Source organism: Equus asinus, chromosome 6 (genome assembly GCF_041296235.1).
Source record: "Equus asinus isolate D_3611 breed Donkey chromosome 6, EquAss-T2T_v2, whole genome shotgun sequence".
In the NCBI taxonomy this organism is placed as follows: Eukaryota; Metazoa; Chordata; class Mammalia; order Perissodactyla; family Equidae; genus Equus; species Equus asinus.
The window spans coordinates 26,383,884-26,528,062 of NC_091795.1; positions in this window are offsets into that span (position 1 = coordinate 26,383,884).

Sequence of the window (144,179 nt, forward strand, 5' to 3'; positions counted from 1 at the left end):
TGAAATGTTTGATAAGACTTGCATGAACACTTACATGAAGATGTTTCTAAACAGCCACAAGCAGGCTTTTTCAGCACAGTATTTCATTGAATGAATGTGATAATTATCACATTGTGGCTGCAGAGAAACGTTTGATAAGACACACACAAAATGTTCATAAATAGCATGTGCCAGCTGGTTGCATCACAATGTTGTTTAATTTAATGGAAGTGATAATCATTCTGTATAGCATATGATGTGTTTGAATAGCCTTATATAAAGATAGTCCTAAAAACTTATGAGCAATCTGGTTTCACCAGAGTGTGTTCCTCAGTGAATGAATCATACAGAGATTCTGTCAGAGCAGTAGTGACATGTTTGGTGTTTTGTATGAAGAAATCCTAAATGGCTTCCTGCAAGATGAGTTCAACACAGTGTTATTTCATTTTAAGAAAATGATAGTCATTCTGTTTGGCATAAACTGAAATATTAGAAAAGCCTTATATCAAGATGTTCCTAATTAGCTACCAGCAATCTGGCTTCACAATAGGGTTCTTTCATTGAATGGATGTAATAGATACTTTGTAGTGAAATGTATGATAAGTCTCTTATGAAAAGGTTCCTAAACAGCTGCCTGCAATCTGGCTTCAGCACATTATATCATTGTCTCAAAGTGATATTCATTCAGTATGTCTTATATGGAAATGCTTGAAATGGTGAACATGAAGAAGTTTCTAAATATATACAAGCAAGATTGTTTCTCCACAGTTTTCTTTCAGTGACTGAATGTTATGTATAGTCTGTCACGACTATTGTAAAATGTTTGATAAGTCTTATGTAAAAACGTTCCTAGATAGCTATCTGTGAGCTCTATTTAGCACAGTGTTCTTTCATTGTAGGAAAATGATACCCATTCATTATGGCATATACTGAAATGTGAGAAATGTCTCAAATACACATGTTCCTAATAATAGCTTCAAGATGCTTTCACCACAGAGTTCTTTCAGTGAAACAATATTGCAGATACTCTGTGACACTTGTAGTGAAGTGTTAGTTAAAACTTACTTGCAAGCTGGATTCAGCACAGTGTTTCTTTCATTGTTTGAAACTCATATTCAATCAGAACAGCAAATATTGAAATGGTTATAATGACTAATATGAAGATGATCCTTAATGGCTGCAAGTAAGATGGTTTCACCACAGTTTTCTCTCAGTGAACAAATGCTATATATATTCTGTCCCACATGCAATGAAATGTTTGTTAAGTCTTATATGAACATGTTCCTAAACAGCTACCTGCAAACTGGGCTTAGAACAGTGTTCTCACATTGTTAGTAATTGATAGGTCATCTGTAGGGCATATGCTGAAATGTTTGAAATGTCTTATGTGAATATGCCCCTAAACAGCTGTAAGCACATTTGTTTCACCAGAGTTCCTTTAGTGTCTGAATCTTATGGATATTTTTCAAGTCTGTAGTGTAATTTTTTAAGTATTTTATGACGTTCTTCCTAAACAGATACTAGGAAACAAGGGTTCAGCTCATCCTACTTTCCTTGAGTGAATATTAAAATTATTCTGTCATGACCATAGCGCAATATTTGTTAAGACTTATAAAAAGATATTTCTAAAAAACCACTTTCCAGCTGGGTTCTTAACATCGTTCTTTCATTTTATGGAAGTGATAACCATTCTGGATGGAATACACTGAAATGTTTGAAAAGACTTGTATGAAGATACTCCTAAATAGCTACAAGCAATCTGGTTACACCACAGTGTTCTTTCATTTAATAAACTTTATCTATATTCTCCTATAGCTGTAGTGAAATGTTTTATATCATATATGAAAATGTTCCTACAGCTACCTGCAAGCTGGGATCAGCACACTGACTTTTCATTGTAATAAAGTGATAGTTACTTTGTATGGCATACACTGAAATGTCAGAAAAGACTTATATGAGTGTATTTCTAAAGAGATACAAGCAAGCTGGTTTCACAATAGTGATCTTTCATTGAATTGATGTAATAGATATTCTGTCGCACATGTTGTGAAGTTTTCAATAAATCTTACATGAAAATGTTACTATAAGTCTACCTGAAAGCTGAGTTAAGTACAATGTTTTTTCATTTTAAGAAAGTATAGCTGTTCTCTATGGCTCATACTGAAATGCTAGAAAAGACTTACGTGAAGATGTTCCTTAAAAGCTACAAGGAAGTTGGTTTCACCACAGCATTCTTTCAATGTGTGAATGTTATCGATATTCCATCATGCCCGTAGTGAAATGTTTGATAGGACTTATTTGAAGATTCCCCTAAACAGCTGCAAGCAAGGTGTTTTCACCACAGTGTTCATTCAGAAAATGAATGTTATACGTATTCTGTCATGCCTCAAGAGAACTATTTGATGTCTTATGTGAGAGTGTTCCTGAACAGCTACAAGCAAGCTTTTTCAACATAGCGTGGTTTCCTTGAATGAATGTTATGGATATCAGGTTGCGGCCGTAGAGAAACGTTTGATAAGACATAAATGAAATGCTCATAAAGAGCCACTGGTTTCATCAGAACGTTCTTTCTGGATATGGAAGTGATAGCCATTCTGTAGGCATAATGAAGTGTTTGAAGAGCCTTATACGAAGACATTCCCAAGGCGCCAGAAGTAATCTGGCTTCACCACAGTGTTCTTTCAGTGAACGAGTGTTATAGATAGTCTGTCATGCCTGTAGTGAAATGTTTAATAAGTCTTATATGAAGAGGTTTCAAACAGCCGCCAGCAAGCCGGGTTTAGCACAGTGTCCTTTAACTGTAAGTAAGTGAGAGCCATTCTGTATGGCATATACTTAAATGTTAGAGAGGTCTTATATGAAGATGTTCCTAAATAGAATCCCACAAGATGTGTTCAGGACAGAATAATTTCATCATAAGATAGTGACAGCCATTTAGTATGGCATATACAGAAATGCTGAAAAGGACTTAAATGAAGATCTTCCTTAACAGTAAAACCAAGCCACTTTCACCATCGTGTTCTTTCATTGAATGGATGTAATAGATATTCTGTCATGCCTGTAGTTAAATGTTCAATAGGTCTTATAAAAAAATACTCCTAATAATCTACCTGAAAGCTATTAAACACAACCTTCTTTCCTTGTAAGAAGGGTATGGCCATGCTGTATGCCATATACTGAAATGCTTGAAAAGCTTTATATGAAGATGTTCCTCAACAGTTACAAGAAAACTGCTTTCATCCCTGTGTTCATTCAATGAGTGAATGTTTAGAGAGTCTGTCATTCCTGCAAAGGAATGTTTAATAAGTCTTACATGAAGATGTTTCTAAACAGCTACAAGGAAATTCTTTTAAATATAGTGTTATTACATTGAATAAACATTAAAGATATCCCGTCATGACTGTAGGCAAATGTCTGAAAAGACTTGAACAAAATATTAATAAACAATTACTTGCAAGCTGGGTTCATCACAGTATTCTTTTCTGGCTATGGAGATGATAGCCATTCTGTATGGCATAAAGTGATATGTTTGAAGAGCCTTTTATTTCTATTCTTAAACAGCTAACAAGCAAGATGGTTTCTTCACAGTGTTCTTTCAGTGAATGAATGTTCTAGATATTGTCACATCTGTGGTGAAATATTTGATATATGATGTTCCTAAACAGCTACCTATAAACTGGATTCAGCATGTGTTCTTTCATTTTGTGAAAATGATAGTCGCTCTGTGTGGAATATACTTAAGTATTTGAAGCGTATTATGTGCAGATGTTCCTAAACAGTGAAAAGAAGATGGTTTTTGCATAATTTTCTTTCAGATAACAAATGTTATAGACATTGTCACATCTGTAGTCAAATGTTTGATATGATTTATGTGAAAATATCCCTAAACAGCTACCTGTTGGCTTGATGAAGCACAATGCTCTTTCATTGTAAGAAAGTGATAGCTGTTCCATGTGGCATCTACTGAAATGTTTGAAATGTCATATGTGAAGATGTTCCTTAAGAGCTACTTGCTAGGTGTTTTCAAGACAATGTTCTTTCAGTGAATGAATGTTACAGATAGTCTATCACACCCGTAGTGAAATGCTGGATAAGTTTTATGAAGATGTCCCTAAGTAGCTACAAGCAAAACGGTTTCACAACAGTGTTCTTACAGACATTGAATGTTATAGATATTCTGTCATGCCTGTAGTGAAATGTTTGATAAGACTTGCATGAACACTTACATGAAGATGTTTCTAAACAGCCACAAGCAGGCTTTTTCAGCACAGTATTTCATTGAATGAATGTGATAATTATCACATTGTGGCTGCAGAGAAACGTTTGATAAGACACACACAAAATGTTCATAAATAGCATGTGCCAGCTGGTTGCATCACAATGTTGTTTAATTTAATGGAAGTGATAATCATTCTGTATAGCATATGATGTGTTTGAATAGCCTTATATAAAGATAGTCCTAAAAACTTATGAGCAATCTGGTTTCACCAGAGTGTGTTCCTCAGTGAATGAATCTTACAGAGATTCTGTCAGAGCAGTAGTGACATGTTTGGTGTTTTGTATGAAGAAATCCTAAATGGCTTCCTGCAAGATGAGTTCAACACAGTGTTATTTCATTTTAAGAAAATGATAGTCATTCTGTTTGGCATAAACTGAAATATTAGAAAAGCCTTATATCAAGATGTTCCTAATTAGCTACCAGCAATCTGGCTTCACAATAGGGTTCTTTCATTGAATGGATGTAATAGATACTTTGTAGTGAAATGTATGATACGTCTCTTATGAAAAGGTTCCTAAACAGCTGCCTGCAATCTGGCTTCAGCACATTATATCATTGTCTCAAAGTGATATTCATTCAGTATGTCTTATATGGAAATGCTTGAAATGGTGAACATGAAGAAGTTTCTAAATATATACAAGCAAGATTGTTTCTCCACAGTTTTCTTTCAGTGACTGAATGTTATGTATAGTCTGTCACGACTATTGTAAAATGTTTGATAAGTCTTATGTAAAAACGTTCCTAGATAGCTATCTGTGAGCTCTATTTAGCACAGTGTTCTTTCATTGTAGGAAAATGATACCCATTCATTATGGCATATACTGAAATGTGAGAAATGTCTCAAATACACATGTTCCTAATAATAGCTTCAAGATGCTTTCACCACAGAGTTCTTTCAGTGAAACAATATTGCAGATACTCTGTGACACTTGTAGTGAAGTGTTAGTTAAAACTTACTTGCAAGCTGGATTCAGCACAGTGTTTCTTTCATTGTTTGAAACTCATATTCAATCAGAACAGCAAATATTGAAATGGTTATAATGACTAATATGAAGATGATCCTTAATGGCTGCAAGTAAGATGGTTTCACCACAGTTTTCTCTCAGTGAACAAATGCTATATATATTCTGTCCCACATGCAATGAAATGTTTGTTAAGTCTTATATGAACATGTTCCTAAACAGCTACCTGCAAACTGGGCTTAGAACAGTGTTCTCACATTGTTAGTAATTGATAGGTCATCTGTAGGGCATATGCTGAAATGTTTGAAATGTCTTATGTGAATATGCCCCTAAACAGCTGTAAGCACATTTGTTTCACCAGAGTTCCTTTAGTGTCTGAATCTTATGGATATTTTTCAAGTCTGTAGTGTAATTTTTTAAGTATTTTATGACGTTCTTCCTAAACAGATACTAGGAAACAAGGGTTCAGCTCATCCTACTTTCCTTGAGTGAATATTAAAATTATTCTGTCATGACCATAGCGCAATATTTGTTAAGACTTATAAAAAGATATTTCTAAAAAACAACTTTCCAGCTGGGTTCTTAACATCGTTCTTTCATTTTATGGAAGTGATAACCATTCTGGATGGAATACACTGAAATGTTTGAAAAGACTTGTATGAAGATACTCCTAAATAGCTACAAGCAATCTGGTTACACCACAGTGTTCTTTCATTTAATAAACTTTATCTATATTCTCCTATAGCTGTAGTGAAATGTTTTATATCATATATGAAAATGTTCCTACAGCTACCTGCAAGCTGGGATCAGCACACTGACTTTTCATTGTAATAAAGTGATAGTTACTTTGTATGGCATACACTGAAATGTCAGAAAAGACTTATATGAGTGTATTTCTAAAGAGATACAAGCAAGCTGGTTTCACAATAGTGATCTTTCATTGAATTGATGTAATAGATATTCTGTCGCACATGTTGTGAAGTTTTCAATAAATCTTACATGAAAATGTTACTATAAGTCTACCTGAAAGCTGAGTTAAGTACAATGTTTTTTCATTTTAAGAAAGTATAGCTGTTCTCTATGGCTCATACTGAAATGCTAGAAAAGACTTACGTGAAGATGTTCCTTAAAAGCTACAAGGAAGTTGGTTTCACCACAGCATTCTTTCAATGTGTGAATGTTATCGATATTCCATCATGCCCGTAGTGAAATGTTTGATAGGACTTATTTGAAGATTCCCCTAAACAGCTGCAAGCAAGGTGTTTTCACCACAGTGTTCATTCAGAAAATGAATGTTATACGTATTCTGTCATGCCTCAAGAGAACTATTTGATGTCTTATGTGAGAGTGTTCCTGAACAGCTACAAGCAAGCTTTTTCAACATAGCGTGGTTTCCTTGAATGAATGTTATGGATATCAGGTTGCGGCCGTAGAGAAACGTTTGATAAGACATAAATGAAATGCTCATAAAGAGCCACTGGTTTCATCAGAACGTTCTTTCTGGATATGGAAGTGATAGCCATTCTGTAGGCATAATGAAGTGTTTGAAGAGCCTTATACGAAGACATTCCCAAGGCGCCAGAAGTAATCTGGCTTCACCACAGTGTTCTTTCAGTGAACGAGTGTTATAGATAGTCTGTCATGCCTGTAGTGAAATGTTTAATAAGTCTTATATGAAGAGGTTTCAAACAGCCGCCAGCAAGCCGGGTTTAGCACAGTGTTCTTTAACTGTAAGTAAGTGAGAGCCATTCTGTATGGCATATACTTAAATGTTAGAGAGGTCTTATATGAAGATGTTCCTAAATAGAATCCCACAAGATGTGTTCAGGACAGAATAATTTCATCATAAGATAGTGACAGCCATTTAGTATGGCATATACAGAAATGCTGAAAAGGACTTAAATGAAGATCTTCCTTAACAGTAAAACCAAGCCACTTTCACCATCGTGTTCTTTCATTGAATGGATGTAATAGATATTCTGTCATGCCTGTAGTTAAATGTTCAATAGGTCTTATAAAAAAATACTCCTAATAATCTACCTGAAAGCTATTAAACACAACCTTCTTTCCTTGTAAGAAGGGTATGGCCATGATGTATGCCATATACTGAAATGCTTGAAAAGCTTTATATGAAGATGTTCCTCAACAGTTACAAGAAAACTGCTTTCATCCCTGTGTTCATTCAATGAGTGAATGTTTAGAGAGTCTGTCATTCCTGCAAAGGAATGTTTAATAAGTCTTACATGAAGATGTTTCTAAACAGCTACAAGGAAATTCTTTTAAATATAGTGTTATTACATTGAATAAACATTAAAGATATCCCGTCATGACTGTAGGCAAATGTCTGAAAAGACTTGAACAAAATATTAATAAACAATTACTTGCAAGCTGGGTTCATCACAGTATTCTTTTCTGGCTATGGAGATGATAGCCATTCTGTATGGCATAAAGTGATATGTTTGAAGAGCCTTTTATTTCTATTCTTAAACAGCTAACAAGCAAGATGGTTTCTTCACAGTGTTCTTTCAGTGAATGAATGTTCTAGATATTGTCACATCTGTGGTGAAATATTTGATATATGATGTTCCTAAACAGCTACCTATAAACGGGATTCAGCATGTGTTCTTTCATTTTGTGAAAATGATAGTCGCTCTGTGTGGAATATACTTAAGTATTTGAAGCGTATTATGTGCAGATGTTCCTAAACAGTGAAAAGAAGATGGTTTTTGCATAATTTTCTTTCAGATAACAAATGTTATAGACATTGTCACATCTGTAGTCAAATGTTTGATATGATTTATGTGAAAATATCCCTAAACAGCTACCTGTTGGCTTGATGAAGCACAATGCTCTTTCATTGTAAGAAAGTGATAGCTGTTCCATGTGGCATCTACTGAAATGTTTGAAATGTCATATGTGAAGATGTTCCTTAAGAGCTACTTGCTAGGTGTTTTCAAGACAATGTTCTTTCAGTGAATGAATGTTACAGATAGTCTATCACACCCGTAGTGAAATGCTGGATAAGTTTTATGAAGATGTCCCTAAGTAGCTACAAGCAAAATGGTTTCACAACAGTGTTCTTACAGACATTGAATGTTATAGATATTCTGCCATGCCTGTAGTGAAATGTTTGATAAGACTTGCATGAACACTTACATGAAGATGTTTCTAAACAGCCACAAGCAGGCTTTTTCAGCACAGTATTTCATTGAATGAATGTGATAATTATCACATTGTGGCTGCAGAGAAACGTTTGATAAGACACACACAAAATGTTCATAAATAGCATGTGCCAGCTGGTTGCATCACAATGTTGTTTAATTTAATGGAAGTGATAATCATTCTGTATAGCATATGATGTGTTTGAATAGCCTTATATAAAGATAGTCCTAAAAACTTATGAGCAATCTGGTTTCACCAGAGTGTGTTCCTCAGTGAATGAATCTTACAGAGATTCTGTCAGAGCAGTAGTGACATGTTTGGTGTTTTGTATGAAGAAATCCTAAATGGCTTCCTGCAAGATGAGTTCAACACAGTGTTATTTCATTTTAAGAAAATGATAGTCATTCTGTTTGGCATAAACTGAAATATTAGAAAAGCCTTATATCAAGATGTTCCTAATTAGCTACCAGCAATCTGGCTTCACAATAGGGTTCTTTCATTGAATGGATGTAATAGATACTTTGTAGTGAAATGTATGATAAGTCTCTTATGAAAAGGTTCCTAAACAGCTGCCTGCAATCTGGCTTCAGCACATTATATCATTGTCTCAAAGTGATATTCATTCAGTATGTCTTATATGGAAATGCTTGAAATGGTGAACATGAAGAAGTTTCTAACTATATACAAGCAAGATTGTTTCTCCACAGTTTTCTTTCAGTGACTGAATGTTATGTATAGTCTGTCACGACTATTGTAAAATGTTTGATAAGTCTTATGTAAAAACGTTCCTAGATAGCTATCTGTGAGCTCTATTTAGCACAGTGTTCTTTCATTGTAGGAAAATGATACCCATTCATTATGGCATATACTGAAATGTGAGAAATGTCTCAAATACACATGTTCCTAATAATAGCTTCAAGATGCTTTCACCACAGAGTTCTTTCAGTGAAACAATATTGCAGATACTCTGTGACACTTGTAGTGAAGTGTTAGTTAAAACTTACTTGCAAGCTGGATTCAGCACAGTGTTTCTTTCATTGTTTGAAACTCATATTCAATCAGAACAGCAAATATTGAAATGGTTATAATGACTAATATGAAGATGATCCTTAATGGCTGCAAGTAAGATGGTTTCACCACAGTTTTCTCTCAGTGAACAAATGCTATATATATTCTGTCCCACATGCAATGAAATGTTTGTTAAGTCTTATATGAACATGTTCCTAAACAGCTACCTGCAAACTGGGCTTAGAACAGTGTTCTCACATTGTTAGTAATTGATAGGTCATCTGTAGGGCATATGCTGAAATGTTTGAAATGTCTTATGTGAATATGCCCCTAAACAGCTGTAAGCACATTTGTTTCACCAGAGTTCCTTTAGTGTCTGAATCTTATGGATATTTTTCAAGTCTGTAGTGTAATTTTTTAAGTATTTTATGACGTTCTTCCTAAACAGATACTAGGAAACAAGGGTTCAGCTCATCCTACTTTCCTTGAGTGAATATTAAAATTATTCTGTCATGACCATAGCGCAATATTTGTTAAGACTTATAAAAAGATATTTCTAAAAAACAACTTTCCAGCTGGGTTCTTAACATCGTTCTTTCATTTTATGGAAGTGATAACCATTCTGGATGGAATACACTGAAATGTTTGAAAAGACTTGTATGAAGATACTCCTAAATAGCTACAAGCAATCTGGTTACACCACAGTGTTCTTTCATTTAATAAACTTTATCTATATTCTCCTATAGCTGTAGTGAAATGTTTTATATCATATATGAAAATGTTCCTACAGCTACCTGCAAGCTGGGATCAGCACACTGACTTTTCATTGTAATAAAGTGATAGTTACTTTGTATGGCATACACTGAAATGTCAGAAAAGACTTATATGAGTGTATTTCTAAAGAGATACAAGCAAGCTGGTTTCACAATAGTGATCTTTCATTGAATTGATGTAATAGATATTCTGTCGCACATGTTGTGAAGTTTTCAATAAATCTTACATGAAAATGTTACTATAAGTCTACCTGAAAGCTGAGTTAAGTACAATGTTTTTTCATTTTAAGAAAGTATAGCTGTTCTCTATGGCTCATACTGAAATGCTAGAAAAGACTTACGTGAAGATGTTCCTTAAAAGCTACAAGGAAGTTGGTTTCACCACAGCATTCTTTCAATGTGTGAATGTTATCGATATTCCATCATGCCCGTAGTGAAATGTTTGATAGGACTTATTTGAAGATTCCCCTAAACAGCTGCAAGCAAGGTGTTTTCACCACAGTGTTCATTCAGAAAATGAATGTTATACGTATTCTGTCATGCCTCAAGAGAACTATTTGATGTCTTATGTGAGAGTGTTCCTGAACAGCTACAAGCAAGCTTTTTCAACATAGCGTGGTTTCCTTGAATGAATGTTATGGATATCAGGTTGCGGCCGTAGAGAAACGTTTGATAAGACATAAATGAAATGCTCATAAAGAGCCACTGGTTTCATCAGAACGTTCTTTCTGGATATGGAAGTGATAGCCATTCTGTAGGCATAATGAAGTGTTTGAAGAGCCTTATACGAAGACATTCCCAAGGCGCCAGAAGTAATCTGGCTTCACCACAGTGTTCTTTCAGTGAACGAGTGTTATAGATAGTCTGTCATGCCTGTAGTGAAATGTTTAATAAGTCTTATATGAAGAGGTTTCAAACAGCCGCCAGCAAGCCGGGTTTAGCACAGTGTCCTTTAACTGTAAGTAAGTGAGAGCCATTCTGTATGGCATATACTTAAATGTTAGAGAGGTCTTATATGAAGATGTTCCTAAATAGAATCCCACAAGATGTGTTCAGGACAGAATAATTTCATCATAAGATAGTGACAGCCATTTAGTATGGCATATACAGAAATGCTGAAAAGGACTTAAATGAAGATCTTCCTTAACAGTAAAACCAAGCCACTTTCACCATCGTGTTCTTTCATTGAATGGATGTAATAGATATTCTGTCATGCCTGTAGTTAAATGTTCAATAGGTCTTATAAAAAAATACTCCTAATAATCTACCTGAAAGCTATTAAACACAACCTTCTTTCCTTGTAAGAAGGGTATGGCCATGATGTATGCCATATACTGAAATGCTTGAAAAGCTTTATATGAAGATGTTCCTCAACAGTTACAAGAAAACTGCTTTCATCCCTGTGTTCATTCAATGAGTGAATGTTTAGAGAGTCTGTCATTCCTGCAAAGGAATGTTTAATAAGTCTTACATGAAGATGTTTCTAAACAGCTACAAGGAAATTCTTTTAAATATAGTGTTATTACATTGAATAAACATTAAAGATATCCCGTCATGACTGTAGGCAAATGTCTGAAAAGACTTGAACAAAATATTAATAAACAATTACTTGCAAGCTGGGTTCATCACAGTATTCTTTTCTGGCTATGGAGATGATAGCCATTCTGTATGGCATAAAGTGATATGTTTGAAGAGCCTTTTATTTCTATTCTTAAACAGCTAACAAGCAAGATGGTTTCTTCACAGTGTTCTTTCAGTGAATGAATGTTCTAGATATTGTCACATCTGTGGTGAAATATTTGATATATGATGTTCCTAAACAGCTACCTATAAACGGGATTCAGCATGTGTTCTTTCATTTTGTGAAAATGATAGTCGCTCTGTGTGGAATATACTTAAGTATTTGAAGCGTATTATGTGCAGATGTTCCTAAACAGTGAAAAGAAGATGGTTTTTGCATAATTTTCTTTCAGATAACAAATGTTATAGACATTGTCACATCTGTAGTCAAATGTTTGATATGATTTATGTGAAAATATCCCTAAACAGCTACCTGTTGGCTTGATGAAGCACAATGCTCTTTCATTGTAAGAAAGTGATAGCTGTTCCATGTGGCATCTACTGAAATGTTTGAAATGTCATATGTGAAGATGTTCCTTAAGAGCTACTTGCTAGGTGTTTTCAAGACAATGTTCTTTCAGTGAATGAATGTTACAGATAGTCTATCACACCCGTAGTGAAATGCTGGATAAGTTTTATGAAGATGTCCCTAAGTAGCTACAAGCAAAATGGTTTCACAACAGTGTTCTTACAGACATTGAATGTTATAGATATTCTGCCATGCCTGTAGTGAAATGTTTGATAAGACTTGCATGAACACTTACATGAAGATGTTTCTAAACAGCCACAAGCAGGCTTTTTCAGCACAGTATTTCATTGAATGAATGTGATAATTATCACATTGTGGCTGCAGAGAAACGTTTGATAAGACACACACAAAATGTTCATAAATAGCATGTGCCAGCTGGTTGCATCACAATGTTGTTTAATTTAATGGAAGTGATAATCATTCTGTATAGCATATGATGTGTTTGAATAGCCTTATATAAAGATAGTCCTAAAAACTTATGAGCAATCTGGTTTCACCAGAGTGTGTTCCTCAGTGAATGAATCTTACAGAGATTCTGTCAGAGCAGTAGTGACATGTTTGGTGTTTTGTATGAAGAAATCCTAAATGGCTTCCTGCAAGATGAGTTCAACACAGTGTTATTTCATTTTAAGAAAATGATAGTCATTCTGTTTGGCATAAACTGAAATATTAGAAAAGCCTTATATCAAGATGTTCCTAATTAGCTACCAGCAATCTGGCTTCACAATAGGGTTCTTTCATTGAATGGATGTAATAGATACTTTGTAGTGAAATGTATGATACGTCTCTTATGAAAAGGTTCCTAAACAGCTGCCTGCAATCTGGCTTCAGCACATTATATCATTGTCTCAAAGTGATATTCATTCAGTATGTCTTATATGGAAATGCTTGAAATGGTGAACATGAAGAAGTTTCTAACTATATACAAGCAAGATTGTTTCTCCACAGTTTTCTTTCAGTGACTGAATGTTATGTATAGTCTGTCACGACTATTGTAAAATGTTTGATAAGTCTTATGTAAAAACGTTCCTAGATAGCTATCTGTGAGCTCTATTTAGCACAGTGTTCTTTCATTGTAGGAAAATGATACCCATTCATTATGGCATATACTGAAATGTGAGAAATGTCTCAAATACACATGTTCCTAATAATAGCTTCAAGATGCTTTCACCACAGAGTTCTTTCAGTGAAACAATATTGCAGATATTCTGTGACACTTGTAGTGAAGTGTTAGTTAAAACTTACTTGCAAGCTGGATTCAGCACAATGTTTCTTTCATTGTTTGAAACTCATATTCAATCAGAACAGCAAATATTGAAATGGTTATAATGACTAATATGAAGATGATCCTTAATGGCTGCAAGTAAGATGGTTTCACCACAGTTTTCTCTCAGTGAACAAATGCTATATATATTCTGTCCCACATGCAATGAAATGTTTGTTAAGTCTTATATGAACATGTTCCTAAACAGCTACCTGCAAACTGGGCTTAGAACAGTGTTCTCACATTGTTAGTAATTGATAGGTCATCTGTAGGGCATATGCTGAAATGTTTGAAATGTCTTATGTGAATATGCCCCTAAACAGCTGTAAGCACATTTGTTTCACCAGAGTTCCTTTAGTGTCTGAATCTTATGGATATTTTTCAAGTCTGTAGTGTAATTTTTTAAGTATTTTATGACGTTCTTCCTAAACAGATACTAGGAAACAAGGGTTCAGCTCATCCTACTTTCCTTGAGTGAATATTAAAATTATTCTGTCATGACCATAGCGCAATATTTGTTAAGACTTATAAAAAGATATTTCTAAAAAACAACTTTCCAGCTGGGTTCTTAACATCGTTCTTTCATTTTATGGAAGTGATAACCATTCTGGATGGAATACACTGAAATGTTTGAAAAGACTTGTATGAAGATACTCCTAAATAGCTACAAGCAATCTGGTTACACCACAGTGTTCTTTCATTTAATAAACTTTATCTATATTCTCCTATAGCTGTAGTGAAATGTTTTATATCATATATGAAAATGTTCCTACAGCTACCTGCAAGCTGGGATCAGCACACTGACTTTTCATTGTAATAAAGTGATAGTTACTTTGTATGGCATACACTGAAATGTCAGAAAAGACTTATATGAGTGTATTTCTAAAGAGATACAAGCAAGCTGGTTTCACAATAGTGATCTTTCATTGAATTGATGTAATAGATATTCTGTCGCACATGTTGTGAAGTTTTCAATAAATCTTACATGAAAATGTTACTATAAGTCTACCTGAAAGCTGAGTTAAGTACAATGTTTTTTCATTTTAAGAAAGTATAGCTGTTCTCTATGGCTCATACTGAAATGCTAGAAAAGACTTACGTGAAGATGTTCCTTAAAAGCTACAAGGAAGTTGGTTTCACCACAGCATTCTTTCAATGTGTGAATGTTATCGATATTCCATCATGCCCGTAGTGAAATGTTTGATAGGACTTATTTGAAGATTCCCCTAAACAGCTGCAAGCAAGGTGTTTTCACCACAGTGTTCATTCAGAAAATGAATGTTATACGTATTCTGTCATGCCTCAAGAGAACTATTTGATGTCTTATGTGAGAGTGTTCCTGAACAGCTACAAGCAAGCTTTTTCAACATAGCGTGGTTTCCTTGAATGAATGTTATGGATATCAGGTTGCGGCCGTAGAGAAACGTTTGATAAGACATAAATGAAATGCTCATAAAGAGCCACTGGTTTCATCAGAACGTTCTTTCTGGATATGGAAGTGATAGCCATTCTGTAGGCATAATGAAGTGTTTGAAGAGCCTTATACGAAGACATTCCCAAGGCGCCAGAAGTAATCTGGCTTCACCACAGTGTTCTTTCAGTGAACGAGTGTTATAGATAGTCTGTCATGCCTGTAGTGAAATGTTTAATAAGTCTTATATGAAGAGGTTTCAAACAGCCGCCAGCAAGCCGGGTTTAGCACAGTGTCCTTTAACTGTAAGTAAGTGAGAGCCATTCTGTATGGCATATACTTAAATGTTAGAGAGGTCTTATATGAAGATGTTCCTAAATAGAATCCCACAAGATGTGTTCAGGACAGAATAATTTCATCATAAGATAGTGACAGCCATTTAGTATGGCATATACAGAAATGCTGAAAAGGACTTAAATGAAGATCTTCCTTAACAGTAAAACCAAGCCACTTTCACCATCGTGTTCTTTCATTGAATGGATGTAATAGATATTCTGTCATGCCTGTAGTTAAATGTTCAATAGGTCTTATAAAAAAATACTCCTAATAATCTACCTGAAAGCTATTAAACACAACCTTCTTTCCTTGTAAGAAGGGTATGGCCATGCTGTATGCCATATACTGAAATGCTTGAAAAGCTTTATATGAAGATGTTCCTCAACAGTTACAAGAAAACTGCTTTCATCCCTGTGTTCATTCAATGAGTGAATGTTTAGAGAGTCTGTCATTCCTGCAAAGGAATGTTTAATAAGTCTTACATGAAGATGTTTCTAAACAGCTACAAGGAAATTCTTTTAAATATAGTGTTATTACATTGAATAAACATTAAAGATATCCCGTCATGACTGTAGGCAAATGTCTGAAAAGACTTGAACAAAATATTAATAAACAATTACTTGCAAGCTGGGTTCATCACAGGATTCTTTTCTGGCTATGGAGATGATAGCCATTCTGTATGGCATAAAGTGATATGTTTGAAGAGCCTTTTATTTCTATTCTTAAACAGCTAACAAGCAAGATGGTTTCTTCACAGTGCTCTTTCAGTGAATGAATGTTCTAGATATTGTCACATCTGTGGTGAAATATTTGATATATGATGTTCCTAAACAGCTACCTATAAACTGGATTCAGCATGTGCTCTTTCATTTTGTGAAAATGATAGTCGCTCTGTGTGGAATATACTTAAGTATTTGAAGCGTATTATGTGCAGATGTTCCTCAACAGTGAAAAGAAGATGGTTTTTGCATAATTTTCTTTCAGATAACAAATGTTATAGACATTGTCACATCTGTAGTCAAATGTTTGATATGATTTATGTGAAAATATCCCTAAACAGCTACCTGTTGGCTTGATGAAGCACAATGCTCTTTCATTGTAAGAAAGTGATAGCTGTTCCATGTGGCATCTACTGAAATGTTTGAAATGTCATATGTGAAGATGTTCCTTAAGAGCTACTTGCTAGGTGTTTTCAAGACAATGTTCTTTCAGTGAATGAATGTTACAGATAGTCTATCACACCCGTAGTGAAATGCTGGATAAGTTTTATGAAGATGTCCCTAAGTAGCTACAAGCAAAACGGTTTCACAACAGTGTTCTTACAGACATTGAATGTTATAGATATTCTGTCATGCCTGTAGTGAAATGTTTGATAAGACTTGCATGAACACTTACATGAAGATGTTTCTAAACAGCCACAAGCAGGCTTTTTCAGCACAGTATTTCATTGAATGAATGTGATAATTATCACATTGTGGCTGCAGAGAAACGTTTGATAAGACACACACAAAATGTTCATAAATAGCATGTGCCAGCTGGTTGCATCACAATGTTGTTTAATTTAATGGAAGTGATAATCATTCTGTATAGCATATGATGTGTTTGAATAGCCTTATATAAAGATAGTCCTAAAAACTTATGAGCAATCTGGTTTCACCAGAGTGTGTTCCTCAGTGAATGAATCTTACAGAGATTCTGTCAGAGCAGTAGTGACATGTTTGGTGTTTTGTATGAAGAAATCCTAAATGGCTTCCTGCAAGATGAGTTCAACACAGTGTTATTTCATTTTAAGAAAATGATAGTCATTCTGTTTGGCATAAACTGAAATATTAGAAAAGCCTTATATCAAGATGTTCCTAATTAGCTACCAGCAATCTGGCTTCACAATAGGGTTCTTTCATTGAATGGATGTAATAGATACTTTGTAGTGAAATGTATGATAAGTCTCTTATGAAAAGGTTCCTAAACAGCTGCCTGCAATCTGGCTTCAGCACATTATATCATTGTCTCAAAGTGATATTCATTCAGTATGTCTTATATGGAAATGCTTGAAATGGTGAACATGAAGAAGTTTCTAAATATATACAAGCAAGATTGTTTCTCCACAGTTTTCTTTCAGTGACTGAATGTTATGTATAGTCTGTCACGACTATTGTAAAATGTTTGATAAGTCTTATGTAAAAACGTTCCTAGATAGCTATCTGTGAGCTCTATTTAGCACAGTGTTCTTTCATTGTAGGAAAATGATACCCATTCATTATGGCATATACTGAAATGTGAGAAATGTCTCAAATACACATGTTCCTAATAATAGCTTCAAGATGCTTTCACCACAGAGTTCTTTCAGTGAAACAATATTGCAGATACTCTGTGACACTTGTAGTGAAGTGTTAGTTAAAACTTACTTGCAAGCTGGATTCAGCACAGTGTTTCTTTCATTGTTTGAAACTCATATTCAATCAGAACAGCAAATATTGAAATGGTTATAATGACTAATATGAAGATGATCCTTAATGGCTGCAAGTAAGATGGTTTCACCACAGTTTTCTCTCAGTGAACAAATGCTATATATATTCTGTCCCACATGCAATGAAATGTTTGTTAAGTCTTATATGAACATGTTCCTAAACAGCTACCTGCAAACTGGGCTTAGAACAGTGTTCTCACATTGTTAGTAATTGATAGGTCATCTGTAGGGCATATGCTGAAATGTTTGAAATGTCTTATGTGAATATGCCCCTAAACAGCTGTAAGCACATTTGTTTCACCAGAGTTCCTTTAGTGTCTGAATCTTATGGATATTTTTCAAGTCTGTAGTGTAATTTTTTAAGTATTTTATGACGTTCTTCCTAAACAGATACTAGGAAACAAGGGTTCAGCTCATCCTACTTTCCTTGAGTGAATATTAAAATTATTCTGTCATGACCATAGCGCAATATTTGTTAAGACTTATAAAAAGATATTTCTAAAAAACAACTTTCCAGCTGGGTTCTTAACATCGTTCTTTCATTTTATGGAAGTGATAACCATTCTGGATGGAATACACTGAAATGTTTGAAAAGACTTGTATGAAGATACTCCTAAATAGCTACAAGCAATCTGGTTACACCACAGTGTTCTTTCATTTAATAAACTTTATCTATATTCTCCTATAGCTGTAGTGAAATGTTTTATATCATATATGAAAATGTTCCTACAGCTACCTGCAAGCTGGGATCAGCACACTGACTTTTCATTGTAATAAAGTGATAGTTACTTTGTATGGCATACACTGAAATGTCAGAAAAGACTTATATGAGTGTATTTCTAAAGAGATACAAGCAAGCTGGTTTCACAATAGTGATCTTTCATTGAATTAATGTAATAGATATTCTGTCGCACATGTTGTGAAGTTTTCAATAAATCTTACATGAAAATGTTACTATAAGTCTACCTGAAAGCTGAGTTAAGTACAATGTTTTTTCATTTTAAGAAAGTATAGCTGTTCTCTATGGCTCATACTGAAATGCTAGAAAAGACTTACGTGAAGATGTTCCTTAAAAGCTACAAGGAAGTTGGTTTCACCACAGCATTCTTTCAATGTGTGAATGTTATCGATATTCCATCATGCCCGTAGTGAAATGTTTGATAGGACTTATTTGAAGATTCCCCTAAACAGCTGCAAGCAAGGTGTTTTCACCACAGTGTTCATTCAGAAAATGAATGTTATACGTATTCTGTCATGCCTCAAGAGAACTATTTGATGTCTTATGTGAGAGTGTTCCTGAACAGCTACAAGCAAGCTTTTTCAACATAGCGTGGTTTCCTTGAATGAATGTTATGGATATCAGGTTGCGGCCGTAGAGAAACGTTTGATAAGACATAAATGAAATGCTCATAAAGAGCCACTGGTTTCATCAGAACGTTCTTTCTGGATATGGAAGTGATAGCCATTCTGTAGGCATAATGAAGTGTTTGAAGAGCCTTATACGAAGACATTCCCAAGGCGCCAGAAGTAATCTGGCTTCACCACAGTGTTCTTTCAGTGAACGAGTGTTATAGATAGTCTGTCATGCCTGTAGTGAAATGTTTAATAAGTCTTATATGAAGAGGTTTCAAACAGCCGCCAGCAAGCCGGGTTTAGCACAGTGTCCTTTAACTGTAAGTAAGTGAGAGCCATTCTGTATGGCATATACTTAAATGTTAGAGAGGTCTTATATGAAGATGTTCCTAAATAGAATCCCACAAGATGTGTTCAGGACAGAATAATTTCATCATAAGATAGTGACAGCCATTTAGTATGGCATATACAGAAATGCTGAAAAGGACTTAAATGAAGATCTTCCTTAACAGTAAAACCAAGCCACTTTCACCATCGTGTTCTTTCATTGAATGGATGTAATAGATATTCTGTCATGCCTGTAGTTAAATGTTCAATAGGTCTTATAAAAAAATACTCCTAATAATCTACCTGAAAGCTATTAAACACAACCTTCTTTCCTTGTAAGAAGGGTATGGCCATGCTGTATGCCATATACTGAAATGCTTGAAAAGCTTTATATGAAGATGTTCCTCAACAGTTACAAGAAAACTGCTTTCATCCCTGTGTTCATTCAATGAGTGAATGTTTAGAGAGTCTGTCATTCCTGCAAAGGAATGTTTAATAAGTCTTACATGAAGATGTTTCTAAACAGCTACAAGGAAATTCTTTTAAATATAGTGTTATGACATTGAATAAACATTAAAGATATCCCGTCATGACTGTAGGCAAATGTCTGAAAAGACTTGAACAAAATATTAATAAACAATTACTTGCAAGCTGGGTTCATCACAGGATTCTTTTCTGGCTATGGAGATGATAGCCATTCTGTATGGCATAAAGTGATATGTTTGAAGAGCCTTTTATTTCTATTCTTAAACAGCTAACAAGCAAGATGGTTTCTTCACAGTGCTCTTTCAGTGAATGAATGTTCTAGATATTGTCACATCTGTGGTGAAATATTTGATATATGATGTTCCTAAACAGCTACCTATAAACTGGATTCAGCATGTGCTCTTTCATTTTGTGAAAATGATAGTCGCTCTGTGTGGAATATACTTAAGTATTTGAAGCGTATTATGTGCAGATGTTCCTCAACAGTGAAAAGAAGATGGTTTTTGCATAATTTTCTTTCAGATAACAAATGTTATAGACATTGTCACATCTGTAGTCAAATGTTTGATATGATTTATGTGAAAATATCCCTAAACAGCTACCTGTTGGCTTGATGAAGCACAATGCTCTTTCATTGTAAGAAAGTGATAGCTGTTCCATGTGGCATCTACTGAAATGTTTGAAATGTCATATGTGAAGATGTTCCTTAAGAGCTACTTGCTAGGTGTTTTCAAGACAATGTTCTTTCAGTGAATGAATGTTACAGATAGTCTATCACACCCGTAGTGAAATGCTGGATAAGTTTTATGAAGATGTCCCTAAGTAGCTACAAGCAAAACGGTTTCACAACAGTGTTCTTACAGACATTGAATGTTATAGATATTCTGTCATGCCTGTAGTGAAATGTTTGATAAGACTTGCATGAACACTTACATGAAGATGTTTCTAAACAGCCACAAGCAGGCTTTTTCAGCACAGTATTTCATTGAATGAATGTGATAATTATCACATTGTGGCTGCAGAGAAACGTTTGATAAGACACACACAAAATGTTCATAAATAGCATGTGCCAGCTGGTTGCATCACAATGTTGTTTAATTTAATGGAAGTGATAATCATTCTGTATAGCATATGATGTGTTTGAATAGCCTTATATAAAGATAGTCCTAAAAACTTATGAGCAATCTGGTTTCACCAGAGTGTGTTCCTCAGTGAATGAATCTTACAGAGATTCTGTCAGAGCAGTAGTGACATGTTTGGTGTTTTGTATGAAGAAATCCTAAATGGCTTCCTGCAAGATGAGTTCAACACAGTGTTATTTCATTTTAAGAAAATGATAGTCATTCTGTTTGGCATAAACTGAAATATTAGAAAAGCCTTATATCAAGATGTTCCTAATTAGCTACCAGCAATCTGGCTTCACAATAGGGTTCTTTCATTGAATGGATGTAATAGATACTTTGTAGTGAAATGTATGATACGTCTCTTATGAAAAGGTTCCTAAACAGCTGCCTGCAATCTGGCTTCAGCACATTATATCATTGTCTCAAAGTGATATTCATTCAGTATGTCTTATATGGAAATGCTTGAAATGGTGAACATGAAGAAGTTTCTAAATATATACAAGCAAGATTGTTTCTCCACAGTTTTCTTTCAGTGACTGAATGTTATGTATAGTCTGTCACGACTATTGTAAAATGTTTGATAAGTCTGATGTAAAAACGTTCCTAGATAGCTATCTGTGAGCTCTATTTAGCACAGTGTTCTTTCATTGTAGGAAAATGATACCCATTCATTATGGCATATACTGAAATGTGAGAAATGTCTCAAATACACATGTTCCTAATAATAGCTTCAAGATGCTTTCACCACAGAGTTCTTTCAGTGAAACAATATTGCAGATACTCTGTGACACTTGTAGTGAAGTGTTAGTTAAAACTTACTTGCAAGCTGGATTCAGCACAGTGTTTCTTTCATTGTTTGAAACTCATATTCAATCAGAACAGCAAATATTGAAATGGTTATAATGACTAATATGAAGATGATCCTTAATGGCTGCAAGTAAGATGGTTTCACCACAGTTTTCTCTCAGTGAACAAATGCTATATATATTCTGTCCCACATGCAATGAAATGTTTGTTAAGTCTTATATGAACATGTTCCTAAACAGCTACCTGCAAACTGGGCTTAGAACAGTGTTCTCACATTGTTAGTAATTGATAGGTCTTCTGTAGGGCATATGCTGAAATGTTTGAAATGTCTTATGTGAATATGCCCCTAAACAGCTGTAAGCACATTTGTTTCACCAGAGTTCCTTTAGTGTCTGAATCTTATGGATATTTTTCAAGTCTGTAGTGTAATTTTTTAAGTATTTTATGACGTTCTTCCTAAACAGATACTAGGAAACAAGGGTTCAGCTCATCCTACTTTCCTTGAGTGAATATTAAAATTATTCTGTCATGACCATAGCGCAATATTTGTTAAGACTTATAAAAAGATATTTCTAAAAAACAACTTTCCAGCTGGGTTCTTAACATCGTTCTTTCATTTTATGGAAGTGATAACCATTCTGGATGGAATACACTGAAATGTTTGAAAAGACTTGTATGAAGATACTCCTAAATAGCTACAAGCAATCTGGTTACACCACAGTGTTCTTTCATTTAATAAACTTTATCTATATTCTCCTATAGCTGTAGTGAAATGTTTTATATCATATATGAAAATGTTCCTACAGCTACCTGCAAGCTGGGATCAGCACACTGACTTTTCATTGTAATAAAGTGATAGTTACTTTGTATGGCATACACTGAAATGTCAGAAAAGACTTATATGAGTGTATTTCTAAAGAGATACAAGCAAGCTGGTTTCACAATAGTGATCTTTCATTGAATTAATGTAATAGATATTCTGTCGCACATGTTGTGAAATTTTCAATAAATCTTACATGAAAATGTTACTATAAGTCTACCTGAAAGCTGAGTTAAGTACAATGTTTTTTCATTTTAAGAAAGTATAGCTGTTCTCTATGGCTCATACTGAAATGCTAGAAAAGACTTACGTGAAGATGTTCCTTAAAAGCTACAAGGAAGTTGGTTTCACCACAGCATTCTTTCAATGTGTGAATGTTATAGATATTCCATCATGCCCGTAGTGAAATGTTTGATAGGACTTATTTGAAGATTCCCCTAAACAGCTGCAAGCAAGGTGTTTTCACCACAGTGTTCATTCAGAAAATGAATGTTATACGTATTCTGTCATGCCTCAAGAGAACTATTTGATGTCTTATGTGAGAGTGTTCCTGAACAGCTACAAGCAAGCTTTTTCAACATAGTGTGGTTTCCTTGAATGAATGTTATGGATATCAGGTTGCGGCCGTAGAGAAACGTTTGATAAGACATAAATGAAATGCTCATAAAGAGCCACTGGTTTCATCAGAACGTTCTTTCTGGATATGGAAGTGATAGCCATTCTGTAGGCATAATGAAGTGTTTGAAGAGCCTTATACGAAGACATTCCCAAGGCGCCAGAAGTAATCTGGCTTCACCACAGTGTTCTTTCAGTGAACGAGTGTTATAGATAGTCTGTCATGCCTGTAGTGAAATGTTTAATAAGTCTTATATGAAGAGGTTTCAAACAGCCGCCAGCAAGCCGGGTTTAGCACAGTGTCCTTTAACTGTAAGTAAGTGAGAGCCATTCTGTATGGCATATACTTAAATGTTAGAGAGGTCTTATATGAAGATGTTCCTAAATAGAATCCCACAAGATGTGTTCAGGACAGAATAATTTCATCATAAGATAGTGACAGCCATTTAGTATGGCATATACAGAAATGCTGAAAAGGACTTAAATGAAGATCTTCCTTAACAGTAAAACCAAGCCACTTTCACCATCGTGTTCTTTCATTGAATGGATGTAATAGATATTCTGTCACGCCTGTAGTTAAATGTTCAATAGGTCTTATAAAAAATACTCCTAATAATCTACCTGAAAGCTATTAAACACAACCTTCTTTCCTTGTAAGAAGGGTATGGCCATGCTGTATGCCATATACTGAAATGCTTGAAAAGCTTTATATGAAGATGTTCCTCAACAGTTACAAGAAAACTGCTTTCATCCCTGTGTTCATTCAATGAGTGAATGTTTAGAGAGTCTGTCATTCCTGCAAAGGAATGTTTAATAAGTCTTACATGAAGATGTTTCTAAACAGCTACAAGGAAATTCTTTTAAATATAGTGTTATGACATTGAATAAACATTAAAGATATCCCGTCATGACTGTAGGCAAATGTCTGATAAGACTTGAACAAAATATTAATAAACAATTACTTGCAAGCTGGGTTCATCACAGGATTCTTTTCTGGCTATGGAGATGATAGCCATTCTGTATGGCATAAAGTGATATGTTTGAAGAGCCTTTTATTTCTATTCTTAAACAGCTAACAAGCAAGATGGTTTCTTCACAGTGTTCTTTCAGTGAATGAATGTTCTAGATATTGTCACATCTGTGGTGAAATATTTGATATATGATGTTCCTAAACAGCTACCTATAAACTGGATTCAGCATGTGCTCTTTCATTTTGTGAAAATGATAGTCGCTCTGTGTGGAATATGCTTAAGTGTTTGAAGCGTATTACGTGCAGATGTTCCTCAACAGTGAAAAGAAGATGGTTTTTGCATAATTTTCTTTCAGATAACAAATGTTATAGACATTGTCACATCTGTAGTCAAATGTTTGATATGATTTATGTGAAAATATCCCTAAACAGCTACCTGTTGGCTTGATGAAGCACAATGCTCTTTCATTGTAAGAAAGTGTTAGCTGTTCCATGTGGCATCTACTGAAATGTTTGAAATGTCATACGTGAAGATGTTCCTTAAGAGCTACTTGCTAGGTGTTTTCAAGACAATGTTCTTTCAGTGAATGAATGTTATAGATAGTCTATCACACCCGTAGTGAAATGCTGGATAAGTTTTATGAAGATGTCCCTAAGTAGCTACAAGCAAAATGGTTTCACAACAGTGTTCTTACAGACATTGAATGTTATAGATATTCTGTCATGCCTGTAGTGAAATGTTTGATAAGACTTGCATGAACACTTACATGAAGATGTTTCTAAACAGCCACAAGCAGGCTTTTTCAGCACAGTATTTCATTGAATGAATGTGATAATTATCACATTGTGGCTGCAGAGAAACGTTTGATAAGACACACACAAAATGTTCATAAATAGCATGTGCCAGCTGGTTGCATCACAATGTTGTTTAATTTAATGGAAGTGATAATCATTCTGTATAGCATATGATGTGTTTGAATAGCCTTATATAAAGATAGTCCTAAAAACTTATGAGCAATCTGGTTTCACCAGAGTGTGTTCCTCAGTGAATGAATCTTACAGAGATTCTGTCAGAGCAGTAGTGACATGTTTGGTGTTTTGTATGAAGAAATCCTAAATGGCTTCCTGCAAGATGAGTTCAACACAGTGTTATTTCATTTTAAGAAAATGATAGTCATTCTGTTTGGCATAAACTGAAATATTAGAAAAGCCTTATATCAAGATGTTCCTAATTAGCTACCAGCAATCTGGCTTCACAATAGGGTTCTTTCATTGAATGGATGTAATAGATACTTTGTAGTGAAATGTATGATACGTCTCTTATGAAAAGGTTCCTAAACAGCTGCCTGCAATCTGGCTTCAGCACATTATATCATTGTCTCAAAGTGATATTCATTCAGTATGTCTTATATGGAAATGCTTGAAATGGTGAACATGAAGAAGTTTCTAAATATATACAAGCAAGATTGTTTCTCCACAGTTTTCTTTCAGTGACTGAATGTTATGTATAGTCTGTCACGACTATTGTAAAATGTTTGATAAGTCTGATGTAAAAACGTTCCTAGATAGCTATCTGTGAGCTCTATTTAGCACAGTGTTCTTTCATTGTAGGAAAATGATACCCATTCATTATGGCATATACTGAAATGTGAGAAATGTCTCAAATACACATGTTCCTAATAATAGCTTCAAGATGCTTTCACCACAGAGTTCTTTCAGTGAAACAATATTGCAGATACTCTGTGACACTTGTAGTGAAGTGTTAGTTAAAACTTACTTGCAAGCTGGATTCAGCACAGTGTTTCTTTCATTGTTTGAAACTCATATTCAATCAGAACAGCAAATATTGAAATGGTTATAATGACTAATATGAAGATGATCCTTAATGGCTGCAAGTAAGATGGTTTCACCACAGTTTTCTCTCAGTGAACAAATGCTATATATATTCTGTCCCACATGCAATGAAATGTTTGTTAAGTCTTATATGAACATGTTCCTAAACAGCTACCTGCAAACTGGGCTTAGAACAGTGTTCTCACATTGTTAGTAATTGATAGGTCATCTGTAGGGCATATGCTGAAATGTTTGAAATGTCTTATGTGAATATGCCCCTAAACAGCTGTAAGCACATTTGTTTCACCAGAGTTCCTTTAGTGTCTGAATCTTATGGATATTTTTCAAGTCTGTAGTGTAATTTTTTAAGTATTTTATGACGTTCTTCCTAAACAGATACTAGGAAACAAGGGTTCAGCTCATCCTACTTTCCTTGAGTGAATATTAAAATTATTCTGTCATGACCATAGCGCAATATTTGTTAAGACTTATAAAAAGATATTTCTAAAAAACAACTTTCCAGCTGGGTTCTTAACATCGTTCTTTCATTTTATGGAAGTGATAACCATTCTGGATGGAATACACTGAAATGTTTGAAAAGACTTGTATGAAGATACTCCTAAATAGCTACAAGCAATCTGGTTACACCACAGTGTTCTTTCATTTAATAAACTTTATCTATATTCTCCTATAGCTGTAGTGAAATGTTTTATATCATATATGAAAATGTTCCTACAGCTACCTGCAAGCTGGGATCAGCACACTGACTTTTCATTGTAATAAAGTGATAGTTACTTTGTATGGCATACACTGAAATGTCAGAAAAGACTTATATGAGTGTATTTCTAAAGAGATACAAGCAAGCTGGTTTCACAATAGTGATCTTTCATTGAATTAATGTAATAGATATTCTGTCGCACATGTTGTGAAATTTTCAATAAATCTTACATGAAAATGTTACTATAGGTCTACCTGAAAGCTGAGTTAAGTACAATGTTTTTTCATTTTAAGAAAGTATAGCTGTTCTCTATGGCTCATACTGAAATGCGAGAAAAGACTTACGTGAAGATGTTCCTTAAAAGCTACAAGGAAGTTGGTTTCACCACAGCATTCTTTCAATGTGTGAATGTTATCGATATTCCATCATGCCCGTAGTGAAATGTTTGATAGGACTTATTTGAAGATTCCCCTAAACAGCTGCAAGCAAGGTGTTTTCACCACAGTGTTCATTCAGAAAATGAATGTTATACGTATTCTGTCATGCCTCAAGAGAACTATTTGATGTCTTATGTGAGAGTGTTCCTGAACAGCTACAAGCAAGCTTTTTCAACATAGCGTGGTTTCCTTGAATGAATGTTATGGATATCAGGTTGCGGCCGTAGAGAAACGTTTGATAAGACATAAATGAAATGCTCATAAAGAGCCACTGGTTTCATCAGAACGTTCTTTCTGGATATGGAAGTGATAGCCATTCTGTAGGCATAATGAAGTGTTTGAAGAGCCTTATACGAAGACATTCCCAAGGCGCCAGAAGTAATCTGGCTTCACCACAGTGTTCTTTCAGTGAACGAGTGTTATAGATAGTCTGTCATGCCTGTAGTGAAATGTTTAATAAGTCTTATATGAAGAGGTTTCAAAGAGCCGCCAGCAAGCCGGGTTTAGCACAGTGTCCTTTAACTGTAAGTAAGTGAGAGCCATTCTGTATGGCATATACTTAAATGTTAGAGAGGTCTTATATGAAGATGTTCCTAAATAGAATCCCACAAGATGTGTTCAGGACAGAATAATTTCATCATAAGATAGTGACAGCCATTTAGTATGGCATATACAGAAATGCTGAAAAGGACTTAAATGAAGATCTTCCTTAACAGTAAAACCAAGCCACTTTCACCATCGTGTTCTTTCATTGAATGGATGTAATAGATATTCTGTCACGCCTGTAGTTAAATGTTCAATAGGTCTTATTAAAAAAATACTCCTAATAATCTACCTGAAAGCTATTAAACACAACCTTCTTTCCTTGTAAGAAGGGTATGGCCATGCTGTATGCCATATACTGAAATGCTTGAAAAGCTTTATATGAAGATGTTCCTCAACAGTTACAAGAAAACTGCTTTCATCCCTGTGTTCATTCAATGAGTGAATGTTTAGAGAGTCTGTCATTCCTGCAAAGGAATGTTTAATAAGTCTTACATGAAGATGTTTCTAAACAGCTACAAGGAAATTCTTTTAAATATAGTGTTATGACATTGAATAAACATTAAAGATATCCCGTCATGACTGTAGGCAAATGTCTGATAAGACTTGAACAAAATATTAATAAACAATTACTTGCAAGCTGGGTTCATCACAGGATTCTTTTCTGGCTATGGAGATGATAGCCATTCTGTATGGCATAAAGTGATATGTTTGAAGAGCCTTTTATTTCTATTCTTAAACAGCTAACAAGCAAGATGGTTTCTTCACAGTGTTCTTTCAGTGAATGAATGTTCTAGATATTGTCACATCTGTGGTGAAATATTTGATATATGATGTTCCTAAACAGCTACCTATAAACTGGATTCAGCATGTGCTCTTTCATTTTGTGAAAATGATAGTCGCTCTGTGTGGAATATGCTTAAGTGTTTGAAGCGTATTACGTGCAGATGTTCCTCAACAGTGAAAAGAAGATGGTTTTTGCATAATTTTCTTTCAGATAACAAATGTTATAGACATTGTCACATCTGTAGTCAAATGTTTGATATGATTTATGTGAAAATATCCCTAAACAGCTACCTGTTGGCTTGATGAAGCACAATGCTCTTTCCTTGTAAGAAAGTGTTAGCTGTTCCATGTGGCATCTACTGAAATGTTTGAAATGTCATACGTGAAGATGTTCCTTAAGAGCTACTTGCTAGGTGTTTTCAAGACAATGTTCTTTCAGTGAATGAATGTTATAGATAGTCTATCACACCCGTAGTGAAATGCTGGATAAGTTTTATGAAGATGTCCCTAAGTAGCTACAAGCAAAATGGTTTCACAACAGTGTTCTTACAGACATTGAATGTTATAGATATTCTGTCATGCCTGTAGTGAAATGTTTGATAAGACTTGCATGAACACTTACATGAAGATGTTTCTAAACAGCCACAAGCAGGCTTTTTCAGCACAGTATTTCATTGAATGAATGTGATAATTATCACATTGTGGCTGCAGAGAAACTTTTGATAAGACACACACAAAATGTTCATAAATAGCATGTGCCAGCTGGTTGCATCACAATGTTGTTTAATTTAATGGAAGTGATAATCATTCTGTATAGCATATGATGTGTTTGAATAGCCTTATATAAAGATAGTCCTAAAAACTTATGAGCAATCTGGTTTCACCAGAGTGTGTTCCTCAGTGAATGAATCTTACAGAGATTCTGTCAGAGCAGTAGTGACATGTTTGGTGTTTTGTATGAAGAAATCCTAAATGGCTTCCTGCAAGATGAGTTCAACACAGTGTTATTTCATTTTAAGAAAATGATAGTCATTCTGTTTGGCATAAACTGAAATATTAGAAAAGCCTTATATCAAGATGTTCCTAATTAGCTACCAGCAATCTGGCTTCACAATAGGGTTCTTTCATTGAATGGATGTAATAGATACTTTGTAGTGAAATGTATGATACGTCTCTTATGAAAAGGTTCCTAAACAGCTGCCTGCAATCTGGCTTCAGCACATTATATCATTGTCTCAAAGTGATATTCATTCAGTATGTCTTATATGGAAATGCTTGAAATGGTGAACATGAAGAAGTTTCTAAATATATACAAGCAAGATTGTTTCTCCACAGTTTTCTTTCAGTGACTGAATGTTATGTATAGTCTGTCACGACTATTGTAAAATGTTTGATAAGTCTTATGTAAAAACGTTCCTAGATAGCTATCTGTGAGCTCTATTTAGCACAGTGTTCTTTCATTGTAGGAAAATGATACCCATTCATTATGGCATATACTGAAATGTGAGAAATGTCTCAAATACACATGTTCCTAATAATAGCTTCAAGATGCTTTCACCACAGAGTTCTTTCAGTGAAACAATATTGCAGATACTCTGTGACACTTGTAGTGAAGTGTTAGTTAAAACTTACTTGCAAGCTGGATTCAGCACAGTGTTTCTTTCATTGTTTGAAACTCATATTCAATCAGAACAGCAAATATTGAAATGGTTATAATGACTAATATGAAGATGATCCTTAATGGCTGCAAGTAAGATGGTTTCACCACAGTTTTCTCTCAGTGAACAAATGCTATATATATTCTGTCCCACATGCAATGAAATGTTTGTTAAGTCTTATATGAACATGTTCCTAAACAGCTACCTGCAAACTGGGCTTAGAACAGTGTTCTCACATTGTTAGTAATTGATAGGTCATCTGTAGGGCATATGCTGAAATGTTTGAAATGTCTTATGTGAATATGCCCCTAAACAGCTGTAAGCACATTTGTTTCACCAGAGTTCCTTTAGTGTCTGAATCTTATGGATATTTTTCAAGTCTGTAGTGTAATTTTTTAAGTATTTTATGACGTTCTTCCTAAACAGATACTAGGAAACAAGGGTTCAGCTCATCCTACTTTCCTTGAGTGAATATTAAAATTATTCTGTCATGACCATAGCGCAATATTTGTTAAGACTTATAAAAAGATATTTCTAAAAAACAACTTTCCAGCTGGGTTCTTAACATCGTTCTTTCATTTTATGGAAGTGATAACCATTCTGGATGGAATACACTGAAATGTTTGAAAAGACTTGTATGAAGATACTCCTAAATAGCTACAAGCAATCTGGTTACACCACAGTGTTCTTTCATTTAATAAACTTTATCTATATTCTCCTATAGCTGTAGTGAAATGTTTTATATCATATATGAAAATGTTCCTACAGCTACCTGCAAGCTGGGATCAGCACACTGACTTTTCATTGTAATAAAGTGATAGTTACTTTGTATGGCATACACTGAAATGTCAGAAAAGACTTATATGAGTGTATTTCTAAAGAGATACAAGCAAGCTGGTTTCACAATAGTGATCTTTCATTGAATTAATGTAATAGATATTCTGTCGCACATGTTGTGAAATTTTCAATAAATCTTACATGAAAATGTTACTATAAGTCTACCTGAAAGCTGAGTTAAGTACAATGTTTTTTCATTTTAAGAAAGTATAGCTGTTCTCTATGGCTCATACTGAAATGCTAGAAAAGACTTACGTGAAGATGTTCCTTAAAAGCTACAAGGAAGTTGGTTTCACCACAGCATTCTTTCAATGTGTGAATGTTATCGATATTCCATCATGCCCGTAGTGAAATGTTTGATAGGACTTATTTGAAGATTCCCCTAAACAGCTGCAAGCAAGGTGTTTTCACCACAGTGTTCATTCAGAAAATGAATGTTATACGTATTCTGTCATGCCTCAAGAGAACTATTTGATGTCTTATGTGAGAGTGTTCCTGAACAGCTACAAGCAAGCTTTTTCAACATAGTGTGGTTTCCTTGAATGAATGTTATGGATATCAGGTTGCGGCCGTAGAGAAACGTTTGATAAGACATAAATGAAATGCTCATAAAGAGCCACTGGTTTCATCAGAACGTTCTTTCTGGATATGGAAGTGATAGCCATTCTGTAGGCATAATGAAGTGTTTGAAGAGCCTTATACGAAGACATTCCCAAGGCGCCAGAAGTAATCTGGCTTCACCACAGTGTTCTTTCAGTGAACGAGTGTTATAGATAGTCTGTCATGCCTGTAGTGAAATGTTTAATAAGTCTTATATGAAGAGGTTTCAAACAGCCGCCAGCAAGCCGGGTTTAGCACAGTGTCCTTTAACTGTAAGTAAGTGAGAGCCATTCTGTATGGCATATACTTAAATGTTAGAGAGGTCTTATATGAAGATGTTCCTAAATAGAATCCCACAAGATGTGTTCAGGACAGAATAATTTCATCATAAGATAGTGACAGCCATTTAGTATGGCATATACAGAAATGCTGAAAAGGACTTAAATGAAGATCTTCCTTAACAGTAAAACCAAGCCACTTTCACCATCGTGTTCTTTCATTGAATGGATGTAATAGATATTCTGTCATGCCTGTAGTTAAATGTTCAATAGGTCTTATTAAAAAAATACTCCTAATAATCTACCTGAAAGCTATTAAACACAACCTTCTTTCCTTGTAAGAAGGGTATGGCCATGCTGTATGCCATATACTGAAATGCTTGAAAAGCTTTATATGAAGATGTTCCTCAACAGTTACAAGAAAACTGCTTTCATCCCTGTGTTCATTCAATGAGTGAATGTTTAGAGAGTCTGTCATTCCTGCAAAGGAATGTTTAATAAGTCTTACATGAAGATGTTTCTAAACAGCTACAAGGAAATTCTTTTAAATATAGTGTTATGACATTGAATAAACATTAAAGATATCCCGTCATGACTGTAGGCAAATGTCTGATAAGACTTGAACAAAATATTAATGAACAATTACTTGCAAGCTGGGTTCATCACAGGATTCTTTTCTGGCTATGGAGATGATAGCCATTCTGTATGGCATAAAGTGATATGTTTGAAGAGCCTTTTATTTCTATTCTTAAACAGCTAACAAGCAAGATGGTTTCTTCACAGTGTTCTTTCAGTGAATGAATGTTCTAGATATTGTCACATCTGTGGTGAAATATTTGATATATGATGTTCCTAAACAGCTACCTATAAACTGGATTCAGCATGTGCTCTTTCATTTTGTGAAAATGATAGTCGCTCTGTGTGGAATATGCTTAAGTGTTTGAAGCGTATTACGTGCAGATGTTCCTCAACAGTGAAAAGAAGATGGTTTTTGCATAATTTTCTTTCAGATAACAAATGTTATAGACATTGTCACATCTGTAGTCAAATGTTTGATATGATTTATGTGAAAATATCCCTAAACAGCTACCTGTTGGCTTGATGAAGCACAATGCTCTTTCATTGTAAGAAAGTGTTAGCTGTTCCATGTGGCATCTACTGAAATGTTTGAAATGTCATACGTGAAGATGTTCCTTAAGAGCTACTTGCTAGGTGTTTTCAAGACAATGTTCTTTCAGTGAATGAATGTTATAGATAGTCTATCACACCCGTAGTGAAATGCTGGATAAGTTTTATGAAGATGTCCCTAAGTAGCTACAAGCAAAATGGTTTCACAACAGTGTTCTTACAGACATTGAATGTTATAGATATTCTGTCATGCCTGTAGTGAAATGTTTGATAAGACTTGCATGAACACTTACATGAAGATGTTTCTAAACAGCCACAAGCAGGCTTTTACAGCACAGTATTTCATTGAATGAATGTGATAATTATCACATTGTGGCTGCAGAGAAACGTTTGATAAGACACACACAAAATGTTCATAAATAGCATGTGCCAGCTGGTTGCATCACAATGTTGTTTAATTTAATGGAAGTGATAATCATTCTGTATAGCATATGATGTGTTTGAATAGCCTTATATAAAGATAGTCCTAAAAACTTATGAGCAATCTGGTTTCACCAGAGTGTGTTCCTCAGTGAATGAATCTTACAGAGATTCTGTCAGAGCAGTAGTGACATGTTTGGTGTTTTGTATGAAGAAATCCTAAATGGCTTCCTGCAAGATGAGTTCAACACAGTGTTATTTCATTTTAAGAAAATGATAGTCATTCTGTTTGGCATAAACTGAAATATTAGAAAAGCCTTATATCAAGATGTTCCTAATTAGCTACCAGCAATCTGGCTTCACAATAGGGTTCTTTCATTGAATGGATGTAATAGATACTTTGTAGTGAAATGTATGATACGTCTCTTATGAAAAGGTTCCTAAACAGCTGCCTGCAATCTGGCTTCAGCACATTATATCATTGTCTCAAAGTGATATTCATTCAGTATGTCTTATATGGAAATGCTTGAAATGGTGAACATGAAGAAGTTTCTAAATATATACAAGCAAGATTGTTTCTCCACAGTTTTCTTTCAGTGACTGAATGTTATGTATAGTCTGTCACGACTATTGTAAAATGTTTGATAAGTCTTATGTAAAAACGTTCCTAGATAGCTATCTGTGAGCTCTATTTAGCACAGTGTTCTTTCATTGTAGGAAAATGATACCCATTCATTATGGCATATACTGAAATGTGAGAAATGTCTCAAATACACATGTTCCTAATAATAGCTTCAAGATGCTTTCACCACAGAGTTCTTTCAGTGAAACAATATTGCAGATACTCTGTGACACTTGTAGTGAAGTGTTAGTTAAAACTTACTTGCAAGCTGGATTCAGCACAGTGTTTCTTTCATTGTTTGAAACTCATATTCAATCAGAACAGCAAATATTGAAATGGTTATAATGACTAATATGAAGATGATCCTTAATGGCTGCAAGTAAGATGGTTTCACCACAGTTTTCTCTCAGTGAACAAATGCTATATATATTCTGTCCCACATGCAATGAAATGTTTGTTAAGTCTTATATGAACATGTTCCTAAACAGCTACCTGCAAACTGGGCTTAGAACAGTGTTCTCACATTGTTAGTAATTGATAGGTCATCTGTAGGGCATATGCTGAAATGTTTGAAATGTCTTATGTGAATATGCCCCTAAACAGCTGTAAGCACATTTGTTTCACCAGAGTTCCTTTAGTGTCTGAATCTTATGGATATTTTTCAAGTCTGTAGTGTAATTTTTTAAGTATTTTATGACGTTCTTCCTAAACAGATACTAGGAAACAAGGGTTCAGCTCATCCTACTTTCCTTGAGTGAATATTAAAATTATTCTGTCATGACCATAGCGCAATATTTGTTAAGACTTATAAAAAGATATTTCTAAAAAACAACTTTCCAGCTGGGTTCTTAACATCGTTCTTTCATTTTATGGAAGTGATAACCATTCTGGATGGAATACACTGAAATGTTTGAAAAGACTTGTATGAAGATACTCCTAAATAGCTACAAGCAATCTGGTTACACCACAGTGTTCTTTCATTTAATAAACTTTATCTATATTCTCCTATAGCTGTAGTGAAATGTTTTATATCATATATGAAAATGTTCCTACAGCTACCTGCAAGCTGGGATCAGCACACTGACTTTTCATTGTAATAAAGTGATAGTTACTTTGTATGGCATACACTGAAATGTCAGAAAAGACTTATATGAGTGTATTTCTAAAGAGATACAAGCAAGCTGGTTTCGCAATAGTGATCTTTCATTGAATTAATGTAATAGATATTCTGTCGCACATGTTGTGAAGTTTTCAATAAATCTTACATGAAAATGTTACTATAAGTCTACCTGAAAGCTGAGTTAAGTACAATGTTTTTTCATTTTAAGAAAGTATAGCTGTTCTCTATGGCTCATACTGAAATGCTAGAAAAGACTTACGTGAAGATGTTCCTTAAAAGCTACAAGGAAGTTGGTTTCACCACAGCATTCTTTCAATGTGTGAATGTTATCGATATTCCATCATGCCCGTAGTGAAATGTTTGATAGGACTTATTTGAAGATTCCCCTAAACAGCTGCAAGCAAGGTGTTTTCACCACAGTGTTCATTCAGAAAATGAATGTTATACGTATTCTGTCATGCCTCAAGAGAACTATTTGATGTCTTATGTGAGAGTGTTCCTGAACAGCTACAAGCAAGCTTTTTCAACATAGCGTGGTTTCCTTGAATGAATGTTATGGATATCAGGTTGCGGCCGTAGAGAAACGTTTGATAAGACATAAATGAAATGCTCATAAAGAGCCACTGGTTTCATCAGAACGTTCTTTCTGGATATGGAAGTGATAGCCATTCTGTAGGCATAATGAAGTGTTTGAAGAGCCTTATACGAAGACATTCCCAAGGCGCCAGAAGTAATCTGGCTTCACCACAGTGTTCTTTCAGTGAACGAGTGTTATAGATAGTCTGTCATGCCTGTAGTGAAATGTTTAATAAGTCTTATATGAAGAGGTTTCAAAGAGCCGCCAGCAAGCCGGGTTTAGCACAGTGTCCTTTAACTGTAAGTAAGTGAGAGCCATTCTGTATGGCATATACTTAAATGTTAGAGAGGTCTTATATGAAGATGTTCCTAAATAGAATCCCACAAGATGTGTTCAGGACAGAATAATTTCATCATAAGATAGTGACAGCCATTTAGTATGGCATATACAGAAATGCTGAAAAGGACTTAAATGAAGATCTTCCTTAACAGTAAAACCAAGCCACTTTCACCATCGTGTTCTTTCATTGAATGGATGTAATAGATATTCTGTCACGCCTGTAGTTAAATGTTCAATAGGTCTTATAAAAAAATACTCCTAATAATCTACCTGAAAGCTATTAAACACAACCTTCTTTCCTTGTAAGAAGGGTATGGCCATGCTGTATGCCATATACTGAAATGCTTGAAAAGCTTTATATGAAGATGTTCCTCAACAGTTACAAGAAAACTGCTTTCATCCCTGTGTTCATTCAATGAGTGAATGTTTAGAGAGTCTGTCATTCCTGCAAAGGAATGTTTAATAAGTCTTACATGAAGATGTTTCTAAACAGCTACAAGGAAATTCTTTTAAATATAGTGTTATGACATTGAATAAACATTAAAGATATCCCGTCATGACTGTAGGCAAATGTCTGATAAGACTTGAACAAAATATTAATGAACAATTACTTGCAAGCTGGGTTCATCACAGGATTCTTTTCTGGCTATGGAGATGATAGCCATTCTGTATGGCATAAAGTGATATGTTTGAAGAGCCTTTTATTTCTATTCTTAAACAGCTAACAAGCAAGATGGTTTCTTCACAGTGTTCTTTCAGTGAATGAATGTTCTAGATATTGTCACATCTGTGGTGAAATATTTGATATATGATGTTCCTAAACAGCTACCTATAAACTGGATTCAGCATGTGCTCTTTCATTTTGTGAAAATGATAGTCGCTCTGTGTGGAATATGCTTAAGTGTTTGAAGCGTATTACGTGCAGATGTTCCTCAACAGTGAAAAGAAGATGGTTTTTGCATAATTTTCTTTCAGATAACAAATGTTATAGACATTGTCACATCTGTAGTCAAATGTTTGATATGATTTATGTGAAAATATCCCTAAACAGCTACCTGTTGGCTTGATGAAGCACAATGCTCTTTCATTGTAAGAAAGTGTTAGCTGTTCCATGTGGCATCTACTGAAATGTTTGAAATGTCATACGTGAAGATGTTCCTTAAGAGCTACTTGCTAGGTGTTTTCAAGACAATGTTCTTTCAGTGAATGAATGTTATAGATAGTCTATCACACCCGTAGTGAAATGCTGGATAAGTTTTATGAAGATGTCCCTAAGTAGCTACAAGCAAAATGGTTTCACAACAGTGTTCTTACAGACATTGAATGTTATAGATATTCTGTCATGCCTGTAGTGAAATGTTTGATAAGACTTGCATGAACACTTACATGAAGATGTTTCTAAACAGCCACAAGCAGGCTTTTACAGCACAGTATTTCATTGAATGAATGTGATAATTATCACATTGTGGCTGCAGAGAAACGTTTGATAAGACACACACAAAATGTTCATAAATAGCATGTGCCAGCTGGTTGCATCACAATGTTGTTTAATTTAATGGAAGTGATAATCATTCTGTATAGCATATGATGTGTTTGAATAGCCTTATATAAAGATAGTCCTAAAAACTTATGAGCAATCTGGTTTCACCAGAGTGTGTTCCTCAGTGAATGAATCTTACAGAGATTCTGTCAGAGCAGTAGTGACATGTTTGGTGTTTTGTATGAAGAAATCCTAAATGGCTTCCTGCAAGATGAGTTCAACACAGTGTTATTTCATTTTAAGAAAATGATAGTCATTCTGTTTGGCATAAACTGAAATATTAGAAAAGCCTTATATCAAGATGTTCCTAATTAGCTACCAGCAATCTGGCTTCACAATAGGGTTCTTTCATTGAATGGATGTAATAGATACTTTGTAGTGAAATGTATGATACGTCTCTTATGAAAAGGTTCCTAAACAGCTGCCTGCAATCTGGCTTCAGCACATTATATCATTGTCTCAAAGTGATATTCATTCAGTATGTCTTATATGGAAATGCTTGAAATGGTGAACATGAAGAAGTTTCTAAATATATACAAGCAAGATTGTTTCTCCACAGTTTTCTTTCAGTGACTGAATGTTATGTATAGTCTGTCACGACTATTGTAAAATGTTTGATAAGTCTTATGTAAAAACGTTCCTAGATAGCTATCTGTGAGCTCTATTTAGCACAGTGTTCTTTCATTGTAGGAAAATGATACCCATTCATTATGGCATATACTGAAATGTGAGAAATGTCTCAAATACACATGTTCCTAATAATAGCTTCAAGATGCTTTCACCACAGAGTTCTTTCAGTGAAACAATATTGCAGATACTCTGTGACACTTGTAGTGAAGTGTTAGTTAAAACTTACTTGCAAGCTGGATTCAGCACAGTGTTTCTTTCATTGTTTGAAACTCATATTCAATCAGAACAGCAAATATTGAAATGGTTATAATGACTAATATGAAGATGATCCTTAATGGCTGCAAGTAAGATGGTTTCACCACAGTTTTCTCTCAGTGAACAAATGCTATATATATTCTGTCCCACATGCAATGAAATGTTTGTTAAGTCTTATATGAACATGTTCCTAAACAGCTACCTGCAAACTGGGCTTAGAACAGTGTTCTCACATTGTTAGTAATTGATAGGTCATCTGTAGGGCATATGCTGAAATGTTTGAAATGTCTTATGTGAATATGCCCCTAAACAGCTGTAAGCACATTTGTTTCACCAGAGTTCCTTTAGTGTCTGAATCTTATGGATATTTTTCAAGTCTGTAGTGTAATTTTTTAAGTATTTTATGACGTTCTTCCTAAACAGATACTAGGAAACAAGGGTTCAGCTCATCCTACTTTCCTTGAGTGAATATTAAAATTATTCTGTCATGACCATAGCGCAATATTTGTTAAGACTTATAAAAAGATATTTCTAAAAAACAACTTTCCAGCTGGGTTCTTAACATCGTTCTTTCATTTTATGGAAGTGATAACCATTCTGGATGGAATACACTGAAATGTTTGAAAAGACTTGTATGAAGATACTCCTAAATAGCTACAAGCAATCTGGTTACACCACAGTGTTCTTTCATTTAATAAACTTTATCTATATTCTCCTATAGCTGTAGTGAAATGTTTTATATCATATATGAAAATGTTCCTACAGCTACCTGCAAGCTGGGATCAGCACACTGACTTTTCATTGTAATAAAGTGATAGTTACTTTGTATGGCATACACTGAAATGTCAGAAAAGACTTATATGAGTGTATTTCTAAAGAGATACAAGCAAGCTGGTTTCACAATAGTGATCTTTCATTGAATTAATGTAATAGATATTCTGTCGCACATGTTGTGAAATTTTCAATAAATCTTACATGAAAATGTTACTATAAGTCTACCTGAAAGCTGAGTTAAGTACAATGTTTTTTCATTTTAAGAAAGTATAGCTGTTCTCTATGGCTCATACTGAAATGCGAGAAAAGACTTACGTGAAGATGTTCCTTAAAAGCTACAAGGAAGTTGGTTTCACCACAGCATTCTTTCAATGTGTGAATGTTATAGATATTCCATCATGCCCGTAGTGAAATGTTTGATAGGACTTATTTGAAGATTCCCCTAAACAGCTGCAAGCAAGGTGTTTTCACCACAGTGTTCATTCAGAAAATGAATGTTATACGTATTCTGTCATGCCTCAAGAGAACTATTTGATGTCTTATGTGAGAGTGTTCCTGAACAGCTACAAGCAAGCTTTTTCAACATAGCGTGGTTTCCTTGAATGAATGTTATGGATATCAGGTTGCGGCCGTAGAGAAACGTTTGATAAGACATAAATGAAATGCTCATAAAGAGCCACTGGTTTCATCAGAACGTTCTTTCTGGATATGGAAGTGATAGCCATTCTGTAGGCATAATGAAGTGTTTGAAGAGCCTTATACGAAGACATTCCCAAGGCGCCAGAAGTAATCTGGCTTCACCACAGTGTTCTTTCAGTGAACGAGTGTTATAGATAGTCTGTCATGCCTGTAGTGAAATGTTTAATAAGTCTTATATGAAGAGGTTTCAAAGAGCCGCCAGCAAGCCGGGTTTAGCACAGTGTCCTTTAACTGTAAGTAAGTGAGAGCCATTCTGTATGGCATATACTTAAATGTTAGAGAGGTCTTATATGAAGATGTTCCTAAATAGAATCCCACAAGATGTGTTCAGGACAGAATAATTTCATCATAAGATAGTGACAGCCATTTAGTATGGCATATACAGAAATGCTGAAAAGGACTTAAATGAAGATCTTCCTTAACAGTAAAACCAAGCCACTTTCACCATCGTGTTCTTTCATTGAATGGATGTAATAGATATTCTGTCACGCCTGTAGTTAAATGTTCAATAGGTCTTATAAAAAAATACTCCTAATAATCTACCTGAAAGCTATTAAACACAACCTTCTTTCCTTGTAAGAAGGGTATGGCCATGCTGTATGCCATATACTGAAATGCTTGAAAAGCTTTATATGAAGATGTTCCTCAACAGTTACAAGAAAACTGCTTTCATCCCTGTGTTCATTCAATGAGTGAATGTTTAGAGAGTCTGTCATTCCTGCAAAGGAATGTTTAATAAGTCTTACATGAAGATGTTTCTAAACAGCTACAAGGAAATTCTTTTAAATATAGTGTTATTACATTGAATAAACATTAAAGATATCCCGTCATGACTGTAGGCAAATGTCTGAAAAGACTTGAACAAAATATTAATAAACAATTACTTGCAAGCTGGGTTCATCACAGGATTCTTTTCTGGCTATGGAGATGATAGCCATTCTGTATGGCATAAAGTGATATGTTTGAAGAGCCTTTTATTTCTATTCTTAAACAGCTAACAAGCAAGATGGTTTCTTCACAGTGCTCTTTCAGTGAATGAATGTTCTAGATATTGTCACATCTGTGGTGAAATATTTGATATATGATGTTCCTAAACAGCTACCTATAAACTGGATTCAGCATGTGCTCTTTCATTTTGTGAAAATGATAGTCGCTCTGTGTGGAATATACTTAAGTATTTGAAGCGTATTACGTGCAGATGTTCCTCAACAGTGAAAAGAAGATGGTTTTTGCATAATTTTCTTTCAGATAACAAATGTTATAGACATTGTCACATCTGTAGTCAAATGTTTGATATGATTTATGTGAAAATATCCCTAAACAGCTACCTGTTGGCTTGATGAAGCACAATGCTCTTTCATTGTAAGAAAGTGATAGCTGTTCCACGTGGCATCTACTGAAATGTTTGAAATGTCATACGTGAAGATGTTCCTTAAGAGCTACTTGCTAGGTGTTTTCAAGACAATGTTCTTTCAGTGAATGAATGTTACAGATAGTCTATCACACCCGTAGTGAAATGCTGGATAAGTTTTATGAAGATGTCCCTAAGTAGCTACAAGCAAAACGGTTTCACAACAGTGTTCTTACAGACATTGAATGTTATAGATATTCTGTCATGCCTGTAGTGAAATGTTTGATAAGACTTGCATGAACACTTACATGAAGATGTTTCTAAACAGCCACAAGCAGGCTTTTTCAGCACAGTATTTCATTGAATGAATGTGATAATTATCACATTGTGGCTGCAGAGAAACGTTTGATAAGACACACACAAAATGTTCATAAATAGCATGTGCCAGCTGGTTGCATCACAATGTTGTTTAATTTAATGGAAGTGATAATCATTCTGTATAGCATATGATGTGTTTGAATAGCCTTATATAAAGATAGTCCTAAAAACTTATGAGCAATCTGGTTTCACCAGAGTGTGTTCCTCAGTGAATGAATCTTACAGAGATTCTGTCAGAGCAGTAGTGACATGTTTGGTGTTTTGTATGAAGAAATCCTAAATGGCTTCCTGCAAGATGAGTTCAACACAGTGTTATTTCATTTTAAGAAAATGATAGTCATTCTGTTTGGCATAAACTGAAATATTAGAAAAGCCTTATATCAAGATGTTCCTAATTAGCTACCAGCAATCTGGCTTCACAATAGGGTTCTTTCATTGAATGGATGTAATAGATACTTTGTAGTGAAATGTATGATACGTCTCTTATGAAAAGGTTCCTAAACAGCTGCCTGCAATCTGGCTTCAGCACATTATATCATTGTCTCAAAGTGATATTCATTCAGTATGTCTTATATGGAAATGCTTGAAATGGTGAACATGAAGAAGTTTCTAAATATATACAAGCAAGATTGTTTCTCCACAGTTTTCTTTCAGTGACTGAATGTTATGTATAGTCTGTCACGACTATTGTAAAATGTTTGATAAGTCTTATGTAAAAACGTTCCTAGATAGCTATCTGTGAGCTCTATTTAGCACAGTGTTCTTTCATTGTAGGAAAATGATACCCATTCATTATGGCATATACTGAAATGTGAGAAATGTCTCAAATACACATGTTCCTAATAATAGCTTCAAGATGCTTTCACCACAGAGTTCTTTCAGTGAAACAATATTGCAGATACTCTGTGACACTTGTAGTGAAGTGTTAGTTAAAACTTACTTGCAAGCTGGATTCAGCACAGTGTTTCTTTCATTGTTTGAAACTCATATTCAATCAGAACAGCAAATATTGAAATGGTTATAATGACTAATATGAAGATGATCCTTAATGGCTGCAAGTAAGATGGTTTCACCACAGTTTTCTCTCAGTGAACAAATGCTATATATATTCTGTCCCACATGCAATGAAATGTTTGTTAAGTCTTATATGAACATGTTCCTAAACAGCTACCTGCAAACTGGGCTTAGAACAGTGTTCTCACATTGTTAGTAATTGATAGGTCATCTGTAGGGCATATGCTGAAATGTTTGAAATGTCTTATGTGAATATGCCCCTAAACAGCTGTAAGCACATTTGTTTCACCAGAGTTCCTTTAGTGTCTGAATCTTATGGATATTTTTCAAGTCTGTAGTGTAATTTTTTAAGTATTTTATGACGTTCTTCCTAAACAGATACTAGGAAACAAGGGTTCAGCTCATCCTACTTTCCTTGAGTGAATATTAAAATTATTCTGTCATGACCATAGCGCAATATTTGTTAAGACTTATAAAAAGATATTTCTAAAAAACAACTTTCCAGCTGGGTTCTTAACATCGTTCTTTCATTTTATGGAAGTGATAACCATTCTGGATGGAATACACTGAAATGTTTGAAAAGACTTGTATGAAGATACTCCTAAATAGCTACAAGCAATCTGGTTACACCACAGTGTTCTTTCATTTAATAAACTTTATCTATATTCTCCTATAGCTGTAGTGAAATGTTTTATATCATATATGAAAATGTTCCTACAGCTACCTGCAAGCTGGGATCAGCACACTGACTTTTCATTGTAATAAAGTGATAGTTACTTTGTATGGCATACACTGAAATGTCAGAAAAGACTTATATGAGTGTATTTCTAAAGAGATACAAGCAAGCTGGTTTCACAATAGTGATCTTTCATTGAATTAATGTAATAGATATTCTGTCGCACATGTTGTGAAATTTTCAATAAATCTTACATGAAAATGTTACTATAAGTCTACCTGAAAGCTGAGTTAAGTACAATGTTTTTTCATTTTAAGAAAGTATAGCTGTTCTCTATGGCTCATACTGAAATGCTAGAAAAGACTTACGTGAAGATGTTCCTTAAAAGCTACAAGGAAGTTGGTTTCACCACAGCATTCTTTCAATGTGTGAATGTTATCGATATTCCATCATGCCCGTAGTGAAATGTTTGATAGGACTTATTTGAAGATTCCCCTAAACAGCTGCAAGCAAGGTGTTTTCACCACAGTGTTCATTCAGAAAATGAATGTTATACGTATTCTGTCATGCCTCAAGAGAACTATTTGATGTCTTATGTGAGAGTGTTCCTGAACAGCTACAAGCAAGCTTTTTCAACATAGCGTGGTTTCCTTGAATGAATGTTATGGATATCAGGTTGCGGCCGTAGAGAAACGTTTGATAAGACATAAATGAAATGCTCATAAAGAGCCACTGGTTTCATCAGAACGTTCTTTCTGGATATGGAAGTGATAGCCATTCTGTAGGCATAATGAAGTGTTTGAAGAGCCTTATACGAAGACATTCCCAAGGCGCCAGAAGTAATCTGGCTTCACCACAGTGTTCTTTCAGTGAACGAGTGTTATAGATAGTCTGTCATGCCTGTAGTGAAATGTTTAATAAGTCTTATATGAAGAGGTTTCAAACAGCCGCCAGCAAGCCGGGTTTAGCACAGTGTCCTTTAACTGTAAGTAAGTGAGAGCCATTCTGTATGGCATATACTTAAATGTTAGAGAGGTCTTATATGAAGATGTTCCTAAATAGAATCCCACAAGATGTGTTCAGGACAGAATAATTTCATCATAAGATAGTGACAGCCATTTAGTATGGCATATACAGAAATGCTGAAAAGGACTTAAATGAAGATCTTCCTTAACAGTCAAACCAAGCCACTTTCACCATCGTGTTCTTTCATTGAATGGATGTAATAGATATTCTGTCATGCCTGTAGTTAAATGTTCAATAGGTCTTATAAAAAAATACTCCTAATAATCTACCTGAAAGCTATTAAACACAACCTTCTTTCCTTGTAAGAAGGGTATGGCCATGCTGTATGCCATATACTGAAATGCTTGAAAAGCTTTATATGAAGATGTTCCTCAACAGTTACAAGAAAACTGCTTTCATCCCTGTGTTCATTCAATGAGTGAATGTTTAGAGAGTCTGTCATTCCTGCAAAGGAATGTTTAATAAGTCTTACATGAAGATGTTTCTAAACAGCTACAAGGAAATTCTTTTAAATATAGTGTTATGACATTGAATAAACATTAAAGATATCCCGTCATGACTGTAGGCAAATGTCTGATAAGACTTGAACAAAACATTAATGAACAATTACTTGCAAGCTGGGTTCATCACAGGATTCTTTTCTGGCTATGGAGATGATAGCCATTCTGTATGGCATAAAGTGATATGTTTGAAGAGCCTTTTATTTCTATTCTTAAACAGCTAACAAGCAAGATGGTTTCTTCACAGTGTTCTTTCAGTGAATGAATGTTCTAGATATTGTCACATCTGTGGTGAAATATTTGATATATGATGTTCCTAAACAGCTACCTATAAACTGGATTCAGCATGTGCTCTTTCATTTTGTGAAAATGATAGTCGCTCTGTGTGGAATATGCTTAAGTGTTTGAAGCGTATTACGTGCAGATGTTCCTCAACAGTGAAAAGAAGATGGTTTTTGCATAATTTTCTTTCAGATAACAAATGTTATAGACATTGTCACATCTGTAGTCAAATGTTTGATATGATTTATGTGAAAATATCCCTAAACAGCTACCTGTTGGCTTGATGAAGCACAATGCTCTTTCATTGTAAGAAAGTGTTAGCTGTTCCACGTGGCATCTACTGAAATGTTTGAAATGTCATACGTGAAGATGTTCCTTAAGAGCTACTTGCTAGGTGTTTTCAAGACAATGTTCTTTCAGTGAATGAATGTTACAGATAGTCTATCACACCCGTAGTGAAATGCTGGATAAGTTTTATGAAGATGTCCCTAAGTAGCTACAAGCAAAATGGTTTCACAACAGTGTTCTTACAGACATTGAATGTTATAGATATTCTGTCATGCCTGTAGTGAAATGTTTGATAAGACTTGCATGAACACTTACATGAAGATGTTTCTAAACAGCCACAAGCAGGCTTTTACAGCACAGTATTTCATTGAATGAATGTGATAATTATCACATTGTGGCTGCAGAGAAACGTTTGATAAGACACACACAAAATGTTCATAAATAGCATGTGCCAGCTGGTTGCATCACAATGTTGTTTAATTTAATGGAAGTGATAATCATTCTGTATAGCATATGATGTGTTTGAATAGCCTTATATAAAGATAGTCCTAAAAACTTATGAGCAATCTGGTTTCACCAGAGTGTGTTCCTCAGTGAATGAATCTTACAGAGATTCTGTCAGAGCAGTAGTGACATGTTTGGTGTTTTGTATGAAGAAATCCTAAATGGCTTCCTGCAAGATGAGTTCAACACAGTGTTATTTCATTTTAAGAAAATGATAGTCATTCTGTTTGGCATAAACTGAAATATTAGAAAAGCCTTATATCAAGATGTTCCTAATTAGCTACCAGCAATCTGGCTTCACAATAGGGTTCTTTCATTGAATGGATGTAATAGATACTTTGTAGTGAAATGTATGACACGTCTCTTATGAAAAGGTTCCTAAACAGCTGCCTGCAATCTGGCTTCAGCACATTATATCATTGTCTCAAAGTGATATTCATTCAGTATGTCTTATATGGAAATGCTTGAAATGGTGAACATGAAGAAGTTTCTAAATATATACAAGCAAGATTGTTTCTCCACAGTTTTCTTTCAGTGACTGAATGTTATGTATAGTCTGTCACGACTATTGTAAAATGTTTGATAAGTCTTATGTAAAAACGTTCCTAGATAGCTATCTGTGAGCTCTATTTAGCACAGTGTTCTTTCATTGTAGGAAAATGATACCCATTCATTATGGCATATACTGAAATGTGAGAAATGTCTCAAATACACATGTTCCTAATAATAGCTTCAAGATGCTTTCACCACAGAGTTCTTTCAGTGAAACAATATTGCAGATACTCTGTGACACTTGTAGTGAAGTGTTAGTTAAAACTTACTTGCAAGCTGGATTCAGCACAGTGTTTCTTTCATTGTTTGAAACTCATATTCAATCAGAACAGCAAATATTGAAATGGTTATAATGACTAATATGAAGATGATCCTTAATGGCTGCAAGTAAGATGGTTTCACCACAGTTTTCTCTCAGTGAACAAATGCTATATATATTCTGTCCCACATGCAATGAAATGTTTGTTAAGTCTTATATGAACATGTTCCTAAACAGCTACCTGCAAACTGGGCTTAGAACAGTGTTCTCACATTGTTAGTAATTGATAGGTCATCTGTAGGGCATATGCTGAAATGTTTGAAATGTCTTATGTGAATATGCCCCTAAACAGCTGTAAGCACATTTGTTTCACCAGAGTTCCTTTAGTGTCTGAATCTTATGGATATTTTTCAAGTCTGTAGTGTAATTTTTTAAGTATTTTATGACGTTCTTCCTAAACAGATACTAGGAAACAAGGGTTCAGCTCATCCTACTTTCCTTGAGTGAATATTAAAATTATTCTGTCATGACCATAGCGCAATATTTGTTAAGACTTATAAAAAGATATTTCTAAAAAACAACTTTCCAGCTGGGTTCTTAACATCGTTCTTTCATTTTATGGAAGTGATAACCATTCTGGATGGAATACACTGAAATGTTTGAAAAGACTTGTATGAAGATACTCCTAAATAGCTACAAGCAATCTGGTTACACCACAGTGTTCTTTCATTTAATAAACTTTATCTATATTCTCCTATAGCTGTAGTGAAATGTTTTATATCATATATGAAAATGTTCCTACAGCTACCTGCAAGCTGGGATCAGCACACTGACTTTTCATTGTAATAAAGTGATAGTTACTTTGTATGGCATACACTGAAATGTCAGAAAAGACTTATATGAGTGTATTTCTAAAGAGATACAAGCAAGCTGGTTTCACAATAGTGATCTTTCATTGAATTAATGTAATAGATATTCTGTCGCACATGTTGTGAAATTTTCAATAAATCTTACATGAAAATGTTACTATAAGTCTACCTGAAAGCTGAGTTAAGTACAATGTTTTTTCATTTTAAGAAAGTATAGCTGTTCTCTATGGCTCATACTGAAATGCTAGAAAAGACTTACGTGAAGATGTTCCTTAAAAGCTACAAGGAAGTTGGTTTCACCACAGCATTCTTTCAATGTGTGAATGTTATCGATATTCCATCATGCCCGTAGTGAAATGTTTGATAGGACTTATTTGAAGATTCCCCTAAACAGCTGCAAGCAAGGTGTTTTCACCACAGTGTTCATTCAGAAAATGAATGTTATACGTATTCTGTCATGCCTCAAGAGAACTATTTGATGTCTTATGTGAGAGTGTTCCTGAACAGCTACAAGCAAGCTTTTTCAACATAGCGTGGTTTCCTTGAATGAATGTTATGGATATCAGGTTGCGGCCGTAGAGAAACGTTTGATAAGACATAAATGAAATGCTCATAAAGAGCCACTGGTTTCATCAGAACGTTCTTTCTGGATATGGAAGTGATAGCCATTCTGTAGGCATAATGAAGTGTTTGAAGAGCCTTATACGAAGACATTCCCAAGGCGCCAGAAGTAATCTGGCTTCACCACAGTGTTCTTTCAGTGAACGAGTGTTATAGATAGTCTGTCATGCCTGTAGTGAAATGTTTAATAAGTCTTATATGAAGAGGTTTCAAACAGCCGCCAGCAAGCCGGGTTTAGCACAGTGTCCTTTAACTGTAAGTAAGTGAGAGCCATTCTGTATGGCATATACTTAAATGTTAGAGAGGTCTTATATGAAGATGTTCCTAAATAGAATCCCACAAGATGTGTTCAGGACAGAATAATTTCATCATAAGATAGTGACAGCCATTTAGTATGGCATATACAGAAATGCTGAAAAGGACTTAAATGAAGATCTTCCTTAACAGTAAAACCAAGCCACTTTCACCATCGTGTTCTTTCATTGAATGGATGTAATAGATATTCTGTCATGCCTGTAGTTAAATGTTCAATAGGTCTTATAAAAAAATACTCCTAATAATCTACCTGAAAGCTATTAAACACAACCTTCTTTCCTTGTAAGAAGGGTATGGCCATGCTGTATGCCATATACTGAAATGCTTGAAAAGCTTTATATGAAGATGTTCCTCAACAGTTACAAGAAAACTGCTTTCATCCCTGTGTTCATTCAATGAGTGAATGTTTAGAGAGTCTGTCATTCCTGCAAAGGAATGTTTAATAAGTCTTACATGAAGATGTTTCTAAACAGCTACAAGGAAATTCTTTTAAATATAGTGTTATGACATTGAATAAACATTAAAGATATCCCGTCATGACTGTAGGCAAATGTCTGATAAGACTTGAACAAAATATTAATGAACAATTACTTGCAAGCTGGGTTCATCACAGGATTCTTTTCTGGCTATGGAGATGATAGCCATTCTGTATGGCATAAAGTGATATGTTTGAAGAGCCTTTTATTTCTATTCTTAAACAGCTAACAAGCAAGATGGTTTCTTCACAGTGTTCTTTCAGTGAATGAATGTTCTAGATATTGTCACATCTGTGGTGAAATATTTGATATATGATGTTCCTAAACAGCTACCTATAAACTGGATTCAGCATGTGCTCTTTCATTTTGTGAAAATGATAGTCGCTCTGTGTGGAATATGCTTAAGTGTTTGAAGCGTATTACGTGCAGATGTTCCTCAACAGTGAAAAGAAGATGGTTTTTGCATAATTTTCTTTCAGATAACAAATGTTATAGACATTGTCACATCTGTAGTCAAATGTTTGATATGATTTATGTGAAAATATCCCTAAACAGCTACCTGTTGGCTTGATGAAGCACAATGCTCTTTCATTGTAAGAAAGTGTTAGCTGTTCCATGTGGCATCTACTGAAATGTTTGAAATGTCATACGTGAAGATGTTCCTTAAGAGCTACTTGCTAGGTGTTTTCAAGACAATGTTCTTTCAGTGAATGAATGTTATAGATAGTCTATCACACCCGTAGTGAAATGCTGGATAAGTTTTATGAAGATGTCCCTAAGTAGCTACAAGCAAAATGGTTTCACAACAGTGTTCTTACAGACATTGAATGTTATAGATATTCTGTCATGCCTGTAGTGAAATGTTTGATAAGACTTGCATGAACACTTACATGAAGATGTTTCTAAACAGCCACAAGCAGGCTTTTACAGCACAGTATTTCATTGAATGAATGTGATAATTATCACATTGTGGCTGCAGAGAAACGTTTGATAAGACACACACAAAATGTTCATAAATAGCATGTGCCAGCTGGTTGCATCACAATGTTGTTTAATTTAATGGAAGTGATAATCATTCTGTATAGCATATGATGTGTTTGAATAGCCTTATATAAAGATAGTCCTAAAAACTTATGAGCAATCTGGTTTCACCAGAGTGTGTTCCTCAGTGAATGAATCTTACAGAGATTCTGTCAGAGCAGTAGTGACATGTTTGGTGTTTTGTATGAAGAAATCCTAAATGGCTTCCTGCAAGATGAGTTCAACACAGTGTTATTTCATTTTAAGAAAATGATAGTCATTCTGTTTGGCATAAACTGAAATATTAGAAAAGCCTTATATCAAGATGTTCCTAATTAGCTACCAGCAATCTGGCTTCACAATAGGGTTCTTTCATTGAATGGATGTAATAGATACTTTGTAGTGAAATGTATGACACGTCTCTTATGAAAAGGTTCCTAAACAGCTGCCTGCAATCTGGCTTCAGCACATTATATCATTGTCTCAAAGTGATATTCATTCAGTATGTCTTATATGGAAATGCTTGAAATGGTGAACATGAAGAAGTTTCTAAATATATACAAGCAAGATTGTTTCTCCACAGTTTTCTTTCAGTGACTGAATGTTATGTATAGTCTGTCACGACTATTGTAAAATGTTTGATAAGTCTTATGTAAAAACGTTCCTAGATAGCTATCTGTGAGCTCTATTTAGCACAGTGTTCTTTCATTGTAGGAAAATGATACCCATTCATTATGGCATATACTGAAATGTGAGAAATGTCTCAAATACACATGTTCCTAATAATAGCTTCAAGATGCTTTCACCACAGAGTTCTTTCAGTGAAACAATATTGCAGATACTCTGTGACACTTGTAGTGAAGTGTTAGTTAAAACTTACTTGCAAGCTGGATTCAGCACAGTGTTTCTTTCATTGTTTGAAACTCATATTCAATCAGAACAGCAAATATTGAAATGGTTATAATGACTAATATGAAGATGATCCTTAATGGCTGCAAGTAAGATGGTTTCACCACAGTTTTCTCTCAGTGAACAAATGCTATATATATTCTGTCCCACATGCAATGAAATGTTTGTTAAGTCTTATATGAACATGTTCCTAAACAGCTACCTGCAAACTGGGCTTAGAACAGTGTTCTCACATTGTTAGTAATTGATAGGTCATCTGTAGGGCATATGCTGAAATGTTTGAAATGTCTTATGTGAATATGCCCCTAAACAGCTGTAAGCACATTTGTTTCACCAGAGTTCCTTTAGTGTCTGAATCTTATGGATATTTTTCAAGTCTGTAGTGTAATTTTTTAAGTATTTTATGACGTTCTTCCTAAACAGATACTAGGAAACAAGGGTTCAGCTCATCCTACTTTCCTTGAGTGAATATTAAAATTATTCTGTCATGACCATAGCGCAATATTTGTTAAGACTTATAAAAAGATATTTCTAAAAAACAACTTTCCAGCTGGGTTCTTAACATCGTTCTTTCATTTTATGGAAGTGATAACCATTCTGGATGGAATACACTGAAATGTTTGAAAAGACTTGTATGAAGATACTCCTAAATAGCTACAAGCAATCTGGTTACACCACAGTGTTCTTTCATTTAATAAACTTTATCTATATTCTCCTATAGCTGTAGTGAAATGTTTTATATCATATATGAAAATGTTCCTACAGCTACCTGCAAGCTGGGATCAGCACACTGACTTTTCATTGTAATAAAGTGATAGTTACTTTGTATGGCATACACTGAAATGTCAGAAAAGACTTATATGAGTGTATTTCTAAAGAGATACAAGCAAGCTGGTTTCACAATAGTGATCTTTCATTGAATTAATGTAATAGATATTCTGTCGCACATGTTGTGAAATTTTCAATAAATCTTACATGAAAATGTTACTATAAGTCTACCTGAAAGCTGAGTTAAGTACAATGTTTTTTCATTTTAAGAAAGTATAGCTGTTCTCTATGGCTCATACTGAAATGCTAGAAAAGACTTACGTGAAGATGTTCCTTAAAAGCTACAAGGAAGTTGGTTTCACCACAGCATTCTTTCAATGTGTGAATGTTATCGATATTCCATCATGCCCGTAGTGAAATGTTTGATAGGACTTATTTGAAGATTCCCCTAAACAGCTGCAAGCAAGGTGTTTTCACCACAGTGTTCATTCAGAAAATGAATGTTATACGTATTCTGTCATGCCTCAAGAGAACTATTTGATGTCTTATGTGAGAGTGTTCCTGAACAGCTACAAGCAAGCTTTTTCAACATAGCGTGGTTTCCTTGAATGAATGTTATGGATATCAGGTTGCGGCCGTAGAGAAACGTTTGATAAGACATAAATGAAATGCTCATAAAGAGCCACTGGTTTCATCAGAACGTTCTTTCTGGATATGGAAGTGATAGCCATTCTGTAGGCATAATGAAGTGTTTGAAGAGCCTTATACGAAGACATTCCCAAGGCGCCAGAAGTAATCTGGCTTCACCACAGTGTTCTTTCAGTGAACGAGTGTTATAGATAGTCTGTCATGCCTGTAGTGAAATGTTTAATAAGTCTTATATGAAGAGGTTTCAAACAGCCGCCAGCAAGCCGGGTTTAGCACAGTGTCCTTTAACTGTAAGTAAGTGAGAGCCATTCTGTATGGCATATACTTAAATGTTAGAGAGGTCTTATATGAAGATGTTCCTAAATAGAATCCCACAAGATGTGTTCAGGACAGAATAATTTCATCATAAGATAGTGACAGCCATTTAGTATGGCATATACAGAAATGCTGAAAAGGACTTAAATGAAGATCTTCCTTAACAGTAAAACCAAGCCACTTTCACCATCGTGTTCTTTCATTGAATGGATGTAATAGATATTCTGTCATGCCTGTAGTTAAATGTTCAATAGGTCTTATAAAAAAATACTCCTAATAATCTACCTGAAAGCTATTAAACACAACCTTCTTTCCTTGTAAGAAGGGTATGGCCATGCTGTATGCCATATACTGAAATGCTTGAAAAGCTTTATATGAAGATGTTCCTCAACAGTTACAAGAAAACTGCTTTCATCCCTGTGTTCATTCAATGAGTGAATGTTTAGAGAGTCTGTCATTCCTGCAAAGGAATGTTTAATAAGTCTTACATGAAGATGTTTCTAAACAGCTACAAGGAAATTCTTTTAAATATAGTGTTATGACATTGAATAAACATTAAAGATATCCCGTCATGACTGTAGGCAAATGTCTGATAAGACTTGAACAAAATATTAATGAACAATTACTTGCAAGCTGGGTTCATCACAGGATTCTTTTCTGGCTATGGAGATGATAGCCATTCTGTATGGCATAAAGTGATATGTTTGAAGAGCCTTTTATTTCTATTCTTAAACAGCTAACAAGCAAGATGGTTTCTTCACAGTGTTCTTTCAGTGAATGAATGTTCTAGATATTGTCACATCTGTGGTGAAATATTTGATATATGATGTTCCTAAACAGCTACCTATAAACTGGATTCAGCATGTGCTCTTTCATTTTGTGAAAATGATAGTCGCTCTGTGTGGAATATGCTTAAGTGTTTGAAGCGTATTACGTGCAGATGTTCCTCAACAGTGAAAAGAAGATGGTTTTTGCATAATTTTCTTTCAGATAACAAATGTTATAGACATTGTCACATCTGTAGTCAAATGTTTGATATGATTTATGTGAAAATATCCCTAAACAGCTACCTGTTGGCTTGATGAAGCACAATGCTCTTTCATTGTAAGAAAGTGTTAGCTGTTCCACGTGGCATCTACTGAAATGTTTGAAATGTCATACGTGAAGATGTTCCTTAAGAGCTACTTGCTAGGTGTTTTCAAGACAATGTTCTTTCAGTGAATGAATGTTACAGATAGTCTATCACACCCGTAGTGAAATGCTGGATAAGTTTTATGAAGATGTCCCTAAGTAGCTACAAGCAAAATGGTTTCACAACAGTGTTCTTACAGACATTGAATGTTATAGATATTCTGTCATGCCTGTAGTGAAATGTTTGATAAGACTTGCATGAACACTTACATGAAGATGTTTCTAAACAGCCACAAGCAGGCTTTTACAGCACAGTATTTCATTGAATGAATGTGATAATTATCACATTGTGGCTGCAGAGAAACGTTTGATAAGACACACACAAAATGTTCATAAATAGCATGTGCCAGCTGGTTGCATCACAATGTTGTTTAATTTAATGGAAGTGATAATCATTCTGTATAGCATATGATGTGTTTGAATAGCCTTATATAAAGATAGTCCTAAAAACTTATGAGCAATCTGGTTTCACCAGAGTGTGTTCCTCAGTGAATGAATCTTACAGAGATTCTGTCAGAGCAGTAGTGACATGTTTGGTGTTTTGTATGAAGAAATCCTAAATGGCTTCCTGCAAGATGAGTTCAACACAGTGTTATTTCATTTTAAGAAAATGATAGTCATTCTGTTTGGCATAAACTGAAATATTAGAAAAGCCTTATATCAAGATGTTCCTAATTAGCTACCAGCAATCTGGCTTCACAATAGGGTTCTTTCATTGAATGGATGTAATAGATACTTTGTAGTGAAATGTATGACACGTCTCTTATGAAAAGGTTCCTAAACAGCTGCCTGCAATCTGGCTTCAGCACATTATATCATTGTCTCAAAGTGATATTCATTCAGTATGTCTTATATGGAAATGCTTGAAATGGTGAACATGAAGAAGTTTCTAAATATATACAAGCAAGATTGTTTCTCCACAGTTTTCTTTCAGTGACTGAATGTTATGTATAGTCTGTCACGACTATTGTAAAATGTTTGATAAGTCTTATGTAAAAACGTTCCTAGATAGCTATCTGTGAGCTCTATTTAGCACAGTGTTCTTTCATTGTAGGAAAATGATACCCATTCATTATGGCATATACTGAAATGTGAGAAATGTCTCAAATACACATGTTCCTAATAATAGCTTCAAGATGCTTTCACCACAGAGTTCTTTCAGTGAAACAATATTGCAGATACTCTGTGACACTTGTAGTGAAGTGTTAGTTAAAACTTACTTGCAAGCTGGATTCAGCACAGTGTTTCTTTCATTGTTTGAAACTCATATTCAATCAGAACAGCAAATATTGAAATGGTTATAATGACTAATATGAAGATGATCCTTAATGGCTGCAAGTAAGATGGTTTCACCACAGTTTTCTCTCAGTGAACAAATGCTATATATATTCTGTCCCACATGCAATGAAATGTTTGTTAAGTCTTATATGAACATGTTCCTAAACAGCTACCTGCAAACTGGGCTTAGAACAGTGTTCTCACATTGTTAGTAATTGATAGGTCATCTGTAGGGCATATGCTGAAATGTTTGAAATGTCTTATGTGAATATGCCCCTAAACAGCTGTAAGCACATTTGTTTCACCAGAGTTCCTTTAGTGTCTGAATCTTATGGATATTTTTCAAGTCTGTAGTGTAATTTTTTAAGTATTTTATGACGTTCTTCCTAAACAGATACTAGGAAACAAGGGTTCAGCTCATCCTACTTTCCTTGAGTGAATATTAAAATTATTCTGTCATGACCATAGCGCAATATTTGTTAAGACTTATAAAAAGATATTTCTAAAAAACAACTTTCCAGCTGGGTTCTTAACATCGTTCTTTCATTTTATGGAAGTGATAACCATTCTGGATGGAATACACTGAAATGTTTGAAAAGACTTGTATGAAGATACTCCTAAATAGCTACAAGCAATCTGGTTACACCACAGTGTTCTTTCATTTAATAAACTTTATCTATATTCTCCTATAGCTGTAGTGAAATGTTTTATATCATATATGAAAATGTTCCTACAGCTACCTGCAAGCTGGGATCAGCACACTGACTTTTCATTGTAATAAAGTGATAGTTACTTTGTATGGCATACACTGAAATGTCAGAAAAGACTTATATGAGTGTATTTCTAAAGAGATACAAGCAAGCTGGTTTCACAATAGTGATCTTTCATTGAATTAATGTAATAGATATTCTGTCGCACATGTTGTGAAATTTTCAATAAATCTTACATGAAAATGTTACTATAAGTCTACCTGAAAGCTGAGTTAAGTACAATGTTTTTTCATTTTAAGAAAGTATAGCTGTTCTCTATGGCTCATACTGAAATGCTAGAAAAGACTTACGTGAAGATGTTCCTTAAAAGCTACAAGGAAGTTGGTTTCACCACAGCATTCTTTCAATGTGTGAATGTTATCGATATTCCATCATGCCCGTAGTGAAATGTTTGATAGGACTTATTTGAAGATTCCCCTAAACAGCTGCAAGCAAGGTGTTTTCACCACAGTGTTCATTCAGAAAATGAATGTTATACGTATTCTGTCATGCCTCAAGAGAACTATTTGATGTCTTATGTGAGAGTGTTCCTGAACAGCTACAAGCAAGCTTTTTCAACATAGCGTGGTTTCCTTGAATGAATGTTATGGATATCAGGTTGCGGCCGTAGAGAAACGTTTGATAAGACATAAATGAAATGCTCATAAAGAGCCACTGGTTTCATCAGAACGTTCTTTCTGGATATGGAAGTGATAGCCATTCTGTAGGCATAATGAAGTGTTTGAAGAGCCTTATACGAAGACATTCCCAAGGCGCCAGAAGTAATCTGGCTTCACCACAGTGTTCTTTCAGTGAACGAGTGTTATAGATAGTCTGTCATGCCTGTAGTGAAATGTTTAATAAGTCTTATATGAAGAGGTTTCAAACAGCCGCCAGCAAGCCGGGTTTAGCACAGTGTCCTTTAACTGTAAGTAAGTGAGAGCCATTCTGTATGGCATATACTTAAATGTTAGAGAGGTCTTATATGAAGATGTTCCTAAATAGAATCCCACAAGATGTGTTCAGGACAGAATAATTTCATCATAAGATAGTGACAGCCATTTAGTATGGCATATACAGAAATGCTGAAAAGGACTTAAATGAAGATCTTCCTTAACAGTAAAACCAAGCCACTTTCACCATCGTGTTCTTTCATTGAATGGATGTAATAGATATTCTGTCACGCCTGTAGTTAAATGTTCAATAGGTCTTATAAAAAAATACTCCTAATAATCTACCTGAAAGCTATTAAACACAACCTTCTTTCCTTGTAAGAAGGGTATGGCCATGCTGTATGCCATATACTGAAATGCTTGAAAAGCTTTATATGAAGATGTTCCTCAACAGTTACAAGAAAACTGCTTTCATCCCTGTGTTCATTCAATGAGTGAATGTTTAGAGAGTCTGTCATTCCTGCAAAGGAATGTTTAATAAGTCTTACATGAAGATGTTTCTAAACAGCTACAAGGAAATTCTTTTAAATATAGTGTTATGACATTGAATAAACATTAAAGATATCCCGTCATGACTGTAGGCAAATGTCTGATAAGACTTGAACAAAATATTAATGAACAATTACTTGCAAGCTGGGTTCATCACAGGATTCTTTTCTGGCTATGGAGATGATAGCCATTCTGTATGGCATAAAGTGATATGTTTGAAGAGCCTTTTATTTCTATTCTTAAACAGCTAACAAGCAAGATGGTTTCTTCACAGTGTTCTTTCAGTGAATGAATGTTCTAGATATTGTCACATCTGTGGTGAAATATTTGATATATGATGTTCCTAAACAGCTACCTATAAACTGGATTCAGCATGTGCTCTTTCATTTTGTGAAAATGATAGTCGCTCTGTGTGGAATATGCTTAAGTGTTTGAAGCGTATTACGTGCAGATGTTCCTCAACAGTGAAAAGAAGATGGTTTTTGCATAATTTTCTTTCAGATAACAAATGTTATAGACATTGTCACATCTGTAGTCAAATGTTTGATATGATTTATGTGAAAATATCCCTAAACAGCTACCTGTTGGCTTGATGAAGCACAATGCTCTTTCATTGTAAGAAAGTGTTAGCTGTTCCACGTGGCATCTACTGAAATGTTTGAAATGTCATACGTGAAGATGTTCCTTAAGAGCTACTTGCTAGGTGTTTTCAAGACAATGTTCTTTCAGTGAATGAATGTTACAGATAGTCTATCACACCCGTAGTGAAATGCTGGATAAGTTTTATGAAGATGTCCCTAAGTAGCTACAAGCAAAATGGTTTCACAACAGTGTTCTTACAGACATTGAATGTTATAGATATTCTGTCATGCCTGTAGTGAAATGTTTGATAAGACTTGCATGAACACTTACATGAAGATGTTTCTAAACAGCCACAAGCAGGCTTTTACAGCACAGTATTTCATTGAATGAATGTGATAATTATCACATTGTGGCTGCAGAGAAACGTTTGATAAGACACACACAAAATGTTCATAAATAGCATGTGCCAGCTGGTTGCATCACAATGTTGTTTAATTTAATGGAAGTGATAATCATTCTGTATAGCATATGATGTGTTTGAATAGCCTTATATAAAGATAGTCCTAAAAACTTATGAGCAATCTGGTTTCACCAGAGTGTGTTCCTCAGTGAATGAATCTTACAGAGATTCTGTCAGAGCAGTAGTGACATGTTTGGTGTTTTGTATGAAGAAATCCTAAATGGCTTCCTGCAAGATGAGTTCAACACAGTGTTATTTCATTTTAAGAAAATGATAGTCATTCTGTTTGGCATAAACTGAAATATTAGAAAAGCCTTATATCAAGATGTTCCTAATTAGCTACCAGCAATCTGGCTTCACAATAGGGTTCTTTCATTGAATGGATGTAATAGATACTTTGTAGTGAAATGTATGACACGTCTCTTATGAAAAGGTTCCTAAACAGCTGCCTGCAATCTGGCTTCAGCACATTATATCATTGTCTCAAAGTGATATTCATTCAGTATGTCTTATATGGAAATGCTTGAAATGGTGAACATGAAGAAGTTTCTAAATATATACAAGCAAGATTGTTTCTCCACAGTTTTCTTTCAGTGACTGAATGTTATGTATAGTCTGTCACGACTATTGTAAAATGTTTGATAAGTCTTATGTAAAAACGTTCCTAGATAGCTATCTGTGAGCTCTATTTAGCACAGTGTTCTTTCATTGTAGGAAAATGATACCCATTCATTATGGCATATACTGAAATGTGAGAAATGTCTCAAATACACATGTTCCTAATAATAGCTTCAAGATGCTTTCACCACAGAGTTCTTTCAGTGAAACAATATTGCAGATACTCTGTGACACTTGTAGTGAAGTGTTAGTTAAAACTTACTTGCAAGCTGGATTCAGCACAGTGTTTCTTTCATTGTTTGAAACTCATATTCAATCAGAACAGCAAATATTGAAATGGTTATAATGACTAATATGAAGATGATCCTTAATGGCTGCAAGTAAGATGGTTTCACCACAGTTTTCTCTCAGTGAACAAATGCTATATATATTCTGTCCCACATGCAATGAAATGTTTGTTAAGTCTTATATGAACATGTTCCTAAACAGCTACCTGCAAACTGGGCTTAGAACAGTGTTCTCACATTGTTAGTAATTGATAGGTCATCTGTAGGGCATATGCTGAAATGTTTGAAATGTCTTATGTGAATATGCCCCTAAACAGCTGTAAGCACATTTGTTTCACCAGAGTTCCTTTAGTGTCTGAATCTTATGGATATTTTTCAAGTCTGTAGTGTAATTTTTTAAGTATTTTATGACGTTCTTCCTAAACAGATACTAGGAAACAAGGGTTCAGCTCATCCTACTTTCCTTGAGTGAATATTAAAATTATTCTGTCATGACCATAGCGCAATATTTGTTAAGACTTATAAAAAGATATTTCTAAAAAACAACTTTCCAGCTGGGTTCTTAACATCGTTCTTTCATTTTATGGAAGTGATAACCATTCTGGATGGAATACACTGAAATGTTTGAAAAGACTTGTATGAAGATACTCCTAAATAGCTACAAGCAATCTGGTTACACCACAGTGTTCTTTCATTTAATAAACTTTATCTATATTCTCCTATAGCTGTAGTGAAATGTTTTATATCATATATGAAAATGTTCCTACAGCTACCTGCAAGCTGGGATCAGCACACTGACTTTTCATTGTAATAAAGTGATAGTTACTTTGTATGGCATACACTGAAATGTCAGAAAAGACTTATATGAGTGTATTTCTAAAGAGATACAAGCAAGCTGGTTTCACAATAGTGATCTTTCATTGAATTAATGTAATAGATATTCTGTCGCACATGTTGTGAAATTTTCAATAAATCTTACATGAAAATGTTACTATAAGTCTACCTGAAAGCTGAGTTAAGTACAATGTTTTTTCATTTTAAGAAAGTATAGCTGTTCTCTATGGCTCATACTGAAATGCTAGAAAAGACTTACGTGAAGATGTTCCTTAAAAGCTACAAGGAAGTTGGTTTCACCACAGCATTCTTTCAATGTGTGAATGTTATCGATATTCCATCATGCCCGTAGTGAAATGTTTGATAGGACTTATTTGAAGATTCCCCTAAACAGCTGCAAGCAAGGTGTTTTCACCACAGTGTTCATTCAGAAAATGAATGTTATACGTATTCTGTCATGCCTCAAGAGAACTATTTGATGTCTTATGTGAGAGTGTTCCTGAACAGCTACAAGCAAGCTTTTTCAACATAGCGTGGTTTCCTTGAATGAATGTTATGGATATCAGGTTGCGGCCGTAGAGAAACGTTTGATAAGACATAAATGAAATGCTCATAAAGAGCCACTGGTTTCATCAGAACGTTCTTTCTGGATATGGAAGTGATAGCCATTCTGTAGGCATAATGAAGTGTTTGAAGAGCCTTATACGAAGACATTCCCAAGGCGCCAGAAGTAATCTGGCTTCACCACAGTGTTCTTTCAGTGAACGAGTGTTATAGATAGTCTGTCATGCCTGTAGTGAAATGTTTAATAAGTCTTATATGAAGAGGTTTCAAACAGCCGCCAGCAAGCCGGGTTTAGCACAGTGTCCTTTAACTGTAAGTAAGTGAGAGCCATTCTGTATGGCATATACTTAAATGTTAGAGAGGTCTTATATGAAGATGTTCCTAAATAGAATCCCACAAGATGTGTTCAGGACAGAATAATTTCATCATAAGATAGTGACAGCCATTTAGTATGGCATATACAGAAATGCTGAAAAGGACTTAAATGAAGATCTTCCTTAACAGTAAAACCAAGCCACTTTCACCATCGTGTTCTTTCATTGAATGGATGTAATAGATATTCTGTCATGCCTGTAGTTAAATGTTCAATAGGTCTTATAAAAAAATACTCCTAATAATCTACCTGAAAGCTATTAAACACAACCTTCTTTCCTTGTAAGAAGGGTATGGCCATGCTGTATGCCATATACTGAAATGCTTGAAAAGCTTTATATGAAGATGTTCCTCAACAGTTACAAGAAAACTGCTTTCATCCCTGTGTTCATTCAATGAGTGAATGTTTAGAGAGTCTGTCATTCCTGCAAAGGAATGTTTAATAAGTCTTACATGAAGATGTTTCTAAACAGCTACAAGGAAATTCTTTTAAATATAGTGTTATGACATTGAATAAACATTAAAGATATCCCGTCATGACTGTAGGCAAATGTCTGATAAGACTTGAACAAAATATTAATGAACAATTACTTGCAAGCTGGGTTCATCACAGGATTCTTTTCTGGCTATGGAGATGATAGCCATTCTGTATGGCATAAAGTGATATGTTTGAAGAGCCTTTTATTTCTATTCTTAAACAGCTAACAAGCAAGATGGTTTCTTCACAGTGTTCTTTCAGTGAATGAATGTTCTAGATATTGTCACATCTGTGGTGAAATATTTGATATATGATGTTCCTAAACAGCTACCTATAAACTGGATTCAGCATGTGCTCTTTCATTTTGTGAAAATGATAGTCGCTCTGTGTGGAATATGCTTAAGTGTTTGAAGCGTATTACGTGCAGATGTTCCTCAACAGTGAAAAGAAGATGGTTTTTGCATAATTTTCTTTCAGATAACAAATGTTATAGACATTGTCACATCTGTAGTCAAATGTTTGATATGATTTATGTGAAAATATCCCTAAACAGCTACCTGTTGGCTTGATGAAGCACAATGCTCTTTCATTGTAAGAAAGTGTTAGCTGTTCCATGTGGCATCTACTGAAATGTTTGAAATGTCATACGTGAAGATGTTCCTTAAGAGCTACTTGCTAGGTGTTTTCAAGACAATGTTCTTTCAGTGAATGAATGTTATAGATAGTCTATCACACCCGTAGTGAAATGCTGGATAAGTTTTATGAAGATGTCCCTAAGTAGCTACAAGCAAAATGGTTTCACAACAGTGTTCTTACAGACATTGAATGTTATAGATATTCTGTCATGCCTGTAGTGAAATGTTTGATAAGACTTGCATGAACACTTACATGAAGATGTTTCTAAACAGCCACAAGCAGGCTTTTACAGCACAGTATTTCATTGAATGAATGTGATAATTATCACATTGTGGCTGCAGAGAAACGTTTGATAAGACACACACAAAATGTTCATAAATAGCATGTGCCAGCTGGTTGCATCACAATGTTGTTTAATTTAATGGAAGTGATAATCATTCTGTATAGCATATGATGTGTTTGAATAGCCTTATATAAAGATAGTCCTAAAAACTTATGAGCAATCTGGTTTCACCAGAGTGTGTTCCTCAGTGAATGAATCTTACAGAGATTCTGTCAGAGCAGTAGTGACATGTTTGGTGTTTTGTATGAAGAAATCCTAAATGGCTTCCTGCAAGATGAGTTCAACACAGTGTTATTTCATTTTAAGAAAATGATAGTCATTCTGTTTGGCATAAACTGAAATATTAGAAAAGCCTTATATCAAGATGTTCCTAATTAGCTACCAGCAATCTGGCTTCACAATAGGGTTCTTTCATTGAATGGATGTAATAGATACTTTGTAGTGAAATGTATGACACGTCTCTTATGAAAAGGTTCCTAAACAGCTGCCTGCAATCTGGCTTCAGCACATTATATCATTGTCTCAAAGTGATATTCATTCAGTATGTCTTATATGGAAATGCTTGAAATGGTGAACATGAAGAAGTTTCTAAATATATACAAGCAAGATTGTTTCTCCACAGTTTTCTTTCAGTGACTGAATGTTATGTATAGTCTGTCACGACTATTGTAAAATGTTTGATAAGTCTTATGTAAAAACGTTCCTAGATAGCTATCTGTGAGCTCTATTTAGCACAGTGTTCTTTCATTGTAGGAAAATGATACCCATTCATTATGGCATATACTGAAATGTGAGAAATGTCTCAAATACACATGTTCCTAATAATAGCTTCAAGATGCTTTCACCACAGAGTTCTTTCAGTGAAACAATATTGCAGATACTCTGTGACACTTGTAGTGAAGTGTTAGTTAAAACTTACTTGCAAGCTGGATTCAGCACAGTGTTTCTTTCATTGTTTGAAACTCATATTCAATCAGAACAGCAAATATTGAAATGGTTATAATGACTAATATGAAGATGATCCTTAATGGCTGCAAGTAAGATGGTTTCACCACAGTTTTCTCTCAGTGAACAAATGCTATATATATTCTGTCCCACATGCAATGAAATGTTTGTTAAGTCTTATATGAACATGTTCCTAAACAGCTACCTGCAAACTGGGCTTAGAACAGTGTTCTCACATTGTTAGTAATTGATAGGTCATCTGTAGGGCATATGCTGAAATGTTTGAAATGTCTTATGTGAATATGCCCCTAAACAGCTGTAAGCACATTTGTTTCACCAGAGTTCCTTTAGTGTCTGAATCTTATGGATATTTTTCAAGTCTGTAGTGTAATTTTTTAAGTATTTTATGACGTTCTTCCTAAACAGATACTAGGAAACAAGGGTTCAGCTCATCCTACTTTCCTTGAGTGAATATTAAAATTATTCTGTCATGACCATAGCGCAATATTTGTTAAGACTTATAAAAAGATATTTCTAAAAAACAACTTTCCAGCTGGGTTCTTAACATCGTTCTTTCATTTTATGGAAGTGATAACCATTCTGGATGGAATACACTGAAATGTTTGAAAAGACTTGTATGAAGATACTCCTAAATAGCTACAAGCAATCTGGTTACACCACAGTGTTCTTTCATTTAATAAACTTTATCTATATTCTCCTATAGCTGTAGTGAAATGTTTTATATCATATATGAAAATGTTCCTACAGCTACCTGCAAGCTGGGATCAGCACACTGACTTTTCATTGTAATAAAGTGATAGTTACTTTGTATGGCATACACTGAAATGTCAGAAAAGACTTATATGAGTGTATTTCTAAAGAGATACAAGCAAGCTGGTTTCACAATAGTGATCTTTCATTGAATTAATGTAATAGATATTCTGTCGCACATGTTGTGAAATTTTCAATAAATCTTACATGAAAATGTTACTATAAGTCTACCTGAAAGCTGAGTTAAGTACAATGTTTTTTCATTTTAAGAAAGTATAGCTGTTCTCTATGGCTCATACTGAAATGCTAGAAAAGACTTACGTGAAGATGTTCCTTAAAAGCTACAAGGAAGTTGGTTTCACCACAGCATTCTTTCAATGTGTGAATGTTATCGATATTCCATCATGCCCGTAGTGAAATGTTTGATAGGACTTATTTGAAGATTCCCCTAAACAGCTGCAAGCAAGGTGTTTTCACCACAGTGTTCATTCAGAAAATGAATGTTATACGTATTCTGTCATGCCTCAAGAGAACTATTTGATGTCTTATGTGAGAGTGTTCCTGAACAGCTACAAGCAAGCTTTTTCAACATAGCGTGGTTTCCTTGAATGAATGTTATGGATATCAGGTTGCGGCCGTAGAGAAACGTTTGATAAGACATAAATGAAATGCTCATAAAGAGCCACTGGTTTCATCAGAACGTTCTTTCTGGATATGGAAGTGATAGCCATTCTGTAGGCATAATGAAGTGTTTGAAGAGCCTTATACGAAGACATTCCCAAGGCGCCAGAAGTAATCTGGCTTCACCACAGTGTTCTTTCAGTGAACGAGTGTTATAGATAGTCTGTCATGCCTGTAGTGAAATGTTTAATAAGTCTTATATGAAGAGGTTTCAAACAGCCGCCAGCAAGCCGGGTTTAGCACAGTGTCCTTTAACTGTAAGTAAGTGAGAGCCATTCTGTATGGCATATACTTAAATGTTAGAGAGGTCTTATATGAAGATGTTCCTAAATAGAATCCCACAAGATGTGTTCAGGACAGAATAATTTCATCATAAGATAGTGACAGCCATTTAGTATGGCATATACAGAAATGCTGAAAAGGACTTAAATGAAGATCTTCCTTAACAGTAAAACCAAGCCACTTTCACCATCGTGTTCTTTCATTGAATGGATGTAATAGATATTCTGTCATGCCTGTAGTTAAATGTTCAATAGGTCTTATAAAAAAATACTCCTAATAATCTACCTGAAAGCTATTAAACACAACCTTCTTTCCTTGTAAGAAGGGTATGGCCATGCTGTATGCCATATACTGAAATGCTTGAAAAGCTTTATATGAAGATGTTCCTCAACAGTTACAAGAAAACTGCTTTCATCCCTGTGTTCATTCAATGAGTGAATGTTTAGAGAGTCTGTCATTCCTGCAAAGGAATGTTTAATAAGTCTTACATGAAGATGTTTCTAAACAGCTACAAGGAAATTCTTTTAAATATAGTGTTATGACATTGAATAAACATTAAAGATATCCCGTCATGACTGTAGGCAAATGTCTGATAAGACTTGAACAAAATATTAATGAACAATTACTTGCAAGCTGGGTTCATCACAGGATTCTTTTCTGGCTATGGAGATGATAGCCATTCTGTATGGCATAAAGTGATATGTTTGAAGAGCCTTTTATTTCTATTCTTAAACAGCTAACAAGCAAGATGGTTTCTTCACAGTGTTCTTTCAGTGAATGAATGTTCTAGATATTGTCACATCTGTGGTGAAATATTTGATATATGATGTTCCTAAACAGCTACCTATAAACTGGATTCAGCATGTGCTCTTTCATTTTGTGAAAATGATAGTCGCTCTGTGTGGAATATGCTTAAGTGTTTGAAGCGTATTACGTGCAGATGTTCCTCAACAGTGAAAAGAAGATGGTTTTTGCATAATTTTCTTTCAGATAACAAATGTTATAGACATTGTCACATCTGTAGTCAAATGTTTGATATGATTTATGTGAAAATATCCCTAAACAGCTACCTGTTGGCTTGATGAAGCACAATGCTCTTTCATTGTAAGAAAGTGTTAGCTGTTCCATGTGGCATCTACTGAAATGTTTGAAATGTCATACGTGAAGATGTTCCTTAAGAGCTACTTGCTAGGTGTTTTCAAGACAATGTTCTTTCAGTGAATGAATGTTATAGATAGTCTATCACACCCGTAGTGAAATGCTGGATAAGTTTTATGAAGATGTCCCTAAGTAGCTACAAGCAAAATGGTTTCACAACAGTGTTCTTACAGACATTGAATGTTATAGATATTCTGTCATGCCTGTAGTGAAATGTTTGATAAGACTTGCATGAACACTTACATGAAGATGTTTCTAAACAGCCACAAGCAGGCTTTTACAGCACAGTATTTCATTGAATGAATGTGATAATTATCACATTGTGGCTGCAGAGAAACGTTTGATAAGACACACACAAAATGTTCATAAATAGCATGTGCCAGCTGGTTGCATCACAATGTTGTTTAATTTAATGGAAGTGATAATCATTCTGTATAGCATATGATGTGTTTGAATAGCCTTATATAAAGATAGTCCTAAAAACTTATGAGCAATCTGGTTTCACCAGAGTGTGTTCCTCAGTGAATGAATCTTACAGAGATTCTGTCAGAGCAGTAGTGACATGTTTGGTGTTTTGTATGAAGAAATCCTAAATGGCTTCCTGCAAGATGAGTTCAACACAGTGTTATTTCATTTTAAGAAAATGATAGTCATTCTGTTTGGCATAAACTGAAATATTAGAAAAGCCTTATATCAAGATGTTCCTAATTAGCTACCAGCAATCTGGCTTCACAATAGGGTTCTTTCATTGAATGGATGTAATAGATACTTTGTAGTGAAATGTATGACACGTCTCTTATGAAAAGGTTCCTAAACAGCTGCCTGCAATCTGGCTTCAGCACATTATATCATTGTCTCAAAGTGATATTCATTCAGTATGTCTTATATGGAAATGCTTGAAATGGTGAACATGAAGAAGTTTCTAAATATATACAAGCAAGATTGTTTCTCCACAGTTTTCTTTCAGTGACTGAATGTTATGTATAGTCTGTCACGACTATTGTAAAATGTTTGATAAGTCTTATGTAAAAACGTTCCTAGATAGCTATCTGTGAGCTCTATTTAGCACAGTGTTCTTTCATTGTAGGAAAATGATACCCATTCATTATGGCATATACTGAAATGTGAGAAATGTCTCAAATACACATGTTCCTAATAATAGCTTCAAGATGCTTTCACCACAGAGTTCTTTCAGTGAAACAATATTGCAGATACTCTGTGACACTTGTAGTGAAGTGTTAGTTAAAACTTACTTGCAAGCTGGATTCAGCACAGTGTTTCTTTCATTGTTTGAAACTCATATTCAATCAGAACAGCAAATATTGAAATGGTTATAATGACTAATATGAAGATGATCCTTAATGGCTGCAAGTAAGATGGTTTCACCACAGTTTTCTCTCAGTGAACAAATGCTATATATATTCTGTCCCACATGCAATGAAATGTTTGTTAAGTCTTATATGAACATGTTCCTAAACAGCTACCTGCAAACTGGGCTTAGAACAGTGTTCTCACATTGTTAGTAATTGATAGGTCATCTGTAGGGCATATGCTGAAATGTTTGAAATGTCTTATGTGAATATGCCCCTAAACAGCTGTAAGCACATTTGTTTCACCAGAGTTCCTTTAGTGTCTGAATCTTATGGATATTTTTCAAGTCTGTAGTGTAATTTTTTAAGTATTTTATGACGTTCTTCCTAAACAGATACTAGGAAACAAGGGTTCAGCTCATCCTACTTTCCTTGAGTGAATATTAAAATTATTCTGTCATGACCATAGCGCAATATTTGTTAAGACTTATAAAAAGATATTTCTAAAAAACAACTTTCCAGCTGGGTTCTTAACATCGTTCTTTCATTTTATGGAAGTGATAACCATTCTGGATGGAATACACTGAAATGTTTGAAAAGACTTGTATGAAGATACTCCTAAATAGCTACAAGCAATCTGGTTACACCACAGTGTTCTTTCATTTAATAAACTTTATCTATATTCTCCTATAGCTGTAGTGAAATGTTTTATATCATATATGAAAATGTTCCTACAGCTACCTGCAAGCTGGGATCAGCACACTGACTTTTCATTGTAATAAAGTGATAGTTACTTTGTATGGCATACACTGAAATGTCAGAAAAGACTTATATGAGTGTATTTCTAAAGAGATACAAGCAAGCTGGTTTCACAATAGTGATCTTTCATTGAATTAATGTAATAGATATTCTGTCGCACATGTTGTGAAATTTTCAATAAATCTTACATGAAAATGTTACTATAAGTCTACCTGAAAGCTGAGTTAAGTACAATGTTTTTTCATTTTAAGAAAGTATAGCTGTTCTCTATGGCTCATACTGAAATGCTAGAAAAGACTTACGTGAAGATGTTCCTTAAAAGCTACAAGGAAGTTGGTTTCACCACAGCATTCTTTCAATGTGTGAATGTTATCGATATTCCATCATGCCCGTAGTGAAATGTTTGATAGGACTTATTTGAAGATTCCCCTAAACAGCTGCAAGCAAGGTGTTTTCACCACAGTGTTCATTCAGAAAATGAATGTTATACGTATTCTGTCATGCCTCAAGAGAACTATTTGATGTCTTATGTGAGAGTGTTCCTGAACAGCTACAAGCAAGCTTTTTCAACATAGCGTGGTTTCCTTGAATGAATGTTATGGATATCAGGTTGCGGCCGTAGAGAAACGTTTGATAAGACATAAATGAAATGCTCATAAAGAGCCACTGGTTTCATCAGAACGTTCTTTCTGGATATGGAAGTGATAGCCATTCTGTAGGCATAATGAAGTGTTTGAAGAGCCTTATACGAAGACATTCCCAAGGCGCCAGAAGTAATCTGGCTTCACCACAGTGTTCTTTCAGTGAACGAGTGTTATAGATAGTCTGTCATGCCTGTAGTGAAATGTTTAATAAGTCTTATATGAAGAGGTTTCAAACAGCCGCCAGCAAGCCGGGTTTAGCACAGTGTCCTTTAACTGTAAGTAAGTGAGAGCCATTCTGTATGGCATATACTTAAATGTTAGAGAGGTCTTATATGAAGATGTTCCTAAATAGAATCCCACAAGATGTGTTCAGGACAGAATAATTTCATCATAAGATAGTGACAGCCATTTAGTATGGCATATACAGAAATGCTGAAAAGGACTTAAATGAAGATCTTCCTTAACAGTAAAACCAAGCCACTTTCACCATCGTGTTCTTTCATTGAATGGATGTAATAGATATTCTGTCACGCCTGTAGTTAAATGTTCAATAGGTCTTATAAAAAAATACTCCTAATAATCTACCTGAAAGCTATTAAACACAACCTTCTTTCCTTGTAAGAAGGGTATGGCCATGCTGTATGCCATATACTGAAATGCTTGAAAAGCTTTATATGAAGATGTTCCTCAACAGTTACAAGAAAACTGCTTTCATCCCTGTGTTCATTCAATGAGTGAATGTTTAGAGAGTCTGTCATTCCTGCAAAGGAATGTTTAATAAGTCTTACATGAAGATGTTTCTAAACAGCTACAAGGAAATTCTTTTAAATATAGTGTTATGACATTGAATAAACATTAAAGATATCCCGTCATGACTGTAGGCAAATGTCTGATAAGACTTGAACAAAATATTAATGAACAATTACTTGCAAGCTGGGTTCATCACAGGATTCTTTTCTGGCTATGGAGATGATAGCCATTCTGTATGGCATAAAGTGATATGTTTGAAGAGCCTTTTATTTCTATTCTTAAACAGCTAACAAGCAAGATGGTTTCTTCACAGTGTTCTTTCAGTGAATGAATGTTCTAGATATTGTCACATCTGTGGTGAAATATTTGATATATGATGTTCCTAAACAGCTACCTATAAACTGGATTCAGCATGTGCTCTTTCATTTTGTGAAAATGATAGTCGCTCTGTGTGGAATATGCTTAAGTGTTTGAAGCGTATTACGTGCAGATGTTCCTCAACAGTGAAAAGAAGATGGTTTTTGCATAATTTTCTTTCAGATAACAAATGTTATAGACATTGTCACATCTGTAGTCAAATGTTTGATATGATTTATGTGAAAATATCCCTAAACAGCTACCTGTTGGCTTGATGAAGCACAATGCTCTTTCATTGTAAGAAAGTGTTAGCTGTTCCATGTGGCATCTACTGAAATGTTTGAAATGTCATACGTGAAGATGTTCCTTAAGAGCTACTTGCTAGGTGTTTTCAAGACAATGTTCTTTCAGTGAATGAATGTTATAGATAGTCTATCACACCCGTAGTGAAATGCTGGATAAGTTTTATGAAGATGTCCCTAAGTAGCTACAAGCAAAATGGTTTCACAACAGTGTTCTTACAGACATTGAATGTTATAGATATTCTGTCATGCCTGTAGTGAAATGTTTGATAAGACTTGCATGAACACTTACATGAAGATGTTTCTAAACAGCCACAAGCAGGCTTTTACAGCACAGTATTTCATTGAATGAATGTGATAATTATCACATTGTGGCTGCAGAGAAACGTTTGATAAGACACACACAAAATGTTCATAAATAGCATGTGCCAGCTGGTTGCATCACAATGTTGTTTAATTTAATGGAAGTGATAATCATTCTGTATAGCATATGATGTGTTTGAATAGCCTTATATAAAGATAGTCCTAAAAACTTATGAGCAATCTGGTTTCACCAGAGTGTGTTCCTCAGTGAATGAATCTTACAGAGATTCTGTCAGAGCAGTAGTGACATGTTTGGTGTTTTGTATGAAGAAATCCTAAATGGCTTCCTGCAAGATGAGTTCAACACAGTGTTATTTCATTTTAAGAAAATGATAGTCATTCTGTTTGGCATAAACTGAAATATTAGAAAAGCCTTATATCAAGATGTTCCTAATTAGCTACCAGCAATCTGGCTTCACAATAGGGTTCTTTCATTGAATGGATGTAATAGATACTTTGTAGTGAAATGTATGATACGTCTCTTATGAAAAGGTTCCTAAACAGCTGCCTGCAATCTGGCTTCAGCACATTATATCATTGTCTCAAAGTGATATTCATTCAGTATGTCTTATATGGAAATGCTTGAAATGGTGAACATGAAGAAGTTTCTAAATATATACAAGCAAGATTGTTTCTCCACAGTTTTCTTTCAGTGACTGAATGTTATGTATAGTCTGTCACGACTATTGTAAAATGTTTGATAAGTCTTATGTAAAAACGTTCCTAGATAGCTATCTGTGAGCTCTATTTAGCACAGTGTTCTTTCATTGTAGGAAAATGATACCCATTCATTATGGCATATACTGAAATGTGAGAAATGTCTCAAATACACATGTTCCTAATAATAGCTTCAAGATGCTTTCACCACAGAGTTCTTTCAGTGAAACAATATTGCAGATACTCTGTGACACTTGTAGTGAAGTGTTAGTTAAAACTTACTTGCAAGCTGGATTCAGCACAGTGTTTCTTTCATTGTTTGAAACTCATATTCAATCAGAACAGCAAATATTGAAATGGTTATAATGACTAATATGAAGATGATCCTTAATGGCTGCAAGTAAGATGGTTTCACCACAGTTTTCTCTCAGTGAACAAATGCTATATATATTCTGTCCCACATGCAATGAAATGTTTGTTAAGTCTTATATGAACATGTTCCTAAACAGCTACCTGCAAACTGGGCTTAGAACAGTGTTCTCACATTGTTAGTAATTGATAGGTCATCTGTAGGGCATATGCTGAAATGTTTGAAATGTCTTATGTGAATATGCCCCTAAACAGCTGTAAGCACATTTGTTTCACCAGAGTTCCTTTAGTGTCTGAATCTTATGGATATTTTTCAAGTCTGTAGTGTAATTTTTTAAGTATTTTATGACGTTCTTCCTAAACAGATACTAGGAAACAAGGGTTCAGCTCATCCTACTTTCCTTGAGTGAATATTAAAATTATTCTGTCATGACCATAGCGCAATATTTGTTAAGACTTATAAAAAGATATTTCTAAAAAGCAACTTTCCAGCTGGGTTCTTAACATCGTTCTTTCATTTTATGGAAGTGATAACCATTCTGGATGGAATACACTGAAATGTTTGAAAAGACTTGTATGAAGATACTCCTAAATAGCTACAAGCAATCTGGTTACACCACAGTGTTCTTTCATTTAATAAACTTTATCTATATTCTCCTATAGCTGTAGTGAAATGTTTTATATCATATATGAAAATGTTCCTACAGCTACCTGCAAGCTGGGATCAGCACACTGACTTTTCATTGTAATAAAGTGATAGTTACTTTGTATGGCATACACTGAAATGTCAGAAAAGACTTATATGAGTGTATTTCTAAAGAGATACAAGCAAGCTGGTTTCACAATAGTGATCTTTCATTGAATTAATGTAATAGATATTCTGTCGCACATGTTGTGAAATTTTCAATAAATCTTACATGAAAATGTTACTATAAGTCTACCTGAAAGCTGAGTTAAGTACAATGTTTTTTCATTTTAAGAAAGTATAGCTGTTCTCTATGGCTCATACTGAAATGCGAGAAAAGACTTACGTGAAGATGTTCCTTAAAAGCTACAAGGAAGTTGGTTTCACCACAGCATTCTTTCAATGTGTGAATGTTATCGATATTCCATCATGCCCGTAGTGAAATGTTTGATAGGACTTATTTGAAGATTCCCCTAAACAGCTGCAAGCAAGGTGTTTTCACCACAGTGTTCATTCAGAAAATGAATGTTATACGTATTCTGTCATGCCTCAAGAGAACTATTTGATGTCTTATGTGAGAGTGTTCCTGAACAGCTACAAGCAAGCTTTTTCAACATAGCGTGGTTTCCTTGAATGAATGTTATGGATATCAGGTTGCGGCCGTAGAGAAACGTTTGATAAGACATAAATGAAATGCTCATAAAGAGCCACTGGTTTCATCAGAACGTTCTTTCTGGATATGGAAGTGATAGCCATTCTGTAGGCATAATGAAGTGTTTGAAGAGCCTTATACGAAGACATTCCCAAGGCGCCAGAAGTAATCTGGCTTCACCACAGTGTTCTTTCAGTGAACGAGTGTTATAGATAGTCTGTCATGCCTGTAGTGAAATGTTTAATAAGTCTTATATGAAGAGGTTTCAAACAGCCGCCAGCAAGCCGGGTTTAGCACAGTGTCCTTTAACTGTAAGTAAGTGAGAGCCATTCTGTATGGCATATACTTAAATGTTAGAGAGGTCTTATATGAAGATGTTCCTAAATAGAATCCCACAAGATGTGTTCAGGACAGAATAATTTCATCATAAGATAGTGACAGCCATTTAGTATGGCATATACAGAAATGCTGAAAAGGACTTAAATGAAGATCTTCCTTAACAGTCAAACCAAGCCACTTTCACCATCGTGTTCTTTCATTGAATGGATGTAATAGATATTCTGTCATGCCTGTAGTTAAATGTTCAATAGGTCTTATAAAAAAATACTCCTAATAATCTACCTGAAAGCTATTAAACACAACCTTCTTTCCTTGTAAGAAGGGTATGGCCATGCTGTATGCCATATACTGAAATGCTTGAAAAGCTTTATATGAAGATGTTCCTCAACAGTTACAAGAAAACTGCTTTCATCCCTGTGTTCATTCAATGAGTGAATGTTTAGAGAGTCTGTCATTGCTGCAAAGGAATGTTTAATAAGTCTTACATGAAGATGTTTCTAAACAGCTACAAGGAAATTCTTTTAAATATAGTGTTATGACATTGAATAAACATTAAAGATATCCCGTCATGACTGTAGGCAAATGTCTGATAAGACTTGAACAAAATATTAATAAACAATTACTTGCAAGCTGGGTTCATCACAGGATTCTTTTCTGGCTATGGAGATGATAGCCATTCTGTATGGCATAAAGTGATATGTTTGAAGAGCCTTTTATTTCTATTCTTAAACAGCTAACAAGCAAGATGGTTTCTTCACAGTGTTCTTTCAGTGAATGAATGTTCTAGATATTGTCACATCTGTGGTGAAATATTTGATATATGATGTTCCTAAACAGCTACCTATAAACTGGATTCAGCATGTGCTCTTTCATTTTGTGAAAATGATAGTCGCTCTGTGTGGAATATACTTAAGTATTTGAAGCGTATTATGTGCAGATGTTCCTCAACAGTGAAAAGAAGATGGTTTTTGCATAATTTTCTTTCAGATAACAAATGTTATAGACATTGTCACATCTGTAGTCAAATGTTTGATATGATTTATGTGAAAATATCCCTAAACAGCTACCTGTTGGCTTGATGAAGCACAATGCTCTTTCATTGTAAGAAAGTGTTAGCTGTTCCATGTGGCATCTACTGAAATGTTTGAAATGTCATATGTGAAGATGTTCCTTAAGAGCTACTTGCTAGGTGTTTTCAAGACAATGTTCTTTCAGTGAATGAATGTTATAGATAGTCTATCACACCCGTAGTGAAATGCTGGATAAGTTTTATGAAGATGTCCCTAAGTAGCTACAAGCAAAATGGTTTCACAACAGTGTTCTTACAGACATTGAATGTTATAGATATTCTGTCATGCCTGTAGTGAAATGTTTGATAAGACTTGCATGAACACTTACATGAAGATGTTTCTAAACAGCCACAAGCAGGCTTTTTCAGCACAGTATTTCATTGAATGAATGTGATAATTATCACATTGTGGCTGCAGAGAAACGTTTGATAAGACACACACAAAATGTTCATAAATAGCATGTGCCAGCTGGTTGCATCACAATGTTGTTTAATTTAATGGAAGTGATAATCATTCTGTATAGCATATGATGTGTTTGAATAGCCTTATATAAAGATAGTCCTAAAAACTTATGAGCAATCTGGTTTCACCAGAGTGTGTTCCTCAGTGAATGAATCTTACAGAGATTCTGTCAGAGCAGTAGTGACATGTTTGGTGTTTTGTATGAAGAAATCCTAAATGGCTTCCTGCAAGATGAGTTCAACACAGTGTTATTTCATTTTAAGAAAATGATAGTCATTCTGTTTGGCATAAACTGAAATATTAGAAAAGCCTTATATCAAGATGTTCCTAATTAGCTACCAGCAATCTGGCTTCACAATAGGGTTCTTTCATTGAATGGATGTAATAGATACTTTGTAGTGAAATGTATGATACGTCTCTTATGAAAAGGTTCCTAAACAGCTGCCTGCAATCTGGCTTCAGCACATTATATCATTGTCTCAAAGTGATATTCATTCAGTATGTCTTATATGGAAATGCTTGAAATGGTGAACATGAAGAAGTTTCTAAATATATACAAGCAAGATTGTTTCTCCACAGTTTTCTTTCAGTGACTGAATGTTATGTATAGTCTGTCACGACTATTGTAAAATGTTTGATAAGTCTTATGTAAAAACGTTCCTAGATAGCTATCTGTGAGCTCTATTTAGCACAGTGTTCTTTCATTGTAGGAAAATGATACCCATTCATTATGGCATATACTGAAATGTGAGAAATGTCTCAAATACACATGTTCCTAATAATAGCTTCAAGATGCTTTCACCACAGAGTTCTTTCAGTGAAACAATATTGCAGATACTCTGTGACACTTGTAGTGAAGTGTTAGTTAAAACTTACTTGCAAGCTGGATTCAGCACAGTGTTTCTTTCATTGTTTGAAACTCATATTCAATCAGAACAGCAAATATTGAAATGGTTATAATGACTAATATGAAGATGATCCTTAATGGCTGCAAGTAAGATGGTTTCACCACAGTTTTCTCTCAGTGAACAAATGCTATATATATTCTGTCCCACATGCAATGAAATGTTTGTTAAGTCTTATATGAACATGTTCCTAAACAGCTACCTGCAAACTGGGCTTAGAACAGTGTTCTCACATTGTTAGTAATTGATAGGTCATCTGTAGGGCATATGCTGAAATGTTTGAAATGTCTTATGTGAATATGCCCCTAAACAGCTGTAAGCACATTTGTTTCACCAGAGTTCCTTTAGTGTCTGAATCTTATGGATATTTTTCAAGTCTGTAGTGTAATTTTTTAAGTATTTTATGACGTTCTTCCTAAACAGATACTAGGAAACAAGGGTTCAGCTCATCCTACTTTCCTTGAGTGAATATTAAAATTATTCTGTCATGACCATAGCGCAATATTTGTTAAGACTTATAAAAAGATATTTCTAAAAAACCACTTTCCAGCTGGGTTCTTAACATCGTTCTTTCATTTTATGGAAGTGATAACCATTCTGGATGGAATACACTGAAATGTTTGAAAAGACTTGTATGAAGATACTCCTAAATAGCTACAAGCAATCTGGTTACACCACAGTGTTCTTTCATTTAATAAACTTTATCTATATTCTCTTATAGCTGTAGTGAAATGTTTTATATCATATATGAAAATGTTCCTACAGCTACCTGCAAGCTGGGATCAGCACACTGACTTTTCATTGTAATAAAGTGATAGTTACTTTGTATGGCATACACTGAAATGTCAGAAAAGACTTATATGAGTGTATTTCTAAAGAGATACAAGCAAGCTGGTTTCACAATAGTGATCTTTCATTGAATTAATGTAATAGATATTCTGTCGCACATGTTGTGAAATTTTCAATAAATCTTACATGAAAATGTTACTATAAGTCTACCTGAAAGCTGAGTTAAGTACAATGTTTTTTCATTTTAAGAAAGTATAGCTGTTCTCTATGGCTCATACTGAAATGCGAGAAAAGACTTACGTGAAGATGTTCCTTAAAAGCTACAAGGAAGTTGGTTTCACCACAGCATTCTTTCAATGTGTGAATGTTATCGATATTCCATCATGCCCGTAGTGAAATGTTTGATAGGACTTATTTGAAGATTCCCCTAAACAGCTGCAAGCAAGGTGTTTTCACCACAGTGTTCATTCAGAAAATGAATGTTATACGTATTCTGTCATGCCTCAAGAGAACTATTTGATGTCTTATGTGAGAGTGTTCCTGAACAGCTACAAGCAAGCTTTTTCAACATAGCGTGGTTTCCTTGAATGAATGTTATGGATATCAGGTTGCGGCCGTAGAGAAACGTTTGATAAGACATAAATGAAATGCTCATAAAGAGCCACTGGTTTCATCAGAACGTTCTTTCTGGATATGGAAGTGATAGCCATTCTGTAGGCAAAATGAAGTGTTTGAAGAGCCTTATACGAAGACATTCCCAAGGCGCCAGAAGTAATCTGGCTTCACCACAGTGTTCTTTCAGTGAACGAGTGTTATAGATAGTCTGTCATGCCTGTAGTGAAATGTTTGATAAGTCTTATATGAAGAGGTTTCAAACAGCCGCCAGCAAGCCGGGTTTAGCACAGTGTCCTTTAACTGTAAGTAAGTGAGAGCCATTCTGTATGGCATATACTTAAATGTTAGAGAGGTCTTATATGAAGATGTTCCTAAATAGAATCCCACAAGATGTGTTCAGGACAGAATAATTTCATCATAAGATAGTGACAGCCATTTAGTATGGCATATACAGAAATGCTGAAAAGGACTTAAATGAAGATCTTCCTTAACAGTAAAACCAAGCCACTTTCACCATCGTGTTCTTTCATTGAATGGATGTAATAGATATTCTGTCATGCCTGTAGTTAAATGTTCAATAGGTCTTATAAAAAAATACTCCTAATAATCTACCTGAAAGCTATTAAACACAACCTTCTTTCCTTGTAAGAAGGGTATGGCCATGCTGTATGCCATATACTGAAATGCTTGAAAAGCTTTATATGAAGATGTTCCTCAACAGTTACAAGAAAACTGCTTTCATCCCTGTGTTCATTCAATGAGTGAATGTTTAGAGAGTCTGTCATTCCTGCAAAGGAATGTTTAATAAGTCTTACATGAAGATGTTTCTAAACAGCTACAAGGAAATTCTTTTAAATATAGTGTTATTACATTGAATAAACATTAAAGATATCCCGTCATGACTGTAGGCAAATGTCTGATAAGACTTGAACAAAATATTAATAAACAATTACTTGCAAGCTGGGTTCATCACAGGATTCTTTTCTGGCTATGGAGATGATAGCCATTCTGTATGGCATAAAGTGATATGTTTGAAGAGCCTTTTATTTCTATTCTTAAACAGCTAACAAGCAAGATGGTTTCTTCACAGTGTTCTTTCAGTGAATGAATGTTCTAGATATTGTCACATCTGTGGTGAAATATTTGATATATGATGTTCCTAAACAGCTACCTATAAACTGGATTCAGCATGTGCTCTTTCATTTTGTGAAAATGATAGTCGCTCTGTGTGGAATATGCTTAAGTATTTGAAGCGTATTACGTGCAGATGTTCCTCAACAGTGAAAAGAAGATGGTTTTTGCATAATTTTCTTTCAGATAACAAATGTTATAGACATTGTCACATCTGTAGTCAAATGTTTGATATGATTTATGTGAAAATATCCCTAAACAGCTACCTGTTGGCTTGATGAAGCACAATGCTCTTTCATTGTAAGAAAGTGTTAGCTGTTCCATGTGGCATCTACTGAAATGTTTGAAATGTCATATGTGAAGATGTTCCTTAAGAGCTACTTGCTAGGTGTTTTCAAGACAATGTTCTTTCAGTGAATGAATGTTATAGATAGTCTATCACACCCGTAGTGAAATGCTGGATAAGTTTTATGAAGATGTCCCTAAGTAGCTACAAGCAAAATGGTTTCACAACAGTGTTCTTACAGACATTGAATGTTATAGATATTCTGTCATGCCTGTAGTGAAATGTTTGATAAGACTTGCATGAACACTTACATGAAGATGTTTCTAAACAGCCACAAGCAGGCTTTTTCAGCACAGTATTTCATTGAATGAATGTGATAATTATCACATTGTGGCTGCAGAGAAACGTTTGATAAGACACACACAAAATGTTCATAAATAGCATGTGCCAGCTGGTTGCATCACAATGTTGTTTAATTTAATGGAAGTGATAATCATTCTGTATAGCATATGATGTGTTTGAATAGCCTTATATAAAGATAGTCCTAAAAACTTATGAGCAATCTGGTTTCACCAGAGTGTGTTCCTCAGTGAATGAATCTTACAGAGATTCTGTCAGAGCAGTAGTGACATGTTTGGTGTTTTGTATGAAGAAATCCTAAATGGCTTCCTGCAAGATGAGTTCAACACAGTGTTATTTCATTTTAAGAAAATGATAGTCATTCTGTTTGGCATAAACTGAAATATTAGAAAAGCCTTATATCAAGATGTTCCTAATTAGCTACCAGCAATCTGGCTTCACAATAGGGTTCTTTCATTGAATGGATGTAATAGATACTTTGTAGTGAAATGTATGATACGTCTCTTATGAAAAGGTTCCTAAACAGCTGCCTGCAATCTGGCTTCAGCACATTATATCATTGTCTCAAAGTGATATTCATTCAGTATGTCTTATATGGAAATGCTTGAAATGGTGAACATGAAGAAGTTTCTAAATATATACAAGCAAGATTGTTTCTCCACAGTTTTCTTTCAGTGACTGAATGTTATGTATAGTCTGTCACGACTATTGTAAAATGTTTGATAAGTCTTATGTAAAAACGTTCCTAGATAGCTATCTGTGAGCTCTATTTAGCACAGTGTTCTTTCATTGTAGGAAAATGATACCCATTCATTATGGCATATACTGAAATGTGAGAAATGTCTCAAATACACATGTTCCTAATAATAGCTTCAAGATGCTTTCACCACAGAGTTCTTTCAGTGAAACAATATTGCAGATACTCTGTGACACTTGTAGTGAAGTGTTAGTTAAAACTTACTTGCAAGCTGGATTCAGCACAGTGTTTCTTTCATTGTTTGAAACTCATATTCAATCAGAACAGCAAATATTGAAATGGTTATAATGACTAATATGAAGATGATCCTTAATGGCTGCAAGTAAGATGGTTTCACCACAGTTTTCTCTCAGTGAACAAATGCTATATATATTCTGTCCCACATGCAATGAAATGTTTGTTAAGTCTTATATGAACATGTTCCTAAACAGCTACCTGCAAACTGGGCTTAGAACAGTGTTCTCACATTGTTAGTAATTGATAGGTCATCTGTAGGGCATATGCTGAAATGTTTGAAATGTCTTATGTGAATATGCCCCTAAACAGCTGTAAGCACATTTGTTTCACCAGAGTTCCTTTAGTGTCTGAATCTTATGGATATTTTTCAAGTCTGTAGTGTAATTTTTTAAGTATTTTATGACGTTCTTCCTAAACAGATACTAGGAAACAAGGGTTCAGCTCATCCTACTTTCCTTGAGTGAATATTAAAATTATTCTGTCATGACCATAGCGCAATATTTGTTAAGACTTATAAAAAGATATTTCTAAAAAACCACTTTCCAGCTGGGTTCTTAACATCGTTCTTTCATTTTATGGAAGTGATAACCATTCTGGATGGAATACACTGAAATGTTTGAAAAGACTTGTATGAAGATACTCCTAAATAGCTACAAGCAATCTGGTTACACCACAGTGTTCTTTCATTTAATAAACTTTATCTATATTCTCTTATAGCTGTAGTGAAATGTTTTATATCATATATGAAAATGTTCCTACAGCTACCTGCAAGCTGGGATCAGCACACTGACTTTTCATTGTAATAAAGTGATAGTTACTTTGTATGGCATACACTGAAATGTCAGAAAAGACTTATATGAGTGTATTTCTAAAGAGATACAAGCAAGCTGGTTTCACAATAGTGATCTTTCATTGAATTAATGTAATAGATATTCTGTCGCACATGTTGTGAAATTTTCAATAAATCTTACATGAAAATGTTACTATAAGTCTACCTGAAAGCTGAGTTAAGTACAATGTTTTTTCATTTTAAGAAAGTATAGCTGTTCTCTATGGCTCATACTGAAATGCGAGAAAAGACTTACGTGAAGATGTTCCTTAAAAGCTACAAGGAAGTTGGTTTCACCACAGCATTCTTTCAATGTGTGAATGTTATCGATATTCCATCATGCCCGTAGTGAAATGTTTGATAGGACTTATTTGAAGATTCCCCTAAACAGCTGCAAGCAAGGTGTTTTCACCACAGTGTTCATTCAGAAAATGAATGTTATACGTATTCTGTCATGCCTCAAGAGAACTATTTGATGTCTTATGTGAGAGTGTTCCTGAACAGCTACAAGCAAGCTTTTTCAACATAGCGTGGTTTCCTTGAATGAATGTTATGGATATCAGGTTGCGGCCGTAGAGAAACGTTTGATAAGACATAAATGAAATGCTCATAAAGAGCCACTGGTTTCATCAGAACGTTCTTTCTGGATATGGAAGTGATAGCCATTCTGTAGGCAAAATGAAGTGTTTGAAGAGCCTTATACGAAGACATTCCCAAGGCGCCAGAAGTAATCTGGCTTCACCACAGTGTTCTTTCAGTGAACGAGTGTTATAGATAGTCTGTCATGCCTGTAGTGAAATGTTTGATAAGTCTTATATGAAGAGGTTTCAAACAGCCGCCAGCAAGCCGGGTTTAGCACAGTGTCCTTTAACTGTAAGTAAGTGAGAGCCATTCTGTATGGCATATACTTAAATGTTAGAGAGGTCTTATATGAAGATGTTCCTAAATAGAATCCCACAAGATGTGTTCAGGACAGAATAATTTCATCATAAGATAGTGACAGCCATTTAGTATGGCATATACAGAAATGCTGAAAAGGACTTAAATGAAGATCTTCCTTAACAGTAAAACCAAGCCACTTTCACCATCGTGTTCTTTCATTGAATGGATGTAATAGATATTCTGTCATGCCTGTAGTTAAATGTTCAATAGGTCTTATAAAAAAATACTCCTAATAATCTACCTGAAAGCTATTAAACACAACCTTCTTTCCTTGTAAGAAGGGTATGGCCATGCTGTATGCCATATACTGAAATGCTTGAAAAGCTTTATATGAAGATGTTCCTCAACAGTTACAAGAAAACTGCTTTCATCCCTGTGTTCATTCAATGAGTGAATGTTTAGAGAGTCTGTCATTCCTGCAAAGGAATGTTTAATAAGTCTTACATGAAGATGTTTCTAAACAGCTACAAGGAAATTCTTTTAAATATAGTGTTATTACATTGAATAAACATTAAAGATATCCCGTCATGACTGTAGGCAAATGTCTGATAAGACTTGAACAAAATATTAATAAACAATTACTTGCAAGCTGGGTTCATCACAGGATTCTTTTCTGGCTATGGAGATGATAGCCATTCTGTATGGCATAAAGTGATATGTTTGAAGAGCCTTTTATTTCTATTCTTAAACAGCTAACAAGCAAGATGGTTTCTTCACAGTGTTCTTTCAGTGAATGAATGTTCTAGATATTGTCACATCTGTGGTGAAATATTTGATATATGATGTTCCTAAACAGCTACCTATAAACTGGATTCAGCATGTGCTCTTTCATTTTGTGAAAATGATAGTCGCTCTGTGTGGAATATGCTTAAGTATTTGAAGCGTATTACGTGCAGATGTTCCTCAACAGTGAAAAGAAGATGGTTTTTGCATAATTTTCTTTCAGATAACAAATGTTATAGACATTGTCACATCTGTAGTCAAATGTTTGATATGATTTATGTGAAAATATCCCTAAACAGCTACCTGTTGGCTTGATGAAGCACAATGCTCTTTCATTGTAAGAAAGTGTTAGCTGTTCCATGTGGCATCTACTGAAATGTTTGAAATGTCATACGTGAAGATGTTCCTTAAGAGCTACTTGCTAGGTGTTTTCAAGACAATGTTCTTTCAGTGAATGAATGTTATAGATAGTCTATCACACCCGTAGTGAAATGCTGGATAAGTTTTATGAAGATGTCCCTAAGTAGCTACAAGCAAAATGGTTTCACAACAGTGTTCTTACAGACATTGAATGTTATAGATATTCTGTCATGCCTGTAGTGAAATGTTTGATAAGACTTGCATGAACACTTACATGAAGATGTTTCTAAACAGCCACAAGCAGGCTTTTTCAGCACAGTATTTCATTGAATGAATGTGATAATTATCACATTGTGGCTGCAGAGAAACGTTTGATAAGACACACACAAAATGTTCATAAATAGCATGTGCCAGCTGGTTGCATCACAATGTTGTTTAATTTAATGGAAGTGATAATCATTCTGTATAGCATATGATGTGTTTGAATAGCCTTATATAAAGATAGTCCTAAAAACTTATGAGCAATCTGGTTTCACCAGAGTGTGTTCCTCAGTGAATGAATCTTACAGAGATTCTGTCAGAGCAGTAGTGACATGTTTGGTGTTTTGTATGAAGAAATCCTAAATGGCTTCCTGCAAGATGAGTTCAACACAGTGTTATTTCATTTTAAGAAAATGATAGTCATTCTGTTTGGCATAAACTGAAATATTAGAAAAGCCTTATATCAAGATGTTCCTAATTAGCTACCAGCAATCTGGCTTCACAATAGGGTTCTTTCATTGAATGGATGTAATAGATACTTTGTAGTGAAATGTATGATACGTCTCTTATGAAAAGGTTCCTAAACAGCTGCCTGCAATCTGGCTTCAGCACATTATATCATTGTCTCAAAGTGATATTCATTCAGTATGTCTTATATGGAAATGCTTGAAATGGTGAACATGAAGAAGTTTCTAAATATATACAAGCAAGATTGTTTCTCCACAGTTTTCTTTCAGTGACTGAATGTTATGTATAGTCTGTCACGACTATTGTAAAATGTTTGATAAGTCTTATGTAAAAACGTTCCTAGATAGCTATCTGTGAGCTCTATTTAGCACAGTGTTCTTTCATTGTAGGAAAATGATACCCATTCATTATGGCATATACTGAAATGTGAGAAATGTCTCAAATACACATGTTCCTAATAATAGCTTCAAGATGCTTTCACCACAGAGTTCTTTCAGTGAAACAATATTGCAGATATTCTGTGACACTTGTAGTGAAGTGTTAGTTAAAACTTACTTACAAACTTACTTACTTGCAAGCTGGATTCAGCACAGTGTTTCTTTCATTGTTTGAAACTCATATTCAATCAGAACAGCAAATATTGAAATGGTTATAATGACTAATATGAAGATGATCCTTAATGGCTGCAAGTAAGATGGTTTCACCACAGTTTTCTCTCAGTGAACAAATGCTATATATATTCTGTCCCACATGCAATGAAATGTTTGTTAAGTCTTATATGAACATGTTCCTAAACAGCTACCTGCAAACTGGGCTTAGAACAGTGTTCTCACATTGTTAGTAATTGATAGGTCTTCTGTAGGGCATATGCTGAAATGTTTGAAATGTCTTATGTGAATATGCCCCTAAACAGCTGTAAGCACATTTGTTTCACCAGAGTTCCTTTAGTGTCTGAATCTTATGGATATTTTTCAAGTCTGTAGTGTAATTTTTTAAGTATTTTATGACGTTCTTCCTAAACAGATACTAGGAAACAAGGGTTCAGCTCATCCTACTTTCCTTGAGTGAATATTAAAATTATTCTGTCATGACCATAGCGCAATATTTGTTAAGACTTATAAAAAGATATTTCTAAAAAACAACTTTCCAGCTGGGTTCTTAACATCGTTCTTTCATTTTATGGAAGTGATAACCATTCTGGATGGAATACACTGAAATGTTTGAAAAGACTTGTATGAAGATACTCCTAAATAGCTACAAGCAATCTGGTTACACCACAGTGTTCTTTCATTTAATAAACTTTATCTATATTCTCCTATAGCTGTAGTGAAATGTTTTATATCATATATGAAAATGTTCCTACAGCTACCTGCAAGCTGGGATCAGCACACTGACTTTTCATTGTAATAAAGTGATAGTTACTTTGTATGGCATACACTGAAATGTCAGAAAAGACTTATATGAGTGTATTTCTAAAGAGATACAAGCAAGCTGGTTTCACAATAGTGATCTTTCATTGAATTAATGTAATAGATATTCTGTCGCACATGTTGTGAAATTTTCAATAAATCTTACATGAAAATGTTACTATAAGTCTACCTGAAAGCTGAGTTAAGTACAATGTTTTTTCATTTTAAGAAAGTATAGCTGTTCTCTATGGCTCATACTGAAATGCTAGAAAAGACTTACGTGAAGATGTTCCTTAAAAGCTACAAGGAAGTTGGTTTCACCACAGCATTCTTTCAATGTGTGAATGTTATCGATATTCCATCATGCCCGTAGTGAAATGTTTGATAGGACTTATTTGAAGATTCCCCTAAACAGCTGCAAGCAAGGTGTTTTCACCACAGTGTTCATTCAGAAAATGAATGTTATACGTATTCTGTCATGCCTCAAGAGAACTATTTGATGTCTTATGTGAGAGTGTTCCTGAACAGCTACAAGCAAGCTTTTTCAACATAGCGTGGTTTCCTTGAATGAATGTTATGGATATCAGGTTGCGGCCGTAGAGAAACGTTTGATAAGACATAAATGAAATGCTCATAAAGAGCCACTGGTTTCATCAGAACGTTCTTTCTGGATATGGAAGTGATAGCCATTCTGTAGGCAAAATGAAGTGTTTGAAGAGCCTTATACGAAGACATTCCCAAGGCGCCAGAAGTAATCTGGCTTCACCACAGTGTTCTTTCAGTGAACGAGTGTTATAGATAGTCTGTCATGCCTGTAGTGAAATGTTTGATAAGTCTTATATGAAGAGGTTTCAAACAGCCGCCAGCAAGCCGGGTTTAGCACAGTGTCCTTTAACTGTAAGTAAGTGAGAGCCATTCTGTATGGCATATACTTAAATGTTAGAGAGGTCTTATATGAAGATGTTCCTAAATAGAATCCCACAAGATGTGTTCAGGACAGAATAATTTCATCATAAGATAGTGACAGCCATTTAGTATGGCATATACAGAAATGCTGAAAAGGACTTAAATGAAGATCTTCCTTAACAGTAAAACCAAGCCACTTTCACCATCGTGTTCTTTCATTGAATGGATGTAATAGATATTCTGTCATGCCTGTAGTTAAATGTTCAATAGGTCTTATAAAAAAATACTCCTAATAATCTACCTGAAAGCTATTAAACACAACCTTCTTTCCTTGTAAGAAGGGTATGGCCATGCTGTATGCCATATACTGAAATGCTTGAAAAGCTTTATATGAAGATGTTCCTCAACAGTTACAAGAAAACTGCTTTCATCCCTGTGTTCATTCAATGAGTGAATGTTTAGAGAGTCTGTCATTCCTGCAAAGGAATGTTTAATAAGTCTTACATGAAGATGTTTCTAAACAGCTACAAGGAAATTCTTTTAAATATAGTGTTATTACATTGAATAAACATTAAAGATATCCCGTCATGACTGTAGGCAAATGTCTGATAAGACTTGAACAAAATATTAATAAACAATTACTTGCAAGCTGGGTTCATCACAGGATTCTTTTCTGGCTATGGAGATGATAGCCATTCTGTATGGCATAAAGTGATATGTTTGAAGAGCCTTTTATTTCTATTCTTAAACAGCTAACAAGCAAGATGGTTTCTTCACAGTGTTCTTTCAGTGAATGAATGTTCTAGATATTGTCACATCTGTGGTGAAATATTTGATATATGATGTTCCTAAACAGCTACCTATAAACTGGATTCAGCATGTGCTCTTTCATTTTGTGAAAATGATAGTCGCTCTGTGTGGAATATGCTTAAGTATTTGAAGCGTATTACGTGCAGATGTTCCTCAACAGTGAAAAGAAGATGGTTTTTGCATAATTTTCTTTCAGATAACAAATGTTATAGACATTGTCACATCTGTAGTCAAATGTTTGATATGATTTATGTGAAAATATCCCTAAACAGCTACCTGTTGGCTTGATGAAGCACAATGCTCTTTCATTGTAAGAAAGTGTTAGCTGTTCCATGTGGCATCTACTGAAATGTTTGAAATGTCATACGTGAAGATGTTCCTTAAGAGCTACTTGCTAGGTGTTTTCAAGACAATGTTCTTTCAGTGAATGAATGTTATAGATAGTCTATCACACCCGTAGTGAAATGCTGGATAAGTTTTATGAAGATGTCCCTAAGTAGCTACAAGCAAAATGGTTTCACAACAGTGTTCTTACAGACATTGAATGTTATAGATATTCTGTCATGCCTGTAGTGAAATGTTTGATAAGACTTGCATGAACACTTACATGAAGATGTTTCTAAACAGCCACAAGCAGGCTTTTTCAGCACAGTATTTCATTGAATGAATGTGATAATTATCACATTGTGGCTGCAGAGAAACGTTTGATAAGACACACACAAAATGTTCATAAATAGCATGTGCCAGCTGGTTGCATCACAATGTTGTTTAATTTAATGGAAGTGATAATCATTCTGTATAGCATATGATGTGTTTGAATAGCCTTATATAAAGATAGTCCTAAAAACTTATGAGCAATCTGGTTTCACCAGAGTGTGTTCCTCAGTGAATGAATCTTACAGAGATTCTGTCAGAGCAGTAGTGACATGTTTGGTGTTTTGTATGAAGAAATCCTAAATGGCTTCCTGCAAGATGAGTTCAACACAGTGTTATTTCATTTTAAGAAAATGATAGTCATTCTGTTTGGCATAAACTGAAATATTAGAAAAGCCTTATATCAAGATGTTCCTAATTAGCTACCAGCAATCTGGCTTCACAATAGGGTTCTTTCATTGAATGGATGTAATAGATACTTTGTAGTGAAATGTATGATACGTCTCTTATGAAAAGGTTCCTAAACAGCTGCCTGCAATCTGGCTTCAGCACATTATATCATTGTCTCAAAGTGATATTCATTCAGTATGTCTTATATGGAAATGCTTGAAATGGTGAACATGAAGAAGTTTCTAAATATATACAAGCAAGATTGTTTCTCCACAGTTTTCTTTCAGTGACTGAATGTTATGTATAGTCTGTCACGACTATTGTAAAATGTTTGATAAGTCTTATGTAAAAACGTTCCTAGATAGCTATCTGTGAGCTCTATTTAGCACAGTGTTCTTTCATTGTAGGAAAATGATACCCATTCATTATGGCATATACTGAAATGTGAGAAATGTCTCAAATACACATGTTCCTAATAATAGCTTCAAGATGCTTTCACCACAGAGTTCTTTCAGTGAAACAATATTGCAGATATTCTGTGACACTTGTAGTGAAGTGTTAGTTAAAACTTACTTACAAACTTACTTACTTGCAAGCTGGATTCAGCACAGTGTTTCTTTCATTGTTTGAAACTCATATTCAATCAGAACAGCAAATATTGAAATGGTTATAATGACTAATATGAAGATGATCCTTAATGGCTGCAAGTAAGATGGTTTCACCACAGTTTTCTCTCAGTGAACAAATGCTATATATATTCTGTCCCACATGCAATGAAATGTTTGTTAAGTCTTATATGAACATGTTCCTAAACAGCTACCTGCAAACTGGGCTTAGAACAGTGTTCTCACATTGTTAGTAATTGATAGGTCTTCTGTAGGGCATATGCTGAAATGTTTGAAATGTCTTATGTGAATATGCCCCTAAACAGCTGTAAGCACATTTGTTTCACCAGAGTTCCTTTAGTGTCTGAATCTTATGGATATTTTTCAAGTCTGTAGTGTAATTTTTTAAGTATTTTATGACGTTCTTCCTAAACAGATACTAGGAAACAAGGGTTCAGCTCATCCTACTTTCCTTGAGTGAATATTAAAATTATTCTGTCATGACCATAGCGCAATATTTGTTAAGACTTATAAAAAGATATTTCTAAAAAACAACTTTCCAGCTGGGTTCTTAACATCGTTCTTTCATTTTATGGAAGTGATAACCATTCTGGATGGAATACACTGAAATGTTTGAAAAGACTTGTATGAAGATACTCCTAAATAGCTACAAGCAATCTGGTTACACCACAGTGTTCTTTCATTTAATAAACTTTATCTATATTCTCCTATAGCTGTAGTGAAATGTTTTATATCATATATGAAAATGTTCCTACAGCTACCTGCAAGCTGGGATCAGCACACTGACTTTTCATTGTAATAAAGTGATAGTTACTTTGTATGGCATACACTGAAATGTCAGAAAAGACTTATATGAGTGTATTTCTAAAGAGATACAAGCAAGCTGGTTTCACAATAGTCATCTTTCATTGAATTAATGTAATAGATATTCTGTCGCACATGTTGTGAAATTTTCAATAAATCTTACATGAAAATGTTACTATAAGTCTACCTGAAAGCTGAGTTAAGTACAATGTTTTTTCATTTTAAGAAAGTATAGCTGTTCTCTATGGCTCATACTGAAATGCTAGAAAAGACTTACGTGAAGATGTTCCTTAAAAGCTACAAGGAAGTTGGTTTCACCACAGCATTCTTTCAATGTGTGAATGTTATCGATATTCCATCATGCCCGTAGTGAAATGTTTGATAGGACTTATTTGAAGATTCCCCTAAACAGCTGCAAGCAAGGTGTTTTCACCACAGTGTTCATTCAGAAAATGAATGTTATACGTATTCTGTCATGCCTCAAGAGAACTATTTGATGTCTTATGTGAGAGTGTTCCTGAACAGCTACAAGCAAGCTTTTTCAACATAGCGTGGTTTCCTTGAATGAATGTTATGGATATCAGGTTGCGGCCGTAGAGAAACGTTTGATAAGACATAAATGAAATGCTCATAAAGAGCCACTGGTTTCATCAGAACGTTCTTTCTGGATATGGAAGTGATAGCCATTCTGTAGGCAAAATGAAGTGTTTGAAGAGCCTTATACGAAGACATTCCCAAGGCGCCAGAAGTAATCTGGCTTCACCACAGTGTTCTTTCAGTGAACGAGTGTTATAGATAGTCTGTCATGCCTGTAGTGAAATGTTTGATAAGTCTTATATGAAGAGGTTTCAAACAGCCGCCAGCAAGCCGGGTTTAGCACAGTGTCCTTTAACTGTAAGTAAGTGAGAGCCATTCTGTATGGCATATACTTAAATGTTAGAGAGGTCTTATATGAAGATGTTCCTAAATAGAATCCCACAAGATGTGTTCAGGACAGAATAATTTCATCATAAGATAGTGACAGCCATTTAGTATGGCATATACAGAAATGCTGAAAAGGACTTAAATGAAGATCTTCCTTAACAGTAAAACCAAGCCACTTTCACCATCGTGTTCTTTCATTGAATGGATGTAATAGATATTCTGTCATGCCTGTAGTTAAATGTTCAATAGGTCTTATAAAAAAATACTCCTAATAATCTACCTGAAAGCTATTAAACACAACCTTCTTTCCTTGTAAGAAGGGTATGGCCATGCTGTATGCCATATACTGAAATGCTTGAAAAGCTTTATATGAAGATGTTCCTCAACAGTTACAAGAAAACTGCTTTCATCCCTGTGTTCATTCAATGAGTGAATGTTTAGAGAGTCTGTCATTCCTGCAAAGGAATGTTTAATAAGTCTTACATGAAGATGTTTCTAAACAGCTACAAGGAAATTCTTTTAAATATAGTGTTATTACATTGAATAAACATTAAAGATATCCCGTCATGACTGTAGGCAAATGTCTGATAAGACTTGAACAAAATATTAATAAACAATTACTTGCAAGCTGGGTTCATCACAGGATTCTTTTCTGGCTATGGAGATGATAGCCATTCTGTATGGCATAAAGTGATATGTTTGAAGAGCCTTTTATTTCTATTCTTAAACAGCTAACAAGCAAGATGGTTTCTTCACAGTGTTCTTTCAGTGAATGAATGTTCTAGATATTGTCACATCTGTGGTGAAATATTTGATATATGATGTTCCTAAACAGCTACCTATAAACTGGATTCAGCATGTGCTCTTTCATTTTGTGAAAATGATAGTCGCTCTGTGTGGAATATGCTTAAGTATTTGAAGCGTATTACGTGCAGATGTTCCTCAACAGTGAAAAGAAGATGGTTTTTGCATAATTTTCTTTCAGATAACAAATGTTATAGACATTGTCACATCTGTAGTCAAATGTTTGATATGATTTATGTGAAAATATCCCTAAACAGCTACCTGTTGGCTTGATGAAGCACAATGCTCTTTCATTGTAAGAAAGTGTTAGCTGTTCCATGTGGCATCTACTGAAATGTTTGAAATGTCATACGTGAAGATGTTCCTTAAGAGCTACTTGCTAGGTGTTTTCAAGACAATGTTCTTTCAGTGAATGAATGTTATAGATAGTCTATCACACCCGTAGTGAAATGCTGGATAAGTTTTATGAAGATGTCCCTAAGTAGCTACAAGCAAAATGGTTTCACAACAGTGTTCTTACAGACATTGAATGTTATAGATATTCTGTCATGCCTGTAGTGAAATGTTTGATAAGACTTGCATGAACACTTACATGAAGATGTTTCTAAACAGCCACAAGCAGGCTTTTTCAGCACAGTATTTCATTGAATGAATGTGATAATTATCACATTGTGGCTGCAGAGAAACGTTTGATAAGACACACACAAAATGTTCATAAATAGCATGTGCCAGCTGGTTGCATCACAATGTTGTTTAATTTCATGGAAGTGATAATCATTCTGTATAGCATATGATGTGTTTGAATAGCCTTATATAAAGATAGTCCTAAAAACTTATGAGCAATCTGGTTTCACCAGAGTGTGTTCCTCAGTGAATGAATCTTACAGAGATTCTGTCAGAGCAGTAGTGACATGTTTGGTGTTTTGTATGAAGAAATCCTAAATGGCTTCCTGCAAGATGAGTTCAACACAGTGTTATTTCATTTTAAGAAAATGATAGTCATTCTGTTTGGCATAAACTGAAATATTAGAAAAGCCTTATATCAAGATGTTCCTAATTAGCTACCAGCAATCTGGCTTCACAATAGGGTTCTTTCATTGAATGGATGTAATAGATACTTTGTAGTGAAATGTATGATACGTCTCTTATGAAAAGGTTCCTAAACAGCTGCCTGCAATCTGGCTTCAGCACATTATATCATTGTCTCAAAGTGATATTCATTCAGTATGTCTTATATGGAAATGCTTGAAATGGTGAACATGAAGAAGTTTCTAAATATATACAAGCAAGATTGTTTCTCCACAGTTTTCTTTCAGTGACTGAATGTTATGTATAGTCTGTCACGACTATTGTAAAATGTTTGATAAGTCTTATGTAAAAACGTTCCTAGATAGCTATCTGTGAGCTCTATTTAGCACAGTGTTCTTTCATTGTAGGAAAATGATACCCATTCATTATGGCATATACTGAAATGTGAGAAATGTCTCAAATACACATGTTCCTAATAATAGCTTCAAGATGCTTTCACCACAGAGTTCTTTCAGTGAAACAATATTGCAGATATTCTGTGACACTTGTAGTGAAGTGTTAGTTAAAACTTACTTACAAACTTACTTACTTGCAAGCTGGATTCAGCACAGTGTTTCTTTCATTGTTTGAAACTCATATTCAATCAGAACAGCAAATATTGAAATGGTTATAATGACTAATATGAAGATGATCCTTAATGGCTGCAAGTAAGATGGTTTCACCACAGTTTTCTCTCAGTGAACAAATGCTATATATATTCTGTCCCACATGCAATGAAATGTTTGTTAAGTCTTATATGAACATGTTCCTAAACAGCTACCTGCAAACTGGGCTTAGAACAGTGTTCTCACATTGTTAGTAATTGATAGGTCTTCTGTAGGGCATATGCTGAAATGTTTGAAATGTCTTATGTGAATATGCCCCTAAACAGCTGTAAGCACATTTGTTTCACCAGAGTTCCTTTAGTGTCTGAATCTTATGGATATTTTTCAAGTCTGTAGTGTAATTTTTTAAGTATTTTATGACGTTCTTCCTAAACAGATACTAGGAAACAAGGGTTCAGCTCATCCTACTTTCCTTGAGTGAATATTAAAATTATTCTGTCATGACCATAGCGCAATATTTGTTAAGACTTATAAAAAGATATTTCTAAAAAACAACTTTCCAGCTGGGTTCTTAACATCGTTCTTTCATTTTATGGAAGTGATAACCATTCTGGATGGAATACACTGAAATGTTTGAAAAGACTTGTATGAAGATACTCCTAAATAGCTACAAGCAATCTGGTTACACCACAGTGTTCTTTCATTTAATAAACTTTATCTATATTCTCCTATAGCTGTAGTGAAATGTTTTATATCATATATGAAAATGTTCCTACAGCTACCTGCAAGCTGGGATCAGCACACTGACTTTTCATTGTAATAAAGTGATAGTTACTTTGTATGGCATACACTGAAATGTCAGAAAAGACTTATATGAGTGTATTTCTAAAGAGATACAAGCAAGCTGGTTTCACAATAGTCATCTTTCATTGAATTAATGTAATAGATATTCTGTCGCACATGTTGTGAAATTTTCAATAAATCTTACATGAAAATGTTACTATAAGTCTACCTGAAAGCTGAGTTAAGTACAATGTTTTTTCATTTTAAGAAAGTATAGCTGTTCTCTATGGCTCATACTGAAATGCTAGAAAAGACTTACGTGAAGATGTTCCTTAAAAGCTACAAGGAAGTTGGTTTCACCACAGCATTCTTTCAATGTGTGAATGTTATAGATATTCCATCATGCCCGTAGTGAAATGTTTGATAGGACTTATTTGAAGATTCCCCTAAACAGCTGCAAGCAAGGTGTTTTCACCACAGTGTTCATTCAGAAAATGAATGTTATACGTATTCTGTCATGCCTCAAGAGAACTATTTGATGTCTTATGTGAGAGTGTTCCTGAACAGCTACAAGCAAGCTTTTTCAACATAGCGTGGTTTCCTTGAATGAATGTTATGGATATCAGGTTGCGGCCGTAGAGAAACGTTTGATAAGACATAAATGAAATGCTCATAAAGAGCCACTGGTTTCATCAGAACGTTCTTTCTGGATATGGAAGTGATAGCCATTCTGTAGGCATAATGAAGTGTTTGAAGAGCCTTATACGAAGACATTCCCAAGGCGCCAGAAGTAATCTGGCTTCACCACAGTGTTCTTTCAGTGAACGAGTGTTATAGATAGTCTGTCATGCCTGTAGTGAAATGTTTAATAAGTCTTATATGAAGAGGTTTCAAACAGCCGCCAGCAAGCCGGGTTTAGCACAGTGTCCTTTAACTGTAAGTAAGTGAGAGCCATTCTGTATGGCATATACTTAAATGTTAGAGAGGTCTTATATGAAGATGTTCCTAAATAGAATCCCACAAGATGTGTTCAGGACAGAATAATTTGATCATAAGATAGTGACAGCCATTTAGTATGGCATATACAGAAATGCTGAAAAGGACTTAAATGAAGATCTTCCTTAACAGTAAAACCAAGCCACTTTCACCATCGTGTTCTTTCATTGAATGGATGTAATAGATATTCTGTCATGCCTGTAGTTAAATGTTCAATAGGTCTTATAAAAAAATACTCCTAATAATCTACCTGAAAGCTATTAAACACAACCTTCTTTCCTTGTAAGAAGGGTATGGCCATGCTGTATGCCATATACTGAAATGCTTGAAAAGCTTTATATGAAGATGTTCCTCAACAGTTACAAGAAAACTGCTTTCATCCCTGTGTTCATTCAATGAGTGAATGTTTAGAGAGTCTGTCATTCCTGCAAAGGAATGTTTAATAAGTCTTACATGAAGATGTTTCTAAACAGCTACAAGGAAATTCTTTTAAATATAGTGTTATGACATTGAATAAACATTAAAGATATCCCGTCATGACTGTAGGCAAATGTCTGATAAGACTTGAACAAAATATTAATGAACAATTACTTGCAAGCTGGGTTCATCACAGGATTCTTTTCTGGCTATGGAGATGATAGCCATTCTGTATGGCATAAAGTGATATGTTTGAAGAGCCTTTTATTTCTATTCTTAAACAGCTAACAAGCAAGATGGTTTCTTCACAGTGTTCTTTCAGTGAATGAATGTTCTAGATATTGTCACATCTGTGGTGAAATATTTGATATATGATGTTCCTAAACAGCTACCTATAAACTGGATTCAGCATGTGCTCTTTCATTTTGTGAAAATGATAGTCGCTCTGTGTGGAATATGCTTAAGTGTTTGAAGCGTATTACGTGCAGATGTTCCTCAACAGTGAAAAGAAGATGGTTTTTGCATAATTTTCTTTCAGATAACAAATGTTATAGACATTGTCACATCTGTAGTCAAATGTTTGATATGATTTATGTGAAAATATCCCTAAACAGCTACCTGTTGGCTTGATGAAGCACAATGCTCTTTCATTGTAAGAAAGTGTTAGCTGTTCCATGTGGCATCTACTGAAATGTTTGAAATGTCATACGTGAAGATGTTCCTTAAGAGCTACTTGCTAGGTGTTTTCAAGACAATGTTCTTTCAGTGAATGAATGTTATAGATAGTCTATCACACCCGTAGTGAAATGCTGGATAAGTTTTATGAAGATGTCCCTAAGTAGCTACAAGCAAAATGGTTTCACAACAGTGTTCTTACAGACATTGAATGTTATAGATATTCTGTCATGCCTGTAGTGAAATGTTTGATAAGACTTGCATGAACACTTACATGAAGATGTTTCTAAACAGCCACAAGCAGGCTTTTTCAGCACAGTATTTCATTGAATGAATGTGATAATTATCACATTGTGGCTGCAGAGAAACGTTTGATAAGACACACACAAAATGTTCATAAATAGCATGTGCCAGCTGGTTGCATCACAATGTTGTTTAATTTAATGGAAGTGATAATCATTCTGTATAGCATATGATGTGTTTGAATAGCCTTATATAAAGATAGTCCTAAAAACTTATGAGCAATCTGGTTTCACCAGAGTGTGTTCCTCAGTGAATGAATCTTACAGAGATTCTGTCAGAGCAGTAGTGACATGTTTGGTGTTTTGTATGAAGAAATCCTAAATGGCTTCCTGCAAGATGAGTTCAACACAGTGTTATTTCATTTTAAGAAAATGATAGTCATTCTGTTTGGCATAAACTGAAATATTAGAAAAGCCTTATATCAAGATGTTCCTAATTAGCTACCAGCAATCTGGCTTCACAATAGGGTTCTTTCATTGAATGGATGTAATAGATACTTTGTAGTGAAATGTATGATACGTCTCTTATGAAAAGGTTCCTAAACAGCTGCCTGCAATCTGGCTTCAGCACATTATATCATTGTCTCAAAGTGATATTCATTCAGTATGTCTTATATGGAAATGCTTGAAATGGTGAACATGAAGAAGTTTCTAAATATATACAAGCAAGATTGTTTCTCCACAGTTTTCTTTCAGTGACTGAATGTTATGTATAGTCTGTCACGACTATTGTAAAATGTTTGATAAGTCTTATGTAAAAACGTTCCTAGATAGCTATCTGTGAGCTCTATTTAGCACAGTGTTCTTTCATTGTAGGAAAATGATACCCATTCATTATGGCATATACTGAAATGTGAGAAATGTCTCAAATACACATGTTCCTAATAATAGCTTCAAGATGCTTTCACCACAGAGTTCTTTCAGTGAAACAATATTGCAGATATTCTGTGACACTTGTAGTGAAGTGTTAGTTAAAACTTACTTACAAACTTACTTACTTGCAAGCTGGATTCAGCACAGTGTTTCTTTCATTGTTTGAAACTCATATTCAATCAGAACAGCAAATATTGAAATGGTTATAATGACTAATATGAAGATGATCCTTAATGGCTGCAAGTAAGATGGTTTCACCACAGTTTTCTCTCAGTGAACAAATGCTATATATATTCTGTCCCACATGCAATGAAATGTTTGTTAAGTCTTATATGAACATGTTCCTAAACAGCTACCTGCAAACTGGGCTTAGAACAGTGTTCTCACATTGTTAGTAATTGATAGGTCTTCTGTAGGGCATATGCTGAAATGTTTGAAATGTCTTATGTGAATATGCCCCTAAACAGCTGTAAGCACATTTGTTTCACCAGAGTTCCTTTAGTGTCTGAATCTTATGGATATTTTTCAAGTCTGTAGTGTAATTTTTTAAGTATTTTATGACGTTCTTCCTAAACAGATACTAGGAAACAAGGGTTCAGCTCATCCTACTTTCCTTGAGTGAATATTAAAATTATTCTGTCATGACCATAGCGCAATATTTGTTAAGACTTATAAAAAGATATTTCTAAAAAACAACTTTCCAGCTGGGTTCTTAACATCGTTCTTTCATTTTATGGAAGTGATAACCATTCTGGATGGAATACACTGAAATGTTTGAAAAGACTTGTATGAAGATACTCCTAAATAGCTACAAGCAATCTGGTTACACCACAGTGTTCTTTCATTTAATAAACTTTATCTATATTCTCCTATAGCTGTAGTGAAATGTTTTATATCATATATGAAAATGTTCCTACAGCTACCTGCAAGCTGGGATCAGCACACTGACTTTTCATTGTAATAAAGTGATAGTTACTTTGTATGGCATACACTGAAATGTCAGAAAAGACTTATATGAGTGTATTTCTAAAGAGATACAAGCAAGCTGGTTTCACAATAGTCATCTTTCATTGAATTAATGTAATAGATATTCTGTCGCACATGTTGTGAAATTTTCAATAAATCTTACATGAAAATGTTACTATAAGTCTACCTGAAAGCTGAGTTAAGTACAATGTTTTTTCATTTTAAGAAAGTATAGCTGTTCTCTATGGCTCATACTGAAATGCTAGAAAAGACTTACGTGAAGATGTTCCTTAAAAGCTACAAGGAAGTTGGTTTCACCACAGCATTCTTTCAATGTGTGAATGTTATAGATATTCCATCATGCCCGTAGTGAAATGTTTGATAGGACTTATTTGAAGATTCCCCTAAACAGCTGCAAGCAAGGTGTTTTCACCACAGTGTTCATTCAGAAAATGAATGTTATACGTATTCTGTCATGCCTCAAGAGAACTATTTGATGTCTTATGTGAGAGTGTTCCTGAACAGCTACAAGCAAGCTTTTTCAACATAGTGTGGTTTCCTTGAATGAATGTTATGGATATCAGGTTGCGGCCGTAGAGAAACGTTTGATAAGACATAAATGAAATGCTCATAAAGAGCCACTGGTTTCATCAGAACGTTCTTTCTGGATATGGAAGTGATAGCCATTCTGTAGGCATAATGAAGTGTTTGAAGAGCCTTATACGAAGACATTCCCAAGGCGCCAGAAGTAATCTGGCTTCACCACAGTGTTCTTTCAGTGAACGAGTGTTATAGATAGTCTGTCATGCCTGTAGTGAAATGTTTAATAAGTCTTATATGAAGAGGTTTCAAACAGCCGCCAGCAAGCCGGGTTTAGCACAGTGTCCTTTAACTGTAAGTAAGTGAGAGCCATTCTGTATGGCATATACTTAAATGTTAGAGAGGTCTTATATGAAGATGTTCCTAAATAGAATCCCACAAGATGTGTTCAGGACAGAATAATTTCATCATAAGATAGTGACAGCCATTTAGTATGGCATATACAGAAATGCTGAAAAGGACTTAAATGAAGATCTTCCTTAACAGTAAAACCAAGCCACTTTCACCATCGTGTTCTTTCATTGAATGGATGTAATAGATATTCTGTCACGCCTGTAGTTAAATGTTCAATAGGTCTTATAAAAAAATACTCCTAATAATCTACCTGAAAGCTATTAAACACAACCTTCTTTCCTTGTAAGAAGGGTATGGCCATGCTGTATGCCATATACTGAAATGCTTGAAAAGCTTTATATGAAGATGTTCCTCAACAGTTACAAGAAAACTGCTTTCATCCCTGTGTTCATTCAATGAGTGAATGTTTAGAGAGTCTGTCATTCCTGCAAAGGAATGTTTAATAAGTCTTACGTGAAGATGTTTCTAAACAGCTACAAGGAAATTCTTTTAAATATAGTGTTATTACATTGAATAAACATTAAAGATATCCCGTCATGACTGTAGGCAAATGTCTGATAAGACTTGAACAAAATATTAATAAACAATTACTTGCAAGCTGGGTTCATCACAGGATTCTTTTCTGGCTATGGAGATGATAGCCATTCTGTATGGCATAAAGTGATATGTTTGAAGAGCCTTTTATTTCTATTCTTAAACAGCTAACAAGCAAGATGGTTTCTTCACAGTGTTCTTTCAGTGAATGAATGTTCTAGATATTGTCACATCTGTGGTGAAATATTTGATATATGATGTTCCTAAACAGCTACCTATAAACTGGATTCAGCATGTGTTCTTTCATTTTGTGAAAATGATAGTCGCTCTGTGTGGAATATACTTAAGTATTTGAAGCGTATTATGTGCAGATGTTCCTCAACAGTGAAAAGAAGATGGTTTTTGCATAATTTTCTTTCAGATAACAAATGTTATAGACATTGTCACATCTGTAGTCAAATGTTTGATATGATTTATGTGAAAATATCCCTAAACAGCTACCTGTTGGCTTGATGAAGCACAATGCTCTTTCATTGTAAGAAAGTGTTAGCTGTTCCATGTGGCATCTACTGAAATGTTTGAAATGTCATACGTGAAGATGTTCCTTAAGAGCTACTTGCTAGGTGTTTTCAAGACAATGTTCTTTCAGTGAATGAATGTTATAGATAGTCTATCACACCCGTAGTGAAATGCTGGATAAGTTTTATGAAGATGTCCCTAAGTAGCTACAAGCAAAATGGTTTCACAACAGTGTTCTTACAGACATTGAATGTTATAGATATTCTGTCATGCCTGTAGTGAAATGTTTGATAAGACTTGCATGAACACTTACATGAAGATGTTTCTAAACAGCCACAAGCAGGCTTTTTCAGCACAGTATTTCATTGAATGAATGTGATAATTATCACATTGTGGCTGCAGAGAAACGTTTGATAAGACACACACAAAATGTTCATAAATAGCATGTGCCAGCTGGTTGCATCACAATGTTGTTTAATTTAATGGAAGTGATAATCATTCTGTATAGCATATGATGTGTTTGAATAGCCTTATATAAAGATAGTCCTAAAAACTTATGAGCAATCTGGTTTCACCAGAGTGTGTTCCTCAGTGAATGAATCTTACAGAGATTCTGTCAGAGCAGTAGTGACATGTTTGGTGTTTTGTATGAAGAAATCCTAAATGGCTTCCTGCAAGATGAGTTCAACACAGTGTTATTTCATTTTAAGAAAATGATAGTCATTCTGTTTGGCATAAACTGAAATATTAGAAAAGCCTTATATCAAGATGTTCCTAATTAGCTACCAGCAATCTGGCTTCACAATAGGGTTCTTTCATTGAATGGATGTAATAGATACTTTGTAGTGAAATGTATGATACGTCTCTTATGAAAAGGTTCCTAAACAGCTGCCTGCAATCTGGCTTCAGCACATTATATCATTGTCTCAAAGTGATATTCATTCAGTATGTCTTATATGGAAATGCTTGAAATGGTGAACATGAAGAAGTTTCTAAATATATACAAGCAAGATTGTTTCTCCACAGTTTTCTTTCAGTGACTGAATGTTATGTATAGTCTGTCACGACTATTGTAAAATGTTTGATAAGTCTTATGTAAAAACGTTCCTAGATAGCTATCTGTGAGCTCTATTTAGCACAGTGTTCTTTCATTGTAGGAAAATGATACCCATTCATTATGGCATATACTGAAATGTGAGAAATGTCTCAAATACACATGTTCCTAATAATAGCTTCAAGATGCTTTCACCACAGAGTTCTTTCAGTGAAACAATATTGCAGATATTCTGTGACACTTGTAGTGAAGTGTTAGTTAAAACTTACTTGCAAGCTGGATTCAGCACAGTGTTTCTTTCATTGTTTGAAACTCATATTCAATCAGAACAGCAAATATTGAAATGGTTATAATGACTAATATGAAGATGATCTTTAATGGCTGCAAGTAAGATGGTTTCACCACAGTTTTCTCTCAGTGAACAAATGCTATATATATTCTGTCCCACATGCAATGAAATGTTTGTTAAGTCTTATATGAACATGTTCCTAAACAGCTACCTGCAAACTGGGCTTAGAACAGTGTTCTCACATTGTTAGTAATTGATAGGTCATCTGTAGGGCATATGCTGAAATGTTTGAAATGTCTTATGTGAATATGCCCCTAAACAGCTGTAAGCACATTTGTTTCACCAGAGTTCCTTTAGTGTCTGAATCTTATGGATATTTTTCAAGTCTGTAGTGTAATTTTTTAAGTATTTTATGACGTTCTTCCTAAACAGATACTAGGAAACAAGGGTTCAGCTCATCCTACTTTCCTTGAGTGAATATTAAAATTATTCTGTCATGACCATAGCGCAATATTTGTTAAGACTTATAAAAAGATATTTCTAAAAAACAACTTTCCAGCTGGGTTCTTAACATCGTTCTTTCATTTTATGGAAGTGATAACCATTCTGGATGGAATACACTGAAATGTTTGAAAAGACTTGTATGAAGATACTCCTAAATAGCTACAAGCAATCTGGTTACACCACAGTGTTCTTTCATTTAATAAACTTTATCTATATTCTCCTATAGCTGTAGTGAAATGTTTTATATCATATATGAAAATGTTCCTACAGCTACCTGCAAGCTGGGATCAGCACACTGACTTTTCATTGTAATAAAGTGATAGTTACTTTGTATGGCATACACTGAAATGTCAGAAAAGACTTATATGAGTGTATTTCTAAAGAGATACAAGCAAGCTGGTTTCACAATAGTCATCTTTCATTGAATTAATGTAATAGATATTCTGTCGCACATGTTGTGAAATTTTCAATAAATCTTACATGAAAATGTTACTATAAGTCTACCTGAAAGCTGAGTTAAGTACAATGTTTTTTCATTTTAAGAAAGTATAGCTGTTCTCTATGGCTCATACTGAAATGCGAGAAAAGACTTACGTGAAGATGTTCCTTAAAAGCTACAAGGAAGTTGGTTTCACCACAGCATTCTTTCAATGTGTGAATGTTATCGATATTCCATCATGCCCGTAGTGAAATGTTTGATAGGACTTATTTGAAGATTCCCCTAAACAGCTGCAAGCAAGGTGTTTTCACCACAGTGTTCATTCAGAAAATGAATGTTATACGTATTCTGTCATGCCTCAAGAGAACTATTTGATGTCTTATGTGAGAGTGTTCCTGAACAGCTACAAGCAAGCTTTTTCAACATAGCGTGGTTTCCTTGAATGAATGTTATGGATATCAGGTTGCGGCCGTAGAGAAACGTTTGATAAGACATAAATGAAATGCTCATAAAGAGCCACTGGTTTCATCAGAACGTTCTTTCTGGATATGGAAGTGATAGCCATTCTGTAGGCATAATGAAGTGTTTGAAGAGCCTTATACGAAGACATTCCCAAGGCGCCAGAAGTAATCTGGCTTCACCACAGTGTTCTTTCAGTGAACGAGTGTTATAGATAGTCTGTCATGCCTGTAGTGAAATGTTTAATAAGTCTTATATGAAGAGGTTTCAAACAGCCGCCAGCAAGCCGGGTTTAGCACAGTGTCCTTTAACTGTAAGTAAGTGAGAGCCATTCTGTATGGCATATACTTAAATGTTAGAGAGGTCTTATATGAAGATGTTCCTAAATAGAATCCCACAAGATGTGTTCAGGACAGAATAATTTCATCATAAGATAGTGACAGCCATTTAGTATGGCATATACAGAAATGCTGAAAAGGACTTAAATGAAGATCTTCCTTAACAGTAAAACCAAGCCACTTTCACCATCGTGTTCTTTCATTGAATGGATGTAATAGATATTCTGTCACGCCTGTAGTTAAATGTTCAATAGGTCTTATAAAAAAATACTCCTAATAATCTACCTGAAAGCTATTAAACACAACCTTCTTTCCTTGTAAGAAGGGTATGGCCATGCTGTATGCCATATACTGAAATGCTTGAAAAGCTTTATATGAAGATGTTCCTCAACAGTTACAAGAAAACTGCTTTCATCCCTGTGTTCATTCAATGAGTGAATGTTTAGAGAGTCTGTCATTCCTGCAAAGGAATGTTTAATAAGTCTTACGTGAAGATGTTTCTAAACAGCTACAAGGAAATTCTTTTAAATATAGTGTTATTACATTGAATAAACATTAAAGATATCCCGTCATGACTGTAGGCAAATGTCTGATAAGACTTGAACAAAATATTAATAAACAATTACTTGCAAGCTGGGTTCATCACAGGATTCTTTTCTGGCTATGGAGATGATAGCCATTCTGTATGGCATAAAGTGATATGTTTGAAGAGCCTTTTATTTCTATTCTTAAACAGCTAACAAGCAAGATGGTTTCTTCACAGTGTTCTTTCAGTGAATGAATGTTCTAGATATTGTCACATCTGTGGTGAAATATTTGATATATGATGTTCCTAAACAGCTACCTATAAACTGGATTCAGCATGTGTTCTTTCATTTTGTGAAAATGATAGTCGCTCTGTGTGGAATATACTTAAGTATTTGAAGCGTATTATGTGCAGATGTTCCTCAACAGTGAAAAGAAGATGGTTTTTGCATAATTTTCTTTCAGATAACAAATGTTATAGACATTGTCACATCTGTAGTCAAATGTTTGATATGATTTATGTGAAAATATCCCTAAACAGCTACCTGTTGGCTTGATGAAGCACAATGCTCTTTCATTGTAAGAAAGTGTTAGCTGTTCCATGTGGCATCTACTGAAATGTTTGAAATGTCATACGTGAAGATGTTCCTTAAGAGCTACTTGCTAGGTGTTTTCAAGACAATGTTCTTTCAGTGAATGAATGTTATAGATAGTCTATCACACCCGTAGTGAAATGCTGGATAAGTTTTATGAAGATGTCCCTAAGTAGCTACAAGCAAAATGGTTTCACAACAGTGTTCTTACAGACATTGAATGTTATAGATATTCTGTCATGCCTGTAGTGAAATGTTTGATAAGACTTGCATGAACACTTACATGAAGATGTTTCTAAACAGCCACAAGCAGGCTTTTTCAGCACAGTATTTCATTGAATGAATGTGATAATTATCACATTGTGGCTGCAGAGAAACGTTTGATAAGACACACACAAAATGTTCATAAATAGCATGTGCCAGCTGGTTGCATCACAATGTTGTTTAATTTAATGGAAGTGATAATCATTCTGTATAGCATATGATGTGTTTGAATAGCCTTATATAAAGATAGTCCTAAAAACTTATGAGCAATCTGGTTTCACCAGAGTGTGTTCCTCAGTGAATGAATCTTACAGAGATTCTGTCAGAGCAGTAGTGACATGTTTGGTGTTTTGTATGAAGAAATCCTAAATGGCTTCCTGCAAGATGAGTTCAACACAGTGTTATTTCATTTTAAGAAAATGATAGTCATTCTGTTTGGCATAAACTGAAATATTAGAAAAGCCTTATATCAAGATGTTCCTAATTAGCTACCAGCAATCTGGCTTCACAATAGGGTTCTTTCATTGAATGGATGTAATAGATACTTTGTAGTGAAATGTATGATAAGTCTCTTATGAAAAGGTTCCTAAACAGCTGCCTGCAATCTGGCTTCAGCACATTATATCATTGTCTCAAAGTGATATTCATTCAGTATGTCTTATATGGAAATGCTTGAAATGGTGAACATGAAGAAGTTTCTAAATATATACAAGCAAGATTGTTTCTCCACAGTTTTCTTTCAGTGACTGAATGTTATGTATAGTCTGTCACGACTATTGTAAAATGTTTGATAAGTCTTATGTAAAAACGTTCCTAGATAGCTATCTGTGAGCTCTATTTAGCACAGTGTTCTTTCATTGTAGGAAAATGATACCCATTCATTATGGCATATACTGAAATGTGAGAAATGTCTCAAATACACATGTTCCTAATAATAGCTTCAAGATGCTTTCACCACAGAGTTCTTTCAGTGAAACAATATTGCAGATATTCTGTGACACTTGTAGTGAAGTGTTAGTTAAAACTTACTTGCAAGCTGGATTCAGCACAGTGTTTCTTTCATTGTTTGAAACTCATATTCAATCAGAACAGCAAATATTGAAATGGTTATAATGACTAATATGAAGATGATCCTTAATGGCTGCAAGTAAGATGGTTTCACCACAGTTTTCTCTCAGTGAACAAATGCTATATATATTCTGTCCCACATGCAATGAAATGTTTGTTAAGTCTTATATGAACATGTTCCTAAACAGCTACCTGCAAACTGGGCTTAGAACAGTGTTCTCACATTGTTAGTAATTGATAGGTCATCTGTAGGGCATATGCTGAAATGTTTGAAATGTCTTATGTGAATATGCCCCTAAACAGCTGTAAGCACATTTGTTTCACCAGAGTTCCTTTAGTGTCTGAATCTTATGGATATTTTTCAAGTCTGTAGTGTAATTTTTTAAGTATTTTATGACGTTCTTCCTAAACAGATACTAGGAAACAAGGGTTCAGCTCATCCTACTTTCCTTGAGTGAATATTAAAATTATTCTGTCATGACCATAGCGCAATATTTGTTAAGACTTATAAAAAGATATTTCTAAAAAACAACTTTCCAGCTGGGTTCTTAACATCGTTCTTTCATTTTATGGAAGTGATAACCATTCTGGATGGAATACACTGAAATGTTTGAAAAGACTTGTATGAAGATACTCCTAAATAGCTACAAGCAATCTGGTTACACCACAGTGTTCTTTCATTTAATAAACTTTATCTATATTCTCCTATAGCTGTAGTGAAATGTTTTATATCATATATGAAAATGTTCCTACAGCTACCTGCAAGCTGGGATCAGCACACTGACTTTTCATTGTAATAAAGTGATAGTTACTTTGTATGGCATACACTGAAATGTCAGAAAAGACTTATATGAGTGTATTTCTAAAGAGATACAAGCAAGCTGGTTTCACAATAGTGATCTTTCATTGAATTAATGTAATAGATATTCTGTCGCACATGTTGTGAAATTTTCAATAAATCTTACATGAAAATGTTACTATAAGTCTACCTGAAAGCTGAGTTAAGTACAATGTTTTTTCATTTTAAGAAAGTATAGCTGTTCTCTATGGCTCATACTGAAATGCGAGAAAAGACTTACGTGAAGATGTTCCTTAAAAGCTACAAGGAAGTTGGTTTCACCACAGCATTCTTTCAATGTGTGAATGTTATAGATATTCCATCATGCCCGTAGTGAAATGTTTGATAGGACTTATTTGAAGATTCCCCTAAACAGCTGCAAGCAAGGTGTTTTCACCACAGTGTTCATTCAGAAAATGAATGTTATACGTATTCTGTCATGCCTCAAGAGAACTATTTGATGTCTTATGTGAGAGTGTTCCTGAACAGCTACAAGCAAGCTTTTTCAACATAGTGTGGTTTCCTTGAATGAATGTTATGGATATCAGGTTGCGGCCGTAGAGAAACGTTTGATAAGACATAAATGAAATGCTCATAAAGAGCCACTGGTTTCATCAGAACGTTCTTTCTGGATATGGAAGTGATAGCCATTCTGTAGGCATAATGAAGTGTTTGAAGAGCCTTATACGAAGACATTCCCAAGGCGCCAGAAGTAATCTGGCTTCACCACAGTGTTCTTTCAGTGAACGAGTGTTATAGATAGTCTGTCATGCCTGTAGTGAAATGTTTAATAAGTCTTATATGAAGAGGTTTCAAACAGCCGCCAGCAAGCCGGGTTTAGCACAGTGTCCTTTAACTGTAAGTAAGTGAGAGCCATTCTGTATGGCATATACTTAAATGTTAGAGAGGTCTTATATGAAGATGTTCCTAAATAGAATCCCACAAGATGTGTTCAGGACAGAATAATTTCATCATAAGATAGTGACAGCCATTTAGTATGGCATATACAGAAATGCTGAAAAGGACTTAAATGAAGATCTTCCTTAACAGTCAAACCAAGCCACTTTCACCATCGTGTTCTTTCATTGAATGGATGTAATAGATATTCTGTCACGCCTGTAGTTAAATGTTCAATAGGTCTTATAAAAAAATACTCCTAATAATCTACCTGAAAGCTATTAAACACAACCTTCTTTCCTTGTAAGAAGGGTATGGCCATGCTGTATGCCATATACTGAAATGCTTGAAAAGCTTTATATGAAGATGTTCCTCAACAGTTACAAGAAAACTGCTTTCATCCCTGTGTTCATTCAATGAGTGAATGTTTAGAGAGTCTGTCATTCCTGCAAAGGAATGTTTAATAAGTCTTACGTGAAGATGTTTCTAAACAGCTACAAGGAAATTCTTTTAAATATAGTGTTATTACATTGAATAAACATTAAAGATATCCCGTCATGACTGTAGGCAAATGTCTGATAAGACTTGAACAAAATATTAATAAACAATTACTTGCAAGCTGGGTTCATCACAGGATTCTTTTCTGGCTATGGAGATGATAGCCATTCTGTATGGCATAAAGTGATATGTTTGAAGAGCCTTTTATTTCTATTCTTAAACAGCTAACAAGCAAGATGGTTTCTTCACAGTGTTCTTTCAGTGAATGAATGTTCTAGATATTGTCACATCTGTGGTGAAATATTTGATATATGATGTTCCTAAACAGCTACCTATAAACTGGATTCAGCATGTGTTCTTTCATTTTGTGAAAATGATAGTCGCTCTGTGTGGAATATACTTAAGTATTTGAAGCGTATTATGTGCAGATGTTCCTCAACAGTGAAAAGAAGATGGTTTTTGCATAATTTTCTTTCAGATAACAAATGTTATAGACATTGTCACATCTGTAGTCAAATGTTTGATATGATTTATGTGAAAATATCCCTAAACAGCTACCTGTTGGCTTGATGAAGCACAATGCTCTTTCATTGTAAGAAAGTGTTAGCTGTTCCATGTGGCATCTACTGAAATGTTTGAAATGTCATACGTGAAGATGTTCCTTAAGAGCTACTTGCTAGGTGTTTTCAAGACAATGTTCTTTCAGTGAATGAATGTTATAGATAGTCTATCACACCCGTAGTGAAATGCTGGATAAGTTTTATGAAGATGTCCCTAAGTAGCTACAAGCAAAATGGTTTCACAACAGTGTTCTTACAGACATTGAATGTTATAGATATTCTGTCATGCCTGTAGTGAAATGTTTGATAAGACTTGCATGAACACTTACATGAAGATGTTTCTAAACAGCCACAAGCAGGCTTTTTCAGCACAGTATTTCATTGAATGAATGTGATAATTATCACATTGTGGCTGCAGAGAAACGTTTGATAAGACACACACAAAATGTTCATAAATAGCATGTGCCAGCTGGTTGCATCACAATGTTGTTTAATTTAATGGAAGTGATAATCATTCTGTATAGCATATGATGTGTTTGAATAGCCTTATATAAAGATAGTCCTAAAAACTTATGAGCAATCTGGTTTCACCAGAGTGTGTTCCTCAGTGAATGAATCTTACAGAGATTCTGTCAGAGCAGTAGTGACATGTTTGGTGTTTTGTATGAAGAAATCCTAAATGGCTTCCTGCAAGATGAGTTCAACACAGTGTTATTTCATTTTAAGAAAATGATAGTCATTCTGTTTGGCATAAACTGAAATATTAGAAAAGCCTTATATCAAGATGTTCCTAATTAGCTACCAGCAATCTGGCTTCACAATAGGGTTCTTTCATTGAATGGATGTAATAGATACTTTGTAGTGAAATGTATGATAAGTCTCTTATGAAAAGGTTCCTAAACAGCTGCCTGCAATCTGGCTTCAGCACATTATATCATTGTCTCAAAGTGATATTCATTCAGTATGTCTTATATGGAAATGCTTGAAATGGTGAACATGAAGAAGTTTCTAAATATATACAAGCAAGATTGTTTCTCCACAGTTTTCTTTCAGTGACTGAATGTTATGTATAGTCTGTCACGACTATTGTAAAATGTTTGATAAGTCTTATGTAAAAACGTTCCTAGATAGCTATCTGTGAGCTCTATTTAGCACAGTGTTCTTTCATTGTAGGAAAATGATACCCATTCATTATGGCATATACTGAAATGTGAGAAATGTCTCAAATACACATGTTCCTAATAATAGCTTCAAGATGCTTTCACCACAGAGTTCTTTCAGTGAAACAATATTGCAGATATTCTGTGACACTTGTAGTGAAGTGTTAGTTAAAACTTACTTGCAAGCTGGATTCAGCACAGTGTTTCTTTCATTGTTTGAAACTCATATTCAATCAGAACAGCAAATATTGAAATGGTTATAATGACTAATATGAAGATGATCCTTAATGGCTGCAAGTAAGATGGTTTCACCACAGTTTTCTCTCAGTGAACAAATGCTATATATATTCTGTCCCACATGCAATGAAATGTTTGTTAAGTCTTATATGAACATGTTCCTAAACAGCTACCTGCAAACTGGGCTTAGAACAGTGTTCTCACATTGTTAGTAATTGATAGGTCATCTGTAGGGCATATGCTGAAATGTTTGAAATGTCTTATGTGAATATGCCCCTAAACAGCTGTAAGCACATTTGTTTCACCAGAGTTCCTTTAGTGTCTGAATCTTATGGATATTTTTCAAGTCTGTAGTGTAATTTTTTAAGTATTTTATGACGTTCTTCCTAAACAGATACTAGGAAACAAGGGTTCAGCTCATCCTACTTTCCTTGAGTGAATATTAAAATTATTCTGTCATGACCATAGCGCAATATTTGTTAAGACTTATAAAAAGATATTTCTAAAAAACAACTTTCCAGCTGGGTTCTTAACATCGTTCTTTCATTTTATGGAAGTGATAACCATTCTGGATGGAATACACTGAAATGTTTGAAAAGACTTGTATGAAGATACTCCTAAATAGCTACAAGCAATCTGGTTACACCACAGTGTTCTTTCATTTAATAAACTTTATCTATATTCTCCTATAGCTGTAGTGAAATGTTTTATATCATATATGAAAATGTTCCTACAGCTACCTGCAAGCTGGGATCAGCACACTGACTTTTCATTGTAATAAAGTGATAGTTACTTTGTATGGCATACACTGAAATGTCAGAAAAGACTTATATGAGTGTATTTCTAAAGAGATACAAGCAAGCTGGTTTCACAATAGTGATCTTTCATTGAATTAATGTAATAGATATTCTGTCGCACATGTTGTGAAATTTTCAATAAATCTTACATGAAAATGTTACTATAAGTCTACCTGAAAGCTGAGTTAAGTACAATGTTTTTTCATTTTAAGAAAGTATAGCTGTTCTCTATGGCTCATACTGAAATGCGAGAAAAGACTTACGTGAAGATGTTCCTTAAAAGCTACAAGGAAGTTGGTTTCACCACAGCATTCTTTCAATGTGTGAATGTTATCGATATTCCATCATGCCCGTAGTGAAATGTTTGATAGGACTTATTTGAAGATTCCCCTAAACAGCTGCAAGCAAGGTGTTTTCACCACAGTGTTCATTCAGAAAATGAATGTTATACGTATTCTGTCATGCCTCAAGAGAACTATTTGATGTCTTATGTGAGAGTGTTCCTGAACAGCTACAAGCAAGCTTTTTCAACATAGTGTGGTTTCCTTGAATGAATGTTATGGATATCAGGTTGCGGCCGTAGAGAAACGTTTGATAAGACATAAATGAAATGCTCATAAAGAGCCACTGGTTTCATCAGAACGTTCTTTCTGGATATGGAAGTGATAGCCATTCTGTAGGCATAATGAAGTGTTTGAAGAGCCTTATACGAAGACATTCCCAAGGCGCCAGAAGTAATCTGGCTTCACCACAGTGTTCTTTCAGTGAACGAGTGTTATAGATAGTCTGTCATGCCTGTAGTGAAATGTTTAATAAGTCTTATATGAAGAGGTTTCAAACAGCCGCCAGCAAGCCGGGTTTAGCACAGTGTCCTTTAACTGTAAGTAAGTGAGAGCCATTCTGTATGGCATATACTTAAATGTTAGAGAGGTCTTATATGAAGATGTTCCTAAATAGAATCCCACAAGATGTGTTCAGGACAGAATAATTTCATCATAAGATAGTGACAGCCATTTAGTATGGCATATACAGAAATGCTGAAAAGGACTTAAATGAAGATCTTCCTTAACAGTCAAACCAAGCCACTTTCACCATCGTGTTCTTTCATTGAATGGATGTAATAGATATTCTGTCACGCCTGTAGTTAAATGTTCAATAGGTCTTATAAAAAAATACTCCTAATAATCTACCTGAAAGCTATTAAACACAACCTTCTTTCCTTGTAAGAAGGGTATGGCCATGCTGTATGCCATATACTGAAATGCTTGAAAAGCTTTATATGAAGATGTTCCTCAACAGTTACAAGAAAACTGCTTTCATCCCTGTGTTCATTCAATGAGTGAATGTTTAGAGAGTCTGTCATTCCTGCAAAGGAATGTTTAATAAGTCTTACGTGAAGATGTTTCTAAACAGCTACAAGGAAATTCTTTTAAATATAGTGTTATGACATTGAATAAACATTAAAGATATCCCGTCATGACTGTAGGCAAATGTCTGATAAGACTTGAACAAAATATTAATAAACAATTACTTGCAAGCTGGGTTCATCACAGGATTCTTTTCTGGCTATGGAGATGATAGCCATTCTGTATGGCATAAAGTGATATGTTTGAAGAGCCTTTTATTTCTATTCTTAAACAGCTAACAAGCAAGATGGTTTCTTCACAGTGTTCTTTCAGTGAATGAATGTTCTAGATATTGTCACATCTGTGGTGAAATATTTGATATATGATGTTCCTAAACAGCTACCTATAAACTGGATTCAGCATGTGTTCTTTCATTTTGTGAAAATGATAGTCGCTCTGTGTGGAATATACTTAAGTATTTGAAGCGTATTATGTGCAGATGTTCCTCAACAGTGAAAAGAAGATGGTTTTTGCATAATTTTCTTTCAGATAACAAATGTTATAGACATTGTCACATCTGTAGTCAAATGTTTGATATGATTTATGTGAAAATATCCCTAAACAGCTACCTGTTGGCTTGATGAAGCACAATGCTCTTTCATTGTAAGAAAGTGTTAGCTGTTCCATGTGGCATCTACTGAAATGTTTGAAATGTCATACGTGAAGATGTTCCTTAAGAGCTACTTGCTAGGTGTTTTCAAGACAATGTTCTTTCAGTGAATGAATGTTATAGATAGTCTATCACACCCGTAGTGAAATGCTGGATAAGTTTTATGAAGATGTCCCTAAGTAGCTACAAGCAAAATGGTTTCACAACAGTGTTCTTACAGACATTGAATGTTATAGATATTCTGTCATGCCTGTAGTGAAATGTTTGATAAGACTTGCATGAACACTTACATGAAGATGTTTCTAAACAGCCACAAGCAGGCTTTTTCAGCACAGTATTTCATTGAATGAATGTGATAATTATCACATTGTGGCTGCAGAGAAACGTTTGATAAGACACACACAAAATGTTCATAAATAGCATGTGCCAGCTGGTTGCATCACAATGTTGTTTAATTTAATGGAAGTGATAATCATTCTGTATAGCATATGATGTGTTTGAATAGCCTTATATAAAGATAGTCCTAAAAACTTATGAGCAATCTGGTTTCACCAGAGTGTGTTCCTCAGTGAATGAATCTTACAGAGATTCTGTCAGAGCAGTAGTGACATGTTTGGTGTTTTGTATGAAGAAATCCTAAATGGCTTCCTGCAAGATGAGTTCAACACAGTGTTATTTCATTTTAAGAAAATGATAGTCATTCTGTTTGGCATAAACTGAAATATTAGAAAAGCCTTATATCAAGATGTTCCTAATTAGCTACCAGCAATCTGGCTTCACAATAGGGTTCTTTCATTGAATGGATGTAATAGATACTTTGTAGTGAAATGTATGATAAGTCTCTTATGAAAAGGTTCCTAAACAGCTGCCTGCAATCTGGCTTCAGCACATTATATCATTGTCTCAAAGTGATATTCATTCAGTATGTCTTATATGGAAATGCTTGAAATGGTAAACATGAAGAAGTTTCTAAATATATACAAGCAAGATTGTTTCTCCACAGTTTTCTTTCAGTGACTGAATGTTATGTATAGTCTGTCACGACTATTGTAAAATGTTTGATAAGTCTTATGTAAAAACGTTCCTAGATAGCTATCTGTGAGCTCTATTTAGCACAGTGTTCTTTCATTGTAGGAAAATGATACCCATTCATTATGGCATATACTGAAATGTGAGAAATGTCTCAAATACACATGTTCCTAATAATAGCTTCAAGATGCTTTCACCACAGAGTTCTTTCAGTGAAACAATATTGCAGATATTCTGTGACACTTGTAGTGAAGTGTTAGTTAAAACTTACTTGCAAGCTGGATTCAGCACAGTGTTTCTTTCATTGTTTGAAACTCATATTCAATCAGAACAGCAAATATTGAAATGGTTATAATGACTAATATGAAGATGATCCTTAATGGCTGCAAGTAAGATGGTTTCACCACAGTTTTCTCTCAGTGAACAAATACTATATATATTCTGTCCCACATGCAATGAAATGTTTGTTAAGTCTTATATGAACATGTTCCTAAACAGCTACCTGCAAACTGGGCTTAGAACAGTGTTCTCACATTGTTAGTAATTGATAGGTCATCTGTAGGGCATATGCTGAAATGTTTGAAATGTCTTATGTGAATATGCCCCTAAACAGCTGTAAGCACATTTGTTTCACCAGAGTTCCTTTAGTGTCTGAATCTTATGGATATTTTTCAAGTCTGTAGTGTAATTTTTTAAGTATTTTATGACGTTCTTCCTAAACAGATACTAGGAAACAAGGGTTCAGCTCATCCTACTTTCCTTGAGTGAATATTAAAATTATTCTGTCATGACCATAGCGCAATATTTGTTAAGACTTATAAAAAGATATTTCTAAAAAACAACTTTCCAGCTGGGTTCTTAACATCGTTCTTTCATTTTATGGAAGTGATAACCATTCTGGATGGAATACACTGAAATGTTTGAAAAGACTTGTATGAAGATACTCCTAAATAGCTACAAGCAATCTGGTTACACCACAGTGTTCTTTCATTTAATAAACTTTATCTATATTCTCCTATAGCTGTAGTGAAATGTTTTATATCATATATGAAAATGTTCCTACAGCTACCTGCAAGCTGGGATCAGCACACTGACTTTTCATTGTAATAAAGTGATAGTTACTTTGTATGGCATACACTGAAATGTCAGAAAAGACTTATATGAGTGTATTTCTAAAGAGATACAAGCAAGCTGGTTTCACAATAGTGATCTTTCATTGAATTAATGTAATAGATATTCTGTCGCACATGTTGTGAAATTTTCAATAAATCTTACATGAAAATGTTACTATAAGTCTACCTGAAAGCTGAGTTAAGTACAATGTTTTTTCATTTTAAGAAAGTATAGCTGTTCTCTATGGCTCATACTGAAATGCTAGAAAAGACTTACGTGAAGATGTTCCTTAAAAGCTACAAGGAAGTTGGTTTCACCACAGCATTCTTTCAATGTGTGAATGTTATAGATATTCCATCATGCCCGTAGTGAAATGTTTGATAGGACTTATTTGAAGATTCCCCTAAACAGCTGCAAGCAAGGTGTTTTCACCACAGTGTTCATTCAGAAAATGAATGTTATACGTATTCTGTCATGCCTCAAGAGAACTATTTGATGTCTTATGTGAGAGTGTTCCTGAACAGCTACAAGCAAGCTTTTTCAACATAGCGTGGTTTCCTTGAATGAATGTTATGGATATCAGGTTGCGGCCGTAGAGAAACGTTTGATAAGACATAAATGAAATGCTCATAAAGAGCCACTGGTTTCATCAGAACGTTCTTTCTGGATATGGAAGTGATAGCCATTCTGTAGGCATAATGAAGTGTTTGAAGAGCCTTATACGAAGACATTCCCAAGGCGCCAGAAGTAATCTGGCTTCACCACAGTGTTCTTTCAGTGAACGAGTGTTATAGATAGTCTGTCATGCCTGTAGTGAAATGTTTAATAAGTCTTATATGAAGAGGTTTCAAACAGCCGCCAGCAAGCCGGGTTTAGCACAGTGTCCTTTAACTGTAAGTAAGTGAGAGCCATTCTGTATGGCATATACTTAAATGTTAGAGAGGTCTTATATGAAGATGTTCCTAAATAGAATCCCACAAGATGTGTTCAGGACAGAATAATTTCATCATAAGATAGTGACAGCCATTTAGTATGGCATATACAGAAATGCTGAAAAGGACTTAAATGAAGATCTTCCTTAACAGTAAAACCAAGCCACTTTCACCATCGTGTTCTTTCATTGAATGGATGTAATAGATATTCTGTCATGCCTGTAGTTAAATGTTCAATAGGTCTTATAAAAAAATACTCCTAATAATCTACCTGAAAGCTATTAAACACAACCTTCTTTCCTTGTAAGAAGGGTATGGCCATGCTGTATGCCATATACTGAAATGCTTGAAAAGCTTTATATGAAGATGTTCCTCAACAGTTACAAGAAAACTGCTTTCATCCCTGTGTTCATTCAATGAGTGAATGTTTAGAGAGTCTGTCATTCCTGCAAAGGAATGTTTAATAAGTCTTACGTGAAGATGTTTCTAAACAGCTACAAGGAAATTCTTTTAAATATAGTGTTATGACATTGAATAAACATTAAAGATATCCCGTCATGACTGTAGGCAAATGTCTGATAAGACTTGAACAAAATATTAATAAACAATTACTTGCAAGCTGGGTTCATCACAGGATTCTTTTCTGGCTATGGAGATGATAGCCATTCTGTATGGCATAAAGTGATATGTTTGAAGAGCCTTTTATTTCTATTCTTAAACAGCTAACAAGCAAGATGGTTTCTTCACAGTGTTCTTTCAGTGAATGAATGTTCTAGATATTGTCACATCTGTGGTGAAATATTTGATATATGATGTTCCTAAACAGCTACCTATAAACTGGATTCAGCATGTGTTCTTTCATTTTGTGAAAATGATAGTCGCTCTGTGTGGAATATACTTAAGTATTTGAAGCGTATTATGTGCAGATGTTCCTCAACAGTGAAAAGAAGATGGTTTTTGCATAATTTTCTTTCAGATAACAAATGTTATAGACATTGTCACATCTGTAGTCAAATGTTTGATATGATTTATGTGAAAATATCCCTAAACAGCTACCTGTTGGCTTGATGAAGCACAATGCTCTTTCATTGTAAGAAAGTGTTAGCTGTTCCATGTGGCATCTACTGAAATGTTTGAAATGTCATACGTGAAGATGTTCCTTAAGAGCTACTTGCTAGGTGTTTTCAAGACAATGTTCTTTCAGTGAATGAATGTTACAGATAGTCTATCACACCCGTAGTGAAATGCTGGATAAGTTTTATGAAGATGTCCCTAAGTAGCTACAAGCAAAATGGTTTCACAACAGTGTTCTTACAGACATTGAATGTTATAGATATTCTGTCATGCCTGTAGTGAAATGTTTGATAAGACTTGCATGAACACTTACATGAAGATGTTTCTAAACAGCCACAAGCAGGCTTTTTCAGCACAGTATTTCATTGAATGAATGTGATAATTATCACATTGTGGCTGCAGAGAAACGTTTGATAAGACACACACAAAATGTTCATAAATAGCATGTGCCAGCTGGTTGCATCACAATGTTGTTTAATTTAATGGAAGTGATAATCATTCTGTATAGCATATGATGTGTTTGAATAGCCTTATATAAAGATAGTCCTAAAAACTTATGAGCAATCTGGTTTCACCAGAGTGTGTTCCTCAGTGAATGAATCTTACAGAGATTCTGTCAGAGCAGTAGTGACATGTTTGGTGTTTTGTATGAAGAAATCCTAAATGGCTTCCTGCAAGATGAGTTCAACACAGTGTTATTTCATTTTAAGAAAATGATAGTCATTCTGTTTGGCATAAACTGAAATATTAGAAAAGCCTTATATCAAGATGTTCCTAATTAGCTACCAGCAATCTGGCTTCACAATAGGGTTCTTTCATTGAATGGATGTAATAGATACTTTGTAGTGAAATGTATGATAAGTCTCTTATGAAAAGGTTCCTAAACAGCTGCCTGCAATCTGGCTTCAGCACATTATATCATTGTCTCAAAGTGATATTCATTCAGTATGTCTTATATGGAAATGCTTGAAATGGTGAACATGAAGAAGTTTCTAAATATATACAAGCAAGATTGTTTCTCCACAGTTTTCTTTCAGTGACTGAATGTTATGTATAGTCTGTCACGACTATTGTAAAATGTTTGATAAGTCTTATGTAAAAACGTTCCTAGATAGCTATCTGTGAGCTCTATTTAGCACAGTGTTCTTTCATTGTAGGAAAATGATACCCATTCATTATGGCATATACTGAAATGTGAGAAATGTCTCAAATACACATGTTCCTAATAATAGCTTCAAGATGCTTTCACCACAGAGTTCTTTCAGTGAAACAATATTGCAGATATTCTGTGACACTTGTAGTGAAGTGTTAGTTAAAACTTACTTGCAAGCTGGATTCAGCACAGTGTTTCTTTCATTGTTTGAAACTCATATTCAATCAGAACAGCAAATATTGAAATGGTTATAATGACTAATATGAAGATGATCCTTAATGGCTGCAAGTAAGATGGTTTCACCACAGTTTTCTCTCAGTGAACAAATGCTATATATATTCTGTCCCACATGCAATGAAATGTTTGTTAAGTCTTATATGAACATGTTCCTAAACAGCTACCTGCAAACTGGGCTTAGAACAGTGTTCTCACATTGTTAGTAATTGATAGGTCATCTGTAGGGCATATGCTGAAATGTTTGAAATGTCTTATGTGAATATGCCCCTAAACAGCTGTAAGCACATTTGTTTCACCAGAGTTCCTTTAGTGTCTGAATCTTATGGATATTTTTCAAGTCTGTAGTGTAATTTTTTAAGTATTTTATGACGTTCTTCCTAAACAGATACTAGGAAACAAGGGTTCAGCTCATCCTACTTTCCTTGAGTGAATATTAAAATTATTCTGTCATGACCATAGCGCAATATTTGTTAAGACTTATAAAAAGATATTTCTAAAAAACAACTTTCCAGCTGGGTTCTTAACATCGTTCTTTCATTTTATGGAAGTGATAACCATTCTGGATGGAATACACTGAAATGTTTGAAAAGACTTGTATGAAGATACTCCTAAATAGCTACAAGCAATCTGGTTACACCACAGTGTTCTTTCATTTAATAAACTTTATCTATATTCTCCTATAGCTGTAGTGAAATGTTTTATATCATATATGAAAATGTTCCTACAGCTACCTGCAAGCTGGGATCAGCACACTGACTTTTCATTGTAATAAAGTGATAGTTACTTTGTATGGCATACACTGAAATGTCAGAAAAGACTTATATGAGTGTATTTCTAAAGAGATACAAGCAAGCTGGTTTCACAATAGTGATCTTTCATTGAATTAATGTAATAGATATTCTGTCGCACATGTTGTGAAATTTTCAATAAATCTTACATGAAAATGTTACTATAAGTCTACCTGAAAGCTGAGTTAAGTACAATGTTTTTTCATTTTAAGAAAGTATAGCTGTTCTCTATGGCTCATACTGAAATGCTAGAAAAGACTTACGTGAAGATGTTCCTTAAAAGCTACAAGGAAGTTGGTTTCACCACAGCATTCTTTCAATGTGTGAATGTTATCGATATTCCATCATGCCCGTAGTGAAATGTTTGATAGGACTTATTTGAAGATTCCCCTAAACAGCTGCAAGCAAGGTGTTTTCACCACAGTGTTCATTCAGAAAATGAATGTTATACGTATTCTGTCATGCCTCAAGAGAACTATTTGATGTCTTATGTGAGAGTGTTCCTGAACAGCTACAAGCAAGCTTTTTCAACATAGCGTGGTTTCCTTGAATGAATGTTATGGATATCAGGTTGCGGCCGTAGAGAAACGTTTGATAAGACATAAATGAAATGCTCATAAAGAGCCACTGGTTTCATCAGAACGTTCTTTCTGGATATGGAAGTGATAGCCATTCTGTAGGCATAATGAAGTGTTTGAAGAGCCTTATACGAAGACATTCCCAAGGCGCCAGAAGTAATCTGGCTTCACCACAGTGTTCTTTCAGTGAACGAGTGTTATAGATAGTCTGTCATGCCTGTAGTGAAATGTTTAATAAGTCTTATATGAAGAGGTTTCAAACAGCCGCCAGCAAGCCGGGTTTAGCACAGTGTCCTTTAACTGTAAGTAAGTGAGAGCCATTCTGTATGGCATATACTTAAATGTTAGAGAGGTCTTATATGAAGATGTTCCTAAATAGAATCCCACAAGATGTGTTCAGGACAGAATAATTTCATCATAAGATAGTGACAGCCATTTAGTATGGCATATACAGAAATGCTGAAAAGGACTTAAATGAAGATCTTCCTTAACAGTAAAACCAAGCCACTTTCACCATCGTGTTCTTTCATTGAATGGATGTAATAGATATTCTGTCATGCCTGTAGTTAAATGTTCAATAGGTCTTATAAAAAAATACTCCTAATAATCTACCTGAAAGCTATTAAACACAACCTTCTTTCCTTGTAAGAAGGGTATGGCCATGCTGTATGCCATATACTGAAATGCTTGAAAAGCTTTATATGAAGATGTTCCTCAACAGTTACAAGAAAACTGCTTTCATCCCTGTGTTCATTCAATGAGTGAATGTTTAGAGAGTCTGTCATTCCTGCAAAGGAATGTTTAATAAGTCTTACGTGAAGATGTTTCTAAACAGCTACAAGGAAATTCTTTTAAATATAGTGTTATGACATTGAATAAACATTAAAGATATCCCGTCATGACTGTAGGCAAATGTCTGATAAGACTTGAACAAAATATTAATAAACAATTACTTGCAAGCTGGGTTCATCACAGGATTCTTTTCTGGCTATGGAGATGATAGCCATTCTGTATGGCATAAAGTGATATGTTTGAAGAGCCTTTTATTTCTATTCTTAAACAGCTAACAAGCAAGATGGTTTCTTCACAGTGTTCTTTCAGTGAATGAATGTTCTAGATATTGTCACATCTGTGGTGAAATATTTGATATATGATGTTCCTAAACAGCTACCTATAAACTGGATTCAGCATGTGTTCTTTCATTTTGTGAAAATGATAGTCGCTCTGTGTGGAATATACTTAAGTATTTGAAGCGTATTATGTGCAGATGTTCCTCAACAGTGAAAAGAAGATGGTTTTTGCATAATTTTCTTTCAGATAACAAATGTTATAGACATTGTCACATCTGTAGTCAAATGTTTGATATGATTTATGTGAAAATATCCCTAAACAGCTACCTGTTGGCTTGATGAAGCACAATGCTCTTTCATTGTAAGAAAGTGTTAGCTGTTCCATGTGGCATCTACTGAAATGTTTGAAATGTCATACGTGAAGATGTTCCTTAAGAGCTACTTGCTAGGTGTTTTCAAGACAATGTTCTTTCAGTGAATGAATGTTACAGATAGTCTATCACACCCGTAGTGAAATGCTGGATAAGTTTTATGAAGATGTCCCTAAGTAGCTACAAGCAAAATGGTTTCACAACAGTGTTCTTACAGACATTGAATGTTATAGATATTCTGTCATGCCTGTAGTGAAATGTTTGATAAGACTTGCATGAACACTTACATGAAGATGTTTCTAAACAGCCACAAGCAGGCTTTTTCAGCACAGTATTTCATTGAATGAATGTGATAATTATCACATTGTGGCTGCAGAGAAACGTTTGATAAGACACACACAAAATGTTCATAAATAGCATGTGCCAGCTGGTTGCATCACAATGTTGTTTAATTTAATGGAAGTGATAATCATTCTGTATAGCATATGATGTGTTTGAATAGCCTTATATAAAGATAGTCCTAAAAACTTATGAGCAATCTGGTTTCACCAGAGTGTGTTCCTCAGTGAATGAATCTTACAGAGATTCTGTCAGAGCAGTAGTGACATGTTTGGTGTTTTGTATGAAGAAATCCTAAATGGCTTCCTGCAAGATGAGTTCAACACAGTGTTATTTCATTTTAAGAAAATGATAGTCATTCTGTTTGGCATAAACTGAAATATTAGAAAAGCCTTATATCAAGATGTTCCTAATTAGCTACCAGCAATCTGGCTTCACAATAGGGTTCTTTCATTGAATGGATGTAATAGATACTTTGTAGTGAAATGTATGATAAGTCTCTTATGAAAAGGTTCCTAAACAGCTGCCTGCAATCTGGCTTCAGCACATTATATCATTGTCTCAAAGTGATATTCATTCAGTATGTCTTATATGGAAATGCTTGAAATGGTGAACATGAAGAAGTTTCTAAATATATACAAGCAAGATTGTTTCTCCACAGTTTTCTTTCAGTGACTGAATGTTATGTATAGTCTGTCACGACTATTGTAAAATGTTTGATAAGTCTTATGTAAAAACGTTCCTAGATAGCTATCTGTGAGCTCTATTTAGCACAGTGTTCTTTCATTGTAGGAAAATGATACCCATTCATTATGGCATATACTGAAATGTGAGAAATGTCTCAAATACACATGTTCCTAATAATAGCTTCAAGATGCTTTCACCACAGAGTTCTTTCAGTGAAACAATATTGCAGATATTCTGTGACACTTGTAGTGAAGTGTTAGTTAAAACTTACTTGCAAGCTGGATTCAGCACAGTGTTTCTTTCATTGTTTGAAACTCATATTCAATCAGAACAGCAAATATTGAAATGGTTATAATGACTAATATGAAGATGATCCTTAATGGCTGCAAGTAAGATGGTTTCACCACAGTTTTCTCTCAGTGAACAAATGCTATATATATTCTGTCCCACATGCAATGAAATGTTTGTTAAGTCTTATATGAACATGTTCCTAAACAGCTACCTGCAAACTGGGCTTAGAACAGTGTTCTCACATTGTTAGTAATTGATAGGTCATCTGTAGGGCATATGCTGAAATGTTTGAAATGTCTTATGTGAATATGCCCCTAAACAGCTGTAAGCACATTTGTTTCACCAGAGTTCCTTTAGTGTCTGAATCTTATGGATATTTTTCAAGTCTGTAGTGTAATTTTTTAAGTATTTTATGACGTTCTTCCTAAACAGATACTAGGAAACAAGGGTTCAGCTCATCCTACTTTCCTTGAGTGAATATTAAAATTATTCTGTCATGACCATAGCGCAATATTTGTTAAGACTTATAAAAAGATATTTCTAAAAAGCAACTTTCCAGCTGGGTTCTTAACATCGTTCTTTCATTTTATGGAAGTGATAACCATTCTGGATGGAATACACTGAAATGTTTGAAAAGACTTGTATGAAGATACTCCTAAATAGCTACAAGCAATCTGGTTACACCACAGTGTTCTTTCATTTAATAAACTTTATCTATATTCTCCTATAGCTGTAGTGAAATGTTTTATATCATATATGAAAATGTTCCTACAGCTACCTGCAAGCTGGGATCAGCACACTGACTTTTCATTGTAATAAAGTGATAGTTACTTTGTATGGCATACACTGAAATGTCAGAAAAGACTTATATGAGTGTATTTCTAAAGAGATACAAGCAAGCTGGTTTCACAATAGTGATCTTTCATTGAATTAATGTAATAGATATTCTGTCGCACATGTTGTGAAATTTTCAATAAATCTTACATGAAAATGTTACTATAAGTCTACCTGAAAGCTGAGTTAAGTACAATGTTTTTTCATTTTAAGAAAGTATAGCTGTTCTCTATGGCTCATACTGAAATGCTAGAAAAGACTTACGTGAAGATGTTCCTTAAAAGCTACAAGGAAGTTGGTTTCACCACAGCATTCTTTCAATGTGTGAATGTTATCGATATTCCATCATGCCCGTAGTGAAATGTTTGATAGGACTTATTTGAAGATTCCCCTAAACAGCTGCAAGCAAGGTGTTTTCACCACAGTGTTCATTCAGAAAATGAATGTCATACGTATTCTGTCATGCCTCAAGAGAACTATTTGATGTCTTATGTGAGAGTGTTCCTGAACAGCTACAAGCAAGCTTTTTCAACATAGCGTGGTTTCCTTGAATGAATGTTATGGATATCAGGTTGCGGCCGTAGAGAAACGTTTGATAAGACATAAATGAAATGCTCATAAAGAGCCACTGGTTTCATCAGAACGTTCTTTCTGGATATGGAAGTGATAGCCATTCTGTAGGCATAATGAAGTGTTTGAAGAGCCTTATACGAAGACATTCCCAAGGCGCCAGAAGTAATCTGGCTTCACCACAGTGTTCTTTCAGTGAACGAGTGTTATAGATAGTCTGTCATGCCTGTAGTGAAATGTTTAATAAGTCTTATATGAAGAGGTTTCAAACAGCCGCCAGCAAGCCGGGTTTAGCACAGTGTCCTTTAACTGTAAGTAAGTGAGAGCCATTCTGTATGGCATATACTTAAATGTTAGAGAGGTCTTATATGAAGATGTTCCTAAATAGAATCCCACAAGATGTGTTCAGGACAGAATAATTTCATCATAAGATAGTGACAGCCATTTAGTATGGCATATACAGAAATGCTGAAAAGGACTTAAATGAAGATCTTCCTTAACAGTCAAACCAAGCCACTTTCACCATCGTGTTCTTTCATTGAATGGATGTAATAGATATTCTGTCATGCCTGTAGTTAAATGTTCAATAGGTCTTATAAAAAATACTCCTAATAATCTACCTGAAAGCTATTAAACACAACCTTCTTTCCTTGTAAGAAGGGTATGGCCATGCTGTATGCCATATACTGAAATGCTTGAAAAGCTTTATATGAAGATGTTCCTCAACAGTTACAAGAAAACTGCTTTCATCCCTGTGTTCATTCAATGAGTGAATGTTTAGAGAGTCTGTCATTCCTGCAAAGGAATGTTTAATAAGTCTTACGTGAAGATGTTTCTAAACAGCTACAAGGAAATTCTTTTAAATATAGTGTTATGACATTGAATAAACATTAAAGATATCCCGTCATGACTGTAGGCAAATGTCTGATAAGACTTGAACAAAATATTAATAAACAATTACTTGCAAGCTGGGTTCATCACAGGATTCTTTTCTGGCTATGGAGATGATAGCCATTCTGTATGGCATAAAGTGATATGTTTGAAGAGCCTTTTATTTCTATTCTTAAACAGCTAACAAGCAAGATGGTTTCTTCACAGTGTTCTTTCAGTGAATGAATGTTCTAGATATTGTCACATCTGTGGTGAAATATTTGATATATGATGTTCCTAAACAGCTACCTATAAACTGGATTCAGCATGTGTTCTTTCATTTTGTGAAAATGATAGTCGCTCTGTGTGGAATATACTTAAGTATTTGAAGCGTATTATGTGCAGATGTTCCTCAACAGTGAAAAGAAGATGGTTTTTGCATAATTTTCTTTCAGATAACAAATGTTATAGACATTGTCACATCTGTAGTCAAATGTTTGATATGATTTATGTGAAAATATCCCTAAACAGCTACCTGTTGGCTTGATGAAGCACAATGCTCTTTCATTGTAAGAAAGTGTTAGCTGTTCCATGTGGCATCTACTGAAATGTTTGAAATGTCATACGTGAAGATGTTCCTTAAGAGCTACTTGCTAGGTGTTTTCAAGACAATGTTCTTTCAGTGAATGAATGTTACAGATAGTCTATCACACCCGTAGTGAAATGCTGGATAAGTTTTATGAAGATGTCCCTAAGTAGCTACAAGCAAAATGGTTTCACAACAGTGTTCTTACAGACATTGAATGTTATAGATATTCTGTCATGCCTGTAGTGAAATGTTTGATAAGACTTGCATGAACACTTACATGAAGATGTTTCTAAACAGCCACAAGCAGGCTTTTTCAGCACAGTATTTCATTGAATGAATGTGATAATTATCACATTGTGGCTGCAGAGAAACGTTTGATAAGACACACACAAAATGTTCATAAATAGCATGTGCCAGCTGGTTGCATCACAATGTTGTTTAATTTAATGGAAGTGATAATCATTCTGTATAGCATATGATGTGTTTGAATAGCCTTATATAAAGATAGTCCTAAAAACTTATGAGCAATCTGGTTTCACCAGAGTGTGTTCCTCAGTGAATGAATCTTACAGAGATTCTGTCAGAGCAGTAGTGACATGTTTGGTGTTTTGTATGAAGAAATCCTAAATGGCTTCCTGCAAGATGAGTTCAACACAGTGTTATTTCATTTTAAGAAAATGATAGTCATTCTGTTTGGCATAAACTGAAATATTAGAAAAGCCTTATATCAAGATGTTCCTAATTAGCTACCAGCAATCTGGCTTCACAATAGGGTTCTTTCATTGAATGGATGTAATAGATACTTTGTAGTGAAATGTATGATAAGTCTCTTATGAAAAGGTTCCTAAACAGCTGCCTGCAATCTGGCTTCAGCACATTATATCATTGTCTCAAAGTGATATTCATTCAGTATGTCTTATATGGAAATGCTTGAAATGGTGAACATGAAGAAGTTTCTAAATATATACAAGCAAGATTGTTTCTCCACAGTTTTCTTTCAGTGACTGAATGTTATGTATAGTCTGTCACGACTATTGTAAAATGTTTGATAAGTCTTATGTAAAAACGTTCCTAGATAGCTATCTGTGAGCTCTATTTAGCACAGTGTTCTTTCATTGTAGGAAAATGATACCCATTCATTATGGCATATACTGAAATGTGAGAAATGTCTCAAATACACATGTTCCTAATAATAGCTTCAAGATGCTTTCACCACAGAGTTCTTTCAGTGAAACAATATTGCAGATATTCTGTGACACTTGTAGTGAAGTGTTAGTTAAAACTTACTTGCAAGCTGGATTCAGCACAGTGTTTCTTTCATTGTTTGAAACTCATATTCAATCAGAACAGCAAATATTGAAATGGTTATAATGACTAATATGAAGATGATCCTTAATGGCTGCAAGTAAGATGGTTTCACCACAGTTTTCTCTCAGTGAACAAATGCTATATATATTCTGTCCCACATGCAATGAAATGTTTGTTAAGTCTTATATGAACATGTTCCTAAACAGCTACCTGCAAACTGGGCTTAGAACAGTGTTCTCACATTGTTAGTAATTGATAGGTCATCTGTAGGGCATATGCTGAAATGTTTGAAATGTCTTATGTGAATATGCCCCTAAACAGCTGTAAGCACATTTGTTTCACCAGAGTTCCTTTAGTGTCTGAATCTTATGGATATTTTTCAAGTCTGTAGTGTAATTTTTTAAGTATTTTATGACGTTCTTCCTAAACAGATACTAGGAAACAAGGGTTCAGCTCATCCTACTTTCCTTGAGTGAATATTAAAATTATTCTGTCATGACCATAGCGCAATATTTGTTAAGACTTATAAAAAGATATTTCTAAAAAACCACTTTCCAGCTGGGTTCTTAACATCGTTCTTTCATTTTATGGAAGTGATAACCATTCTGGATGGAATACACTGAAATGTTTGAAAAGACTTGTATGAAGATACTCCTAAATAGCTACAAGCAATCTGGTTACACCACAGTGTTCTTTCATTTAATAAACTTTATCTATATTCTCTTATAGCTGTAGTGAAATGTTTTATATCATATATGAAAATGTTCCTACAGCTACCTGCAAGCTGGGATCAGCACACTGACTTTTCATTGTAATAAAGTGATAGTTACTTTGTATGGCATACACTGAAATGTCAGAAAAGACTTATATGAGTGTATTTCTAAAGAGATACAAGCAAGCTGGTTTCACAATAGTGATCTTTCATTGAATTAATGTAATAGATATTCTGTCGCACATGTTGTGAAATTTTCAATAAATCTTACATGAAAATGTTACTATAAGTCTACCTGAAAGCTGAGTTAAGTACAATGTTTTTTCATTTTAAGAAAGTATAGCTGTTCTCTATGGCTCATACTGAAATGCTAGAAAAGACTTACGTGAAGATGTTCCTTAAAAGCTACAAGGAAGTTGGTTTCACCACAGCATTCTTTCAATGTGTGAATGTTATCGATATTCCATCATGCCCGTAGTGAAATGTTTGATAGGACTTATTTGAAGATTCCCCTAAACAGCTGCAAGCAAGGTGTTTTCACCACAGTGTTCATTCAGAAAATGAATGTTATACGTATTCTGTCATGCCTCAAGAGAACTATTTGATGTCTTATGTGAGAGTGTTCCTGAACAGCTACAAGCAAGCTTTTTCAACATAGCGTGGTTTCCTTGAATGAATGTTATGGATATCAGGTTGCGGCCGTAGAGAAACGTTTGATAAGACATAAATGAAATGCTCATAAAGAGCCACTGGTTTCATCAGAACGTTCTTTCTGGATATGGAAGTGATAGCCATTCTGTAGGCATAATGAAGTGTTTGAAGAGCCTTATACGAAGACATTCCCAAGGCGCCAGAAGTAATCTGGCTTCACCACAGTGTTCTTTCAGTGAACGAGTGTTATAGATAGTCTGTCATGCCTGTAGTGAAATGTTTAATAAGTCTTATATGAAGAGGTTTCAAACAGCCGCCAGCAAGCCGGGTTTAGCACAGTGTCCTTTAACTGTAAGTAAGTGAGAGCCATTCTGTATGGCATATACTTAAATGTTAGAGAGGTCTTATATGAAGATGTTCCTAAATAGAATCCCACAAGATGTGTTCAGGACAGAATAATTTCATCATAAGATAGTGACAGCCATTTAGTATGGCATATACAGAAATGCTGAAAAGGACTTAAATGAAGATCTTCCTTAACAGTCAAACCAAGCCACTTTCACCATCGTGTTCTTTCATTGAATGGATGTAATAGATATTCTGTCATGCCTGTAGTTAAATGTTCAATAGGTCTTATAAAAAAATACTCCTAATAATCTACCTGAAAGCTATTAAACACAACCTTCTTTCCTTGTAAGAAGGGTATGGCCATGCTGTATGCCATATACTGAAATGCTTGAAAAGCTTTATATGAAGATGTTCCTCAACAGTTACAAGAAAACTGCTTTCATCCCTGTGTTCATTCAATGAGTGAATGTTTAGAGAGTCTGTCATTCCTGCAAAGGAATGTTTAATAAGTCTTACGTGAAGATGTTTCTAAACAGCTACAAGGAAATTCTTTTAAATATAGTGTTATGACATTGAATAAACATTAAAGATATCCCGTCATGACTGTAGGCAAATGTCTGATAAGACTTGAACAAAATATTAATAAACAATTACTTGCAAGCTGGGTTCATCACAGGATTCTTTTCTGGCTATGGAGATGATAGCCATTCTGTATGGCATAAAGTGATATGTTTGAAGAGCCTTTTATTTCTATTCTTAAACAGCTAACAAGCAAGATGGTTTCTTCACAGTGTTCTTTCAGTGAATGAATGTTCTAGATATTGTCACATCTGTGGTGAAATATTTGATATATGATGTTCCTAAACAGCTACCTATAAACTGGATTCAGCATGTGTTCTTTCATTTTGTGAAAATGATAGTCGCTCTGTGTGGAATATACTTAAGTATTTGAAGCGTATTATGTGCAGATGTTCCTCAACAGTGAAAAGAAGATGGTTTTTGCATAATTTTCTTTCAGATAACAAATGTTATAGACATTGTCACATCTGTAGTCAAATGTTTGATATGATTTATGTGAAAATATCCCTAAACAGCTACCTGTTGGCTTGATGAAGCACAATGCTCTTTCATTGTAAGAAAGTGTTAGCTGTTCCATGTGGCATCTACTGAAATGTTTGAAATGTCATACGTGAAGATGTTCCTTAAGAGCTACTTGCTAGGTGTTTTCAAGACAATGTTCTTTCAGTGAATGAATGTTACAGATAGTCTATCACACCCGTAGTGAAATGCTGGATAAGTTTTATGAAGATGTCCCTAAGTAGCTACAAGCAAAATGGTTTCACAACAGTGTTCTTACAGACATTGAATGTTATAGATATTCTGTCATGCCTGTAGTGAAATGTTTGATAAGACTTGCATGAACACTTACATGAAGATGTTTCTAAACAGCCACAAGCAGGCTTTTTCAGCACAGTATTTCATTGAATGAATGTGATAATTATCACATTGTGGCTGCAGAGAAACGTTTGATAAGACACACACAAAATGTTCATAAATAGCATGTGCCAGCTGGTTGCATCACAATGTTGTTTAATTTAATGGAAGTGATAATCATTCTGTATAGCATATGATGTGTTTGAATAGCCTTATATAAAGATAGTCCTAAAAACTTATGAGCAATCTGGTTTCACCAGAGTGTGTTCCTCAGTGAATGAATCTTACAGAGATTCTGTCAGAGCAGTAGTGACATGTTTGGTGTTTTGTATGAAGAAATCCTAAATGGCTTCCTGCAAGATGAGTTCAACACAGTGTTATTTCATTTTAAGAAAATGATAGTCATTCTGTTTGGCATAAACTGAAATATTAGAAAAGCCTTATATCAAGATGTTCCTAATTAGCTACCAGCAATCTGGCTTCACAATAGGGTTCTTTCATTGAATGGATGTAATAGATACTTTGTAGTGAAATGTATGATAAGTCTCTTATGAAAAGGTTCCTAAACAGCTGCCTGCAATCTGGCTTCAGCACATTATATCATTGTCTCAAAGTGATATTCATTCAGTATGTCTTATATGGAAATGCTTGAAATGGTGAACATGAAGAAGTTTCTAAATATATACAAGCAAGATTGTTTCTCCACAGTTTTCTTTCAGTGACTGAATGTTATGTATAGTCTGTCACGACTATTGTAAAATGTTTGATAAGTCTTATGTAAAAACGTTCCTAGATAGCTATCTGTGAGCTCTATTTAGCACAGTGTTCTTTCATTGTAGGAAAATGATACCCATTCATTATGGCATATACTGAAATGTGAGAAATGTCTCAAATACACATGTTCCTAATAATAGCTTCAAGATGCTTTCACCACAGAGTTCTTTCAGTGAAACAATATTGCAGATATTCTGTGACACTTGTAGTGAAGTGTTAGTTAAAACTTACTTGCAAGCTGGATTCAGCACAGTGTTTCTTTCATTGTTTGAAACTCATATTCAATCAGAACAGCAAATATTGAAATGGTTATAATGACTAATATGAAGATGATCCTTAATGGCTGCAAGTAAGATGGTTTCACCACAGTTTTCTCTCAGTGAACAAATGCTATATATATTCTGTCCCACATGCAATGAAATGTTTGTTAAGTCTTATATGAACATGTTCCTAAACAGCTACCTGCAAACTGGGCTTAGAACAGTGTTCTCACATTGTTAGTAATTGATAGGTCATCTGTAGGGCATATGCTGAAATGTTTGAAATGTCTTATGTGAATATGCCCCTAAACAGCTGTAAGCACATTTGTTTCACCAGAGTTCCTTTAGTGTCTGAATCTTATGGATATTTTTCAAGTCTGTAGTGTAATTTTTTAAGTATTTTATGACGTTCTTCCTAAACAGATACTAGGAAACAAGGGTTCAGCTCATCCTACTTTCCTTGAGTGAATATTAAAATTATTCTGTCATGACCATAGCGCAATATTTGTTAAGACTTATAAAAAGATATTTCTAAAAAGCAACTTTCCAGCTGGGTTCTTAACATCGTTCTTTCATTTTATGGAAGTGATAACCATTCTGGATGGAATACACTGAAATGTTTGAAAAGACTTGTATGAAGATACTCCTAAATAGCTACAAGCAATCTGGTTACACCACAGTGTTCTTTCATTTAATAAACTTTATCTATATTCTCCTATAGCTGTAGTGAAATGTTTTATATCATATATGAAAATGTTCCTACAGCTACCTGCAAGCTGGGATCAGCACACTGACTTTTCATTGTAATAAAGTGATAGTTACTTTGTATGGCATACACTGAAATGTCAGAAAAGACTTATATGAGTGTATTTCTAAAGAGATACAAGCAAGCTGGTTTCACAATAGTGATCTTTCATTGAATTAATGTAATAGATATTCTGTCGCACATGTTGTGAAATTTTCAATAAATCTTACATGAAAATGTTACTATAAGTCTACCTGAAAGCTGAGTTAAGTACAATGTTTTTTCATTTTAAGAAAGTATAGCTGTTCTCTATGGCTCATACTGAAATGCTAGAAAAGACTTACGTGAAGATGTTCCTTAAAAGCTACAAGGAAGTTGGTTTCACCACAGCATTCTTTCAATGTGTGAATGTTATCGATATTCCATCATGCCCGTAGTGAAATGTTTGATAGGACTTATTTGAAGATTCCCCTAAACAGCTGCAAGCAAGGTGTTTTCACCACAGTGTTCATTCAGAAAATGAATGTCATACGTATTCTGTCATGCCTCAAGAGAACTATTTGATGTCTTATGTGAGAGTGTTCCTGAACAGCTACAAGCAAGCTTTTTCAACATAGCGTGGTTTCCTTGAATGAATGTTATGGATATCAGGTTGCGGCCGTAGAGAAACGTTTGATAAGACATAAATGAAATGCTCATAAAGAGCCACTGGTTTCATCAGAACGTTCTTTCTGGATATGGAAGTGATAGCCATTCTGTAGGCATAATGAAGTGTTTGAAGAGCCTTATACGAAGACATTCCCAAGGCGCCAGAAGTAATCTGGCTTCACCACAGTGTTCTTTCAGTGAACGAGTGTTATAGATAGTCTGTCATGCCTGTAGTGAAATGTTTAATAAGTCTTATATGAAGAGGTTTCAAACAGCCGCCAGCAAGCCGGGTTTAGCACAGTGTCCTTTAACTGTAAGTAAGTGAGAGCCATTCTGTATGGCATATACTTAAATGTTAGAGAGGTCTTATATGAAGATGTTCCTAAATAGAATCCCACAAGATGTGTTCAGGACAGAATAATTTCATCATAAGATAGTGACAGCCATTTAGTATGGCATATACAGAAATGCTGAAAAGGACTTAAATGAAGATCTTCCTTAACAGTCAAACCAAGCCACTTTCACCATCGTGTTCTTTCATTGAATGGATGTAATAGATATTCTGTCATGCCTGTAGTTAAATGTTCAATAGGTCTTATAAAAAATACTCCTAATAATCTACCTGAAAGCTATTAAACACAACCTTCTTTCCTTGTAAGAAGGGTATGGCCATGCTGTATGCCATATACTGAAATGCTTGAAAAGCTTTATATGAAGATGTTCCTCAACAGTTACAAGAAAACTGCTTTCATCCCTGTGTTCATTCAATGAGTGAATGTTTAGAGAGTCTGTCATTCCTGCAAAGGAATGTTTAATAAGTCTTACGTGAAGATGTTTCTAAACAGCTACAAGGAAATTCTTTTAAATATAGTGTTATGACATTGAATAAACATTAAAGATATCCCGTCATGACTGTAGGCAAATGTCTGATAAGACTTGAACAAAATATTAATAAACAATTACTTGCAAGCTGGGTTCATCACAGGATTCTTTTCTGGCTATGGAGATGATAGCCATTCTGTATGGCATAAAGTGATATGTTTGAAGAGCCTTTTATTTCTATTCTTAAACAGCTAACAAGCAAGATGGTTTCTTCACAGTGTTCTTTCAGTGAATGAATGTTCTAGATATTGTCACATCTGTGGTGAAATATTTGATATATGATGTTCCTAAACAGCTACCTATAAACTGGATTCAGCATGTGTTCTTTCATTTTGTGAAAATGATAGTCGCTCTGTGTGGAATATACTTAAGTATTTGAAGCGTATTATGTGCAGATGTTCCTCAACAGTGAAAAGAAGATGGTTTTTGCATAATTTTCTTTCAGATAACAAATGTTATAGACATTGTCACATCTGTAGTCAAATGTTTGATATGATTTATGTGAAAATATCCCTAAACAGCTACCTGTTGGCTTGATGAAGCACAATGCTCTTTCATTGTAAGAAAGTGTTAGCTGTTCCATGTGGCATCTACTGAAATGTTTGAAATGTCATACGTGAAGATGTTCCTTAAGAGCTACTTGCTAGGTGTTTTCAAGACAATGTTCTTTCAGTGAATGAATGTTACAGATAGTCTATCACACCCGTAGTGAAATGCTGGATAAGTTTTATGAAGATGTCCCTAAGTAGCTACAAGCAAAATGGTTTCACAACAGTGTTCTTACAGACATTGAATGTTATAGATATTCTGTCATGCCTGTAGTGAAATGTTTGATAAGACTTGCATGAACACTTACATGAAGATGTTTCTAAACAGCCACAAGCAGGCTTTTTCAGCACAGTATTTCATTGAATGAATGTGATAATTATCACATTGTGGCTGCAGAGAAACGTTTGATAAGACACACACAAAATGTTCATAAATAGCATGTGCCAGCTGGTTGCATCACAATGTTGTTTAATTTAATGGAAGTGATAATCATTCTGTATAGCATATGATGTGTTTGAATAGCCTTATATAAAGATAGTCCTAAAAACTTATGAGCAATCTGGTTTCACCAGAGTGTGTTCCTCAGTGAATGAATCTTACAGAGATTCTGTCAGAGCAGTAGTGACATGTTTGGTGTTTTGTATGAAGAAATCCTAAATGGCTTCCTGCAAGATGAGTTCAACACAGTGTTATTTCATTTTAAGAAAATGATAGTCATTCTGTTTGGCATAAACTGAAATATTAGAAAAGCCTTATATCAAGATGTTCCTAATTAGCTACCAGCAATCTGGCTTCACAATAGGGTTCTTTCATTGAATGGATGTAATAGATACTTTGTAGTGAAATGTATGATAAGTCTCTTATGAAAAGGTTCCTAAACAGCTGCCTGCAATCTGGCTTCAGCACATTATATCATTGTCTCAAAGTGATATTCATTCAGTATGTCTTATATGGAAATGCTTGAAATGGTGAACATGAAGAAGTTTCTAAATATATACAAGCAAGATTGTTTCTCCACAGTTTTCTTTCAGTGACTGAATGTTATGTATAGTCTGTCACGACTATTGTAAAATGTTTGATAAGTCTTATGTAAAAACGTTCCTAGATAGCTATCTGTGAGCTCTATTTAGCACAGTGTTCTTTCATTGTAGGAAAATGATACCCATTCATTATGGCATATACTGAAATGTGAGAAATGTCTCAAATACACATGTTCCTAATAATAGCTTCAAGATGCTTTCACCACAGAGTTCTTTCAGTGAAACAATATTGCAGATATTCTGTGACACTTGTAGTGAAGTGTTAGTTAAAACTTACTTGCAAGCTGGATTCAGCACAGTGTTTCTTTCATTGTTTGAAACTCATATTCAATCAGAACAGCAAATATTGAAATGGTTATAATGACTAATATGAAGATGATCCTTAATGGCTGCAAGTAAGATGGTTTCACCACAGTTTTCTCTCAGTGAACAAATGCTATATATATTCTGTCCCACATGCAATGAAATGTTTGTTAAGTCTTATATGAACATGTTCCTAAACAGCTACCTGCAAACTGGGCTTAGAACAGTGTTCTCACATTGTTAGTAATTGATAGGTCATCTGTAGGGCATATGCTGAAATGTTTGAAATGTCTTATGTGAATATGCCCCTAAACAGCTGTAAGCACATTTGTTTCACCAGAGTTCCTTTAGTGTCTGAATCTTATGGATATTTTTCAAGTCTGTAGTGTAATTTTTTAAGTATTTTATGACGTTCTTCCTAAACAGATACTAGGAAACAAGGGTTCAGCTCATCCTACTTTCCTTGAGTGAATATTAAAATTATTCTGTCATGACCATAGCGCAATATTTGTTAAGACTTATAAAAAGATATTTCTAAAAAACCACTTTCCAGCTGGGTTCTTAACATCGTTCTTTCATTTTATGGAAGTGATAACCATTCTGGATGGAATACACTGAAATGTTTGAAAAGACTTGTATGAAGATACTCCTAAATAGCTACAAGCAATCTGGTTACACCACAGTGTTCTTTCATTTAATAAACTTTATCTATATTCTCTTATAGCTGTAGTGAAATGTTTTATATCATATATGAAAATGTTCCTACAGCTACCTGCAAGCTGGGATCAGCACACTGACTTTTCATTGTAATAAAGTGATAGTTACTTTGTATGGCATACACTGAAATGTCAGAAAAGACTTATATGAGTGTATTTCTAAAGAGATACAAGCAAGCTGGTTTCACAATAGTGATCTTTCATTGAATTAATGTAATAGATATTCTGTCGCACATGTTGTGAAATTTTCAATAAATCTTACATGAAAATGTTACTATAAGTCTACCTGAAAGCTGAGTTAAGTACAATGTTTTTTCATTTTAAGAAAGTATAGCTGTTCTCTATGGCTCATACTGAAATGCTAGAAAAGACTTACGTGAAGATGTTCCTTAAAAGCTACAAGGAAGTTGGTTTCACCACAGCATTCTTTCAATGTGTGAATGTTATCGATATTCCATCATGCCCGTAGTGAAATGTTTGATAGGACTTATTTGAAGATTCCCCTAAACAGCTGCAAGCAAGGTGTTTTCACCACAGTGTTCATTCAGAAAATGAATGTTATACGTATTCTGTCATGCCTCAAGAGAACTATTTGATGTCTTATGTGAGAGTGTTCCTGAACAGCTACAAGCAAGCTTTTTCAACATAGCGTGGTTTCCTTGAATGAATGTTATGGATATCAGGTTGCGGCCGTAGAGAAACGTTTGATAAGACATAAATGAAATGCTCATAAAGAGCCACTGGTTTCATCAGAACGTTCTTTCTGGATATGGAAGTGATAGCCATTCTGTAGGCATAATGAAGTGTTTGAAGAGCCTTATACGAAGACATTCCCAAGGCGCCAGAAGTAATCTGGCTTCACCACAGTGTTCTTTCAGTGAACGAGTGTTATAGATAGTCTGTCATGCCTGTAGTGAAATGTTTAATAAGTCTTATATGAAGAGGTTTCAAACAGCCGCCAGCAAGCCGGGTTTAGCACAGTGTCCTTTAACTGTAAGTAAGTGAGAGCCATTCTGTATGGCATATACTTAAATGTTAGAGAGGTCTTATATGAAGATGTTCCTAAATAGAATCCCACAAGATGTGTTCAGGACAGAATAATTTCATCATAAGATAGTGACAGCCATTTAGTATGGCATATACAGAAATGCTGAAAAGGACTTAAATGAAGATCTTCCTTAACAGTCAAACCAAGCCACTTTCACCATCGTGTTCTTTCATTGAATGGATGTAATAGATATTCTGTCATGCCTGTAGTTAAATGTTCAATAGGTCTTATAAAAAAATACTCCTAATAATCTACCTGAAAGCTATTAAACACAACCTTCTTTCCTTGTAAGAAGGGTATGGCCATGCTGTATGCCATATACTGAAATGCTTGAAAAGCTTTATATGAAGATGTTCCTCAACAGTTACAAGAAAACTGCTTTCATCCCTGTGTTCATTCAATGAGTGAATGTTTAGAGAGTCTGTCATTCCTGCAAAGGAATGTTTAATAAGTCTTACGTGAAGATGTTTCTAAACAGCTACAAGGAAATTCTTTTAAATATAGTGTTATGACATTGAATAAACATTAAAGATATCCCGTCATGACTGTAGGCAAATGTCTGATAAGACTTGAACAAAATATTAATAAACAATTACTTGCAAGCTGGGTTCATCACAGGATTCTTTTCTGGCTATGGAGATGATAGCCATTCTGTATGGCATAAAGTGATATGTTTGAAGAGCCTTTTATTTCTATTCTTAAACAGCTAACAAGCAAGATGGTTTCTTCACAGTGTTCTTTCAGTGAATGAATGTTCTAGATATTGTCACATCTGTGGTGAAATATTTGATATATGATGTTCCTAAACAGCTACCTATAAACTGGATTCAGCATGTGTTCTTTCATTTTGTGAAAATGATAGTCGCTCTGTGTGGAATATACTTAAGTATTTGAAGCGTATTATGTGCAGATGTTCCTCAACAGTGAAAAGAAGATGGTTTTTGCATAATTTTCTTTCAGATAACAAATGTTATAGACATTGTCACATCTGTAGTCAAATGTTTGATATGATTTATGTGAAAATATCCCTAAACAGCTACCTGTTGGCTTGATGAAGCACAATGCTCTTTCATTGTAAGAAAGTGTTAGCTGTTCCATGTGGCATCTACTGAAATGTTTGAAATGTCATATGTGAAGATGTTCCTTAAGAGCTACTTGCTAGGTGTTTTCAAGACAATGTTCTTTCAGTGAATGAATGTTACAGATAGTCTATCACACCCGTAGTGAAATGCTGGATAAGTTTTATGAAGATGTCCCTAAGTAGCTACAAGCAAAATGGTTTCACAACAGTGTTCTTACAGACATTGAATGTTATAGATATTCTGTCATGCCTGTAGTGAAATGTTTGATAAGACTTGCATGAACACTTACATGAAGATGTTTCTAAACAGCCACAAGCAGGCTTTTTCAGCACAGTATTTCATTGAATGAATGTGATAATTATCACATTGTGGCTGCAGAGAAACGTTTGATAAGACACACACAAAATGTTCATAAATAGCATGTGCCAGCTGGTTGCATCACAATGTTGTTTAATTTAATGGAAGTGATAATCATTCTGTATAGCATATGATGTGTTTGAATAGCCTTATATAAAGATAGTCCTAAAAACTTATGAGCAATCTGGTTTCACCAGAGTGTGTTCCTCAGTGAATGAATCTTACAGAGATTCTGTCAGAGCAGTAGTGACATGTTTGGTGTTTTGTATGAAGAAATCCTAAATGGCTTCCTGCAAGATGAGTTCAACACAGTGTTATTTCATTTTAAGAAAATGATAGTCATTCTGTTTGGCATAAACTGAAATATTAGAAAAGCCTTATATCAAGATGTTCCTAATTAGCTACCAGCAATCTGGCTTCACAATAGGGTTCTTTCATTGAATGGATGTAATAGATACTTTGTAGTGAAATGTATGATAAGTCTCTTATGAAAAGGTTCCTAAACAGCTGCCTGCAATCTGGCTTCAGCACATTATATCATTGTCTCAAAGTGATATTCATTCAGTATGTCTTATATGGAAATGCTTGAAATGGTGAACATGAAGAAGTTTCTAACTATATACAAGCAAGATTGTTTCTCCACAGTTTTCTTTCAGTGACTGAATGTTATGTATAGTCTGTCACGACTATTGTAAAATGTTTGATAAGTCTTATGTAAAAACGTTCCTAGATAGCTATCTGTGAGCTCTATTTAGCACAGTGTTCTTTCATTGTAGGAAAATGATACCCATTCATTATGGCATATACTGAAATGTGAGAAATGTCTCAAATACACATGTTCCTAATAATAGCTTCAAGATGCTTTCACCACAGAGTTCTTTCAGTGAAACAATATTGCAGATATTCTGTGACACTTGTAGTGAAGTGTTAGTTAAAACTTACTTGCAAGCTGGATTCAGCACAGTGTTTCTTTCATTGTTTGAAACTCATATTCAATCAGAACAGCAAATATTGAAATGGTTATAATGACTAATATGAAGATGATCCTTAATGGCTGCAAGTAAGATGGTTTCACCACAGTTTTCTCTCAGTGAACAAATGCTATATATATTCTGTCCCACATGCAATGAAATGTTTGTTAAGTCTTATATGAACATGTTCCTAAACAGCTACCTGCAAACTGGGCTTAGAACAGTGTTCTCACATTGTTAGTAATTGATAGGTCATCTGTAGGGCATATGCTGAAATGTTTGAAATGTCTTATGTGAATATGCCCCTAAACAGCTGTAAGCACATTTGTTTCACCAGAGTTCCTTTAGTGTCTGAATCTTATGGATATTTTTCAAGTCTGTAGTGTAATTTTTTAAGTATTTTATGACGTTCTTCCTAAACAGATACTAGGAAACAAGGGTTCAGCTCATCCTACTTTCCTTGAGTGAATATTAAAATTATTCTGTCATGACCATAGCGCAATATTTGTTAAGACTTATAAAAAGATATTTCTAAAAAACAACTTTCCAGCTGGGTTCTTAACATCGTTCTTTCATTTTATGGAAGTGATAACCATTCTGGATGGAATACACTGAAATGTTTGAAAAGACTTGTATGAAGATACTCCTAAATAGCTACAAGCAATCTGGTTACACCACAGTGTTCTTTCATTTAATAAACTTTATCTATATTCTCCTATAGCTGTAGTGAAATGTTTTATATCATATATGAAAATGTTCCTACAGCTACCTGAAAGCTGGGATCAGCACACTGACTTTTCATTGTAATAAAGTGATAGTTACTTTGTATGGCATACACTGAAATGTCAGAAAAGACTTATATGAGTGTATTTCTAAAGAGATACAAGCAAGCTGGTTTCACAATAGTGATCTTTCATTGAATTAATGTAATAGATATTCTGTCGCACATGTTGTGAAATTTTCAATAAATCTTACATGAAAATGTTACTATAAGTCTACCTGAAAGCTGAGTTAAGTACAATGTTTTTTCATTTTAAGAAAGTATAGCTGTTCTCTATGGCTCATACTGAAATGCTAGAAAAGACTTACGTGAAGATGTTCCTTAAAAGCTACAAGGAAGTTGGTTTCACCACAGCATTCTTTCAATGTCTGAATGTTATCGATATTCCATCATGCCCGTAGTGAAATGTTTGATAGGACTTATTTGAAGATTCCCCTAAACAGCTGCAAGCAAGGTGTTTTCACCACAGTGTTCATTCAGAAAATGAATGTTATACGTATTCTGTCATGCCTCAAGAGAACTATTTGATGTCTTATGTGAGAGTGTTCCTGAACAGCTACAAGCAAGCTTTTTCAACATAGCGTGGTTTCCTTGAATGAATGTTATGGATATCAGGTTGCGGCCGTAGAGAAACGTTTGATAAGACATAAATGAAATGCTCATAAAGAGCCACTGGTTTCATCAGAACGTTCTTTCTGGATATGGAAGTGATAGCCATTCTGTAGGCATAATGAAGTGTTTGAAGAGCCTTATACGAAGACATTCCCAAGGCGCCAGAAGTAATCTGGCTTCACCACAGTGTTCTTTCAGTGAACGAGTGTTATAGATAGTCTGTCATGCCTGTAGTGAAATGTTTAATAAGTCTTATATGAAGAGGTTTCAAACAGCCGCCAGCAAGCCGGGTTTAGCACAGTGTCCTTTAACTGTAAGTAAGTGAGAGCCATTCTGTATGGCATATACTTAAATGTTAGAGAGGTCTTATATGAAGATGTTCCTAAATAGAATCCCACAAGATGTGTTCAGGACAGAATAATTTCATCATAAGATAGTGACAGCCATTTAGTATGGCATATACAGAAATGCTGAAAAGGACTTAAATGAAGATCTTCCTTAACAGTAAAACCAAGCCACTTTCACCATCGTGTTCTTTCATTGAATGGATGTAATAGATATTCTGTCATGCCTGTAGTTAAATGTTCAATAGGTCTTATAAAAAAATACTCCTAATAATCTACCTGAAAGCTATTAAACACAACCTTCTTTCCTTGTAAGAAGGGTATGGCCATGCTGTATGCCATATACTGAAATGCTTGAAAAGCTTTATATGAAGATGTTCCTCAACAGTTACAAGAAAACTGCTTTCATCCCTGTGTTCATTCAATGAGTGAATGTTTAGAGAGTCTGTCATTCCTGCAAAGGAATGTTTAATAAGTCTTACGTGAAGATGTTTCTAAACAGCTACAAGGAAATTCTTTTAAATATAGTGTTATGACATTGAATAAACATTAAAGATATCCCGTCATGACTGTAGGCAAATGTCTGATAAGACTTGAACAAAATATTAATAAACAATTACTTGCAAGCTGGGTTCATCACAGGATTCTTTTCTGGCTATGGAGATGATAGCCATTCTGTATGGCATAAAGTGATATGTTTGAAGAGCCTTTTATTTCTATTCTTAAACAGCTAACAAGCAAGATGGTTTCTTCACAGTGTTCTTTCAGTGAATGAATGTTCTAGATATTGTCACATCTGTGGTGAAATATTTGATATATGATGTTCCTAAACAGCTACCTATAAACTGGATTCAGCATGTGTTCTTTCATTTTGTGAAAATGATAGTCGCTCTGTGTGGAATATACTTAAGTATTTGAAGCGTATTATGTGCAGATGTTCCTCAACAGTGAAAAGAAGATGGTTTTTGCATAATTTTCTTTCAGATAACAAATGTTATAGACATTGTCACATCTGTAGTCAAATGTTTGATATGATTTATGTGAAAATATCCCTAAACAGCTACCTGTTGGCTTGATGAAGCACAATGCTCTTTCATTGTAAGAAAGTGTTAGCTGTTCCATGTGGCATCTACTGAAATGTTTGAAATGTCATACGTGAAGATGTTCCTTAAGAGCTACTTGCTAGGTGTTTTCAAGACAATGTTCTTTCAGTGAATGAATGTTACAGATAGTCTATCACACCCGTAGTGAAATGCTGGATAAGTTTTATGAAGATGTCCCTAAGTAGCTACAAGCAAAATGGTTTCACAACAGTGTTCTTACAGACATTGAATGTTATAGATATTCTGTCATGCCTGTAGTGAAATGTTTGATAAGACTTGCATGAACACTTACATGAAGATGTTTCTAAACAGCCACAAGCAGGCTTTTTCAGCACAGTATTTCATTGAATGAATGTGATAATTATCACATTGTGGCTGCAGAGAAACGTTTGATAAGACACACACAAAATGTTCATAAATAGCATGTGCCAGCTGGTTGCATCACAATGTTGTTTAATTTAATGGAAGTGATAATCATTCTGTATAGCATATGATGTGTTTGAATAGCCTTATATAAAGATAGTCCTAAAAACTTATGAGCAATCTGGTTTCACCAGAGTGTGTTCCTCAGTGAATGAATCTTACAGAGATTCTGTCAGAGCAGTAGTGACATGTTTGGTGTTTTGTATGAAGAAATCCTAAATGGCTTCCTGCAAGATGAGTTCAACACAGTGTTATTTCATTTTAAGAAAATGATAGTCATTCTGTTTGGCATAAACTGAAATATTAGAAAAGCCTTATATCAAGATGTTCCTAATTAGCTACCAGCAATCTGGCTTCACAATAGGGTTCTTTCATTGAATGGATGTAATAGATACTTTGTAGTGAAATGTATGATAAGTCTCTTATGAAAAGGTTCCTAAACAGCTGCCTGCAATCTGGCTTCAGCACATTATATCATTGTCTCAAAGTGATATTCATTCAGTATGTCTTATATGGAAATGCTTGAAATGGTGAACATGAAGAAGTTTCTAAATATATACAAGCAAGATTGTTTCTCCACAGTTTTCTTTCAGTGACTGAATGTTATGTATAGTCTGTCACGACTATTGTAAAATGTTTGATAAGTCTTATGTAAAAACGTTCCTAGATAGCTATCTGTGAGCTCTATTTAGCACAGTGTTCTTTCATTGTAGGAAAATGATACCCATTCATTATGGCATATACTGAAATGTGAGAAATGTCTCAAATACACATGTTCCTAATAATAGCTTCAAGATGCTTTCACCACAGAGTTCTTTCAGTGAAACAATATTGCAGATATTCTGTGACACTTGTAGTGAAGTGTTAGTTAAAACTTACTTGCAAGCTGGATTCAGCACAGTGTTTCTTTCATTGTTTGAAACTCATATTCAATCAGAACAGCAAATATTGAAATGGTTATAATGACTAATATGAAGATGATCCTTAATGGCTGCAAGTAAGATGGTTTCACCACAGTTTTCTCTCAGTGAACAAATGCTATATATATTCTGTCCCACATGCAATGAAATGTTTGTTAAGTCTTATATGAACATGTTCCTAAACAGCTACCTGCAAACTGGGCTTAGAACAGTGTTCTCACATTGTTAGTAATTGATAGGTCATCTGTAGGGCATATGCTGAAATGTTTGAAATGTCTTATGTGAATATGCCCCTAAACAGCTGTAAGCACATTTGTTTCACCAGAGTTCCTTTAGTGTCTGAATCTTATGGATATTTTTCAAGTCTGTAGTGTAATTTTTTAAGTATTTTATGACGTTCTTCCTAAACAGATACTAGGAAACAAGGGTTCAGCTCATCCTACTTTCCTTGAGTGAATATTAAAATTATTCTGTCATGACCATAGCGCAATATTTGTTAAGACTTATAAAAAGATATTTCTAAAAAACAACTTTCCAGCTGGGTTCTTAACATCGTTCTTTCATTTTATGGAAGTGATAACCATTCTGGATGGAATACACTGAAATGTTTGAAAAGACTTGTATGAAGATACTCCTAAATAGCTACAAGCAATCTGGTTACACCACAGTGTTCTTTCATTTAATAAACTTTATCTATATTCTCCTATAGCTGTAGTGAAATGTTTTATATCATATATGAAAATGTTCCTACAGCTACCTGCAAGCTGGGATCAGCACACTGACTTTTCATTGTAATAAAGTGATAGTTACTTTGTATGGCATACACTGAAATGTCAGAAAAGACTTATATGAGTGTATTTCTAAAGAGATACAAGCAAGCTGGTTTCACAATAGTGATCTTTCATTGAATTAATGTAATAGATATTCTGTCGCACATGTTGTGAAATTTTCAATAAATCTTACATGAAAATGTTACTATAAGTCTACCTGAAAGCTGAGTTAAGTACAATGTTTTTTCATTTTAAGAAAGTATAGCTGTTCTCTATGGCTCATACTGAAATGCTAGAAAAGACTTACGTGAAGATGTTCCTTAAAAGCTACAAGGAAGTTGGTTTCACCACAGCATTCTTTCAATGTGTGAATGTTATAGATATTCCATCATGCCCGTAGTGAAATGTTTGATAGGACTTATTTGAAGATTCCCCTAAACAGCTGCA